The sequence below is a fragment of the Mytilus edulis genome, chromosome 3, assembly GCF_963676685.1.
Source record: "Mytilus edulis chromosome 3, xbMytEdul2.2, whole genome shotgun sequence".
Taxonomy (NCBI): Eukaryota; Metazoa; Mollusca; class Bivalvia; order Mytilida; family Mytilidae; genus Mytilus; species Mytilus edulis.
This window is the reverse complement of record NC_092346.1, coordinates 106,408,295-106,551,041: the sequence shown is the minus strand read 5'-3', so window position 1 is coordinate 106,551,041 and position 142,747 is coordinate 106,408,295. Positions and strand designations below refer to the sequence as shown.

Sequence of the window (142,747 nt, the reverse complement as noted above, 5' to 3'; positions counted from 1 at the left end):
AGAACAGTATGTAGTACCACAACAACCAACAACATACACCTAAAGCTAGGTCATAATACAAAAACAGAACAGTATGTAGTACCACAACAATCAACAACATACACCTAAAGCTAGGTCATAATACAAAAACAGAGCAGTATGCAGTACCACAACAACCAACAACATACACCTAAAGCTAGGTCATAATACAAAAACAGAACAGTATGTAGTACCACAACAACCAACTACATACACCTAAAGCTAGGTCATAATACAAAAACAGAACAGTATGCAGTACCACAACAACCAACAACATACACCTAAAGCTAGGTCATAATACAAAAACAGAGCAGTATGTAGTACCACAACAACCAACAACATACACCTAAAGCTAGGTCATAATACAAAAACAGAGCAGTATGCAGTACCACAACAACCAACTACATACACCTAAAGCTAGGTCATAATACAAAAACAGAACAGTATGCAGTACCACAACAACCAACAACATACACCTAAAGCTAGGTCATAATACAAAAACAGAGCAGTATGCAGTACCACAACAACCAACTACATACATCTAAAGCTAGGTCATAATACAAAAACAGAACAGTATGCAGTACCACAACAACCAACAACATACACCTAAAGCTAGGTCATAATACAAAAACAGAGCAGTATGTAGTACCACAACAACCAACAACATACACCTAAAGCTAGGTCATAATACAAAAACAGAACAGTATGTAGTACCACAACAATCAACAACATACACCTAAAGCTAGGTCATAATACAAAAACAGAACAGTATGCAGTACCACAACAATGAACAACATACACCTAAAGCTAGGTCATAATACAAAAACAGAACAGTATGTAGTACCACAACAACCAACAACATACACCTAAAGCTAGGTCATAATACAAAAACAGAACAGTATGCAGTACCACAACAACCAACTACATACACCTAAAGCTAGGTCATAATACAAAAACAGAACAGTATGTAGTACCACAACAACCAACTACATACACCTCAAGCTAGGTCATAATAGAAAAACAGAACAGTATGTAGTACCACAACAATCAACAATATACACCTAAAGCTAGGTCACAATACAAAAACAGAACAGTATGTAGTACCACAACAACCAACAACATACACCTAAAGCTAGGTCATAATACAAAAACAGAACAGTATGCAGTACCACAACAACCAACAACATACACCTAAAGCTAGGTCATAATACAAAAACAGAACAGTATGTAGTACCACAACAACCAACAACTTACACCTAAAGCTAAATCATAATACAAAAACAGAACAGTATGTAGTACCACAACAATCAACAATATACACCTAAAGCTAGGTCGAAAATACAAAAACAGAACAGTATGTAGTAACACAACAACCAACAACATACACCTAAAACTAGGTCATAATAGAAAAACAGAACAGTATGTAGTACCACACCAATCAACAACATACACCTAAAGCTAGGTCATAATACAAAAACAGAGCAGTATGCAGTACCACAACAACCAACAACATACACCTAAAGCTAGGTCATAATACAAAAACAGAACAGTATGTAGTACCACACCAATCAACAACATACACCTAAAGCTAGGTCATTATACAAAAACAGAACAGTATGCAGTACCACAACAACCAACAACATACACCTAAAGCTAGGTCATTATACAAAAACAGAACAGTATGCAGTACCACAACAACCAACAACATACACCTAAAGCTAGGTCATAATACAAAAACAGAACAGTATGTAGTACCACAACAATCAACAACATACACCTAAAGCTAGGTCATAATACAAAAACAGAACAGTATGTAGTACCACAACAATCAACAACATACACCTAAAGCTAGGTCATAATACAAAAACAGAACAGTATGTGGTACCACAACAATCAACATCATACACCTAAAGCTAGGTCATAATACAAAAACAGAACAGTATGTAGTACCACAACAATCAACAACATACACCTAAAGGTAGGTCATAATAGAAAAACAGAACAGTATGCAGTACCACGACAACCAACAACATACACCTAAAACTAGGTCATAATACAAAAACAGAACAGTATGCAGTACCACAACAACCAACAACATACACCTAAAGCTAGGTCATAATACAAAAACAGAGCAGTATGCAGTACCACGACAACCAACAACATACACCTAAAGCTAGGTCATAATACAAAAACGAGAGCAGTATGCAGTACCACAACAATCAACAACATACACCTCAAGCTAGGTCATAATACAAAAACAGAACAGTATGCAGTACCACAACAATCAACAACATACACCTAAAGCTAGGTCATAATACAAAAACAGAACAGTATGTAGTACCACAACAATCAACAACATACACCTAAAGCTAGATCATAATACAAAAACAGAACAGTATGTAGTACCACAACAACCAACAACATACACCTAAAGCTAGATCATAATACAAAAACAGAACAGTATGCAGTACCACAACAACCAACAACTTACTCATAAAGCTAGATCATAATACAAAAACAGAACAGTATGTAGTAACACAACAACCAACTACATGCACCTAAAGCTAGGTCATAATACAAAAACAGAACAGTATGTAGTACCACAACAATCAACAACATACACCTAAAGCTAGGTCATAATACAAAAACAGGACAGTATGTAGTACCACAACAATCAACAACATACACCTTAAGCTAGGTCATAATACAAACGCAGAACAGTATGTAGTACCACAACAACCAACAACATACACCTAAAGCTAGGTCATAATACAAAAACAGAACAGTATGCAGTACAACAACAATCAACAACATACACATAAAGCTAGGTCATAATACAAAAACAGAACAGGATGTAGTACCACAACAACCAACAACATACACAGCTAGGTCATAATACAAAAACAGAACAGTATGCAGTACCACAACAACCAACAACATACACCTAAAGCTAGATCATAATACAAAAACAGAACAGTATGTAGTAACACAACAACCAACAACATACACCTAAAGCTAGGTCATAATACAAAAACAGAACAGTATGTAGTACCACATCAATCAACAACATACACCTAAAGCTAGGTCATAATACAAAAACAGAACAGTATGTAGTACCACATCAATCAACAACATACACCTAAAGCTAGGTCATAATACAAAAACAGAACAGGATGTAGTACCACAACAACCAACAACATACACAGCTAGGTCATAATACAAAAACAGAACAGTATGTAGTACCACATCAATCAACAACATACACCTAAAGCTAGGTCATAATACAAGAACAGAACAGTATGCAGTACAACAACAATCAACAACATACACATAAAGCTAGGTCATAATACAAAAACAGAACAGGATGTAGTACCACAACAACCAACAACATACACAGCTAGGTCATAATACAAAAACAGAACAGTATGCAGTACCACAACAACCAACAACATACACCTAAAGCTAGATCATAATACAAAAACAGAAGAGTATGTAGTACCACAACAACCAACAACATACACCTAAAGCTAGGTCATAATACAAAAACAGAACAGTATGCAGTACCACAGCAACCAACAATATACACATACAGCTAGGTCATAATACAAAAACAGAACAGTATGCAGTACCACAACAACCAACAACATACACCTAAAGCTAGGTCATAAACCAAAAACAGAACAGTATGCAGTACCACAACAATCAACAACATACACATACGTTGACGGTAATTCTAACGATAAAGTGTGATAGTCGAACTGTGTGATGTTGACGGTAATTATTATGATGAAGTGCGACGGTATAACTTTGATGTTGACATTGATTGTTATGATGAAGTGCGATTGTCGAACTGTGTGACGTTGACGGTAATTGTTAAGATGAAGTGCGATGGTCTAACTTTGATGTTGACGTTGATTGTTACGATGAAATGCGCTGATTTAACTGTGATGTTGACGTTGATTGTTATGATGAAGTGTGATTGTCTTACTGTGACGTTGACGTTTATTTTTACGAAGAAGTGCGATGGTCTAACTGTGTCGTCGACGGTAATTATAATAATGAATTGCAATTGTCTGACTGTGACGTTGACGTTGCTTGTTACGATGAAGTGTGATTGTCGAACTGTGTGACCTTGACGGTAATTGTTATGATGAAGTGTGATTGTCGAACTGTGTGACGTTGACGGTAATTTTTATGATGAAGTGTGATTAATTGTCGAACTGTGACGTTGACAGTAATTGTTACGATGAAGTGTGATTGTCGAACTGTGTGACGTTGACGGTAATTTTCATGATGAAGTGTGATGGTCAAACTGTGACGTTGACGTTGATAGTTACGATGAAGTGTGATTGTCGAACTATGTGACGTTGACGTTGATTGTTACGATGAAGTGTGATTGTCGAACTGTGTGACGTTGACGGTAATTGTTATGATGAAGTATGGTTGTCTAACTGTGACGTTGACGGTAATTGTTATGATGAAGTGCGATGGTCTAACTGTGACGTTGACGGTAATTTTTATGATGAAGTGTGATTGTATAACTGTGACGTTGACAGAATTAGATGAAGTGTGATTGTCGAACTGTGTGACGTTGACGGTAATTTTTATGATGAAGTGTGATTGTTTAACTGTGACGTTGAAGGTAATTGTTACGATGAAGTGTGATTGTCGAACTGTGTGACGTTGACGTTGATTGTTACGATGAAGTGTGATTGTCGAACTGTGTGACGTTGACGGTAATTTTTATGATGAAGTGTGATTGTTTAACTGTGACGTTTTAGGTAATTGTTACGATGAAGTGTGATTGTCGAACTGTGTGACGTTGACGTTGATTGTTATGATGAAGTGCAATTGTCTGACTGTGACGTTGACGTTGGTTGTTATAATGAAGTGTGATTGTCGAACTATGTGACATTGACTTTGATTGTTACGATGAAGTGTGATTGTCGAACTGTGTGACGTTGACGGTAATTGTTATGATGAAGTGTGATTGTCTAACTGTGACGTTGACGGTAATTGTTATGATGAAGTGCGATGGTCTAACTGTGACGTTGGCGGTTATTGTTATGATGAAATGTGATTGTCGAACTGTGTGACGTTGACGGTAATTTTTATGATGAAGTGCGATGGTCTTACTGTGACGTTGACGGTAATTGTTATGATGAAGTGTGATTGTCGAACTGTGTGACGTTGACGTTGATTGTTACGATGAAGTGTGATTATCCAACTGTGATGTTGACGTTATAATTATATAATAATATAAAAAAAATATTTAAAGAGGGTAACTCAATTAGAACTAGTCTATTTTTCATTGAGGCCTTCAAACAAAATACATGCATACAGTTTACATTCATACATTCATACATTAAAATACAATATATAATACAATATATATTACAAGTTGATACACAATTCAATTATTCAAGTATAGAAAAGGCAATAAATGCAGTATTTGATAAAGTTTTGATAAAGGAAAACAAATTATTTGACTTGCATATAATTTTCAAAAAAATGATTATAACAATGTTTCTTGAATAATTCCACATAACGACATTTTTTTATTTCGAGTGGTAAAGTGCGAGGTTTGGCATGCCACAAAACCAGGTTCAACCCATCAGTTTTTCCTTTAAAAATGCCCTGTACCAAGTCAGGAATATGGTCATTGTTATATTATAGTTCGTTTCTGTGTGTATTACATCATAACGTTGTGTCGTTTGTTTTCTCTTATTTTTGAGTGTAAATTCACATTGCGATAAGACGTGTCACGGTACTTGTCTATCCCAAATTCATGTATTTGGTTTTGATGTTATATATATATGTTATATTTGTTATTCTCGTGGGATTTTGTCTATGTGTGTTACATTTTAGTGTTATGTCGTTGTTCTCCTCTTATATTTAATGCGTTTCCCTCGGTTTTAGTTTGTTATCCCGATTTTGTTTTTTGTCCATGGATTTATGAGTTTTGAACAGCGGTATACATACTACTGTTGCCTTTATTCCATACTTTGGTTGCAGAATAATGAAAAGGTTTTTTATAACAAAAAATTGTATTTGGTTTTGACACAAAAAGATCATTATTAGAGACAGATCGTAAGTTGTGATGTTGCACATCATCAATATTTAGCATTGCTAGTAAGTAATCAGGTGTTAGTCCATTTACAATTTTATAAATTAGAATTGATAGTTGGTATTTTATTCTTTTGGTAAAAGATAGCCATTTTAAAGATGAAAACACGAAATTAGATGGAATAGAAATATCGTATTTCAGTATAATTCTTGCTACTCTTTTTTGAAGTTTGATGATTCTATCTGAATCGTTTTGTAATAAATTTCCCCAAACTGAACTACAATAGTCTATATATGGTTGGTTGTTACGATGGTGTGATGATCTATTACTGTAACGTTGGCGTTGATTATTATAATGAAATGTGATTGTCCAACTGTGACGTTGACGTTGATTGTTACGATGAAGTGCGATTGTCTAACTGTGACGTTGACGTTTATTTTTACGAAGAAGTGCGATGGTCTAACTGTGTCGTCAACGGTAATTGTAATGATAAATTGCAATTGTCTGACTGTGACGTTGACGTTTGGTTGTTACGATGAACTGCGATGGTCTAACTGTGACGTTAATATTGATTGTTATGATGAAGTGTGATTGTCTTTCTACGACGTTGACGGTTATTGTTACGATGAAGTGCGATTGTCTAACTGTGACGTTGATGTTGATTGTTACGATAAAGTGTGATTGTCCAATTGTGACGTTGACGTTGATTGTTACGATTAAGTGCTATTGTCTTACTGTGACGTTGACGTTGATTGTTACGATGAAATCATATTTGTCTGACAGACAACAAGAAGTCCAATACGCTAACATTAAATCTGATAAATCGTTTGTAAAGTATGGAGTGCCTCAAGGTTCTATTTTAGGTCCGCTGTTATTTTTAATATATATAAATGATTTATCACTACATGTTAAACAATCCAATATGGATTTATATGCTGATGATTCAACATTGCATTTTCATGATAAAAACATTGAAAAAATAAACAGCATATTGCAAAATGATTTAAATGCTATACAATCTTGGTGTAACAATAACAGTATGAAAATCAATGCACAAAAAACTAAGTGTATGAAATTGAGTTCAGAACAAAACTTAAACAAATATCAGAATTATATATTACCGTCAACGAAACATGTATTGAGAATGTCCATTCTTTCAAATTACTTGGAATAGACATTGATGAAAATTTAAGCTGGGAAGATCATGTTGATCGTATATGTAAAATTATCTCATCTAAAGTATCACTTTTATATAAAATTAAAGTATATTTGCCAATACACACAAGGCAACTATTTTATAATGCATATATTCTACCATATATAGACTATTGTAGTTCAGTTTGGGGAAATTTATTACAGAAAGATTCAGATAGAATCATCAAACTTCAAAAAAGAGTAGCAAGAATTATACTGGAATGCGATATTTCTATTCCATCTAATTTCATGTTTTCTTCTCTAAAATGGCTATCTTTTACCAAAAGAATAAAATACCAACAATCAATTCTAATGTATAAAATTGTAAATGGGCTAACACCTGATTACTTAGCAATACTAAATATTGATGATGTGCAACGCCACAACTTACGATCTGTCTCTAATAATGATCTTTTTGTTCCAAGACCAAATACAAATTTTTATAAAAAATCTTTTCATTATTCTGCAACCAAAGTATGGAATAATTTACCACTCGAAATAAAAAAATGTCCTAATGTGGAATTATTCAAGAAACATAGTTATAATCATTTTCTTGAAAATTATATGCAAGTCAAATAATTTGTTTTCCTCTAACAAAACTATATCAAATAACCCTTTTCAATGAATGAATTGTGTATATACTAGTAATATATATTGTAATTTAATGTATGAATGTATGAATGTTAACTGTATGCATGTATTTTGTTTGAGGGCCTCAATGAAAATTAGACTATTTCTAATTGAGTTACCCTCTTTAAATAAAGAATTTATTATATTATTATTATTATAAATGCGATTGTCTAACTGTGACTTTGACGTTGATTTAAACCCCCTTTTAATTTTAACAAAATTTTCACGGTTGGCTAATCTTGCTTTTCTTAGATACGGTCATTTAGCTGTCGGATTGAAATAAAATTTGCACAGGTTGTACAATAATTTGAGTGTTTTTGGTTTGGTTTACTGATAACTTTCTACAAATATTGCTTAGTACAGCAAGATACCGTTAGATTCGTAATATTTCTGTTAGATGTCATTTCAGAGTTATGGGACTTTTACCGTCTTGTTATGAAAAAGGCAATATTCTAAATGTCGTGCATTAGCAGAGAGTTAGCTGCCCCTTAGCTACAGAAGGCAAAACTATAGTTGTTTATTGAGTATCTTTCTAGCAGAGAGTTAGCCGACCCTTAGCTACAGAAGGCAAAACTATAGTTGTTTATTGCGTATCTTTCTAGCAGAGAGTTAGCTGCCCCTTAGCTACAGAAGGCAAAACTATAGTTGTTTATTGAGTATCTTTCTAGCAGAGAGTTAGCTGACCCTTAGCTACAGAGAGTTAGCTGCCCCTTAGCTACAGAAGGCAAAACTATAGTTGTTTATTGAGTATCTTTCTAGCAGAGAGTTAGCTGCCCCTTAGCTACAGAAGGCAAAACTATAGTTGTTAATTGAATATCTTTCTAGCAGAGAGTTAGCTGACCCTTAGCTACAGAGAGTTAACCGACCCTTAGCTACAGAAGGCAAATATATAGTTGTTTATTGAGTATCTTTCTAGCAGAGAGTGAGCTGCCCCTTAGCTACAGAAGGCAAAACTATAGTTGTTTATTGAGTATCTTTCTAGCAGAGAGTTAGCTGACCCTTAGCTACAGAGAGTTGGCTGCCCCTTAGCTACAGAAGGCAAAACTATAGTTGTTTATTGAGTATCTTTCTAGCAGAGAGTTAACCGACCCTTAGCTACAGAAGGCAAAACTATAGTTGTTTATTGGGTATCTTTCTAGCAGAGAGTTAGCTGACCCTTAGCTACAGAAGGCAAAACTACAGTTGTTTATTGAGTATCTTTCTAGCAGAGAGTGAGCTGCCCCTTAGCTACAGAAGGCAAAACTATAGTTGTTTATTGAGTATCTTTCTAGCAGAGAGTTAACCGACCTTAGCTACAGAAGGCAAAACTATAGTTGTTTCTTGAGTATCTTTCTAGCAGAGAGTTAGCTGCCCCTTAGCTACAGAGAGTTAGCTGACCCTTAGCTACAGAGAGTTAGCTGCCCCTTAGCTACAGAGATGTAACCGACCCTTAGCTACAGAAGGCAAAACTATAGTTGTTTATTGAGTATCTTTCTACAGAGAGTTAGCTGCCCCTTAGCTACAGAAGGCAAAACTATAGTTGTTTATTGAGTATCTTTCTAGCAGAGAGTTAGCTGCCCCTTAGCTACAGAAGGCAAAACTATAGTTGTTTATTGAGTATCTTTCTAGCAGAGAGTTAGCTGACTCTTAGCTACAGAAGGCAAAACTATAGTTGTTTATTGAGTATCTTTCTAGCCGAGAGTGAGCTGCCCCTTAGCTACAGAAGGCAAAACTATAGTTGTTTATTGAGTATCTTTCTAGCAGAGAGTTAGCTGACCCTTAGCTACAGAAGGCAAAACTATAGTTGTTTATTGAGTATCTTTCTAGCAGAGAGTTAGCTGCCCCTTAGCTACAGAAGGCAAAACTATAGTTGTTTATTGAGTATCTTTCTAGCAGAGAGTTAGCTGACCCTTAGCTACAGAAGGCAAAACTATAGTTGTTTATTGAGTATCTTTCTAGCAGAGAGCTAGCTGACCCTTAGCTACAGAAGGCAAAACTATAGTTGTTTATTGAGTATCTTTCTAGCAGAGAGTTAGCCGACCCTTAGCTACAGAAGGCCAAACTATAGTTGTTTATTGAGTATCTTTCTAGCAGAGAGTTAGCCGACCCTAAGCTACAGAAGGCAAAACTATAGTTGTTTATTGAGTATCTTTCTAGCAGAGAGTGAGCTGACCCTTAGCTACAGAAGGCAAAACTATAGTTGTTTATTGAGTATCTTTCTAGCAGAGAGTTAGCTGACCCTTAGCTACAGAAGGCAAAACTATAGTTGTTTATTGAGTATCTTTCTAGCAGAGAGTTAGCTGACCCTTAGCTACAGAAGGCAAAACTATAGTTGTTTATTGAGTATCTTTCTAGCAGAGAGTTAGCTGCCCCTTAGCTACAGAAGGCAAAACTATAGTTGTTTATTGAGTATCTTTCTAGCAGAGAGTTAGCTGACCCTTAGCTACAGAGAGTTAACCGACCCTTAGCTACAGAAGGCAAAACTATAGTTGCTTATTGAGTATCTTTCTAGCAGAGAGTTAGCTGACCCTTAGCTACAGAAGGCAAAACTATAGTTGTTTATTGAGTATATTTCTAGCAGAGAGTTAGTTGCCCCTTACCTACAGAAGGCAAAACTATAGTTGTTTATTGAGTATCTTTCTAGCAGAGAGTTAGCGGACCCTTAGCTACAGAAGGCAAAACTATAGTTGTTTATTGAGTATCTTTCTAGCAGAGAGTTAGCTGACCCTTAACTACAGAAGGCAAAACTATAGTTGTTTATTGAGTATCTTTCTAGCAGAGAGTTAGCTGACCCTTAGCTACAGAAGGCAAAACTATAGTTGTTTATTGAGTATATTTCTAGCAGAGAGTTAGCCGACCCTTAGCTACAGAAGGCAAAACTATAGTTGTTTATTGAGTATCTTTCTAGCAGAGAGTTAGCTGACCCTTAGCTACAGAAGGCAAAACTATAGTTGTTTATTGAGTATATTTCTAGCAGAGAGTTAGTTGCCCCTTACCTACAGAAGGCAAAACTATAGTTGTTTATTGAGTATCTTTCTAGCAGAGAGTTAGCGGACCCTTAGCTACAGAAGGCAAAACTATAGTTGTTTATTGAGTATCTTTCTAGCAGAGAGTTAGCTGACCCTTAACTACAGAAGGCAAAACTATAGTTGTTTATTGAGTATCTTTCTAGCAGAGAGTTAGCTGACCCTTAGCTACAGAAGGCAAAACTATAGTTGTTTATTGAGTATATTTCTAGCAGAGAGTTAGCCGACCCTTAGCTACAGAAGGCAAAACTATAGTTGTTTATTGAGTATCTTTCTAGCAGAGAGTTAGCTGACCCTTAGCTACAGAAGGCAAAACTATAGTTGTTTATTGAGTATCTTTCTAGCAGAGAGTTAACCGACCCTTAGCTACAGAAGGCAAAACTATAGTTGTTTATTGAGTATCTTTCTAGCAGAGAGTTAACCGACCCTTAGCTACAGAAGGCAAAACTATAGTTGTTTATTGAGTATCTTTCTAGCAGAGAGTTAACCGACCCTTAGCTACAGAAGGCAAAACTATAGTTGTTTATTGAGTATCTTTCTAGCAGAGAGTTAACGGACCCTTAGCTACAGAAGACAAAACTATAGTTGTTTATTGAGTATCTTTCTAGCAGAGAGTTAACCGACCCTTAGCTACAGAAGGCAAAACTATAGTTGTTTATTGAGTATCTTTCTAGCAGAGAGTTAACCGACCCTTAGCTACAGAAGGCAAAACTATAGTTGTTTATTGAGTATCTTTCTAGCAGAGAGTTAACCGACCCTTAGCTACAGAAGGCAAAACTATAGTTGTTTATTGAGTATCTTTCTAGCAGAGAGTTAACGGACCCTTAGCTACAGAAGACAAAACTATAGTTGTTTATTGAGTATCTTTCTAGCAGAGAGTTAACCGACCCTTAGCTACAGAAGGCAAAACTATAGTTGTTTATTGAGTATCTTTCTAGCAGAGAGTTAACCGACCCTTAGCTACAGAAGGCAAAACTATAGTTGTTTATTGAGTATCTTTCTAGCAGAGAGTTAACCGACCCTTAGCTACAGAAGGCAAAACTATAGTTGTTTATTGAGTATCTTTCTAGCAGAGAGTTAACCGACCCTTAGCTACAGAAGGCAAAACTATAGTTGTTTATTGAGTATCTTTCTAGCAGAGAGTTAACCGACCCTTAGCTACAGAAGGCAAAACTATAGTTGTTTATTGAGTATCTTTCTAGCAGAGAGTTAACCGACCCTTAGCTACAGAAGGCAAAACTATAGTTGTTTATTGAGTATCTTTCTAGCAGAGAGTTAACCGACCCTTAGCTACAGAAGGCAAAACTATAGTTGTTTATTGAGTATCTTTCTAGCAGAGAGTTAACGGACCCTTAGCTACAGAAGGCAAAACTATACTTGTTTATTGAGTATCTTTCTAGCAGAGAGTTAACCGACCCTTAGCTACAGAAGGCAAAACTATAGTTGTTTATTGAGTATCTTTCTAGCAGAGAGTTAACGGACCCTTAGCTACAGAAGACAAAACTATAGTTGTTTATTGAGTATCTTTCTAGCAGAGAGTTAACCGACCCTTAGCTACAGAAGGCAAAACTATAGTTGTTTATTGAGTATCTTTCTAGCAGAGAGTTAACCGACCCTTAGCTACAGAAGGCAAAACTATAGTTGTTTATTGAGTATCTTTCTAGCAGAGAGTTAACCGACCCTTAGCTACAGAAGGCAAAACTATAGTTGTTTATTGAGTATCTTTCTAGCAGAGAGTTAACCGACCCTTAGCTACAGAAGGCAAAACTATAGTTGTTTATTGAGTATCTTTCTAGCAGAGAGTTAACCGACCCTTAGCTACAGAAGGCAAAACTATAGTTGTTTATTGAGTATCTTTCTAGCAGAGAGTTAACCGACCCTTAGCTACAGAAGGCAAAACTATACTTGTTTATTGAGTATCTTTCTAGCAGAGAGTTAACGGACCCTTAGCTACAGAAGGCAAAACTATAGTTGTTTATTGAGTATCTTTCTAGCAGAGAGTTAACCGACCCTTAGCTACAGAAGGCAAAACTATAGTTGTTTATTGAGTATCTTTCTAGCAGAGAGTTAGCTGCCCCTTAGCTACAGAAGGCAAAACTATAGTTGTTTATTGAGTATCTTTCTAGCAGAGAGTGAGCTGCTCCTTAGCTACAGAAGGCAAAACTATAGTTGTTTATTGAGTATCTTTCTAGCATTTTTTTGCTAAATAAAGTGGATGTAAGCAATTATATGCAACCGCACGGTTTCGACAATTAAACTAAACCTATACCATATTGGTTTTTAAAAAATTGTATTATATGATCATAGTTAAGCAATAACACAAAGATATCTGATATTTATTAATCAAAATAGCGTTGACTTACCGCGTCTATGAACACAACTATTTCTTCTTTCGTATATAATTACTATAACTGCCGATGTATTAAAAATTCGTAAGGGTTCCACGGAACCAAGTGTCTCATATTTTTGCTGCAAGTCGCAGTAGATACTATCTTGTGATTGTAAGAAGCTTCTGTACGAATCGAATAAATGTTTTAAAAACCTTAGCTGCAAATTGTATGTTATGTTAACTGGAAGAAAAACTAAGTCCATGTTAAAACTCTGGATACTATCTCATGATTATAAACAAGCTTCTCTCCAAGTTTGGAAGAAATCCAGGATATTTTAAGAAAGTTTATTTTTTTTTATAAACTTGAACCACAGAGTGAATGTGAGGTTAACTGGCAGAAAAAAACTAAGTTCATGTATGAGTAAAATACGGATAAACAGGATTTTTGTTTACAAAATTTACTTCTGAATACTATCTTATGATCATAAAGAAGCTTCTGTCCAATTTTGGTAGAAATCCTGGGTAGTTAAAGAAAGTTATTTAAAACATTCCAAAAACTTTAACCACAGTGTAAATTTGTGGACTCCGCCGCCGCCAACAGCGACAACGGAATGCAGGAAAGCTAAGTCTCGCTTTAGCAGACTCGACAAAAATCATTATACATATGAAAACAAATACCGTGTAATGCATACAAATTGAGCAAAGGTATTTTTCAGCTCCCATCTTACAATACATAATACGTATCTAAATGTGAACAAGTCATTGTGTATTGGGTTTTGAATACCGATACCGTTATTTGATATTGCGGTATAGGTTCACAATTCTAAATCTCATTCTAGCCAATACAACCTGAGCCATATCAGAAAGCAACCAATCAGTTTCGGTGTGTGTTATGCAATTATTCCCAAAATGGCGTGCATATCTAATAAAACACTATAAACCTCTAAGAGTACTTAACAGACCCAAAGTAAAGTCTGGACAAGAATCAAGTACAGGTAAGTACTGTGGAGATCATGTTAAGTCTTTTTATGTTGTAATGTTATAATACTGTTTCGGGTGAGGGTGAAGGTTGGTGTCTGTTAAAAGCAGCTGCATTTATTTGCAGATGTCCTACGTCAAGAACCTGCTGTTCAGTGGCTGTCGTTTGTTGAGGTGGTTTAGAAGTGTTTCTCGGGTGGTTTTTTTATGTAGATTAGACCATTGTTTTTCCTGTTTGAAATATTTTACACTAGTCATTTTGGGGCCCTTTATAGCTTGTTGTTCGGTGTTAGCCAAGTCTACATGTTCAAGACCGTACTTAGACCTATGATGGTTTACTTTTAACAAATTGTGACTTGGATAGTGAGTTGACTCATACCACATCTTATATCTATTGTCAAATAAAATCTGTGCTCGACCTTCTTGATTGAGCAAAAAATATGGCCATTTCGGACTGAGCAGCTTGTGAAAACTAAAAGCTTCGCAGTAGATTGTCGATATGTATTAGATGACCACACACAGATCAGGGAACTACACTTTATATGTCTGCAGATTTTTAACTAAAAACAACTTAGGAAATCTGTGTTTATCTAAAATAACATCAATACATGATTATAATTTATAATAATATATTTCATGATATAAGAATACAATAAGGTTACTGGTACGAAAAATAACAAATGTTTCAATATACAATAAAATAATGAATTAATATCACTCCATATACTAACAAAATGGAGCGGCATTCAAATATTCTATGAAGAAATAATACTTTTAATCATACTGATATACAACGTTATCTTAACGTATGTGTACAACCATTTCTGTATTGTTATTGAAACTTGTTACTGAATCGATACAAAATAAGAAAATGTCTTCTGTCAGTCTGCCTTAGAGTTAAGTTTACCTAAAACTAATAGAGAATATGCGGAATATACCGAAGAAAACCTGTTCTGTAGGCAATGTCTCTTTGTTTGTAAGTAGGATCTTTCTGTATCTTTGATTCCTAACCCTAACCCTTCTTACTTTATCAACGTTAAAGACAGTGGGTTCTTTCTACTTAGTTTAAAATGCAACAGCCAAAAAAAATCGTTATAATAACGTATGATGTCTTCTATAATAAAAGCAAACATAGAAAAATACTCCTATCATCCTACCAAGTAAGCATGTATAAATAGTATAATTACAGAAATGATTGTTCATTAACACTTAAAAAAGACTGGCCGTCTCAGTAGCGAAGACTGTTCTTTTTCTAGACAAAAAGTCATGTTGAAAATATAAATCTATAATTATACGTACACTGATTATCAAGCGTTTATTCTCCTTGACATCAAACTTAATATTTCTATTATAATCCATAAAAAAGAGGAAAAATATTATAACAATCATGTCCATGAACTTAAAATATATTAATAATCTCTTGACACAGAGATATGTTTCGTCTTTCAGTTATTTTGATGTAAAATACAAGTTCTGAAACAAAAATATCAATACCTTAACATGTGCATAATGCAAAACAGTCAAAGTAAATAAACAATCATGATTAAAGATGCAGGTCCAAAAATATCCGTGATAATATACTAGTATGCCAATGACAATACAACTACATACCAATTATCATTATTTTTTTCTTGTGGTTTCCCCTTAATTTACCTATTTACAAACATTAAAAATTTGGATAAGCAATTGTTAAGACCATAACTGAAAGTACAGGACCAAATATTTTTGTGGAAATGAAACATGTCAATGCGTATACAACTGCAAGCAAATAGCTTTAGTGGTTCCCCTTACAAACTTTTAACTGACTTCATTACACACTTTCAGATTCTCAATTATTTTTCACGGAATGGAATTAAAAAAAAATGCATCTAAATGTTAACACTCGGATAAAACAAACAAAAAGGACAAGATATCGAATACTGATAAAAGACTTGAGACAATTGATTGGGAAATCACCGGATTTCAATTAAATTTTTGAAATCTTTTTATAAAATATCAAAGTCAAATTTATAAAATATCAAAGTCAAATTTATAATATAGGAAAGACATTATTTGGTATACGATTTCCAATTTTCAAGAAGTTATAATGTCGAACAACTGATTACGCACAGTCTAATACCATAAATACAAATATAAATACAACCCTGTATAAATCATAACTCTATGACATTAGGTATAATGCATTACATACAGGCTAAAATATTATTTCCTTGTCTTATAATTTAATGAATAATGCATATTTATGTTTTTTGACATGCTAGTAATTAATTTTACATAACAGATTATTTTAACACATAGTCTTAATTTACCGTGAAAATACCGCAACATATCTGCATTGCATAAAATAATTATCAAAATATTGCAACCGTTGATATTGGGAGTAGTCTGACATAAAAAAAAAAGGCATTATAACAGAATGTAGCAAAAAAAAAAAAAAATAATGAACAAATTCCTATGATTTTGTTAAGTAATGGTCCACAGCTGTCTGTGTTTTTTAATATACCAAGGGCAGATGATAAATATTATGTTCATGGTCAATGAATCTGTAAATATTAAATATGTATTTGTCTAAGCGTGAATTATATTTTCCTTCTTGATTTACGTAATCAAAACGTATTATTTAACAAAACTATTTTGTCCCGAAGTTTCTAAACGGTCATGTGCCCTGTCAGGATGCGCAAGGTGTTACTAAACGGCCACGGGTCTCGTCAGGGTGCGCAAGGTGCTACTTAACGGCCACGGGTCTCGTCAGGGTGCGCAAGGTGCTACTTAACGGCCACGGGTCTCGTCAGGGTGCGCAAGGTGTTACTAAACGGTCACGAGTCTCGTCAGGGTGCGCAAGGTGTAACTAAACGGTAATTGGCCTTGTCAGGATGCACAAGGTGTTATCACACTCTCACGAGTCTCGTCAGGGTGTGCAAGGTGTTACTAAACGGTCACGGGTCTCGTCAGGGTGAGCAATGTGTTTCTAAACGACCATGTGTCTCGCCAGGATATAAAAAGTTTGTGTAGATATTTTTATTTGTCAATGGTAATGTGATAATCTAAATCTCCGTTTAGGAGAAGGACGATGACAGTTATATGCAAATATTCCATTTATCAATAAATCTTTATTCCACTTTTAAAATTATCAGGACAATGTCTTCCAGAAAAAAAAATATACCCGGATCAAAACATTTTCTATAAAAGCCGATTGATAATTAAAACAGATCTTAACTCAGGTGTGACGAAAAGGTTTGGACAGCAGACATAGTATGAAACTATAAAGGGACGGCAGGCGTAAAACTATATACCCATTGCAAGCTAAGGCAAGAAAATAAGTATGAATATTATTCGAAAATTTGGATGCACTTTTAAAATTAAAAAAAATTGAGTTTGTAATGTTGATATGTCTGTCAAAAAGAGGAAAAGAATTTCGTGTCAAAATGAAACATTTCAATTTCCAAACAGAATGACATGTTAACTATCTTCAGTGTTTAATGATTGTTCCATAGGATTTTTATCATGAACAGCGAAAACAACACGAAAGTGGTTAACGGTTGGCAGTGATAAAAAAAAATACAGAAAGTTAATGGCCTCCTTAGTTTTCTTTGAAATGAAATTTAACTTGCTTACTACGACAATAAAGATTGTTCAGATGGGTAATTCGTAGAACGTTTGTACAAATCTTGAATAGGTTTAACATAACAATAAATAGAAATGTACAATATATAAATCTGTAAGAAATACGTTTTAGTTGTAAACTTCTTCCTCTTCAGAATACTGATGTCTTTATATACACTAGTTTTAGTATTAGGAGTCTTGTGTAGCACTTGTAAGCCTCAATTTGTCTGTTTTCTGAAATAAAGAAAATAACGTTAAAAAGGAGAACGTAACAATACACAATTCTATATAACGACACCTACAAGAAAAAGTTTGGTGTTTGGTGAAATGTGTATTTTTGTAATGCTAGTAATTGTTAAAATATTCTTCACTTAAGAGAAAATACCTATTCATTTATTTCGTACCAATGCAAGACGTTTCGACCAAGGCACTGCCGAATTGACCAGTCATTTCGGCCAAAGATTGTAAATACGTTTCGGCCATAGTTTTGATTGTTTTAAAGGGAGGAAAAGATAATTTATTCTAGAAGCAGAAGTTTAAAAAAAATGGAATAATACATTTTTATTCTACAACTTACTGTTGCATACAGTTGCTTACATCCATTTAACTTGACTAGTTGTATCATTGGCAATTACACCATATCTCATTATTTGTATATAGCGTAGTCATTGCCACACCATATCTCATTATTTGTATATAGCGTAGTCATTGCCACATCATATCTCATTATTTGTATATAGCGTAGTCATTGCCACATCATATCTCATTATTTGTAGATAGCGTAGTCATTGCCACATCATATCTCATTATTTGTATATAGCGTAGTCAATCCCACATCATATCTCATTATTTGTATATAGCGTAGTCATTGCCACACCATATCTCATTACTTGTATATAGCGTAGTCATTGCCACATCATATCTCATTATTTGTATATAGCGTAGTCATTGCCACATCATATCTCATTATTTGTATATAGCGTAGTCATTGCCACATCATATCTCATTGTTTGTATATAGCGTAGTCATTGCCACACCATATCTCATTACTTGTATATAGCGTAGTCATTGCCACATCATATCTCATTATTTTTATATAGCGTAGTCATTGCCACACCATATCTCATTATTTGTATATAGCGTTTAAAAATTACAGCGGAAATACAGTCATGATTTTTTAAGACAAAAAGTAATGAAATTAACAGTTAAAGTCTGGACAAGTTGACAATTTGTAAACTGATATATTTTTTTTTTCATTTTGCGCCTGCAAGGTGACCCTGTTAACACTTTATGTTGTAACGATGTGATTGTCATGTGTCAATCATACACCCATTTCATGTTCAAGATCCATCAAATTCTACTTAATTATAGTCAAATTTAAGGCCATGCCAAATGAATTATGTAGAAAGGTAACACATACATCGCTCGCTTTTATCAAGTAACAAAACGCCAACAAAAGCAAAGAGATTTCGAGATAGAAAAAAGTAACGGCAACATCCGTCGTGTTTCTGATGTTAAGAAAATAAATGGCATACTATCATTGCTGCAGTTACATTTTCTAATATTAGTTACTCAAATTTGCATCCAATCTGTCTTACATCTATTTGTATTGCCATTTCTCTCGATACATATCATACAGGTACACGAAACTTTCGTCAATAAAATTATAGAACGGAATTACTTTTTTACTTAACTTTGGGTTTGAAAAGCACACACAAAAAAAAAATGATCTGACAAAATTTCTCCAATATTTTTTAAAAAGTATTTAAAATAATCACCAAACTAGAGTCTCTAAAGAGCCTGTGTCGCTCACCTTGGTCTATGTGAATATTAAACAAAGGAAGCAGATTGAAAAATGACTACAAAGGTCAATAACTCCTACAGGGGTCAATTGACCATTTCGTTCATGTTGACTTATTTGTAGATCTTACTTTGCTGAAAATTATTGCTGTTTATAGTTTACCTATATCTATAATAATATTCAATATAATAACCAAAAACAGCAAAATGTCCTTAAAATTACCAATTCAGGGGCCGCAACCCAAAAACAGGTTGTCCAATTCATCTGAAAATTTCAGGGCAGATAGATCTTGACCTGATTAACAATTTTACTTCATGTCAGATTTTCTCTAAATTATTTGGTTTTTGAGTTATAAGCCAAAAACTGCATTTTACCCCTATGTTCTATTTTTAGCCGTGGCGGCCATCTTGGTTTGATGGCCAGGTCACCGGACACATTTTTTAAACAAGAAACCCCAAAGATGATTGTGGCCAAGTTTGGATCAATTTGGCACAGCAGTTTCAGAGAAGAAGATTTTAGTAAAAGATATATAAAATTTACGAAAAATGGTTAAAAATTGACTTTAAAGGGCAATAACTCCTAAAGAGGTCAACTGACCATTTTGGTCATGTTGACTTATTTGTAACTCTGACCTTGCTGAACATTATTGCTGTTTACAGTTTACCTATATCTATAATAATATTCAATATAATAACCAAAAACAGCAAAATTTCCTTAAAATTAACAATTCAGGGGCCGCAACCCAAAAACAGGTTGTCCAATTCATCTGAAAATTTCAGGGCAGATAGATCTTCACCTGATTAACAATTTTATCCAATGTCAGATTTGCTCTAAATGCTTTGGTTTTTGAGTTATAAGCCAAAAACTGCATTTTACCCCTATGTTCTATTTATAGCCATGGCGGTCATCTTGGTTAGTTGGCGGGGTCACCGGACACAATTTTTAAACTAGATACCCCAATGATGATTGTGGCCAAGTTTCAAATAATTTGGTCCAGCAGTTTCAGAGGAGAAGATTTTTCTAAAAGATTACTAAGATTTACGAAAAATGGTTAAAAATTGACTATAAAGGGCAATTACTCCTAAAGTGGTCAACTGATCATTTTGGTCATGTTGACTTATTTGTAGATCTTACTTTGCTGAACATTATTGCTTTTTACAGTTTATCTCTATCTAAAATAATATTCAAGATAATAACCAAAAACAACAAAATTTCCTTAAAATTACCAATTCAGGGGCAGCAACCTAACAACGGAATGTCAGATTCATCTGAAAATTTCAGAGCAGATAGATCTTAACCTGATTAACAATATTACCCCATGTCAGATTTGCCCTAAATGCTTTGGTTTTTGAGTTATAAGCCAAAAACTGCATTTTACCCCTATGTTCTATTTATAGCCATGGCGGCCATCTTGGTTAGTTGGCGGGGTCACCGAACACAATTTTTAAACTAGATACCCCAATGATGATTGTGGCCAAGTTTGGTTAAATTTGGCCTAGTAGTTTCAGAGGAGAAGATTTTTGTAAAAGTTAACGCCGGACGCAGGACGACGACGGACGACGACGACGCCGGACGCCGGACGCCAAGTGATGAGAAAAGCTCACTTGGCCCTTTGGGCCAGGTGAGCTAAAAAGTAAGACAATTCGTTCTTTTTAAGGAATACCCTCCAATTACAGCAAGGACAGTTGTGTGGAATAAAGATTGTAATAGAATACTCAGGCTTTAATTCTGTCTTATGGGATTAAATTCAATTAAAAATTCGAAATTTTCATATCATAAGCTTTACTACGTGCATGTAACTTCAGAATTAAGCAAAACGTTTCGAAAGACGCCTTCATTTTTGATCCTTTTACTTATTGATCTTTGAACTAAAACATCAATCGAAACTCAATTTAATAATTACTTATGATTATATAATAAATAATTTACGCTAAGATATCTTATTCTAAGATCGTCAAATTATAAAGCTGGAACAAACTGTTGTTAATTCATTAAAATATTGCATGAAGAACAAGAATGTGTCCATAGTACACGGAGGCATTACCATACGAAAGATCACATAATAGGGAACATGTGTTGTAAGTTTCAAAATGATTGGACTTCAACTATTCATCAAAAACTACCTCGACTAAAAACTTTAACCTGAAGCTACACAGATAGACGGACGGACTGACGAAGGGATGCACAGACCAAACAACACAATGGCCCTATAGGTTGAGCATACATATAAAATCTGCAATCACATAATGTAATGTTATGAGTTATAAACTGTTGACACACAGACCGAACAACACAATTGTCCTAGGTTGAGCATACATATATAAATCTGCGATCACATAATGTAATTTTATGAGTTATAAACTGTTAACACAGAGATATGTCTGGCCTGTCGGCAGAAAATTAAAAAGACAATCGGAAGGACAGCTTATTTAATTGCTGATTACTAGTAATTGAAAGTTGCTGGACCTTGATAATTTTCATTTGACCTACCGAATCAGACTATTTACCGGGTTTGTAATAACGAGTAAAACGACAGGTTTTGAAACTTACAACTGTGGAGCAGGATCTGCTTACCCTTAAGGAGCATCTGAGATCATCCACATTTTTTGTTGAGTTCGTGTTGCTTAGTCTTTAGTTTTCTATGTTGTGTTTTGTGTACTGTTATTTGTCTTTTTGTCCTTTTTCTTTTTTTAGCCATGGCGTTGTCAGTTTATCTTCGATCTATGAGTTGTCTGTCCCACTGATATCTTTCGCCCCTCTTTTTTAAACTGATTTTTATAGTTTCTTCGTATGTCGTGCTGTAACACCACTGTTCTAAGTTTGGGGAGATTGAGCGCTCACAAACAGGGCTTCGAAATAGTCACCAGACTGATATGTTATGATAGTAATGCAACTTTATAAAAAATATTGATCTTTGGCAGAAAAGTTATTAATGTTGACGCCGCCTACTGTCCCCACAGGGTGGGTAATACCTAGGTTTCGCCCTCCATGAATTTCATCGCAAGCAAGAAAAAAAACCCACATATGTTACAAATCATTAAAATTCAACTTCAAATCGAATTTGACGTCATTCTGTTCAGTAGATGCTGAGAAAAGTGATTAAGTTTTTATACAAGTATAGTACAAAGTATCGCCAAACAGAAAGTAGGTATCTATATGCACACATCAGTTTCTGAGAATATTGTGACAAAACATGTGTTTTGTGTATATTTCTGGCTGTACACAAATGAGCATTTACCTACTTTATTGTTATAACATTTTAACATAATAGTTATATAAAACACATGTTGTGATGGGCTCTGATCCTGTCCATAACGTTATAGTATGGTATTTGTTTTCTGTTTTGCTTTTTCCAATCATATTGTGATGTAAAATGATGCCCTTTATGGGTTCTTGATTAGATTAATAATTTAAAAATGCTTATCTCTTATCTTATTATCTTATATCCCTTTTATCTAAACAAGACTAGCGATGTGATCTCTCTTGGTCCAAACATAACAAGACTTTTGATATGGTCTTGAGAAAAGTAAAAGCCTATATGTTGTATTTGGTGACTTATCAATTCTAAACAATTATTTTGTAACATGTGTACATTTGATACTTGTGTGTATAATGATTTACTATAATCATAGTACGTTTAATCATACTATAATTGTAGTACGTTTAATCATTCAACTTGAACGTAACATGGCATAGTCCCCCCAATGTTTGGCATGGTTCCAGGTATAGAAGTTATACCGTCACAATTATATAAATACCAATTATATATCAAGATAATCTTATTTATCATGGTTAATTCAAAATATACGAGAAGTTCAAGGTCATTTCCTGACAAGGAATAGTAAAATCAATTTGTGTTCAAGAGAATTTAGAAATAAAAATATTTGAAATCAATGAAATCATTAAAATATTATCTGTGTTAATATCAAATAGAAACAAATGCAAGAACTGTACGAGTCGAGAATTTTAAAGATAAGTTCTTTGGCTCGCCGCACCAGTTACCAGATATCAAGACAGAGCTGAGAACACTACCGTATAAATGATCACGGGACAAGTATATATAAGATTACCATTAATTAGATTGCAACGTGTGTATTCAAATGTATATATGCTGAGACTATCCTCGTATTTATATTTAAGAGTCGACCTATTTTTGTGTTTTGGTCAAATGAAATAAACCGTTCATTCACTTCTATTCCATTTAATTGTTCCACTTATTAAATCTAGGGTTAAATGGTTGGAAAAACTCCATAAATGTCAACTGTATGAATTCAAAAAAATCTTTAACAGTTCATTTATCTTTGATTGTGAACCACCTCCCCTCCCCCTTATGGATTTATATAGTTGATGTATATAATTTACATGTTCTACTGAAGATGCTTAGTTAGGGACCCTCTTTCTTAAAATCCTCCATTAGAGTACGAAAACTTCTCTGAATTATGCAAGCATAAATTGAAAATAGTATTTTACTTCTTGTATGGTCTTTGTTATATAAGTTAAAAAGGCGAAATTGGTAAATTTGAATTGTTTACATGTTTCTATGAGCTTTGAAAGTTTAATGAATGTTCGAACTTTCTTATATATGATTTTGAACATCTATTGAATGTATTTGAGATATTTGTACACTCTTTATTTATAGACAAATTTATATTTGAGATATTTGTACACTCTTTATTTATAGACAAATTTTCATAAGACAGTTGATTGTGGTAGGTGCAAATTCACATGGATCTTTTAGTGCAAAAAGGATATAATTCCACGAAGAACACAGAGGATATAATTCCACGGAGAACATAAAAAATATAATTCCACGGAGGACATAGAGGATATAATTCCACTGAGAACATAAAGGATATAATTCCACGGAGTACATAGAAGATATAATTCCACGGAGAACATGAAGGATATAATTCCACGGAGGACATAAAGGATATAATTCCACGGAGGACATAGAGGATAAACTTCCACTGAGAACATAGAAGATATACTTCCATGGAGGATATAAAAGATATATTTCCACGGAGTACAAGGAAAAATATACTTCCACCGAGGACATATAATATAAACTTCCACTGAGGACAAAAAAGATATACTTCCACGGAGGACATTGTTAAATACATTTGATTATCTTATAGCTACTGTAGTTACTCTGGTGTTCACACAGGGGTAAAATAAGGTTATTTAACATCATTGAACAGGTTTTATCTCTTAAACAACCACAGGTAACCACATAAAAATATATATGTATAGATAAGAACTAAGAAATGAAAGGGTATGTAGTTCGTTCAGGGTATCGTTTTGGTGATACTGCTGGTGTTTCGAAATTCAAAAGAAATTATAAAAATTTATTGATAAAGCAATTGCTAATGGTAAGACCAATTCGTTAAATTCAAAAAAATAATAACCATTTTAAAATGTCCATTATGTTTTTCACCTACACCTGCATGCTTCAAATTTCGCCTCTACTATTAATGTCTCTCCCCAATTCATGTGTTCGTTAATTCATTCTTAACACATCCGCAGTATATTACTACTCTTTTTGCTTTTATATCTTTATAAGAAATTTCCCCCCGATAGCACTTTACAAAGTGTTGACTAATCAGAAGGTCATCTGATACTGTACTTGAAGCTAGAACATTAGGACAGACAGTGTTTTAATGGTGTCCCATTCTTGATCTTAAATTTAAATTAGTTTTCAAGGTGACTTATTGACCCTTGATAGTATATCCACATGTAATAATATGACCTTCATCAAAGTTATTGATTTTTTTCATGATAAAAAAATAAAAAGAGTTAAACTAAGAGTTGGATAACTAAAAATCTAGTCATTTATTAGTATCTACATTCATGTATAGCAGTATTATGTTAATGTGTTATAGTATCCCTCTAAAGATCTGATCCACTTCTAACTAGTTTTTAACAGTTATTGCGATATTGTTTGTCAGCTTTGTGCTTTACCAAGTTTTTACAGTTAGTGTGATATTGTTTTTCATCTTTGTGTTTGGTTTATTGAATGAGAATTGTTACGTTCTTTTGTGATAGTCATCAGCTTAATTTGGTGTTTGGTTTGTCAAATCAGTAATGTTATACATGTTTTTTTTTGTATTTCACAGACTTTTTCTACCCATGACGTTGCTTGATGGTCTTCTTGTTTTATCGTTTGTACGTGGCATTTCTTTGACTTTGATCAGGCGGCGGCGTTGAGGTTTGTGGTATTCCACTGACTTTGGTTCTTGTTAATTGTTGGTTAAATGGCACCGATGACGTTTGTGGTATTCTACTGACTGGTTCTTGGAAAGTGATGATTACTTGGCAGCATTTAGGTTTGTGGTATTTCTTTGACCTTGGTTTTGATAAGGGTAGATGAGGAGGTGGCGTTGATGTATTTCACTCTTTGTTATGTGATTGTGTTTGCATACATGTATTGTTAGTTTGAGATACGTCACTGTCTGTTGTCCCGTCTTGTTTGCATACATATATTGTTTCATCATTGATATTTGTCCTCGTTTTATACAATTTCGGGAAGTAATGTTTGCTCTATCGTAGTAGGTAAACGGAAAAAAAAGTCACAGGAAAAAAAGTCACTGGAAAAAAGTCACAGAAAAAATGTCACAAGAAAAAAAGTCACAAGGAAAAATGTAACAATATATATTTAAGTATAATTGTTTATCAGAAGTATGTTGGAATGCACATGAAAAATTCACTATTTGCATATATGCAATAGATAACTAATTTTCTGAATGCATGGAAAAAAGTCATTATATACTAGTATCTGATTAATTATCGTAAGTGGTAAATTTGATTTCATGATCAACTAATAATAACTGTAAAAGAATATGTTCTTTTTATTCAAAACTGACTTTTTAATAAACAGGGAAAGCTTATTGTTTCCTTTTATTTAATAATGAGCACAAATTGTTTTTCATTGGCATGGCTTCCTACCAATACAGGTAGTGACAAGTCTTTAAAAAGGGAAATGAGCCACAAGAAGCCACTAAACGATATCAACAGTCCCTATCAATAATTGTTGTAAATACCAAACTATTACTAATGGCAATGAGTTGTTTGTTTACACTCACTCTAAGGATTCTCATCTTAAGAAATCGAAATAACATGTGGTCAAATATATAACATATATATTTAATAATTCAGTGTGACTTTTTTTTATTTTGACTCAAATAAAAGGAAAACTATGTGACTACTTCATACAAAATATATATTGTGACTTTTTTTCCTGTGACCTTTTTTCCTGTGACTTTTTCCGTGCCTTTTTTCCTAGGACTTTTTTCCCTACATTCATCGTATTATGCGCTATTTTTCTCTGTGTTGGAGTTGGTTAGTTGGTGATCATATGCCACACTATTTAATGACTTCGCAATGTCAAATATATTCCATTCTTATACAAATGTGGGTCAAACCCTATAAACACGAAAAACGGTAACAATACACACCTACATGTGTTTATACACGTGTAACAATTATCCCCAGGGACCTTGTAACAATACACACCTACATGTCTACGTACACGTGTAATAGTGTAACTAACCCCAGGGACTCTGTTACAATACAAATATATTGGAATGGTAACAAATAACCATCGGTTTACAATTCTATTACCGTAATAAAGATGACATTTAAACCGTCGATATATATAAAACAATCTTATCCTTTTCTACGTAACAAAACTAAATAGTCTGGCTCAGTGTTTTCTATCTTATCTATTTACAATATTGCGTATTTTAGACTTATTTTAAATGAAACCACAACAAATGAAGTTATCGAAACAATATTTAAAACCTAAATTTCAGATTTACTAATAAGAAGAGGTTAAAAATCACAAAAATACTGAGCTCCGAGGAAAATTCAATTGGAAAGTCCCTAATCATACTGTCATGGTAAAATTAAATGACAAAACACATCAAACGAATGGGACAACAACTGTCATATTCCCGACTTTATGCAGGCATTTTCAAATGTAGAAAACAACACAACGTGAAGGGTGGGTGGATGACACATTTCAATTTTGATTAATAATGATTTAATCGTCGATATTTCTGTGCCTTTTCGCACAAAAAAACGGCAAATAATAACATTCCAGTTCTCATTTACAAATTTCATTTTGGACAAGATGGCATAATTTATTATTTCCACTGCTTGCACCAAATGACTGATGTGTCGGAACAAACCATTCATTTAAGATTGGGAAAAAAACCAATCAAAATCCAGGAATATTTAAAGATTTAATACAAAATTCTTCCATAATTGACCTATGAACACATGAATTTGTATGAAATATTAAGGCAAACAGTTCATATGCCCCAAATCAAAATACTACAGGATACAGTTCATAAGCCCCTAATCAAAATACTTAGGCAAGAAGTTTTTAAAAAAAATTAAAAAAAAAGATGTTGGTTTGTAAAATACACCTAGGTCTGTAAAAAACATTTAGGTTTGTAAAATACACATAGGTCTGTAAAATGCATGTAGGTCTGTGAAATACATGTAGGTCTGTAAAATACATTTAGGTTTATAAAATACATTTAGGTCTGTAAAATACATTTAGGTCTGTAAAATACATGTAGGTTTGTAAAATACATTTAGGTACATAAAATATATGTAGGTTTGTAAAATACCTTTAAGTCTGTAAAATACATTAAGGTCTGTAAAATACATTTAGGTCTGTAAAATACATGTAGGTTTGTAAAATACATTTAGGTCTGTAAAATACATGTAGGTCTGTAAAATACATTTAAGTCTGTAAAATACATGTAGGTCTGTAAAATACATGTAGGTTTGTAAAATACACCTAGGTCTGTAAAATACATGTACATGTAGGTCTGTAAAATACATTTAGGTCTGTAAAATACATGTAGGTTTGTAAAATATACCTAGGTCTGTAAAATACATTTAGGTCTGTAAAATACATGTAGGTTTGTAAAATACATTTAGGTCTGTAAAATACATTTAGGTCTGTAAAATACATGTAGGTTTGTAAAATATATTTAGGTCCGTAAAATACATGTAGCTCTGTAAAGTACATTTAGGTCTGTAAAATACATTTAGGTCTGTAAAATACACATAGGTCTGTAAAAAAGACATGTAGGTTTTTAAAATACATTTAGGTCTGTAAAATACATTTAGGTCTGCAAAATACATTTAGTTTTGTAAAATACATGTAGGTCTGTAAAAAAAACATGTAGATTTGTAAAATACATTTAGGTCTGTAAAATACATTTAGGTCTGTAAAATACACGTAGTCTGTAGAATACATATAGGTCTGTAAAAATATTGTGGGTCTGTAAAATACATGTAGGTATGTATTTAGGTCTGAAGAATACATGTAGGTGTATAAAATTCATGTACAGGTCTGTAAAATACATGTAGTCGGTCTGTAAAATACATGTAGCCGGTCTGTAAAATGCATGTAGCCGGTCTATAAAATACATGTAGCCGGTCTGTAAAATACATGTCAGTTAGGATGTAAATAATGAAGTACCTTGTACGTTAAGCTAATTCCATCAGTGATATTAAGAATCCAACAGAAAAAAATCGTTTAAACCCTGAATAATGTGCTTAATTATTTTCAAGTCAACATTTAGATTTCCTTTGAAAAATTAAATTGGTCCTTCGTCTTTAACAATATATATGAGTTTGTATCAAATTGGAAGAATTCATTAAAATGTATATTCATGTGATTTTTAACAAAACAAGATTTGTTCAGTGATAAACTTTAGTTCTGCAATGTAATGTGTTTCATAAAACCTCACTCGATTGAAAGAGATTAGATCATAGGGATGATTACGAGACAATCCAACAATCCACAAATGCGAGGAAAATTCAAGAAACTGAAAATAACAGAAAAATCAATACAATAAAAGCACCTCAAGTCATTGATTTTTAGTTCAGAAAACCTTACCTCACTTGTTCAATAAACTTAATCAAATAATTTATTTAGTAAAACTATATAATCATGATTCACAGACCATTAGCGAATATCCACTTTATTTGACCTTATTACCAAGGAACCTATAAGTAAAATGGGACGTTTCATTGCCTTCTTATGTCTGAAACTGTCCGCAGGCCGTACATAAAACACAAGACATACATACCGAACGCCTTTATGAAAAGGAGGTGTATTGTTTAACCGTTATATAATTGAATAATAAATTGTAAAGTGACATACACAATTGCAAGTCTGCATTTTAATTGTATTAATGAATCATATCCCAAATGATATAATTCCTGTGTTTTTGCAACTACAGCGAAACCGAAAACAGCATTAAAACAGCAAAAAGAATGCCTCTAGTGCATGGTTTAAGCTGAACGTTTCTTTCCGTGAAAGAGTTTTTTTAATTGTCCCGTTGATTATAGATTTTATCTATATCTAGTTTTAAACATGAAACTTATACTATTTATACCATTAAGACATTACATTATGTATACCTATTTTTAAACATAACATTATTTATAAATGTCCAAGCCACAATGTATAAAAAAAAGTTTATAGGTCAGAAAGTACTGCCTACAACACGGAGTCTTGGCTCACATCAAACAGCAAACTATACAGGGCCCCCAATAAGAAAAGCGTAAAACAATTCAAACCGGGATTCCAAAAGGTCTAATCTATATGTATATAAAACATCAAAAACACCTATAAACCACACTAACAAACGACAACCACTGAACAACTGGCTCCTGACTTAGGATAGATGCATAAAAATGCAGCGGGTTTAAACGTATTAATAGGCGCCAACCTTCACCCTCACCTTAACCAGTAGTGTAACACTACATGCCTTGATAGCCTGTCTATATAAAGTTTTTGTAAAGTTGATTATTTTCCCTTCTTCAAACTTCAAGCGATTACGTCTAAATGTCATAAATCATACACACAATCAGATTATCAACAGTGTGCACTACTTGCATCGTAATGTATTATTTCTAAACCAATAATACTTTTGTCAGTTTATATATATAAACATGACGTTTAAGTATCTATTATAATTTATAAGCAGGACTTGAGGACGCATTCTTTACCACTAAATTTCAGTAACTATATGAACCGTATCAAAATATGATCAGGTTTCATGAAATGGCGAAAAAAATAAAATTTAAAGTTTCATTGTATAATGAGTGTCTACAACGTTAACGAATTTCAACCTGTTCATGAAAATCACCAACCCACCAGCCTTCATCTGATGTTTGTTTTCTTGCTTATTAGCAACCTCGAAAGTTAGCTTCTTCTAGTATCTAGATCCCAATTATATAATCGGTTACATATATAAATCGTTTGATGATTCTAACAACTTCCGAAAACCATACTCCATCGTAATCAATTGAATTACAACAAGTTCAATAAAACTGATGAATATACAAGAGTTTGATGAATATGGAACATGCAAGATTTTATTGACTGCGCAGGGGCGGATCCAGCCATTTTAAAAAGGGGGTTCCTAAACCAGGAAAAAGGGGGGTTCCAACTACATGTCCCCATTCAAATGCATTGATCTAACCCCCGGAAACCGCCGCCCCCCCTCCCTGAATCCATGCCTGCAGTGCGTAAAGATACTCTGCAATGTTTCGTCATTTGTGCGACTGACTTGTAAAATACTATCATGTGAATAAAGGAAAGCATGTACATTTATCTTCAGATACAAATAAAGATACTTAATGCACTGTTTGTATCGAATTCAAATATGCATATTTGTCTATGTATGTTAATGGAAATATGAAATGTGTGCATTTGATTTTTTTTAACAAGAGCTGTATAATATACACTTTGCACGTTAAAAAACGGTCTATCACTGATAGGAGCTAAATTCGACTTTACTAGAGGATCCTTCTTATTGTTTCAATGTGTGTCTTGTTCTGAAAAAAATCTGTTATCTTTATTTTCAATGTGACCATACATAGATAGGTTGTAATCCAATACAAGGGATCAATCAGCCAGAAACCTCGAATAACGGGCTGACGGACGAATGGATCGACGGGAATACGGGATAAAAACTATACAAATATATAGCCCCTTTACTTCGAATCCAGCAGCAATTTTCAGTCAAATGCACGTTTTAGCCAAATATGTATTTCCACATTCATATATACATGCATATAAGCATACGAATGTCCACGTGACTGGGGCTTTATGTTCTCCTAATTTAATCTCTCATATATAAGAACGGGAACGGTAACACATGAACATCAACCAACAAAGTTATATAATTTCTCGTTAGAATGGTAACACATGTATATCAACCTGTTTTGATAGAAACGTCGCATAAGCGATATGATATATGTATACAAATTCTAAATATGTCATTAAAATATAAACATTTACGCATTTATGTACATAGAGGTTGGCTTAGTGAACATTTTAAAAATGAACTTCAGAACTGTAAACATGTTGGTATAATTTAGATCCATATTTGTATACTTTACTTCAGTTAAACGTAATAAAGAGGTATGGTGAATTTCCCCTGTATTTGTATCTCTCTCATCCCAAACAATAAATGCCAAATGTCATTGGAACTGGAAATAAATTTACAAATTTGTTAATGTCCCATCCGAAGCCCTTACACAAATTTACTTCGTGAGCGGGATTATCTCGCTGTGGTGGTTTTGTGCTGTTTTCTGTTCTTGGGTATCTTTTTTTTTTTAAATCCCTGCTTGCATTCACAATTTTATATATCATAAACATGTACATGACTTTGAAACGTTGAAGGTTGTTACATTTTATACAAAATTGCGTAATTTTACACGTTCTCAGTTTTGCATCGAATGGTATTTTTCATTCACTCCGTCTTTCAGCAATTATCGCCAATATGAAATCCGAGTTGGCCACATTTTGTGAAATTGCGTTTTTGAGCTTCTTCAGATATAGTTATCAGAATATGTGGTATGAGTGCAAATGGGACAACTCTCCATCCAAGTCACAATTTATAAAAGTAAATCATTATAAGTAAGGTACGGTCTTCAACACGGAGTCTTGGCTCACATCGTTAAACACTAAAACAAACCATAAAGAGCCCCTAAACAACAATTGTATAAAACCATTCAAACGGGAAAACCAAAGGTCTAATCTACTAGTAAATAATAATAAAAAAAAATAGGAACGAGAGACACTTATGAACCACATCAACAAACAGCAACTGATGAACATTAGATTCCTGACTTAGGACAAGTTCAAATTATTTACATCGGGTTTAAACGTTTTAATGGCACCAAACCTTCACCCTTATATGAAACAATAGTGTAACACCAAAACATAGAAAGACACACTATAACATATCAATTGAAATGGCTAAACTCAATCAAAAGACATATTAAAACAAGTGAACTTACACTAAACTTATAAATTTGATCTATGATACAATGTATATTTTGGTAATTTCTTTAAAAGGTAAACCAACTTTTTGTTAGACCCCGAAAAACACACATGGAGCTATTATACTGAGAATTTACGTTCTGATTTAAACACATTTAAAAATAGTTCAAGTTGGAAATAAATTCTAGGGAATTGATCATATATGACATTTATGTATTAAGCTACATGTATGAAAAGAACCCACATAAATTACGCAAGTTGGTCTCGTCACAATAGAAAACACACATATTTACAAAATAGATGGAGTTAATAGCAGCTACATGTAGCAGGCCTCATAGATTTATCTCTACCATCATACAGGAGAATAAGAGGATGAAAAACGGAAATGGAATCAATATATTTTTAATTGACAAAGGACTAGCAAATGGTTTACCAAAAGTTTCATCCACAACATTCTAAAACACTCATTATCTGTAAGAATAGCCAAAACTTGGAATAAACTGTCAGATACAATAACTAAAGCCTCCCTCCATAAATGCCTTTAAAAATCTGCTAAGACAATTGCAAGCATCAGTTACACGAAGAGATATTCTTCAATAATTATATACGTCGCCCAGAACATTATTTATATTCAAGGTGATTTTCTGTACATATGAATACACCAAAAAATGGGAGCACGCAATCCTCTTTTATGGAATATGTGCTTAAAGCTAACATGCAATTTATAACTGATATTCGGGTAAAGACAGTGGTATTCTTTCTCAATCAAACAATATCAAATGTCATGTATAATGACCCCAACTCGCTTAATGTTATTTGATTTACATGAATAAGTTTTGGACCACTGTGGATAGAAAAGGTTTAAATTGGTTGTTGATGAAGAAATATTGTGTCTTTAATGTCCAGGTGCAAGTATTTCATGTTTTTGCTTTAACATATATATTTTTGTATACTCTTGTTTTTGCTTTAACAAGTCCCCTTAGTTGATAGTCTAAGTTAAGTCTTTAGTGTATTCTTTGAAAGTATGATATAATACGATGTCTTGTCAATATTTGGAAATAAAACAAGACCAGGGGGCTTACCTGTCATAGTTGTACAAGATTATAAACATGTCATCACTGTACGTTCTTCTAGAACTTCCCCTGACGGATTCTCACATACTTCGCCCTCTAGACTTGTACTATCTATCGTGTTCACACCGTCTTTGATCCCTTCTTGATCTTGCTCGTGAAAACCAGACTCAGAACTTTCATCATCTGAGTCACCGTTTAAACAGAATTGTACATCACTATTCAATTTTAATTCGTCTATATTGTTTCCGATTTCAAGGTCTATAACACGATTACTAAGAGAATCCACATCAATTGGTTTGCCCCCCAAGTCTAATGCTCTAACCGTGGGTGATTGTGGTTCTTCTTCATCGAGCATGTCATCTTCCTCGTCGATTTCTGCTAATTCTTCATCAATTGGGTCCTCCCATATGTCACCTAGTTTGGGTGCCGTGTTTGATTTTGAAATTGGTGGTTTGAATTTTTGTCCTGTGCTCAAAAACTGAGTCCTTTTAGGCAAAATTTCACCGGACTGAGGTAATGAATTAGTTCTTTGCAACACTAATCGTGAATTCTGTTTCCGTGTTTTTTCTCTGCAAAATTCCTTTAAGGCAAATTTAAGTTTCTCGTGTAATTGAACTGCAAGTGCCTTCGCCTTTGCCTCGGTTTTGCACAAAACTGCATGACATCGTAGTTCAACTTTCATTTTCTTACCTTCATGTCTATAAACCCAGACAAATAATCTAGGGTATTTTGGGTGAGCAATACAATAAGAAATACGATGAGCACGGTATTCAGTGATCCCCTGCTCTTTTGTGTAGGCACTCAGTCCAGAACTCGTGATTGTCAACTTCATTTCCAAACCAGGATGTGAACTTCGCGTATAATTATTCCAGATAATTGTTACTGGCTTGTCAACACAACCCTCTCCTTTCATCATAGCGGTTTGTACATTCCCAAGATATCGAACTTTAAATGTAGGTTCTTTTTCACTTATTGCCAAACTCTTTTTCCAGTTAAAAAGACTCATTTTGATGTTTACAGTTTTTGCTTAATTCCTCATAAATAAATATCATAAGCCGAATTCCTATTCATCTTGAATGTTCCCATTATGATCTTTTGATCAGTAGACTACCGGTGAACATAAGTAAAATAGGTAATGAATTAACGTCACTGACCTTAATCTTTACGCCCCAGTCCACTTAGGTATTTCACCTGTGTGGAGGTCAAAGATGCATTCATTAACAAATTTCTTGTATCCTTCAACTTCCTTGTGAACATAGAAATGTATGTTTTTTCTTCTTCTGTTTACGTTCCTCCTACCCAAACATGGTCAATTTCAACTGTCAATTATGTGTAATACATTTCGCACACCTTTACAGGTGGTAATGATTTACGGTCACGTGGTATAACATAGGTAAATCGATTGGTTTTATAAAAACTATTACCTCTGCAGATATGAACATTGTTTAAAACGACAATAATTGAATTATTCGCTGAAAATTGTCACCTCTTTACTGTCTGAGTGATGAATTTTATTAATTTCATAGTTTTGATTTTAAATATTTTAAAAGATATTGACCAATTCATTTTATTTTCATTCGAGATGATTAAAGCTGAATAACATGAACAACATGTTAAGCCTTTCCAATTATGACAGAAATTTATATTTAACTCTAAAATCCGATTACATTTCATTAGCCATGGCAACGCCTCGAAAAAATAGAATAGATAAGAGATGGCATAAAAATAATGAGAATTAATAATTCCTGGTATTAAAATTAGTTGACATCATGTTGACGAATTCTGTAGGAAAATAAGAAGGATTAAAATAAGATGTGGGGTATGCGTCTAAGACCCACCAACCCAACGACACAAATTACCAACGAAGACATGTAGATGTTAATATAGATAACCTTATAATATCAAGCTCTAAATCTCCACAGTTTAAAAATGTGAAAATTTAAAGGAGACTTACAACGATAACAATACAATATTTTAATTATTATCTACAATAATGAAGTAATAAAAGTAAAGGTTCAACAGAAATACAAATAATCCTGATCTGATATGGAAAAAGTGGAGTAGAAGATACAAAACGAAGGCAAAACAAATCTCCCTTCAGAACCCAAATCTCCCTTCAATACCCAAATCTCCCTTCAGAACCCAAATCTCCCTTCAGAACCCAAATCTCTCTTCAGTACTCAAATCTCCCTTTAGTATCCAAATCTCCCTTCAGTACCCAAATCTCCCTTCAGTACCCAAATCTCCCTTCAGAACCCAAATCTTCCTTCAGAACCCAAATCTCCCTTCAGTACCCAAATCTCCCTTCAGTACCAAAATCTCCCTTCAGAACCCAAATCTCCCTTCTGTACCCAAATCTCCCTTCAGTACCCAAATCTCCCTTCAGTACCCAAATCTCCCTTCAGAACCCAAATCTCCCTTCAGTACCCAAATCTCCCTTCAGAACCCAAATCTCCCTTCAGTACCCAAATCTCCAAATAACGAAAGACAACACAATTATTTCTTCAACACCCAAATCTCCAAATAACGAAAGACAACACAATTATTTCTTCAACACCCAAATCTCCAAATAACGAAAGACAAAATCTCCAAATAACGAAAGACAACACAATTATTTCTTCAACACCCAAATCTCCAAATAACGAAAGACAACACAATTATTTCTTCAACACCCAAATCTCCAAATAACGAAAGACAACACAATTATTTCTTCAGTACCCAAAACTCCAAATAACGAAAGACAACACAATTATTTCTTCAACACCCAAATCTCCAAATAACGAAAGACAACACAATTATTTCTTCAACACCCAAATCTCCAAATAAGGAAAGACAACACAATTATTTCTTCAACACCCAAATCTTCATATAACGAAAGACAACACAATTATTTCTTCAACACCCAAATCTCCAAATAACGAAAGACAACACAATTATTTCTTCAACACCCAAATCTCCAAATAACGAAAGACAACACAATTATTTCTTCAACACCCAAATCTCCAAATAACGAAAGACAACACAATTATTTCTTCAACACCCAAATCTCCAAATAACGAAAGACAACACAATTATTTCTTCAACACCCAAATCTCCAAATAACGAAAGACAACACAATTATTTCTTCAACACCCAAATCTCCAAATAACGAAAGACAACACAATTATTTCTTCAACACCCAAATCTCCAAATAACGAAAGACAACACAATTATTTCATCAACACCCAAATCTCCAAATAACGAAAGACAACACAATTATTTCTTCAACACCCAAATCTCCAAATAACGAAAGACAACACAATTACTTCTTCAACACTCAAATCTCCAAACATAGAAAGACAACAACTGAAGAAAACATTTTTTTCTGATCTCTTCAATATATATATATATATATAATGATTTTCATTAAACAACGTTTCTCAACTTTGTACTTTATATAGCCTTTTAAAAACTTTTTTTGATTAGAGCGTCACTGATGAGTCTTTTGTAGACGAAACGCGCGTTTGGTGCAAATACAAAATTTCAGTCCTGGTATCTATGATGAGTTTTTTTAATAAGTGACTAGTAATATCTGCTTTTTAATAGTTTTCATAGTTCCACACTTACTTTTATTATTTAGAAGACAGAATTGAGGACATCTTGTAAAATTAGAAATTGTCCGCCCTTGGCCTTCAATCGTGATTTGACGGATATTAGACGATTAGACAAAACACAAATAGTACAGATGATATGCTTTCGAAAGGTATATGATTTAGCCGTAAGATAGGTTAAAAATGAAATATAATAGTTTATGTCTATAAAAGGCATCATAAAACGAGTAGGTTTTTTCGGGTTTATTTTCATTTGTTGCTACGTTTCTTTTTTTCTGCGCGAAAATGTATTTGCACTTTTGTACACGATTGATTTCTGCATTTGTGTTACAGAGTTTTCATATTGATCTTGTCTTATCCAGGCCAGGATATTAATTTTTATGATTCTCCCCCTCCCTTTCCTCCAAGAAAATCAAATGACCGTCTCCTAACATCACATGTAAAGTCATAGTTGTAAAGGGAAATACAGAGGTGCTTTTTTCAAAATTTCGCTGTTATGTTGTCCCTTTAAGAAAAAAGATACACTACCGTCAGATGAAAAACTGTAAAACTAAAAAAAAGTTAAGTATCAACATCAGACGAAAAACTAAAACTAAAAAAAAGCTTCACCAATATCAGACGAAATACTGTAAAACTAAAAAAAAAAGCTATACCAACATCAGACGAAAAACTAAAACTAAAAAAAAACTTCACCAATATCAGACGAAATACTGTAAAACTAAAAAAAGCTTTACCAACATCAGACGAAAAACTAAAACTAAAAAAAGGCTTCACCAATATCAGACAAAATACTGTAAAACTAAAAAAAGCTTTACCAACATCAGACGAAAAACTAAAACTAAAAAAAAACTTCACCAATATCAGACGAAATACTGTAAAAATAAAAAAAAAGCTTTACCAACATCAGACGAAAAACTAAAACTAACAAAAAGCTTCACCAATATCAGACGAAATACTGTAAAACTAAAAAAGGTTTCAACAACATCAGATGAAAAACTAAAAAAGATTCACCAAGATCGGACGAAAAACTGTCAAACGAAAAAAGCTTCACCAAGATCAGACGAAAAACTGTAAAACTAAATAAGCTTCACCAAGATCAAACGAAAAACTGTTAAACTAAATCAGCTTCACCAAGATAAGACGAAAAACTGTAAAACTAAAAAAGCTTCACCAAGATCAGACGAAAAACTGTAAAACTAAAAAAAGCTTCACCAAGATTAGACGAAAAACTGTAAAACTAAAAAAAAAACTTCACCAACATCAGATGAAAAACTGTAAAACTAAAAAAAAGATTCGTCAACATCAGACGAAAAACTGTAAAATTAAAGAGGAAGATTATGAAATACTCCATTTCATGCCATTTTGTAATTTTAACCAAGAACAATGCTACTCTAAACAAACAACACCGTCCATTTATAGCAAAAATGTAAAACAGAACTCCGGTCCATTCAACTTATAATTTTTAATTCAGATAAAAAAAACCCACAGAAATACTGTTCCCAAAACACAGTGCCGCTTGGTCGTATCCGTGATGATAAAATTGAGAATGGAAAGGGGGAATGTGTCAAAGAGACAACAACCCGACCACACAGCAGAAGGCCACCAATGGGTCTTCAATGCAGATACATGTCTGTTGTACGGTCTTTTTTCATTGGAAATCTGAAAATCAAATGACATTATGTTCGCCTTTTGCACGTTATCGAATAAGTCATTCTGCTTTTGAATATTTGAGTATATTTTAGCACTAAAAGGTACATTGTAAGAAACAAGTTTAGTTTTATTTCTCGCATCTTGTCCAATTATAATATGACAAAGTTGAGATAATTTTCGACAAAAGCCAATAGATATAAGACAGCTGAAGAAGATTATACAAAGCTTTTAGTGTAATGATTTTCTATTACTAGAGGCGACTGCGATAATTAAATTAGTATTCTCTGGACCAGCAATTGACAGGCACGTTTTAAAAAGTGCACTTTTACCTCCATTAAGTACCTGTTTAGATCAATTTATAGTCCCCATTAGTATACGCTATTGTAATCTCCGAACCATAGAACGAAACAGATGTTATAATGTTGTCCTTTTGCAGAAAAGTATAAATAATAAGAAGTCACTGAAAAGAGCAAGTAAGGAATACAAAAAAGAAATAAACAAATGTTTTCAAAATTATCAGTTGAAGACGGAAAAGAGTTTCGTAATACATGTATATAAACAAAAAACCCGAAAGAATTTTGGAAAGTTTTAAATAGATTCTCTCCGAAACAAAAAAAGGAAAGTCCAATTTCACTAGAAGTAATGTATGCACATTTTAAGAAGCTTAACGAAAGTGTGGCAAATGAGGAGGAAGAGTTTCAATTACCTAACCTAGAGTTAAATGAGTTCGACGAAATTTTTAATGGGCCTATTACCGAGGAAGAAATTACCAGTCATTAAAAATTTAAAAAATAACAAAGCCGCTGGATATGATGGAATAAGAAACGAGTTTATTAAAAATTCCATGTCCGTATGTTTACCTCTTTACGTGAAATTGTTCAATTTTGTATTCGACACAGGGATCATACCCGAAATCTGGTCAATGGGAATAATTTTAATTCCATTTATAAGAACAAGGGAGCTCTTAAAGATCCAGACTCATATCGAGGTATTACTGTGGTATCATGTTTAGGAAAAGTATTTACAGCTATACTAAAAAACAGACTAGACAAATTTGCACAAGAAGTTGAATTACTCTCAAAATGCCAAGCGGGATTTAGGAAAGGGTACTCCACACTTGATAATATATTTAGTTTATACTGTTTGATTCAACTTTATTTACTCGCTGGAAAGCGTTTATTCTGTCGATTGTAGATTTCAAGAAAGCCTTTGATACTGTGTGGAGGGTAGGACTGTGGCAAAAGCTTATTTCTAGTAACATAACAGGCAAAATATTTTACTCTATTTATAACCTGTAACGTCAAATCATGTGTAAGACATAACTCGAGTTGTTCTAATTTATTTCCTTTGCGAAGTTGGAGTTAGGCTAAGTGAAAACTTATCACCCTTTCTTTTTTCTCTTTTCCTTAATGATCTTGAAAGCTATTTTATTCAGCATGATATAACAGGTTTAGAAAAGGTAAATGAATACTTTCTAAATGAACTAGGCATTTATATTCGAATTTTCTTGTTATTATATGCTGATGATACAATATTATTGGCAGAATCAGCTAACGATTTACAAATAATGTTAAACAAGCTTGATGATTGAATACTGTACTGACTGGAAACTAAATGTAAACATTGATAAGACAAAAGTAATGGTGTTCGAGAAGGCGAAGCGTAAAAGAAATATGAGATTCATGCTAAGGGGCGAGGAGTTACAGCACTGACAGTTATAATTACCTGGGATTATTAATAAGATACAATTGTAATTTTAATTTATCAAAGAAAAAACTTGTTGAACAATCACAAAAAGCACTTTATGCATTATACTATAAGTTAAGAAATGTAAACATCCCTTCAGATCTGCAGTTTCGACTATTTGATTGTATGGTCGCTCCAATTTTACTTTATGGGTCGGAAATCTGGGGTCATGAAAATGTTGACATGATTGAAAAGGTGCACTTAAGTTTCCTAAAAAGAGTCTTGAATGTTAGGTCAACAACACCAAACTATATGGTCCATGGGGAAACTGGCAGATTTCCATTAAAAATTAATATCAAAACTAAATTACTATGCTTTTGGTCAAGGCTAGTGCAAAGCGGTAGTAACAAATTATCTGGGATTTTGTATCAGTTAATGTATAAATTACAAAACTCAGGCCAATACTCATTTAAATGGTTATCTTCCCTGAAACAAATTTTAGATGATACAGGATTTTCTTTTGTCTGGAATGAACAGGGTGATATCAAAAGTTCGGATATTAAAAAAGAAATAAAACAGAGATTGGTTGACCAATTCGGACATGTCTATCTGCTGATATGACAAACTCATCTAGAGGTGTGTTTTATGCTTCATACAAAACAATGTTTTGTTTAGAGCCATATTTACTCAATCTTAATGTGGCAGATCGATACATCTACAGTAAATTTAGATGTTCAATGACAAATATCAAAATCCCTATCAAAGTTGGTCGGTGGAAAAATATACCAAGAGAAAATCGTATATGTTGTCACTGCGATTCAAATACAATTGGTGACGAATATCATTATTTTTTTGTATGTTCCAATAAACAAATTATGTCTTTAAAAGAAAGGTATATACCTACATATTACAAAAAAAAATCCTTTCCAATTGAAATTTATTGGTCTATTATCACACTGTAACGTGCCAGTGCTAACAAAAGTGTGCATATTTCTAAGACATTGAAAAAATATTTTCATAATTCATAGCATGTTACAATAACTTCTAACCACGTTGCAATTAAGAATTTTGCAAACAAATCAAGACAACCAAATATATTTCAGTTTTATTGTATGATATCACTTATCTATTTATTGTGTGTCTTGCTTATAAATGTATAAGTATATATATATTATGTAATTGTTAATGTATAATTGTTATCCTCTTGTAGCACCATACGTGTGCCTAAGTTGTAATAAATTGTCTTGTCTTGTCTTGCAACTTTCCGTCAATCCTTTATGCGTACGATGTTCATTCAAGATATTGATACAAGAATAAATAATGAAGTCATTGATTTGACAATTTTTTAGAAGTTAAATTATTCCTTTCAAATTTTTATACATTTAAAAAAGTCATTACAAGAATTTTTAATAAAGATATGGCCACAATCCGCGATTAGTCTACTGGTCAAATTGCCAAGCTTCCTATTGAATGCATTAGAACGGTGACCGTTTGTTGTTATAGAACGGTGACCTTTTGTTGTTAATTTCTATTAGAACGGTGACCGTTTGTTGTTAATTTTTATGTCAGTTGGTCCCTAGTGGAGAGTTCTCTTTGTTAACTGTACAAAATCTTCTTATTTTATATGGTCAAGCGTTTTTTTTTGTAAACAAGAGTCCAACTGACATAAAAATAAACAATTAACATGCAGTCTTCTTATAAGTTCAGGTATTTCACATCCAATCTTTTATGTTAATTTTCTTTACAAAGCACAAACATGTCAGTATTTACCTCAGAAGCTAACAAAACCTTTAAACAGACTGATTAAGAAGGGATATAGTTACGATACTGTTCTTCTCATATATTTCATGATGGTATAATACTAAACCCCTAACATGAGGGATTGTGCCTGGTATTGATATGATGAAGACATAATATTTCAATTAGTTTAATTGAGGTCTGGAGCTGGCATGTCAGTAACTACTAGTAGTCTGTTGTTAGTTGTGTATTATTGTCATTTTGTTTATTTTCTTTTGTTACCTCTTTTGACTTCGAAAGAGCTTATGTTTGTAGTATTTCATGTAACCCGACTTAAAATAAATTTTCGTATCTTATCTACTCGGACTTCTCTTGAACTGAATTTTACTGTGCGTATTGTTTATACGTTTACTTTTCTACATTGGCTAGATGTATAGAGGGAGGGTTGAGATATCAAAAAACATTTTTAACGGCCCCGCCGCATTTTTGCGCCTGTCCCAAGTCAGGAGCCTCTGGTCTTTGTTAGTCTTGTAGGATTTATTTTTTTAGTTTCTTGTGTATAATTTGGAGTTAAGTATGACGTCAATTATCACTGAACTAGTATATATATTTGTTTAGGGACCAGCTGAAGGACACCTCCGGGTGCGGGCGCATTGGTGACCCTCTGCTGTTGTCTGTTCTATGGTCGGGTTGTTGTCTCTTTGACACATTCCCCATTTCCATTCTCAATTTTAATTATAGGTCACATATGACAGACAGAAAATCCAGGTCTTCTACCTTCTGAAATATAAATTCTTCGCCAGCTATGGTTGACGCTTGTTGGTGTGATTAATAAGTGTCTCTCTTTTCTCATGTAGATTAGACCGTTGATTTTCCTGTCTGAATTATTTTACATTATAGTTGTCCTTTAAAGCTTGCTGTTTGGTGTGAGTCAAGACTGTACTGTTTACTTTTATGCATTGCGACTTGAATGGAGAGTTTTCTCATTGGCACTCGTACCACATTTTCTTATTTATAAGATGATACTTAACGTTACTGATCTGAAGTGAAACAGACGAAGGGGTGACATTTTAACTAAACACTAAACTGACTTAACGGTACTGATCTGAAGTGAAACAGACGAAGGGGTGACATTCTAACTAAACACTAAACTGACCTAACGGTACTGATCTGAAGTGAAACAGACGAGGGGGTGACATTCTAACTAAACACTAAAGTGACCTAACGGTACTGATCTGAAGTGAAACAGACGAAGGGGTGACATTCTAACTAAACACTAAACTGACCTAACGGTACTGATCTGAAGTGAAACAGACGAAGGGGTGACATTTTAACTAAACACTAAAGTGACCTAACGGTACTGATCTGAAGTGAAACAGACGAAGGGGTGACATTCTAACTAAACACTAAACTGACCTAACGGTACTGATCTGAAGTGAAACAGACGAGGGGGTGACATTCTAACTAAACACTAACGTGACTTTACGGTACTGATCTGAAGTGAAACAGACGAAGGGGTGACATTCTAACTGAACACTAAAGTGACCTAACGGTACTGACCTGAAGTGAAACAGACGAAGGGGTGACATTCTAACTAAACACTAAAGTGACCTAACGGTACTGATCTGAAGTGAAACAGACGAAGGGGTGACATTCTAACTAAACACTTAAGTGACTTAACGGTACTGACCTGAAGTGAAACAGACGAAGTGGTGACATTCTAACTAAACACTAAAGTGACCTAACGGTACTGATCTGAAGTGAAACAGACGAAGGGGTGACATTCACACTAAACACTAAACTGACCTTACGGTACTGATCTGAAGTGAAACAGACGAGGGGGTGACATTCTAACTTAACACTAAAGTGACTGAACGGTACTGATCTGAAGTGAAACAGACGAAGGGGTGACACTCTAACTAAACACTAAAGTGACTTAACGGTACTGACCTGAAGTGAAACAGACGAGGGGTGACATTCTAACTAAACACTAAACTGACCTAACGGTACTGACCTGAAGTGAAACAGACGAAGGGGTGACATTCTAACTAAACACTAAAGTGACTTAACGGTACTGACCTGAAGTGAAACAGACGAAGGGGTGACATTCACACTAAACACTAAAGTGACCTAACGGTACTGATCTGAAGTGAAACAGACGAGGGGGTGACATTCTAACTAAACACTAAACTGACCTAACGGTACTGACCTGAAGTGAAACAGACGAAGGGGTGACATTCTAACTAAACACTAAACTGACCTAACGGTACTGATCTGAAGTGAAACAGACGAAGGGGTGACATTCTAACTGAACACTAAAGTGACCTAACGGTACTGACCTGAAGTGAAACAGACGAAGGGGTGACATTCTAACTAAACACTAAAGTGACCTAACGGTACTGATTTGTAGTGAAACAGACGAAGGGGTGACATTCTAACTAAACACTAAAGTGACCTAACGGTACTGACCTGAAGTGAAACAGACGAAGGGGTGACATTCTAACTAAACACTAAAGTGACCTAACGGTACTGATCTGTAGTGAAACAGACGAAGGGGTGACATTCTAACTAAACACTAAAGTGACTTAACGGTACTGATCTGAAGTGAAACAGACGAAGGGGTGACATTCACACTAAACACTAAAGTGACCTAACGGTACTGATCTGAAGTGAAACAGACGAGGGGGTGACATTCTAACTAAACACTAAACTGACCTAACGGTACTGATCTGAAGTGAAACAGACGAAGGGGTGACATTCACACTAAACACTAAAGTGACCTAACGGTACTGATCTGAAGTGAAACAGACGAAGGGGTGACATTCTAACTGAACACTAAAGTGACCTAACGGTACTGACCTGAAGTGAAACAGACGAAGGGGTGACATTCTAACTAAACACTAAAGTGACCTAACGGTACTGATCTGTAGTGAAACAGACGAAGGGGTGACATTCTAACTAAACACTAAAGTGACTTAACGGTACTGATCTGAAGTGAAACAGACGAAGGGGTGACATTCTAACTAAACACTAAAGTGACCTAACGGTACTGATCTGAAGTGAAACAGACGAAGGGGTGACATTCTAACTAAACACTAAAGTGACCTAACGGTACTGATCTGTAGTGAAACAGACGAAGGGGTGACATTCACACTAAACACTAAAGTTACTTAACGGTACTGACCTGAAGTGAAACAGACGAAGGGGTGACATTCTAACTAAATACTAAAGTGACCTAACGGTACTGATCTGAAGTGAAACAGACGAAGGGGTGACATTCTAACTAAACACTAAAGTGACCTAACGGTACTGATCTGTAGTGAAACAGACGAAGGGGTGACATTCTAACTAAACACTAAACTGACCTAACGGTACTGATCTCAAGTGAAACAGACGAAGGGGTGACATTCTAACTAAACACTAAACTGACCTAACGGTACTGATCTGAAGTGAAACAGACGAGGGGTGACATTCTAACTTAACACTAAAGTGACTGAACGGTACTGATCTGAAGTGAAACAGACGAAGGGGTGACATTCTAACTAAACACTAAAGTGACTTAACGGTACTGATCTGAAGTGAAACAGACGAAGGGATGACATTCTAACTAAACACTAAAGTGACCTAACGGTACTGATCTGAAGTGAAACAGACGAAGGGGTGACATTCTAACTAAACACTAAAGAGACCTAACGGTACTGATCTGAAGTGAAACAGACGAAGGGGTGACATTCACACTAAACACTAAAGTGACCTAACGGTACTGACCTGAAGTGAAACAGACGAGGGGGTGACATTCTAACTAAACACTAAAGTGACCTAACGGTACTGACCTGAAGTGAAACAGACGAAGAGGTGACATTCTAACTAAACACTAAAGTGACCTAACGGTACTGACCTGAAGTGAAACAGACGAAGGGGTGACATTCTAACTAAACACTAAAGTGACTTAACGGTACTGATCTGAACTGAAACAGACGAAGTGGTGACACTCTAACTAAACACTAAAGTGACCTAACGGTACTGATCTGAAGTGAAACAGACGAAGTGGTGACACTCTAACTAAACACTAAAGTGACCTAACGGTACTGACCTGAAGTGAAACAGACGAAGGGATGACATTCTAACTAAACACTAAAGTGACCTAACGTTACTGACCTGAAGTGAAACAGACGAAGTGGTGACATTCACACTAAACACTAAAGTGACCTAACGGTACTGACCTGAAGTGAAACAGACGAAGAGGTGACATTCTAACTAAACACTAAACTGACCTAACGGTACTGATCTGAAGTGAAACAGACGAAGTGGTGACATTCACACTAAACACTAAAGTGACCTAACGGTACTGACCTGAAGTGAAACAGACGAAGAGGTGACATTCTAACTAAACACTAAACTGACCTAACGGTACTGATCTGAAGTGAAACAGACGAAGGGGTGACATTCACACTAAACACTAAACTGACCTAACGGTACTGACCTGAAGTGAAACAGACGAAGTGGTGACACTCTAACTAAACACTAAAGTGACCTAACGGTACTGATCTGAAGTGAAACAGACGAAGGGGTGACATTCTAACTAAACACTAAAGTGACTTAACGGTACTGATCTGAAGTGAAACAGACGAAGTGGTGACATTCTAACTGAACACTAAAGTGACCTAACGGTACTGATCTGAAGTGAAACAGACGAAGGGGTGACATTCACACTAAACACTAAACTGACCTAACGGTACTGACCTGAAGTGAAACAGACGAAGAGGTGACATTCTAAGTAAACACTAAAGTGACCTAACGGTACTGATCTGAAGTGAAACAGACGAGGGGGTGACATTCTAACTAAACACTAAAGTGACTTAACGGTACTGATCTAAAGTGAAACAGACGAGGGGTGACATTCTAACTAAACACTAAAGTAACTTAACGGTACTGACCTGAATTGAAACAGACGAAGTGGTGACATTCTAAGTAAACACTAAAGTGACCTAACGGTACTGATCTGAAGTGAAACAGACGAAGTGGTGACATTCTAACTAAACACTAAAGTGACTTAACGGTACTGATCTGAAGTGAAACAGACGAGGGGTGACATTCTAACTAAACACTAAAGTGACCTAACGGTACTGATCTGAAGTGAAACAGACGAAGAGGTGACATTCTAACTAAACACTAAAGTGACCTAACGGTACTGATCTGAAGTGAAACAGACGAAGAGGTGACATTCTAACTAAACACTAAAGTGACCTAACAGTACTGACCTGAAGTGAAACAGACGAAGAGGTGACATTCTAACTAAACACTAAAGTGACCTAACGGTACTGATCTGAAGTGAAACAGACGAAGGATGACATTCTAACTAAACACTAAAGTGACCTAACGGTACTGATCTGAAGTGAAACAGACGAAGAGGTGACATTCTAACTAAACACTAAAGTGACCTAACGGTACTGATCTGAAGTGAAACAGACGAAGGGGTGACATTCTAACTAAACACTAAAGTGACCTAACGGTACTGATCTGAAGTGAAACAGACGAAGAGGTGACATTCTAACTAAACACTAAAGTGACCTAACGGTACTGATCTGAAGTGAAACAGACGAAGAGGTGACATTCAAACTAAACACTAAAGTGACCTAACAGTACTGACCTGAAGTGAAACAGACGAAGAGGTGACATTCTAACTAAACACTAAAGTGACTTAACGTTACTGATCTGTAGTGAAACAGACGAGGGGGTGACATTCTAACTAAACACTAAAGTGACCTAACGGTACTGATCTGAAGTGAAACAGACGAAGAGGTGACATTCAAACTAAACACTAAAGTGACCTAACAGTACTGACCTGAAGTGAAACAGACGAAGAGGTGACATTCTAACTAAACACAAAAGTGACTTAACGGTACTGATCTGAAGTGAAACAGACGAAGGGGTGACATTCTGACTGAACACTAAAGTGACTTAACGTTACTGATCTGTAGTGAAACAGACGAGGGGGTGACATTCTAACTAAACACTAAAGTGACCTAACGGTACTGACCTGAAGTGAAACAGACGAGGGGCGACATTCACACTAAACACTAAACTGACCTAACGGTACTGATCTGAAGTGAAACAGACGAAGGGGTGACATTCTAAGTAAACACTAAAGTGACCTAACGGTACTGATCTGAAGTGAAACAGACGAAGGGGTGACATTCTAACTGAACACTAAAGTGACCTAACGGTACTGACCTGAAGTGAAACAGACAAAGGGGTGACATTCTAACTAAACACTAAAGTGACTTAACGGTACTGACCTGAAGTGAAACAGACGAGGGGCGACATTCACACTAAACACTAAAGTGACCTAACGGTACTGACCTGAAGTGAAACAGACAAAGGGGTGACATTCACACTAAACACTAAAGTGACCTAACGGTACTGACCTGAAGTGAAACAGACGAGGGGCGACATTCACACTAAACACTAAAGTCACCTAACGGTACTGACCTGAAGTGAAAGAGACGAGGAGTGACATTCTAACTAAACTGACTTAACGGTACTGACCTGAAGTGAAACAGACGAGGGGGTGACATTCTAACTAAACACTAAAGTGACCTAACGGTACTGATCTAAAGTGAAACAGACGAAGGGGTGACATTCTAACTAAACACTAAAGTGACCTAACGGTACTGACCTGAAGTGAAACAGACGAAGGGGTGACATTCTAACTAAACACTAAACTGACCTAACGGTACTGACCTGAAGTGAAACAGACGAAGAGGTGACATTCTAACTAAACACTAAAGTGACCTAACGGTACTGATCTGAAGTAAAACAGACGAGGGGGTGACATTCTAACTAAACACTAAAGTGACCTAACGGTACTGACCTGAAGTGAAACAGACGAAGGGGTGACATTCTAACTAAACACTAAAGTGACCTAACGGTACTGACCTGAAGTGAAACAGACGAAGGGGTGACATTCTAACTAAACACTAAAGTGACCTAACGGTACTGACCTGAAGTGAAACAGACGAAGGGGTGACATTCTAACTAAACACTAAAGTGGCCTAACGGTACTGACCTGAAGTGAAACAGACGAAGGGGTGACATTCTAACTAAACACTAAACTGACCTAACGGTACTGACCTGAAGTGAAACAGACGAAGGGGACCGGGTGACATTCACACTAAACACTAAAGAGAACAAATTAATCTTCAAATTAAATTGTGTTTAATAAATATAATTTAAAATCAAAAGTTATACCAGCATGTTTTTGGACAACTTAAAGAAATGACCAACCGCTTCTTCAAACAAGGAGCCTGAGCAGTACTATGAGAAGATCGTGCATGACTTGTTTAAGGGCATACGATACAGTTACAGGGGAGGTAATGACGTTGCTAACGTAAAATGTTATTTTCGCGACGTAAAACTGTGACATATCGGGAAATGATGCATTTTCGACTGATTTTTATCATTCAAACTGATTTAATTTGAAAACGAGTGCATGGACCCCTATTTTTTTAAATGACATTTTGTTTCATTTTGCAGGAAGATTATGTGGACAAAATTTTATAAAACTGTAAATAGTGCTTTTTTTTTAATTTTGATAAATATACAGCAAAAAATTACGTTTTTTTCTAAATTCATGACCATTTGATAAATATGTATTATTTCTGAATAAAAAATGCATAAATTTTTAAGATACTTATAAAATACGGAAATTACAAATTATTTAACAAAAAACAATTTGTGTTTATCTTTAAAAACAAAAAAGTTATGGCTTTCTTTCGAAAGATAAAATACGGCCACAAATCCGAATTTTGAGCAAATATACAAAATTTCGACCTCGTTTAACTCAAAAAGTAGCACATGAAGGTATATTTTTTATTACATATTTGATTTAATCAGGTTAAAAATAGTCTATATGCAAATTTTCATCAACTTGTAAATACAGGATGAAAACTGTATCGTATGCCCTTAAGATGTCAAAGTAGAAAAATCCATGATCTTATAGTTATTTTTCTACTCATTTGTTTTCAAGCAAGACAATGGACCAATGAAAGACGGAAACTTTATAACATTATGCATCTGTATACAAGGTATGAAACACACTGGGCTTATATCTTCTGATATATAACTCCATACAGTGTCTATAGATTCTTCAGGTAATAATAACTTGACATGTTGATATACCAGATGCTCTGCAAGGCGCAGCTTTATACGACCGCAGAGGTCGAACCCTGAACAGTTGGGGCAAGTATGGACACTACATTCTAGCTTGATATAGCTCTGACTTTGGATTGTGCTTAAATAGTTGTCACAGCATAGGTTTCTGACACAGAATGAATGTGGTCTAATAAACTTCACATTTTTTTTTGCTTTTGAGCAATACACAATATGCTGTTGAATATTAATCTTCTCAAAACAAATATTTGAAGACATTTTCTTTTTAATTTCTGAAATGGGGAAAATTGTCCCCCCCCCCTCCCCCCCTTATTTTTTTTTACTTACCCCTTTCCTTTATTTAAAAAAATAATCTCAATTCAAATTTCTAATGGAGTTTGCAGCAATACCTACTCATTTAAATTCATCATAAAATATTAAAATATAAAATGACATTCAGTCATGGTTAAAATTAATATTAATTAATTGTAACTTCTAAAAATAAATTTACAGCTTATGATCTCAAGACGATAATAATTTCTTAATTAATATATGTATTTAAATCACAATATTTGATGTTTCTAGAAACAGTTAAAAAAAATTCATACTAGAACTAGCAAAAAAAATTGCAAAGAGTACCAACATAAGGAAACAAAGCTAAAGTAATTGTCCATTAACCAGGAAACCCTTGTTTTCCCCCTTTTTTGCTCCTAATTCATAAAGAGATTGTGTCATAACTCCACAACTCCAATCCTAACCATCCTTTTGTGGTGATACAATTTCAGGCAATTCTATACACTGTTCCACAAGTTATTGTCTGGACACTAGAAAAGTGCTTATTTGGGCCCCATTTATACCCCTTATTCCTAATCCAAAGGGACCATATCCCGAAAATCAATCCAAACCTTCCTTTATCATGTTTATGTTGTTTCAAACTTTGTGTTTAAATTTCAAAGATTTATATTTACTTATACTTAAGTTATTGGCAAATTTCCAATCATGCTAAAATTATTGGCTAATTTCCAAAGTATACTTCAGTTATTGGCAAATTTCCGATGGAGTTTATCAATATTGAAGTTATTGGCAAATTTCCAATGGAGTTCATTAATACTGAAGTCATATGATATATATTGGCAAATTTCAGATATACATATATTCAAAAGTAGTGTGAAGAAGTTCAAATATTACTTTTCGATTACCTCCCTTACACTGCTTTTAAATTGTCTTAAGTTAACTGTCCTTTAACCAGAAAAAAACCCTGTTTTCCCCCTTTTTTTGCCCCTTATTCATAAATGGTTTGAGCCATAACCCCCAAAGTCAATCTTAACCATCTCTTAGTAGTATGGATTCTTGTGGTATAATTTCAGAAAGATTCATACACTTTTACACAAGTTATTGTCTTGAAACTACAAAAATGCATGTTTTCCCCCCTTTTTGGCCCTTTATTCCTTGACTGTTTGCCCCATAATCCTTTAAATGAACCCAACCATCTTCCTATAATAGAAAACATTGTGGTACAATTTCAGAGCAATTGAAATACCTATACACATCTTATTGTCCTGAAACTAGATAAATGCTTGTTTTGGGCCCCTTTGGGCCCCTAATTCCTAAACCTTAAAGGGGCACTAGCTGTCAAATTCATGGTCACCGATTTCACTCAAATTCTGATATTTGATAACAGTGTAAAACATTTATCCAAACTATCAAAAGTCTAAAATAAACAGTTTACAGAGCATGGGGTAGATAATATGTAGGTTTGTTTCGTGTGCATTTTAGTCCAGACGCCATCTAATTACCTATCGATTTGACCTCAGATGACCATATAAGCGATGTAAACATAAATAAAGATATGAATAGATTAAACCAACACGTGCAATTGGATTTTTATAGGTCTGTTTGATTTTATTTTATAGATTAAAAATAGATGTTTCTCATTGTTTTTAACCGTATAAGAATGATTTTATGTGCATCGAATTAGTAATCAAATGATTTACCCTAGTTTCACTTTCATTGTTGACATTCTTTTTTTTTAAATAACCAGTACACGTACAATGCATGCATTGTCAATCTCTAGCTAGGGGTTAAATTGAAGTTCACATGAATACGGATTTAAAGAGGTCAACTCATTCACTTGCAAGTGAATAACTAATTATCAATGTTTCTTAGCGTAATTTGACAAAATTGAACCTTTTTGGCTGCAAAAAGCGAATTGTTATTTCACTATTTCACTTTCATTATTGATTGAACAGAAAAAAATCAAACTTTAGATTCTTTATATATCTCGTAGCTAGTGCCTCTTTAAGAACTATAACCTCCAAAATCAATCCCAAGCTTCCTTTTGTGGTTATAAACGTGTTAAGAATTTTATTCATTTCTATTCACTTATACTTAAGTTATTATCCGGAAACCATCTGTCTTTGGATGACAACACTGATGACGATGTGATACCAATATATGACCGCAAAACTTTTGCGGTCGTATAATAACTCCATATAGTGTCTATAGATTCTTCAAGTAATAATAACTTGACATGTTGACCATTTTTTCCTAACTTCTATACATAACAATAGCCAAGATTGTAAAAAAAATTAAAAACAAAATTTCAGAGGAAACAGATTTAAAAAAAATTTCAGGGCAAACAGAGCTTGTTCAGTTGTGGTGACTGTCATGCTAGTTTTTCTCTAGTCACCATAATTGTAATATATGAGATATGGTCAAAACCTGCAGCTTGACCCCTATATGCCGTTTTTAGCCAAGATGGCTACTTGTATGTTGGTTGATCAACCTGGGAAAAAAAGGCCAAACTTCCTGGAAACTTTCCTATAAATGAAGTAGACACACTTTTGTTTCAATCCATTTATAAACTTTAGAGGGGAAGATCTTTAAAGAAAAGTTTACAAGCGACAGACACAAACGTGATGCAAATTGTCATATGGAGCTTTATAAAAATGATATGATTACTAAAATCATTTATATGTAACAACCTTTTAAATGAGTGACATCCAGTTCAGAAGTTACATGTAATATCAGTAATACCCTGAGTGTTACATCTAATATTTCAACTATCAATAAAATACAGATTGTTCCATCTTAAACACCATAATACTGTGTTTAAGTTACAAACTTATCTGAGAATCATTATCTAATGAAAAGTTTTCAAGCTCTTTGTCAGCATCTTGTGTGTTAATCAACTTTCTTTGATGATCTTTACATGAGCCCATGTTCCATTCATATTGTATTTGCTCAAGTGTTGCTGAATGTTTTATTGGAGAGTCAATATCAGTCATAAAGTCAGAGTTCAAATCACTTGATGAAAAAGGCAGCTCTGTACAATGTTGAGTCTCTGAAAGAAGGTCCAGTTCTGTAATTGGTATATCAGATGTATGTTGTAAGACACTGGTTCGTTCTATTGGTGCCTGAACCTCTGAAAGAAAATCAAGTTCAGTGTTTGGTATTTCAGATTTATGTTGTAAGACACTGGTTCGTTCTATTGGTGCCTGAACCTCTGAATAAAAGTCAAGTTCTGTGTTTGGTATATCAAATAAATGTGATACTCTTGAAGGTTTCATTGGAGGTTTAACCTCAGACATAAGGTCAAGGTCATTGTTCAATAAATGATCACATGTCTGAATTCCAGATCTTTTCAATGGAGTTTTTGACATAAAATGAAGTTCATGGTTAAGGATATCACATGTTCTAGGTTTGATATTACTAGTTTGTGTTACAACAGGAACGTTATCAAAGTGTTTGTGTATTCTGTCCTCCAATAACACATTTCCACCAAAATTATGTTCCTTATTTCCCTCTAGAGATGAAGAAGATGCACTGATATGGTTTTTTCTTGTTGGGTTCCTCAATTGAAAAGAATTACTTTGATTTTGACTATCACAATGATTGGAGTTACAACTGAACTGTTCCAAGGAACTACTGTCTGACTGATCAGACTCTTGAGTAGTATCTTTTTTTAAAAGTTGATTTTTGTTCACATATGAAATCTCACATTCATATTTTGGATGTTTATTTGGCAGACAAGAATCAGAACTCCTTCTTCTTTTATTATAATAAGGTGATTTAAGGGGAGGTAATTCATCATCTCCTTCTTTACAGAACTGAGAGCCCTTCTCATTGACACAATCTTCTTCACTTTCTTGAGACTTCAGAGTAAAGTTATCTCCCTTCTTGTCTGTATGAAATGAACACCTTGTTTGATTGGATGTATAATCAATCTTTCTAATACCAGACAAGGTAGGTAACTCTTCAGAATTTTCTGATAGCTGGACAATATTGCAAGATTCGTTGTTTAATGTATCTGAAAGTAAAGTTAAACAAATATATAATTAATCATGCACTACATAGACATGCTGAGATAAAATACATATCACCATTGTTATATATGATCAGTATGTTTGGTCAGATTATGTTTCTGCGCGTAAGTGAGAGTTGTTCCCTTTTGTCAGTAATTTGTATTTTTGTATGTGACGTCATTTTTGTCTGATTGAAATGCAGAAAATGGAAGCAGATGTGTTTTTATGTATCCTTTTGTAGTCACCTCCATCCATGCTACCAGAGTCTGTAATATGCTGGAGACCCTAAACGATTGGTGGATAAAGAAGTATACATTTTTTGGAGTTTTATTTTCTTTGGATTTTTGATATTTTTACATTCGAAGTTGTCCAACTGTTCCTGATGGATCCTGATATGTCGCCATGATGCTAGCTCTGAGCACTTTTAATTAGTTTTATAAATTTACAGCTGAACGTTTATTATAGTATTTATTACTATTGTACCAACATTTAAATTCATTTTTGGAAAGAAGAAGAACAGACCATGTCTCGTCTCGTGTACTGTCTTTGTGATTTATTAGTGAATGTCTACATGTATTCCGTTTTCAACCAGAAAGCACATGAGATTTATCTCATTGCATCATTATGATCATACATTTCAATTCTGTAACATTTGGATCCAGTTTATTTATATATGCTATTTTGATTTGACATTATTCAACTTGTATCGGTGATAACTGTATCGCCATGCATTCTAAAGTTCCGATTTCATCAGAAGAGCCATTTTTACTGTTAATTGATGTACTTTTGTTGACCCAGATTTATCTGTTGAACTACATGTGTGATGTGTCTTGTGTAATGTTGACTGTACTGCTCTTGTGTTTCATTCTGCTGTAACTTATATTGACTCTTATAAAACGTTATTAAATTATGAGGTCGAGAATATCTCCATGGTATTGAAGACCTATTTTATAGAAAAGATGATAAATTTATTCTGTACCAGAACATTTTATTTTTGACTATGTTGATTTTATGAATCCAGATAATTTTCATGTTAATTTTGTTTACTTGAAATTAAGCTAATGTGAATGTGTTTATCATTTAGCGGTGTGATATTTATCATAAATAAAACCTTATTAAATTTAAGAGTTTAAGGTCTCTGATGATACTATCAAATGTGTGTTCAGCTATTTATAATGATATTAGTTTGTCTAGTAGGAAATGCCATTAATATGTGTGTATCACTGTAATTGTTTGTGTGAAAGTAATGCATGCATAAGGTCATCCGAGGGAGGAGTCTGAGATGCCAGAGTTTCAGTTTTGCAGCTTTGATATGTTTGTTTTATAGTGGTTACTAGAGTGTTGAGAGATTAACTTTATTCATGTAAACTTTCAATTTTGGAAATAATTATAAATTGTATTTTGTTTAAACACATAAACATATTGACCATTGTAAAAATTAAGTAAATTTTTGTTTTGTGGTCGGGATGTTAAATATCAGTATGTATGGTCAGATTATGTTTCTGCATGTAAGTGAAAGTTGTTCCCTTTTGTCAGTAGTTTGTATTTTTGTATGTGACATCATTTTTGTCTGATTAAAATGTAGAAAATGGAAGTAGATGTGTTTTTATATGTCCATTATATTCTGCTTCTGCCTGACTTCTGCACAATACCCAGACATGTTGAGACAGAAGACACATCACCATACCCACACATGCTGAGACAGAAGACACATCACCATACCCACACATGCTGAGACAGAAGACACATCACCATACCCACACATGCTGAGACAGAAGACACATCACCATACCCACACATGCTGAGACAGAAAACATATCACCATACCCACACATGCTGAGACAGAAGACACATCACCATACCCACACATACTGAGACAGAAGACACATCACCATACTCAGACATGTTGAGACAGAAGACACATCACCATACTCAGACATGTTGAGACAGAAGACACATCACCATACCCACACATGCTGAGACAGAAGACACATCACCATACCCACACATGCTGAGACAGAAGACACATCACCATACCCACACATACTGAGACAGAAGACACATCACCATACTCAGACATGTTGAGACAGAAGACACATCACCATACCCACACATGCTGAGACAGAAGACATATCACCATACCCAGACATGTTGAGACAGAAGACACATCACCATACCCACACATGCTGAGACAGAAGACATATCACCATACCCAGACATGTTGAGACAGAAGACACATCACCATACCCACACATGCTGAGACAGAAGACACATCACCATACCCACACATGCTGAGACAGAAGACACATCACCATACTCAGACATGTTGAGACAGAAGACACATCACCATACCCACACATGCTGAGACAGAAGACATATCACCATACCCAGACATGTTGAGACAGAAGACACATCACCATACCCACACATGCTGAGACAGAAGACACATCACCATACCCACACATGCTGAGACAGAAGACACATCACCATACCCACACATGCTGAGACAGAAGACACATCACCATACCCACACATGCTGAGACAGAAGACACATCACCATACTCAGACATGTTGAGACAGAAGACACATCACCATACCCACACATGCTGAGACAGAAGACATATCACCATACCCAGACATGTTGAGACAGAGACACATCATCATACCTACCAGTACTGAGACAAAAGACACATCACAATATCCAATTATGCTGAGATAGATGACACATCACATATCCAGACATGCTGAGACAGAAGACACATCACCATACCCAGACATGTTGAGACAGAAGACACATCACCATACCCACACATGCTGAGACAGAAGACACATCACCATACCCACACATGCTGAGACAGAAGACTCATCACAATACCCACACATGCTGAGACAGAAGACACATCACCCTACCCACATGTTGAGACAGAAGACACATCACCATACCCACACATGCTGAGACAGAAGACACATCACCATACCCACATGCTGAGACAGAAGACACATCACCATACCCACACATGCTGAGACAGAAGACACATCACCATACCCAGACATGTTGGGACAAAAGACACATCACAATACCCAGACATGCTGAGACAGAAGGCATATCACCATACCCAGACATGTTGAGACAGAAGACACATCACCATACCCACACATGCTGAGACAGAAGACACATCACCATACCAACACATGCTGAGACAGAAGACACATCACCATACCCACATGTTCAGACAGAAGACACATCACCATACCCACACATGCTGAGACAGAAGACACATCACCATACCCACATGCTGAGACAGAAGACACATCACTATACCCAGACATGTTGAGATAAAAGACACATCACCATACCCAGACATGTTGGGACAAAAGACACATCACCATACCCAGACATGCTGAGACAGAAGGCATATCACCATACCCAGACATGCTGAGACAGAAGACACATCACCATACTCAGACATGTTGAGACAGAAGACATATCACCATACCCAGACATGATGAGACAGAAGATATATCACCATACCCAGACATGCTGAGACAGAAGACACATCACCATACTCAGACATGTTGAGACAGAAGACACATCACCATACCCACACATGCTGAGACAGAAGACATATCACCATACCCAGACATGTTGAGACAGAAGACACATCATCATACCTACCAGTACTGAGACAAAAGACACATCACAATATCCAATTATGCTGAGATAGATGACACATCACATATCCAGACATGCTGAGACAGAAGACACATCACCATACCCAGACATGCTGACAGAAGACACATCACCATATCCAGACATGTTGAGACAGAAGACATCACCATATCCAGACATGCTGAGACAGAAGACACATCACCATATCCAGACATGCTGAGACAGTAGACACACCACCATATCCAGACATGCTGAGACAGGAGACATATTACCATACCCAGACATGGTGAGACAGAAGACACATCCCCATACCAAGACATGCTGAGATAGAAGACACATCACCATACCCAGACATGCTGAGACAGAAGACACATCATCATACCCACACATATTGAGACAGAAGACACATCACCATACCCAGACATGCTGAGACAGAAGACACATCCCCATACCCAGACATGCTGAGACAGAAGACACATCACCATACCCAGACATGCTGAGACAGAAGACACATCACCATAACCAGACATACTGAGACAGAAGACACATTACCATACACAGACATGTTGAGACAGAAGATATATCACCATACACAGACATGCTGAGACAGAAGACACATCACCATACCCAGACATGCTGAGACAGCTGACACATTACAATACCCAGACATGAGACAGTAGACACATCACCATACCAATCAATGCTGAGACAGAAGACACATCACCAATCCCAGACATGCTAAGACGAAAGACTCATTACTATAGCGACAAATGCAGAGACAAAAGACATATTACCATACCCAGAAGACAGATTACAGTCATGACACATCACCATACCCATACATGCTGAGAAAGAAGACATATCACCATATCCAGGTATGCTGAGACATGCCACTGAACACATAATTTGGTGTTTCTATCATATCAATTGGGTCAGAAAATTTATTCAAAATAAAAATATATCAACAGCCAAACCCCTTTCAAATCAAGTCTTATAGTCTTATAATCCCTTACCGAACCTTATCCATAATAAAGATAACAAAAAGCACTGTAAATTTGTAAAACTTAATAGATAGCCTCCTTTGGTTCAACTACAATCATGGACAAAGGAAGATAACTCCATCTTATATATTACTTTAACAGTTTCATCATTAATATTTATAGAACATATAAATTCATGGCCAAAGATCTAAAAAAAAAAAAGGTGGACGGGGCCCTAAAAAGCTGTCATTTAGAGTGATACTCAAAGTCTATGCATTTATCATTAATATACATGACGTATAGAATATTGTGTTCCATGCATAATGTTTTTTTCTCTCAAATTAGAGTAGTAAGATGTGGAAACTATTATTTAGAACCCCCACCCTCCCTTTTTCCCCATAAAAAAGAATAAAGAACAAAATATAATTCTTCCTATCATTTTTTTTAAGGAGAAACCCTGCTTCTGACTTGAACACTCACTCATAAATGTAAGTTTTTAACATTGTCATTTCTTTGTACAAAGTTTCTTCAAAGTAGTTATTGGAAGCTCTCTTTACAGGTATTGAAAGGGATGTAAATGTGACTTGGTTAAAATGTCTATAGATGACTTTAAAAGATATAATTCTTGAGAAAATAAATGAAAATCAATAACTATTGTTTGATAGTTGTTCAACACTTCTCATTTTTTGAAAATATCACCTCTTCTTCTTTTTGTATAACTTACCTGTAATCTAAGAGCATCTAATTATACAAACTGCTGTAAGGCATCCAAAGAAGCCATTCAGACTCAACTTCAATCTAATTGACTTTTGTCACAAAATGAATAATGTGTGCTAGAGCTGTAGGGCATGGTTTTTTTTTTTTATTATTAAACTGACAATATTCAATTATTCAAAATCAATGAACCATGACAGAAGGTGCAGGGCTAAATAACCTGATACCTCCATGGAAATGAAAAATGCCAATGCTTATACAACTGCATACCAAATACATTTTTTCTATTCATCAATGGTTCCCTTCAAACTAGCGGTAACCTAAACACATACTTTAACTTGTTACTAAGCCAAATTTCAAAGTCTAAGACACTGACTAAGAGGTCAGAGCCTAATATCTCCATGGAAAGAGATGTGCCAATGCTAATTCAACTGCATATACAAAATTTACCAATAATCAGAATGTGTATCAAAGTTTATAAGTGTCCTCGTATACAGAATGTGTATCAATGTTTATAATTGTCCTTGTATATAGTACATATTTACATACCTGATAGTTTTTTCCCAAAGAAATTTACGAGTTTACTTTGTTTTGTGTGTGTCTTTAATTCTTCAGGGGGAGGAGAACTTTTTATGAGATTACCAATATTTCTCAATGGCCTAGATAAACAAGCTCTTCTTCCTGTAACTGGTACTGTGTCTATCTACAAATATAGAGAATTTTGTTAAGAGATTAAATGACCAATACTTCTCAAAATACAGAGAACCATGTTTAGAGATCTACATTTATATATAAAGTTTTTAAATAGCAGCAAAATATTATTTACTGTTTTAAATTAACAAAATCCTCAGAGACACCTAAAATGACTTCTTTTGCACTTAACATTGCTAGCCACATATTTTGTATAATTTTTAATCCAGTTTATCATTTATAGCCACATATTTTGTACAACATTGGATGCTTTAAAAATGTGAAATAATTCCTTGATTTCTTAACAAAAAGTACACTATATTCATGATAGTCAAGTTTCATTTAATTTACATTTATATATAAAAAAAAAAAATATTACATAAAGAATCCTATGAACAATCTTAAAATAAAATTTTGTAAACAAGATATTTTTGGTTTTAATAAAAGACATGGATTTAGAAATATTATTCCAATCTTTAAAATGCATATTTATATCTATTTCCCATTTATCACTGGAAGCTAAAGCTAACAATTTATTATTTTCTGAAAATAATTAATAGAAAAATTTACAGGATTTTGGTTTCTATTCAACATATATGTACTGATTTATTTTCCATTTCATCCAATCTAGAACTACCTTCTATCATAGGGTCATTTTTATAAATTTCCTGTTTACAAAACTTAGAATTTTTTGAAAAAACTGAGGATTATCTTATCCCAGGAATAGATTACCTTATAGCCGTATATGGCACAACTTTTTGGAATTTTGGGTCCTCATGAATGCTCTTCAACTTTGTACTTGTTTGGCTTTATAACTATTTTGATCTGAGTGTCACTGATTAGTCTTATGTAGAATAATTTGTGTGGCATATTAAATTATAATCCTTTGATAACATTTTTCTATCATATTTCCCCATTTATTTGAAATTGAGCTTATAATATCATTTAAACAAAATCAGTATTAACATTATATGTAAAAAAAATCTTCATATGAACAAAAACTTTTATCTGACACCAGATCATTGATAAAAATACACAATTCCAATATATTTGAACTTAAAATAATCTTGCAATCTATTTTGATGTTTTGGTTTAGTCATATGGACCATACCAGAATACCAGTATTTTAATTACCTTTTTCTTGGTTCTTGTACACAACCATTCATCACATTTCTCAACTGTATTTACAGGATTGTGCTTCCCCATTGTCAAATCTACAAAAAACAAATGTAAAAAACGTTTGTATTGACTTAACATGTTCACTTAAGCTACGTACAAATGGTTTATGTTTTTATAAACAAATGCACATGTACACCTGAGACGGTATCGCTTACCTGGTGAAAAAAACAGTTGGCTTATTAGTATAAAAACAGGTATACAAATACTTAAGTCATGTTGCAGATCTTTTTTGTAATTGCATGTTTAACTTAGCTCCTAAATATAAATAAGAGGATGTGGTATGAGTGCCAATGAGACAACACTCCATTCAAGTCACAATGTATAATCAAAGTGCTTGTAAGCAATGAAGGGTAACAAATGCTTCCATTTATTAGAGGGAAGTTAAATAAAACATTAATTATTGCATTGGTTTTAGTTAATTTAACTACAAATATGGACAAAGGAAGATAACTCAAATTTTAAAGATTAATTAAACAATGACATTATTGATATTTTTAGAACAGATATTAAAAAAAATGTAGATTCCTGCACCTCACACAAGTAAACTATCTTGTCAGTTTTACTATCACAAAGTTGTAGGTTTTCTCTGGGCATTCAGGCTTCCCTCCACAAAATAGCCCAAAAGTGGCGCTTAAAAGTGGCGATAAAATACCAACAATCAATCACTGTAGTAATGCATGCCATACATGTAGTATAAAATGTATATACATAAATACATTGGGGCCAAACAAGGTCCCAAACTAACCATTGTACATTTGTAGTTTAAACTCCGGTCTGGGTACCAAAGATTTGTGTGGGAGGGTGAAAATCACCCTTCTATTATAAGTGGACGGAGTCCCCCATTACAGAAGAAAAATCAATAAAAAAATCAAAAAAAATAAATTAGGAAATTTTCATTGTGCTAATCAACTTAAAATCGATAACTTTTTTTTGGTCACTTTTTTAAATTCCCACATTGCGCAGAATGCAGAAATCTACTTCCTTCTTCCGGTATTGTTGTCATAAGACTTTGAGCAGGACTTCCAAATTTTTTTTGAGCTAGCCAGACATTTTATATCTGATCCCTATTTTATTCCCTAATACTAAGACTAAATTATGGTCTTCAGATGGCCATCCCAATAATTGACATTTGATGTAAACTATTCAAATTGGCAGTTCATCATTCAAAGTGTGCACATCAGTGTGTTCATATCTGCCTTAGACTCTTTATTTGTGCAAAATGGCATTGTCAAAAACTTAACTTTTGTTTTTAAAGTCACATTTTCCCAAACTGGATGTTGACTTGACAATGGTAAAACACGGACCATAAACCAGGGTATGAAATTAGCAGGGGCCAACTCGCCAATGGCCCCTAAAATTTGGTGTCGGCTACTGAAATTTCTGCTTTTCTAGTATAGACATATATATTGGCTACAAAATTTAAGCTGTGGGCAACCATGCCAAAATCTTACCTTTAATCCCTGTAAACAGATATGTAAAATCGTGTGCGTTTACAAAGCATGACTGAGTGAAGAAGCTCTTTCCACGTTATTTCTTCAACAAAATACTTGAAATGAACATTAGATATAGGTATCAATGATAATTTTAGCATTTTTGAAGAAATGTATCATGCATAATTAAGTTTCCAACCTATGCACCTACGAACACGTGTTCTAGTTCATACAACGTAGTTCTGACGATTTTTCATTTAAAACCTTTTTAAATGTTTCATCAAAAACATGTTTATAAATGAATTTATTATAATTTTAATCTTTTGGACTAAACCAACTAGATACAAACTGCGGAAATGTATGAAAATAATTGTGAATAGACTGATTAATTTATACAATGTCCAGTACTGAAAATAGTTTTCAGCTGTCCAACAACTAATTAACCTTGATTAAAATTAGAAAGTATTGAAGTAGAGGTTGCTTTGATAGTAATTAATCATCATGTCACTTTTAAGACCTGAAATGTGTGGCTGTTAAAGGCAAAAGTTTTGGTAAAAAAGATTGTGAATTACATGTATGTTAAAATGACCGAAAAAGCCTTAAAACTAAAAGTAGATGACTGTTTCATGCTTTGCCCAGCCGGACTTTTACTGGACATTATACAATTGACCGGAATATATGACAATTTTGATAGGCTTGACTTTGAGTAGTCTAGTAAAATATAGGAACTCAAGGAACACAATTTCATTTTTAATAATTCTTTGTCTTTGATATGAATAAACGTTACCTGATGATTGCATTTCTTTGTTTACATAGAACATGGCTTCATAACTTAAAAAACATCACAAGTAAAATCCCTAACAGAACCAAAATCAGAAACGTTAGACTCAACGGTTAGAGTATTTCTGTTTCTTTATTAGGCCAAATAAGAAAGTATGTATGGTTCCAGTTACATCTGAAAAAAAGTTAGGGTAGGTAAGTAGGGATTTTTTCTTATTTTATGGGGTTTTTTTTACATTGAGTCTACATGTATAGGAGCAACATTCTGACTTTAACCGTGCTTAATGAAAAATGACAATAAAATCTTTTGGGTAGGCTATTTTTAAGCCGAAAAAAGTAGGGACGGTGGGGTTACTGGAACCACACATATATTTTTATTTGGCCTTAACAGATTTTGAAGTTACAAAAAAATAATTCATACAGACTTTGTCCGGTACCTTGAATGACCGAATAACACTGTTGATATCCGAATAACACTTGAAATTTTAGTATTATCACATGATGACTTTTAAATGTTGATTATTAAATAATAGTATATTATCAATGTATTTTATAGCTAAAAATGATTTACAGAAAGCAGATAAGTTCATAGAGAACTTTTAAAATTTACACCAAAATCTTTTCATGGTCATTACAAGTGTTATTTGGTCATTCGTGTAACCCGACTTTGTCCCCTTTCACAGCCAGGTAATGCCTGCCTCATATTATATATATAAGTTCTAATATACTGAGTTTTCCAGCTCCCTGACATTTCCAGAGTTATGATGGAATCCATGATATATAGCACTGAAGGCAGTCTTGATCACTTAACCATTAAAATAGACCACTATAAACCATGTAAACTTACACACAAGAAAAATAATTCATCTATTTACCAGTTTACTATTTGCTGGTTTTTTTTTTTGGAGACGTAATGACCATACTCTGTAGTTCACACAAGTTGGCAGATCTGCTGAACTGTTATACTTCTTTTTATCATATATTGTTTTCGTTATCTATTTGAGTAATCTTCGACAACAAAACATTGCCTGCAGCGCTGTAGGTAAGTTTATATTGTTGAAAAACAGAGGGAAAAATAATTAATTCAGTGTCAAAAAATGTCATTAAATACAAACCGAAATTGGTACACAAAAAACGCCAAACAAACACTGACAAAATTGAATGTTGTAATATCCAAAACTAATTTCGGAAAAGACATGTTTCCGTATTAAAAATTCGCATTTTTAAAATTATCTAAAACTAGAATACTTTTAATGTCATTGTGGTGACCCTATCCTGCATGTGGACTTCCAAAGAAAAAGTTTCCAATAAGCAATTGCTTTATTTCTTGTAAAGAAAACAGGACGACCCACAAATTTAGGACTACATATTTAACATATTGTTTTTTTTCTATCTCATCCAGAAATTTCATCTGTCAAAGAACGGAAACAAGACTTATATTGGTAACCATCTCAATGAAAAAGGTTTTTTTTAAATCCCGTAAGAAATTCTCCTGCCAACTCGTCCTATACTTATGAGAATGGGTAAAATCACAATGAATATATAATAAAGGTTTTTCCAAATCGCCCCACTCATGAAAACTTATCTATCGTGTTAATTATGACTTGTATTCAGCCTGCATGTTCATGTTACTAGTGCTGCCATTTCTGCTATTTTATGAACTAGATATATCATAAGTCTTGACGGTTTTCTAAATGTATGTTGTGTTTTGTGTACTATATTGTTTGTCTGTTTGTCTCTACTATTTTTTTAGCCATGGCGTTGTCAATTTGTTTTTGACTTATGAGTTTGAATGTCCCTCTCGTATCCTTTGCCTCTCTTTTAGTTCAGTTCAGTTTTCAGTTCAGTTTCTTGTATATTCCTCCATTAAATGTGGAGCACTACCCAAAGGGTATAGTTTGAGCAACTATTTACACCTTAAAACATAGGGAAACAATTTATTATATTATATAATATTTTAAACATAGTCAATAATTAAGCACCTGTCTGTTTACATGATCTATTTAAATGAAAAATATTGTAAATATTCATTTAAATACATACTAGTTATACACAGGCACTCGTCTCAGATTCCCTCCCTAATATACCTTTATATTAAGGTATATAGGAAATTTTTTTCAGAGACAAGTACCTGTGTAGTTATATACTGGATATTCACGGCTACATGGTAGGACAAGTTTTTAATTTGCAACTGCTACTCTGTGGAACAGCCTACGTGACAATTTAAGGACTGGAAATATATTTTTTTCTCAATTCAAGATCCTTGTACAGTCCTGGAATGAATCGAAATGCTGTTGATCTGCATGAAGATAAGCTTTTCACATTGGTCTAAATGCTTGCATTATGCATTAATTTTGCATGTGCGCTAAATTTTACTTTCGATTTGTGCTTATTTTTTTTGTTATTGTGCTAATTTTTTAGTTATGCTTCATCTTTGACATGTCAAGATATATATTTTAGTAGTGCTTTGGATGTGTTTCAAGATGCCTGTACAAATTTTATGCATTTGAAATGATAAAAGTTACGATACTGTTGTCAGGTCATTAAAGATTGCATATTTTGGCGTTAATATTGATTCACTTGTCATAGGGTCTTTGCATCGGAACTAAACACATTTATCAAAAATAAAACAGTTATTGGCATGACACGGGTTATGTTCTTCTCATATATGTTATGATGGTATGATACTAAACCCTAACGGGAAGGATTGTGCCTGATATTCATATGATGAAATCATAATCTTTCAATCAGTTTAATTGAAGTCTGGAGCTGGCATGTCAGTTAACTGCTAGTAGTCTGTTGTTATTAATGTATCATTGTCATTTTGTTTATTTTCTTTGGTTACATCTTCTGACACCAGACTCGGACTTCTCTTGAACTGAATTTTAAATGTGCGTATTGTTATGCGTTTACTTTTCTAAATTGGCTAGAGGTATTGGGGGAGGGTTGAGATCTTATAAACATGTTTAACCCCGCCGCTTTTTTGCACCTGTCCTAAGTCAGGAGCCTCTGACCTTTGTTAGTCTTGTATTATTTTAATTTTAGTTTCTTGTGTACAATTTGGAAATTAGTATGGCGTTCATTATCACTGAACTAGTATATATTTGTTTCAGGGGCCAGCTGAGGGACGCCTCCGATCCGGGTGCGGGAATTTCTCGCTACATTGAAGACAGGCTGTTGGTGACCTTCTGCTGGTTTTTTTTCTATGGTCGGGTTGTTGTCTCTTTGCCGAAACATTCCCCATTTCCATTCTCAATTTTATTGTATACTAGTATCTTATCGGCAGGTATTTTGTGTTAATGTTATTTGCATGATATTTATATTCGACTAAAAGCTCTCAAGAGCTTATGTTTAGAGGAATATCCTTATGATTGATGTTTATACTGTTATATATGTGAACCAAATCAAAATTAACTTGATCTTTCGTAACGTATCATCATACTAACAACGAAGTCCCAGACATAAACTGTAATACCATACCTGTACACCTACATTCGCAAAACAATGTCACCTAAAGAGCATGGTTTCTTTCTCATTGACGAAGGCCGTACGGTGGCATGCAATTGCTTACATCCTCTTCATTTGAAATTTGGTGGATAGTTTTCTCATTGCCAATCATATAATACATATCCTCATTTTTATATTGACCTTTCGCTATAATAATGATTAAATAACCCCCTGATATTAAAAATGTCGTAAGACCGACATAGTTAGTCCCGGTAGTAATATAGACCGACATAGTTAGTTCCGGTAGTAATATAGACCGACATAGTTAGTCCAGGTAGTAATATAGACCGACATAGTTAGTCTCGGTAGTAATATGGACCGACATAGTTAGTCCCGGTAGTAATATGGACCGACATAGTTAGTCCCGGTAGTAATATGGACCGACATAGTTAGTCCCGGTAGTAATATGGACCGACATAGTTAGTCCCGGTAGTAATATGGACCGACATAGTTAGTCCCGGTAGTAATATGGATCACTTGACGGTTAACGTCTTCTCCAAAAATATTAATAAAAGATATTATAAAGCACAATAACTAATGAAACTCATTATGTCTTTGCATGTCCAATAAGATTTCACTTTCTTTTTTTTAGTTTTGATGATCGAAAAAGTATTTGAATAGATTACGAAAAAATGATAATCTAGCACTCAGAGTAGAGAAACTGATCTTTAACGAAACGCTGCCTAGCTTAAAGCCTTTAGACATACCAATAATTTATTATTGTTGTATAAAAACGGTGACATCGGATCCATGAATGCTGAATAACTCAATCCCGAATATATTTTTTTAAACAAACCTAACCTTTATCATTTTATTTCTGCGATATTTCTTACAGATATTTTTCCAATTGTGTTAATTATTTTGCCTTTAGATTGCATGTTTCCGGATTTTAACAACCCTGTGAGTGAGACAGATCTAGAGACAATTGACCATACTTCTTTGGATATTGGATGTGTACGGATTGATAATTTAGTCTTAGATGCATGATTCAAGTTTTTTTGTATTAGTTGTTAGTGGCTTTGAACTAGTATAGCTGTCATTAACTAAGAATGCTCTCAGATCTGTACTTATTGTCTTTTTGTTGTTGGAATATACAAGTACCGACCACGTCCATCCTGTGTAGTATTTGTATGTGTATCCATCTCATGAGTTAAGCCTTTTTCAACTGATTTTTTATAGTCCTTTCTTATGTTGTAATGTTTCACCACTGTCCCAGATTAGGGGAGGGTTGAGATCCAGCTAACATGTCTAATCCCGCCACATTCTGTATGTATTGACTGTCCCAAGTCAGGAGCCTGTAATTCAGTGGTTGTTGTTTGTTGATGTGTTACAATTTATTTGTTTTTCCTTCATTATTTATACATAAATTAGGAAGTTAGTTTTCTCGTTTTAATTGTTTTACATTAGTCATTTAGGGGACTATTCGGTAAGGGTTTTTCTCATTGTTGAAGATCGTACAGTGACCTATATTTGTTAATTTCTGTGTCATTGTCTCATTGGCAATTATACCACATCTTCTTTTTAATTCTATAGCTAGTTAAAAATCCCACTTGTATGATAGTTGTTTATAGTTGAACTTCCCTTATATTGACAAAATTGGACGAGCAACCCAATCAGACACACTAGCTCAATGTGACAATAATTGGGCGGATCCAGGGGGGGGGGGGGCTTCTGGGGGGTTGGAACCCCCTTGTTTTGGCCACTCAATGCCTTTAAATGGGGACATATAGTTGGAACCCCCCTTTTGTCCTGCGTTGTGACCCCCTTTTTAAATGGCTGGATCCGCCCATGAAACATACATCGCAGACATACAACACAGCAGCAAAAACTACATGTAAATATACATCGCAGACATATAACAAAACGTTCAATTGAATATATTATAGCCATAAATCTAAAAGAAACACGCCAACAACAACGAAATTGCAATGTTTTTATTTTCCAGTATATAATAAATTATTTAATAAAAGTGTATGTGAATGAAAACAGTAAAAAGTGTATGCAAATGAAAGACATATTCTAGTATAAATGTGTATACGAATGAAAGACATATATAAAATATGACAAAAGCAGTTTTTATACTTTGTCAATAGCTATTTTTAAAATCATTTGAAGATGATGTTTTTTTTTGCTTGATTTCTGGCAAATGCATAATTTTTATTCCAATGTAGCCTACATTTATACCAATAACATTTTTCATTTTCCGAAAAGCTTGTATTTCTATTTGCAAATGAAAATCTATGTATTTCAAACAATAGATGCTTTTTTATATGAAACTTGGTGTTGGTAGCCATTTTGTCTACTCCTCAATGTTAGTGTTGGGAGTCTTTTCGTTTATTCCTCAGTCTTGGTATCGGAAGTCTTTTCGTTTAGGTGGAATGATATATTCATCAGCCATATCACTGTTTGGAGCAATCTCGACATCTTTCCTTATTATTCTTTTCGAGGGGACGACATATGTATCCGGAACTGGTACTGCCATTTTATATGGAGCTGATTTATGGTTCATATGATGTGGCATAGGGTGAGGAACGCCATGGTGTGGCACCGGGTGAGGAACGTCATGATGTGGCACTGGGTGAGGAATGCCATGATTTGGCACTGGGTGAAGAACGCCATGATTTGGCACTGGGTGAAGAATGTCATGATGTGGCACTGGGTAAGGAATGCCATGATGTGGCACAGGATGAGGAACGTCATGATGTGGCACAGGATGAGGAACGCCATGATGTGGCACTGGGTGAGCAGCAATATGATGAGAGAGAGGTTGTGGTACTATTGGACCTTGTTTTGGAGGAATCCGCGGTTTTGTCATCCAGAACAGCTTATGTCGTCTGCACATTGATGAAATGACGTCACCAACTTTAATTTTAAATCTTTGAAATTCAATCGGTGATTTGATGGTTTTGGAAGGCTGAAATGAAATAAAAAATAATTTTAAAATTATCTGATTGTTTGTGTGTCTGTTAGCAGCAGAAGGTCGAAATAAAAATAAATTAAAACATGTTAAAACTATCTAATTGGACTCCGTGTTTTATGATAGATAATAACATATTCTGCCTTAAATAAATATTTAAACACCCATTTTTCTTTTCATATAAAACTTAAATAGACAACAAAAGGTCATTTAAAAAAATGTAAGGAGATTCCAGATTTAAATAAACCGAAATTATACCAATGCTAACATAAGGTAAAAGTCCGTGCTAGCCCTGTCATATAAAAAAATGACGAAAAAGGGCTCCATAATCTATCAATAATTTAGCTTATTTTGTTCCTATGATTTAGAGAATCAATTTTAGATTCTATATCTTTTTTTTTGTATTTTTCACCTAATTACATTCTTAAATCGTTCTAAACTTTCAGAACACATATTCATCTTGTTGTCATGTAAATATATGTTATTGTGCCTGTCCTATGCCAGGAACCTCGTCAATGCGATGTTTTGTATACTTAGGGCTTTGAAGCTCATGAGCATTTAAGTAGTATTAGCAAATAATTTATACCAACTTATACATACCTTAGTGGACCAGAGCTTGTAAAAGAAAAGGTATTTTAGACCGTAAGTTTAGTGCAGACCTCAGTAGATCAGAGCTTGTAAAAGTAAAGGTATTTTAGACCGTAAGTTTAGTGCAGACCTCAGTAGATCAGAGCTTGTAAAAGTAAAGGTATTTTAGACCGTAAGTTTAATTCTGTTCGTGTTAATAAAAACTGATATTGTGAATAAAATTATAAAACACACATCTTCCTTAGTGCTCCATTCAGGTATTCAAATACCTGCTTTATTATTGTCCATTCAGGTACCAATTCTTTTATTGCCAAACGGTCCTTACAAATATGCAAGAACCTGCTCCAGTTTTGCCAACCGTCCTGTTACTAATGTTGTTATTCTGGTAAACGCGTCATTTTTTGCTGGTTCGAAAATACTTACCATTGATTTAGAAATTTTCGTCTTTTCCTCACCACTGAGGTTCCATTCGGGGTCATAGTCAGTCAAAAAACAAGAGTCGATATCTGAATCGTGTATTGCCGTCATTTTCTGAAATGGAATGTTTAATATCGTAAAAGTCAAAATTCCAAAGGAAAACAATAAATATGATATGAAACATGACATGTTATAATATTTTTATCATATGCTCCAAAAAGGGAGAAAATAAACAGTTAACTTATTGATTCTTTTAAGTGGTTTTTAAGTATAAGTTCAAATCATTGTCCTCCTATTTGTGTAGGATTTCAAGATGGCATGAATCGTGCTCCCAGTCACATCGCATGTGTGCAGCATTTACATTTAAACCTATTACAAAATTGAGAATGGAAATAGAGAATATGTCAAAGACAAAAACAACCCGACCAAAGAGCAAGCAACAGGCGAAGTCCACCAACAAGTCTTCAACACAGCGAGAATTAAAATCCCGCACCTGGAGGAGGTTTTACTCAGCTGGTCCCTAAATAAAATTGTGTATTGATTCAATGAAAATGTCTTGCATGCAGAAACAATTTATGACTGACATAAAGTATCTAATAAATAAAGCGTTCTATTATGAACCAAACGAACAAAGATTTCTATTTTGTACCAAAATGAACGACACGTTCTACGGAGAATCAATTGAACAAAGTGTTCTATTATGAGCCAAATGATTAAGCATACTATTATGAAACAAAATAAAAAAGCGTTTTATTGACCAAAATGAGGCCTGATTCGATATAATATTGCCGTAAATAACTTTAAAGGCTTAATATCGTTTAATTCTACTGTGAATAGAACATCTACAATATCATGATGTGATTTGAAGAGTTGGGAGCACGAACCGGGATACACTTAGTTGCTCTGAAACAGTAAGAAGTACCTACCCCGCTCAGTTAGGACAACTGAAATGTTACTAATTATATTAAGGGGGTGGGGAGCATCGTCACGACCGAGATATTGTTGGTTCCCCTCGAATTTGTAACATATTGGTTTTTAGTGTCGACAAACGATGACGAACTTTACAAAGGAATCCTATGATGACGTAATTGTGTATATAAACGGCCATATTTATAAATTTGTAAAAGAAGGAATAAATTGTCCCTTATCCATAAAAAATCTGATAGTTAACTGAATACTCCTATAATTTACAAATATTTATAGTATCTTATTGTAAAAAAAAATAATTATGAAATTATGTAAACAAATTTATAGCCGACTATACGATTAAGTTATAAAGTTATATTGTAGCTAATTATTTCTTCATTTGAACTTTGGGGATAGTTGTCTCTCATTGGCAATCATACCACATCTCCTTATAAACTTACAGTATTCTAGTCATTTTATTTGTATAAACTTACAGTATTCTCGTCATTATATGTGATACGCGTTTCCGGTTCCACGGGGTTAACCATATCAATCTCATGGACTTCTGGTATTACCTGCCATTTTCTTTTCCCTTCAGTCTTCAACACCTTAAAAATATTTTAATGATAAATCAGATTTTTTAAAACCAAGTACAAGTTCTTTTCAATTTAATAATAAAAATGAATTGGTTTAAAAAATTTGAAAAAGTAAATTTCTACGAAATAAAACAAACTGAAGCGGCAAGTAATGTTAAACGATAGTTTAAAACTGTAACACGAAAGTGTTATTAGAAACTTATACGCAATAATTGTTCTGTAGACTTTCGTCAAATAAATTAAAGGCACTTGCATTTTATTTTTAAAGAAAAGAAATTTTCAACGTATTTCGAGCACAACTAATATACTCTTTACTAGTTAACAAAAGAAAAGCAATGTATTTTCCATATGTTATGTAATTTGGTACCAATGTAAATAATTGCCAAATGCGTGTTTTAACTAGAGTATCATTTTCTTGTCAAACCGTTGATTTAAAGCAAATCCGTGAATTTTTCCCCATTTTTTGTTGTTTCAAAGATTGTTTTTTTACCCAAAAGTTCAAAAGATCGATATTAAACGTAAAACAAGGTCTGCTAAAAAAATTAAATGTTTCTGCAGATATTTAAATTCGTAATTCTCATCTTCTAAATTAAGTGCCGATTTTTGTCATCATATTCCGCAAAACAAATTTGCACGCTGAATTCGATAGCACGGTATTTACTAACCATCAAATTAAGTCAGACTTTTTTTTTTAAATGATATGCATTTGCTTAGTAAATCATCGGAATGTTTTTCATTGGATAATTTAACAGTTTTTCCTATTTATTATATTCTTTGGAAAGATTGAGTTCAAACTTGTGTATCTTTGCTTTTTTTGTGACAAGTATATATAAGACTATTTCACCGAAGTTGTATGTCTGCGACATAATACAAATTCTAAAAACTGCGAGAACCTAATTATTTTGTTAAATAATTTGAAATATAAAACTACGCATAAATTTATTTTAGGTTAATATAAAATGTAACAACAACAACAAAATCTTACCAGTGCACAAAAGAATACAAGAAGCCCAACTCCAAAGACATACTTCATTTTGTGAAATTTAATTTTTTACTTGTGCTTTCAACTTAACTTGTATATATATACCCGTGTATTGACTGCTATAATAACAATCTTTATTAACTTAAGTTGATTAATTTCCAGTGTTGATAATAGTCATATTTATGTATCTAAACGCCATAAACATTGAACACATCAATCCGAAGTAATAAATGATAAGGCGTATTATTACAGGACCAAAGTTATAGTTATTCTATTGAGTCGATCTCCTAGTTAAACACTCTATCAAGATTTGTGGTACCAATCCTATCATGGGATTCTATTTTAGAATCACCTCCAACTTTAGACGATTACTTAGTTGTTAAATATATATAAATCATTTTACAGATAAAATTTGACTAAAAAAAAAAGAGTTTTATTTCAATCATGGTCAACGCTGTTCTGTACTTATCGTTTGTATGATATAAATTAACAGCTAATTTACAGAAGGCGCACTTATGTGATCTCGCCACATAATGGTTAATAATATTTACAATTGTAATACTTTCTTCACTTGCTTGTTCAATAAACTGTTATAACAGAGATATGTCTCGCATTTTGGTAATTTTGACATATATGAAGTGGATCTGTACTTTTATAAATGTATGCCATTATGTGCTTCTTTGTTAATACATATATGCTTTTTTTTGTGATTAAGATTATAAAATTCACCTATTATGTCTGTTTGCCTAGTTCACGCTTCGTTGTCAATGGAATTTAATGCGACTGTCATACAAGTGAGAGGTTTAGCTAGCTATAAATCCAGGTTCAATCAACCATTTTCTACATAAGAAAATGCCTGTCCCAAGTCAGGAATATGACAGTTGTTATCCATTCGTTTGATGTGTTTGAGCTTTTGATTTTGCCGTTTGATTAGGGACTTTCCGTTTTAAATTTTCCTCAGAGATTAGTATTTATGTGATTTTACTTATTGTTTTTACTCTTGAATAAAATCGGTCAGTTTATTTCAGACTTTATGATAGTTGTATCAAAGCAGTCACTTAACGATAATCAGTTTATTTCAGACTTTATGATAGTTGTATCAAAGCAGTCACTTAACGATAAACGTATACAATGCTTGTTCTTCTACATCTAATTTACATGTAATTTGTAAATGTGACAATGACCGGAGTCATACTTAGGCGAGGTCGACAGGTGCCCGAGACCTCTTTATGGAGCTAGATTTATGGGTAATTTAGAGTTTTTAGCGGTTCCTCTCCGAACTTTATATACTTTGTGGACTCGTGTCAAAATAACCGGTTCATTCAACCTATGCCAACATTTTAAAATTTAGGTATAAAATAGTATGAAAAAATGTTGGCATAGGTTGAATAATTTGTTACAGATTAAGTGTTATAAAACATAAATTGATTAGGGGCTAAACAATTTACAATGAGTAAATGTATTTTTGAAGGCTTAAATTTAGTTCATGTCCATCATTACATTTACTATAACATAAAATCATTCACATAAACAAAGGCTTAAATTTAGTTCATGTCCATCATTACATTTACTATAACATAAAATCATTCACATAAACATTTATCTGTGAATTTTCAATATTAAGTGGTTGATAAATAAAAGGAATACTAACACAGACCAAAATTCGAACCATGTGATACGCCAATCTTATTTTGCACATAACATTAGAAATCTTCACTTGTTGTAATCGTTCAAATAAAAGTATGACTTTCTTTTCAACTTCGTACTTTATTTAGCCCTTTTAACTTTTTTGAATTCGAGCGTCACTGATGAGTCTTTTGTAGACGAAACGTGCGTCTGGCGTATATAAAAAAATTTAGTCCTGGTATCTATGATGAGTTTATTTAACTAGTCTGGATAAGTCTGGACAAAAACTACAGACCAGAGTATATGATGTTAATAATCCAATTATTACTACAACTGCGCCTGTAACAATTTTGTACCAAGTTGTTTTCCGTTTTAGCCGAATTGACTCTTAGTTTCTGTAACTTAATTTTAACCAGACGCAGTGGTTGTTATTGGTTCATAGTTATCAATGGTACCAGGATTGTAATTCAGTACACCAGACGCAGTGGTTGTTATTGGTTCATAGTTATCAATGGTACCAGGATTGTAATTCAGTACACCAGACGCAGTGGTTGTTATTGGTTCATAGTTATCAATGGTACCAGGATTGTAATTCAGTACACCAGACGCAGTGGTTGTTATTGGTTCATAGTTATCACTGGTACCAGGATTGTAATTCAGTACACCAGACGCGCGTTTCGTCTACATAAGACTCATCAGTGACGCTCATATCAAAATATTTATAAAGTCAATCAAGTACAAAGTTGAAGAGGATTGAGGATCCAAAATTCAAAAAAAGTTGTGCCAAATACGGCTAAGGTAATATATTCCTGAGGTAGTCTGACATATTTGTTTTTCATTGTTTTGTTATAATCAGGCCGTTAATTTTCTATTTTGTATTACTTCACATTTTTGTATGGAGGGGCCCTTTTTTAGCCGACTATATATGGTATGAGTATTTCTCGTTGTTGTAGGCTGTACGGTGGCCTTTAATTGCTTATATTTGCTTATTTGAAATCTGATGGAAAGATGTCTCATTGACAATCATACCATGTCCTCTTATTTTTCCAAAAAATCATCGAAAACATCTAATATCTTACGGTTGTTATTGACTTTTGATTTAAAAACATTGTAAGGGTTTCACGAGACTCTATGTTCAAATATATGTTTAAAACAATTAAGTGAATGATTAAAATTAGAGTGCTACCTCTTGATTTAAATTTTGCAAAGATATAATTGGAATGTTCACAAAGTTATTGATGTCTAAAAACCAAACAAACCTAGAAATAATCTAAATAAACTCCTCATAGATACCAGGACTAAAATTTTACACTTACGCCAGACGCGCGTTTCGTCTACAAAAGTCTCATCAGTGACGCTCGAATAAAAAAATATTTAAAAAGTTCAAATAAAGTACGAAATTGAAGAGCAATTAGGACTAACGATTCCTAAAAGTTATGCCATATACAGCTAAGGTAATCTATTCCTGAGGTAGAAAAACCTTAGTATTCCAAAAATTCTAATTTTTGTTAACAGTTAATCTATTATTATGAACATATCAATGATTACTCAAGTCAACACAAAAGTGCTGACTACTGGGCTGGTGATACCCTCGGGGGAATAAATCTCCACCAGCAGTGGCATCGACCCAGTGGTTGTAAATAAACTCATCATAGATACCAGGACTAAAATTGTAACACCCTACGCTAATGGTGGCTGCATATATATCATAGCATTAATCCGACAAAAATAAGGGAAAGGGAGGGATCACGACGATGCTTCATGTTAAGTTTCATAAAATTCCACGAAGATTTTGCCCAAAAAATCGTTGTCTTAAAACTAAAGGGGTTTAATGCTCGACATTTTATCTCCGGCTGCCTTTTCTTGGTCGCTAAGAATTTAATTCAAGTTTTATTTGTATCAGATATTCTAGCTGAGTAGATTCCCCAAGTGCCTTTCTCCATCCAATCCCCTCCACTCCCCCATCTCCGAAAATCAAGGATTGTCCCCTTATGCTCAATAAAAAAATAATCAATTGAAGAAATCAAATGTTTTCCATTGTCAAATATTTACTAACATTTGCCTATTATGTAATTATAATGCATTTTGTTTTTAATTATGTACTTTCGTCTAAATATCACTGAGGGAAAATTCATAACAATGATAGTTCAGTTTTTACCTTCTTACAGATTGCTGTGGTTAATATTAGCAGTTATATGTCTTAATAAAGTTCCAATAACTTATCTTAGTACAAGTTAGGCTCGGTAGGGGAACCCTTCACTTTATTTTTACATAAGTAGGTTTGATCGTGGTCGACAAGTAATGATATACTAAAGTCATATATATCATGTGTTATTGAATGAATAGTCCCCGAACCTGATATGTTCTTAAAATGAGTCTGCAATTCGTTATATTTCAGTTTTTTACTCAATTGTATGTGATATATTTTATTGATTTTGTTTTTACTCCATTTCATGTGATGTATATTATGTATATTTTTCATACGACGGATAACATAATGTCATTGCAATATGATATTATATATAAGGTATCATATTTTTTCATTGTCGTTGTTCGTACGAAGTCGCGTGGTTTTTTTTTTTATAAAAGAACGAAATGGAAAAAATGGAAAAGCTCATGTTGTAACTGGAAGACAGACCATTAGTGGCAAAATGTATGTCAGAGAAGTTCTAATTAGATGTCCATTTAACAGAAGGAAAACCATGTTATAATTAAAATTACTCGTTGTCTAATGTAGTCGAATCGAGGATGACAACGAAAGTATGGCAAACGAATGCTATCAGAAAACGACTTAATTATAGAGATAAAATAACCTTATCAGATCGCGGTGACGAAATAGTACATGTACCGATGTCAACAAGATCTTTAAGCACCACATTTTACAGCATTGTTTCTCGTGTCCTATGTTACAACGAATACGGGCATTTGTAGAACAATTCTAGGCTGTGAAAAACCCACACATTGAATGAACAACACAGAGTTTAAACAGTGATGATGACCTTCTTTGACAGAATATTCTTTTAACCCTTTAATCTGATAAAAATTGTCAATCATCAGCATGTTTAGTTTATGATCTCAGCGTTTGATCGTTTCTGTGAAAGGAACTATTACTTATCATTATGATAAGGAATACATAGTATTTATTATTATAATAAGGAATAAAAAAAGAGGGACAAAAGATACCAAAGGGACAGTCAAACTCATAAATCTAAAACAAACTGACAACGCCATGGCTAAAAATGAAAAAGACAAACAGAAAAACAATAGTACACATAACACAACATAGAAAACTAAAGAATAAACAACACGAACCCCACCAAAAACTAGGGGTGATCTCAGGTGCTCCGGAAGGGTAAGCAGATCCTGCTCCACATGCGGCACCCGTCGTGTTGCTTATGTGATTACAAATCCGGTGAATAGTCTAATTCGGTAGGTCACATTCATGAAAGGGAAGGGGATTGTAGTTACGACGTAAGGAACATATCCGATATCATTTGTGAAACGATTATTCCATAACGGTCAACCAACTCGTGATGGCGTCCGTAAAATTTACGAAGGGATGATTTCAACTTCACCATTTGGAACTCTTGGTTTAATAGCTTCCTTGTGAGCAGTAACCCTCTATCAAGAAAATCATGATAGGAAATGCAAGCACGGGAATATCGTATCAATTGGGAGATATATACCCCGTATGCAGGTGCTGCTGGAATGTTTCTACTTAGAAATGGAAAGTTCACAATTGGAAAGCTGAAATCATCTCTTTTGTCGTAAAGTTTTGTTTTCAACCGACCCTCATTGTCAATTTGTAGATGTAAGTCAAGATATGAAGCCGACTTAATTGTATCTGTAGTATAATGACGACTTCAGTATGTATACTAAAGAAATTTATCCTGTAGAACTTACTTTAAATAAAGCTAATGATAACAATGACCACTGCCCTTTCCTCGATCTTGATATCTATATCATAAACGGGAAGCTTAATACAAAAATTTATGATAAAAGAGATGATTTTTCATTTCCTATTGTTAATTATCCATTTTTAGATGGTGACGTTCCCTTGTCACCATCTTATGGTGTTTATATATCTCAACTTGTACGATTCGCTCGTGTATGTAACAATGTATTAGATTTTAGCGAGAGAAATTTATGTATTACTGAAAAATTATTACACCAGGGTTTTCGATATCACAAACTGGTCAAAACATTTACTAAATTTTATCACCGGTATAAGGAAATAATTCGTAAATATAACTCAACATGCAGACATCTTATACGTTCAGGTATTTCACATCCAAAATTTTATGGAAATATTCTTTATAAAGCACAAAAATGTCAGTATTCTCCTCAGAAACTAACAAAACCTTTAAATAGACTTATTAAAAGGGGATATAGTTACGATACTGTTGTCAGGTCATTAAAGATTGCATATTTTGGCTTTAACATTGATTCACTGATAGGGTCTTTGCATCGGAACTAAACACATTTATTTCTAAAAAAACAGTTGTTGGCATGACACGGGTTATGTTCTTCTCATATATTTTATGATAGTATGATACTAAACCCCTAACGGGAGGGATTGTACCTGATATTCATATGATGAAGACATAATCTTTCAATCAGTTTAATTGAGGTCTGGAGCTGGCATGTCAGTTAACTGCTAGTAGTCTGTTGTTATTTATGTATTATTGTCATTTTATTTATTTTCTTTTGTTACATCTTTTGACATCAGACTCGGACTTCTCTTGAACTGAATTTTAATGTGCGTATTGTTATTGTTTTACTTTTCTACATTGGCTAGAGGTATAGGGGGAGGGTTGAGATCTCATAAACATGTTTAACCCCGCCGCAATTTTGCGCCTGTCCCAAGTCAGGAGCCTCTGGCCTTTGTTAGTCTTGTATGATTTTAAATTTTAGTTTCTTGTGTATAATTCGGAGTTTAGTATGACGTCCATTATCACTGTACTATTATGCATATTTTAGGGGCCAGCTGAAGGACACCTACGGGTGCGGGAATTCTCGCTACATTGAAGACCCATTGGTTGCCTTCGGCTGTTGTTTGCTCTATGGTCGGGTGGTTGTCGCTTTGACATATTCACCATTTCCTTTCTCAATTTTATTTTATTTATCTCCATTTCGATGGGATAGATGCGTTCCACATAGTCACCAAATTTTGAATTGTTTAGTGAAGGAACGTCATCTATATAGCGGAAAGTAGAGTTAAAGGATATTGCTAACTTCTTATCTTTCTTCCTAAGAAGTTCCTGCATGAAGTCAGCCTCATAATAGTAAAGAAACAAGTCGGCAAGTAGAGGGGCACAGTTTGTTCCCATTGGGATGCCGACAGTCTGTTGAAAAACACGTCCTCCGAACGTTACAAATATGTTGTCAATCAAGAAATCAAGCAGCTTGATAATATCGGTTTCAGAGAATTTTTTGTTTGAATCAGAGTGATTCTTTACAAAGTATGATTTATGCCTCCCTAAGACAAGATACTTGTATCTACGTTGGCCATTCTTTTTTATGAAGCAAAGTAATACTAACTCTTTCAATTTGTCTTTTAGTTTGGAATGTGGAATACTTGTGTAAAGAGTAGAAAAGTCAAATGTTTTAATACTGTTACAAGATGAAAGAGAGTTAGATTGTATGTACTCTAAAAGATCTTTGGAATTTTTAAGTATCCACATCTGATTCACGCCACCTCTAGAATAGGCAGTTTCACAATAACTTTGAAGCCCGTCTTTGATTGCTGATAAAATAGATGTTAATAATTTAGAAAGAGGTTTCGTGGAGCACTTGAAAGACCCAGCAATATACCGTTGTTTGTAAGGACACTTATGTAGTTTAGGTATCCAATACAGTGATGTAAGATCCAGTTCTTCATCTTTGGTTGAAGAACAGACCTATGATTATCCAGGATTTCCTCTTTGGTAAGTGTCGTGAGGGTATATGTTGAGTTTCCAAGTGAATTGTCTATACCTAATTCGTTTATCAAGCAATTAATGTAGTGACTTTTACAGACAAAAACGATGTTATTTGGGGCTGTGTCTGCGGGGACAACAACATATTTATCATGGAGGTCGGATAAGTGTTTAGCAACATTTGGGTCTTTATAGATTGACGTAGCATGGGCATTGATGGACCCATTCAGTTTCTTAATTCTGATTTGTATTAACGACCTCACTGCCTTAATCCATTCGGATAGAGTGTCTACGTCTTCCTTTTCACGTTTAGCACATTGCCTGGCATAATCCTCGACTGAGTCCATCAAAATTTTAAAGTTGTATTTCCAATTGATGGATAAAAGACGAATAACTTTGGGATATATTTTCTTTTCTCATTTTCCGTGATTCGAGTAATGCAATATTTTATAACATAAACTCCTCATAGATACCAGGACTAAATTTAGTATATACGCAAGACGCGCGTTTCGTCTACAAAAGACTCATCAGTGACGCTCGAATCCAAAAAAGTTAAAAAGGCCAAATAAAATACGAAGTTGAAGAGCATTGAGAACCAAAATTCCTAAAAATTTTGCCAAATACAGCTAAGGTGATCCTATGTCTGCAGTAGAAAAGATTTAGTATTTCAAAAAAATCAAAAATTTGTAAACAGTAAATTTATAAATATAACCATATCAATGACAATTCATGTCAACACAAAAAGTGCTGACTACTGGGCTTGTGATACCCTCGGAGAAATAAATCTCCACCAGCAGTGGCATCGACCGAGTGGTAGTAAACTCATCATAGATACCAGGACTAAATTTAATACATACGCCAGACGCGCGTTTCGTCTACAAAAGACTCATCAGTGACGCTCGAATCCAAAAAAGTTAAAAAGGCCAAATAAAATACGACGTTGAAGAGCATTGAGAACCAAAATTCCTAAAAGTTTTGCCAAATACAGCTAAGGTGATCTATGCCTGAGGTAGAAAAGCCTTAGTATTTTAAAAATTTGTAAACAGTAAATTTATAAATATAACCATATCAATGACAATTCATCTCAGCACAAAATGTGCTGACTACTGGGCTTGTGATACCCTCGGGGAAATAAATCTCCACCAGCAGGGGCATCGACCCAGTGGTTGTAAATGAACTCATCATAGATACCAGGACTAAATTTAGTATATACGCCAGACGCGCGTTTCGTCTACAAAAGACTCATCAGTGACGCTCGAATCTAAAAAAGTTAAAAAGGCCAAATAAAATACGAAGTTGAAGAGCATTGAGAACCAAAATTCCTAAAAGTTTTGCCAAATACAGCTAAGGTGATCTATGCCTGGGGTAGAAAAGCCTTAGTATTTAAAAAAATTCAAAAATTTGTAAACAGTAAATTTATAAATATAACCATATCAATGACAATTCATGTCAGCATAAAAAGTGCTGACTACTGGGCTTGTGATACCCTCGGGGAAATAAATATCCACCAGCAGTGGCATCGACCCAGTGGTTGTAAATAAACTCATCATAGATACCAGGACTAAATTTAGTATATTTCTATAAGTATTTATATACCTCACGAAAAGTTTACCTTAGCTGTAAAACTTTTGGAATTTTCGGTCCTCACAATGCTCTTCAACCTCGTAGTTTATTTTGCCTTTTAAACTTTCTTTGATTCGAGCGTCACTGATGAGTCTTTTGTAGACGAAACGTCTGGCGCAAATACAAAACTTCAATCTTAGTTAAATTATAACCACTGGGTCGATGCCACTGCTAGTGGAGTTTTTATTCCCCGAGGTTATCATCAGCCCAGTACTCTGCACTTCTGTGCTGACATGAATTATCATTGATAAGTTGATGATTATAAATTAACTGTTTGCAAACTTCGAATTTTGAAATACTGAGGCTTTTCTTCCTCATGCACAGATAAGCCTTAGCTGTATTTGACAAAACTTTAAGAAATATTTGGTCCTCATTGCTCTGCAACTTCGTTTTTTATTGGCCTTTTAAACATTCTTTGATTCGAGCGTCACTGATGAGTCTTTTGTAGACGAAACGTCTGGCGCAAATACAAAACTTCAATTTTAGTTAAATTATAATCACTGGGTCGATGCCACTGCTAGTGGAGTTTTTATTCCCCGAGGTTATCATCAGCCCAGTACTCTGCACTTCTGTGCTGACATGAATTATCATTGATAAGTTGATAATTATAAATTAACTGTTTGCAAACTTCGAATTTTGAAATACTGAGGCTTTTCTTCCTCATGCACAGATAAGCCTTAGCTGTATTTGACAAAACTTTAAGAAATATTTGGTCCTCATTGCTCTGCAACTTCGTTTTTTATTGGCCTTTTAAACTTTCTATGATTCGAGCGTCTAATGAGTCTTTTGTAGACGAAACAAGCGTCTGGTGCAAATACACAATTTCATATCCTGGTTATCTATGAGGAGTTTATTTACATTTCATATCCTGGTTATCTATGAGGAGTTTATTTACATTTTCCAACTGAACAACAAGCTAAAGACTGACTTTTTGTTCTATCTTTTTTTCTAGATTCCGCATTAAGCATCAATTTGATATTTCGTCTTGAAATTTATAATGATCGGTTGTTTAATCTGATAATCTAAGCCGTTTTAAGAACTGCGACGAATTCAAAAATATATAAAGCAATGCCGTATAGATGAAAACTGAAAAAATTCCAAAGTATCAAAGAGTAATTGGTATATGTATATATATACCAATTACTCTTTGATATGTATATATATACCAATTACTCTTTGATATGTATATATATACCAATTACTCTTTGATATGTATATATATACCAATTACTCTTTGATATGTATATATATACCAGTTACTCTTTGATATGTATATATATACCCATTACTCTTTGATATGTATATGTATACCAATTACTCTTTGATATGTATATATATACCAATTACTCTTTGATACTTTGGAATGTTTCTAGTTCTCACCCGGAAAATGAATTTCTGTTATATACCACCATTAAATACTACAAAACAAGACATCTTTTTCAATTTTGTTTATAATTTTTGTTATCACCCCCATCTACACCCCCAAGAGATAAGAAGAGAATATTGACAATTTCTTTCGTAATCTACACGACGAGTGAATGCCTTACCGTTTTATACTTTCGCAAGGGACTTCAGCGAATTATATGGGATTGTTTTTATCCGTTATACTATTGATTCCTTTTACATGTATGTGTATATGTTAGTTTGTGTTTTTATCTTGTCAGTATAATTTGTGCGTGTGTTATGATGATTGACACAACGTCAGCGACAGGATATCACACCGTTGATCAGGTACACACAAGGGTAGGTAATCAGGACTAACCTCGTGTCTGAATTGTTTTTTTTTTTTATCGAAAGCTTGCAAAGTTTGTGATAATATAACATTATTAATTATTTACGTATTTTATCGTTAATAGAGGTCATTTACTACACATAATTATTGCAAATACACACAGATTTGTACGTGTTTGTTTTAATATAGTTGTTTCATGGTATGAACGATATATTGTTCAACCTATTAATAGCCGCTGTACGCATTGACCACTTAAAAGATCTACCTCTCATATTTGTCGCCTTAAAGAATGTGTCGATCATAAATGTCTCAGTTTCTTAACTTAATATGAGGGTTTGGATGGGGTTAAATGATTAAAGAATAATGCCCTTAAAAAATGAAGATTAGAGAATAAAGGCCAAAAAATGAAGATTAGAGAAAAAAGGGGTTAATTTTTTGAAGATTAGAGAAAAAAGGGGTTATTTTTTTAAAGATTAGAGAAAAAAGGGGTAAAAATTAAATGTTTACAGAATAACAGACCCCCCCCCACTCATCCAGACCCTCTAATATGTGATGGATCCTAAATAACTTCTAAAACTTTCACTTCATATTTTTTCACATTATAAAACTAAAGTATCTATTCTGATATATTCGTTTTTTATTCTGGGAAGATTTTTGGTGGAAGAAGACTTTAAGTCATCTGAAGACCTATGGTGTTGACTTTAAAACCATATACCACCTCCGTATGCCGCATCCGTTTCTGTGCATTACAATTTCATAACAACTTCCGATTCTTGACACCGATTTTTACATATGATTAAACATCTAAATCATTTAATTTGTAAATTAGGATTGAAAAATACAATCACTATCGTAAATATGTACCCTTTTATTTATATAAATTATTAGATTTCACACAGGCACTATATATATGGACACTATTTTCTTCCAATTGCCAATATTTTTATACTATTGACAGAACGTCTAGTGCCTGTGGATTTCATCTCATCTACATGAACGTTGTTTGTTTACTTGAAATCGGATGTTTTTAATGTAGATATTTGTAGTACGCATGCGTGAATTTAGTATCGGGTCGACTCGCACTGTTTACATGTTCTCCTTTGGTCTGTTCGTCCTGAGTTCTTTCGACCATATAATACGTTTGCCCTGTGTTCATTCTCTTTATTCTTATCAAGACGTTGTATAATACGTCCTTGCATTTATTAAAAAATATTAATATTAAGGGTATCGTTAATAACACCTCTAAAACATGATTTAGTGAAAATCATCTGTTCCTTATTTTGTTTCCAAGGTAAGAAAATCGTGTTCAGCCAATCAAATTACGTGTTTCTCATGATCAAATTAATAAGCCAATCAAAAACGTTTTCTCTGAAGATTATTCTAAATAAAGATTATTCAATCCCCTTCCCTTTCATGAATATGACCTACCGAATTAGACTATTTACCGGTTTTGTAATCACTTAAGCAACACGACGGGTGCCGCATGTGGAGCAGGATCTGCTTACCCTTCCGGAGCACCTGAGATCACCCCTAGTTTTTGGTGGGGTTCGTGTTGTTTATTCTTTAGTTTTCTATGTTGTGTCGTGTGTACTATTGTTTTTCTGTTTGTCTTTTTTATTTTTAGCCATGGCGTTGTCAGTTTGTTTTAGATTTATGAGTTTGACTGTCCCTTTGGTATCTTTCGTCCCTCTTTTATTCTAACATGCTTGATTTTGAACTTTGTTGTTTTCATCTAGTTGTAAATCGTGAATATGGCACTGCCGCAGGTGAATTTTCATCTGCAAAAGGGGTTCTTACACAGCTTAAGGATAAAAGCATGGCTGATTGACAAAATTCAATGATGCAGTACCACCATAAAGATAATACTGAATAATAGTTTTTTCACTAACTTATTGACATAATACTTGTTGTAACATATGTTATTTTTGTATTCAATTTAATCATTTAAAGCACAATGTACTATTCTTTTTTTCACAAAGACCAACAAACAGGTTGGTACCCCTTCTCTCCCCCCCCCCCCCCCCCATTATGAGTGTAGTCCCTTAAATGAGGGACTGTCCCTAAAACAAGGGGTCATTTTACTGTAACAGTTAAAACAAAAAATAAAGAAAAATTTTAAGATTTTTAACCGTTCAAAAGTGGGAAAATTCATAATATTTGGAACAACTTTTCTAAATGAGGGGGCAAATTAATAAAGAAGGTACAAGTTTAGAAACATCACAAAATTCTTCTGACATGTATTGACCATTTAATACTTGATAGATGCATAGTTCTTGGGGAAAGTTTCATCAAATAATATGAATATAAATGTGCTCATATTTTACAGTGTGTTGTTATGTTCTTCCAATGAGGGTTACCCCTAATTTGGAGTGTTGTTCCCAACCTGTAAAAGGTCCATCTTTGTGCATAATTCAAAATTGGAAATTTCAACAAGCATCATATATTCTTACACAAGAAAATAAACCCTGGTCTGCTAGCTACATGTTCATCATTTCTACTAATTTAATAATTAGAATCATGCAAACAGACTTAAGAAAAAGGCATGTAAGCTCATCATACAAATATGACACTTTTTCTAGACAATCCATATTGTGCAAAATACTTCGCTAAAAATTGTAACCTTTAAAATTGTTGTCGCTCGAGCACTAAAAACCCCCATGGGAACTTGGTATGTAACAGGTCTTACTATTTTTATGTCCCATTTATGGGCATTATGTTTTCTGGTCTGTCCGTTCGTCCTGCTTCAGGTTAAAGTTTATGGTTGTTGTAGTTTTTGATGAAGTTCAAATCCAATCAAGTTGAAACTTAGTACACATGTGTTCCTTATGATATGATCTTTCTAATTTTACTGCCAAAATAAAGATTTTACCTAATTTTCACGGTCCACTAAACACAGAAAATGATTGTACGGATGGGAAATCCATGTACTTATGATACATTCTTGTTTGAAGAAAAAAAATACGTCATAACGATAATGGAACAAAGCAGGCTGGGTTAGTGGAACTGCTTTTATGGTAATTCAAGTTACCTTTTATTCACCTTCTTCCACCTCAGAGCTATCAGCTCTTTGATTATAAAGTCATATCAGCATTAATACTTAATATTTCTACACTGTCTGTAAAAAAAGTACTTTAAGACTTGGTTTAATGTCGAAACATAATCATCTAAGTTCTAAAGTTAACAAACAAAAGTAAAACAAGATTTTAACTATATAGTAATCATAAACTTTTAAAGAACTTACTGACGTCTACAATGTTCTATCATTGAAACTATATATATCTATCTGCAACGTGGTTGGGAGCCTGACAACATCCCGCATGTTTTATATTTAATTGAAATGTAAAAAGTATAAAAATACGTTAAATACTAAGTTTCATGAAGGAACTTGGTTTTAAATAAGATACATGTATGACAATCTACAAATCGTAAGAAAGGTATCTGAATATTTATCTTATAAAGTATGATCTGGTTGTATAGGATTTAAATTGAATATATATCAAGTGAAATTGTGGTTGTCAGTTTAGTCGGTTAACATTTATATTTCTTGTAAACTTTCCAAATTGAAAAGTTTTATTTATACTACGTAATTTTTTGCTAGTCCGATATGACCTTGTGTGTCAAAGCAGTAAAACAACAAAGAAAAAAAAAGGGAAAAATACAAATAGTAAGATAAGAAAATGAAATATCAAAGAATAAACAAGAAACGAAAATGTTTCTTCAGTAAAGTCAAATTTCTGTGATGGTGCACTAAGCAGATTTGTTTTATATTAAAGTGAAAAAGTTATTCGAACGACTACACGAGTACAATAATTTGGTATGACGACAACAAGCGTAATGGAGGAACAGCAATCTAAACAATCAGACCCTCTGGCGACAGATATAGGATCAGACACTCCGACAGATAGATTGAACTCGGACCCTCCGACAGATAGAGGATGGGCGTGGGTTATTTTGTTTGGTAAGTAAAACAAAACAGACAAAGCAAAAGTTTACAAATACTAGTACCAACATAGAAAACTAAAGCCTGGACAACACGAATAACTAAAACTACGATATCAATGAGACCACCTCCAACTGATTTAGTGTGAGAACGCTACAATCAAAGTGAAAATATATTTCTGATGTTCAACCTTAATAATTGGTACTAGTGTGTGACTACCTTTTATTTTGAATCTAACAATAAGACACTTCAGCATGACTAGTATATTACCATAGTGTTATAAATAAAACAAGGCAGATTTTTTTGCGTTTGGAGCACGTTCGTCTGACTGGCCTCTTTCATGTAGGGGAACACCTTCATGTTGAGAAGTTAAAATTGATTGTTATGAATCAATCGACCACACAAAAAGTCAAAATGTTATGATAAAAATTAAGATCAAATCAAAAAACTAAATGGATGAGTCAGCATAGCCTTTTCATGTTATATTGTTTTCGATTAACACACCAATTTATAATATATATTTTATTTTGAGTAGTCAAACGTCATGCGATTCATTGCTGTTAATGACATTTTCAAAAACTAGTTTGTAAGATAACGTGATAAACTAGAATCATACATTAACATGAAAAGTACAATGAGAAGGTACAACTGCATTGTTTAGAAAGATAGACAAGAACTGTGTATACATGTTTTACAACGGACACAAACAGATCCAAATAATACTAGTAGTATGAATAACGCATTAAAGTTTTTTTTTCAGCATGCTGTTGTGAACTATTTTTGATAGTTGGGACACTGAAGTCCTTTGGTTTATTCTTTGTTGAGTTTTTACGTGTTTACGATACCACTGCATCTATGGTATCCATTGTTCTATCCATACAGACAGCCATGTTTAGTTTTTCTGGTAAGTTTACTTCAGAAAATAACAAATATACACACCTCCTTGTTGTAATCATTATATTACTTCCTTTACTAATTCTTAAAACAAAGGAAACAGAGCTATTGATTTTCTAACCGAAGAACAGTAATGACAACAATTGGTTAAAACTAAGAAGATGATTGCCAAAGAGACAACCTTACGCAGTAGATATAGGTCACCGTACATGTTCTGTTTTAGATTGATCGCATGTAATTCTGTATTTTCAGAATATATGTTTACAGACAGAGAGATTCTACTCACTGTCAAAGATAAGACAAATTTGAAAAAGTTTCAACTGTTAACATGAAACCAACGAAAACAAAAGAATAAGAATTCGACAATATGAATTGCAACCTTAGTTATTTTTTTTTAAAGTTTATAACCGGGGGAAAAATTAAGTAGCAAACGTATGTTATAAATCATATGAATAGTTGTTGATAAAATTAGGGACTTACAGACTCGACAAACAGTTTTTCATTAATGGCGAATGAAGTATTAACAGTGCGTTATAAATCCACTCAGTACCGAAGTAGCGACTACTGCGCCGATAAAAACCCACTCAGTACCGAATCAGCGACTGCTGCGCGGAATATTCCATCGGGGACAAACACTCCACTAGTAACGGACATGGCTTGATTCATTGACATAACCCGTTATAAATAAATATCATCATATACAAAATGTTGCATCCTTACAGCTTTTCTGGATTCATCTTTCTAAAAGAAATAAAAGCCAATGAAAGATGAAGGATGATAACGCTTTATAAATGTACTTTCTCGATACCCTCATTAGAAATGCACATACCTAGAAATTATTATACTACATACTACCTTTTTACGTATTTGGTTAGTAAATGGCATGTAAATGTACCATTTCTAAATTAATTTACTAATGTTGGCAAGTTATCATTCCCTTTTGTTTTTAGATAATTTTAGTTAACAGTATATTTTATATTTCAACAGCATTTTTTATTTTAACATTGGGAAACAAATACTTTAGTAGCAGACAACTCATAATGGTTGGAGGGTTTGTGGCAGCTTTAGGATATTTGTTGAATGCATTCGCTCCGACAGTCACATTCCTTATCTTCTCTCAAGGTATTCTACATGGTGAGTTGAATTTTATTTTCTCTCAGGGTATTTATTCTCTTGTTTCTTAGGTTGAAGTGAGATCAACGTAAAACTGGATGTATCCATGGACGTGATATAAAGTAGCAGTATCAGTACTTATGAAAAGAAACATTTTTTGTGTTTTATATATTAGAAATAATAATAATACGATTTGAATAACTAATGGCCAGTAGGACAGCCATTCATAGATCTAAAAACTTGACTGTCAGCTGTTCTAGCAAAGTCGAAACTACGCCTAGTTGGTAGCTCTATTATGGGTGCTTGGAAACTGTTTATTATGATTAAGATGCAGTCAGATTATCTAAAATGACGAGTTCATGTCTAATTTGTTGTTCTATGGTGTATGCTTGAAGACTGTTTATTATGATTAAGATGTAGTCAGATGATCTGAAATGACGAAATGTGTCCTGTGGACTTGATTGCTCCAATGTCCTTCAAAGCGTCTGATGAATGGCTTTTCAGTTCAACCGACGAATCATATTTTGAAAAAAAATCTCGTAAAAGGTTAGCAGTGACTGCCATTGAAAAAATGTTGTCTTTCTGTGGACTGACATTCTCGGTATCATTAAGCAAGATTGCAGCCTTCGTCTTTTTTGACACAGACGTTTGCCAAAATGTTATTATCACTATTTTGTGGTTATTTTAGATTTCTTACTTTTTGGTACTCCTAACTGTGTGTGTGTGTGTGTGTGTGTGTGTGTGTGTGTGTGTGTGTGTGTGTGTGATACCAGTTGTAATGGTAATATAAGGCAATTTTAAAATAAATAAATGAAATATATCGTCAAAAACATCTTGTTCGTTAATTTTACAACGATCTTTTGTCATATACCTTTAATGTATATTTGTCATACTGAAGTATGTATTTGAACTATTATTTTATATTTCTTTAATCACTTTGTAATGTTTGTGTCATGTTGTTATCATTGTGATGCTCTGAATGGGACCTTTAATTTGGAAAATAAAAATATTGTATTGTATTGTATTGTATTGTATTGCAATAGTATACCAGGGTGAAATACACTTATCAATAACTTTATCTTATACTTGTTTTCGAATTGATGACATTCATTGGCGGATCCAGGTGGGGGGAGGGGGGAATCCCCCTCTTTTTTTGGGCCGATCCATGCATTTGAATGGGAGCATATAGTTGGAACCCCCCCTTTACTCTGGGTTGGGAATCCCCCCTTTTTCAAATGGTTGGATCCGCCCCTGACATTAATTTCAGCACGTTACATCGCTATAAACCCGCCATAATATATTATATACATCTTTCCCATCTTTAAATGAATCTTCTTTCAGCTTCCGGATGTGCCGCGTCATATGGACCAGCAATAGTGTTACTTAGCACATACTTCGACAAGAGGAAGGGACTAGCTAACAGTTTAGCTAATGTTGGGGGCAGTATCGGTGGTCTTTGTATTCCTTTGTTGATAAGACATTTGCTCGATACATATGGCCTCCAAGGTGCGTTATTGATTATGTCGGCAATGTTGTTCCACATAACAGCAGCTGGTGCTTTAATGAGGCCTTTTTTAATGGATACCAATACCAAAACCAACGAAAAACAAATTGAAATTGTTTTGATCCAAGAAGAAGATACTTCTAAAACAGCAAACGGATCATCGAAAGCATACGGAACACCCCCCAATGAAAGAGAAGAACTCGAATCTTCTAAAATGTTTGTGCAGCTAGAACCACAAGTAAGCGTCCAGTCAGAGCGCTCACTTGGAAGTCATCACTCTATAGTTTTAGATAAACTGTCCGGAAGTGCATTAAACTTATATGGAAGTATGGGAAGTATAGCTAATGCAATCACGGTTGTCAGCTTTGCAAAGTCAAACCCATCTGTCCATAGCAGCATTTCTGAAGACGAAAAATCAAAATGTTCTTGTTGTTCAAATTTATTTAACTGTAGCATTTTAAGAAATCACAGTTTTCAACTTCTAATGGTGACAGGATTGTTATGTGTATTTGGAAGTGCATTAACAATTACTTTCATCCCACCATTTGCCAAAGACTATAATATTCCAGACGATAAAATTGCACTGTTAGTGACAATATCAGCCGTATGCGACTTTATAGGTAGGTTTTCCATCGCATGGATAGCAGATTCAGGATTCCTAAGGCGGAACCATCTTGTTAGTGTATGTATATTTATAAGTGGCGTCGCTGCTATGCTAAATCCATTTTATACAGATTTTCCTAGTTTTGCAGCTTATGCTGCTACCTATGGACTAGTCGGAGGAGTTTATTTTTCCTTGTATCCTCTACTAATAGTGGACGCTGTTGGACAAGAAAATCTGTCTGATGGACTTGCCATACTGTTCCAAGTTCATGGTGTTAGTTTGATGGTGAATTCATTTCTCATAGGTAAGTCAGAAGTGTTCGCATTTTATGTTAATAATTAAACAAATTGGACTCTATCCTTTCATTGTACTGGTATTGTTTATTAAAGCAAAATCGAATCTGCACTCAAAATTAATTTGACTTCGAAATCTTATTAATATTTCTTTATGTACCAAGATAACCTGTAATAAATTCTCCCATAGACAAAAATAAAGGCAATATTATTATACTGTCGTGCAATAGTCATAAACCATTATAACTGAAACAAATCCGTAAGGGAAACACATCAACTATAACAGGAAAATAACGTAACAACAGACACACTGAACTGCTACAAAAACAAACGCCAACATACACGGAAACGGACTATTCGATAACAAATGCGCATAATTCTGACTTAGTACAGGACATTTTAAGAAAAAAATGGTGGGTTGGACATGGTTTATTGGCTATCCAAACTTCCCTCAATGTTAAATATACCACTATATATATATACAGTAAAAAAAGAAAATCACAAAAATACAGAACTCCGAGGAAAACGCAAAACAGAAATTCCCTAATCAAATGGCAAATAAAGATTTTGTTTGGATGTTTTGCTGTACCTGTTGAAAACTTATCTCAAACGGGATAGCACATCCTTTATTTTTACGGTGATGTAGTTTGCCAAGCCCATTAATTTAGATGCGATCCAGGTAAACTTAGCGATCCTTTTAATAAACGTATTCTTAATTATTACCAATAAACACTGTAAACTGAACTTTCGATACTGTTTTATTGTCGAGCCTTCGACTTTAGTCGAAAAAACGAGACTAAGCGATCCTACATTCCGTCGTCGTCGTCGTCGGCGGCGTCCACAAATATTCACTCTGTGGTTAAAGTTTTTGAAATTTTAATAACTTTCTTAAACTATCCTGGGTTTGTACCAAACTTGGACAGAAGCTTGTTTATGATCATAAGATAGTATCCAGAAGTAAATTTTGTAAAAAAAAAATATATCTGTTTTTTCCGTATTTTACTTTTAAATGGACTTAGATTTTCTTACAGTTAACATTACAAACAGTCTGCAGTTAAAGTTTTTAAAACATTTGTTAGATTCATAAACTATCCTGGATTTTTACCAAACTTGGACAAAAACTTCTTACAATCAAAAGATTGTATCAAGATGAATATTTTTATTGATTTTTTTCCACATTTTTGTTGAGCCTGCAATTTACAGCAAAAGTAGGCGAGACGAGACGCTGGGTTCCGCGGAACCCTTACAAATTTTTGGTATAACATGTATAAATGTTAATTTTGTTATCAGAACCAAACGGGTTATTTTCTCTTAAACTTTGACACCTTTTTCGTTTTCATTCTCAATTTTATGCTTCTAATCGAGATCATAAATTATAGCCATCAATATTTGCTGAATAACCTTACAATATTTTTATGCAAAGATTTTAATATATTTAATCCAAGCAGATAAGACAATTTATAACTATTGAAGGTTTTTTTCATTGTAGGCTATTTAAGAGATATTACAGGCTCTTATCATGGTTCATTTTTCTTAATTGGTATAGGATTACTAATTGGAACTGTTTGTTTATTTTGTGAACCTATTGCCAGAAAACTAGAAGAAAAACGGACTAAAACTGAATTGACCGGGTAATAATCGAAAATAAAATTCATGTTATATAATTGATAGTTTGGTTTTGAAACTCTATAAAAGAGGGACGAAAGATATCAGAGGGACATTCAAATTCATAAATCGAAAATAAACTGACAATGTCATGGCTAAAAATGAAAACGAAAAACAGACAAACAATAGTACACATGGCACAACATAGAAAACTAAAGAATAAGCAACACGAACCCCATCAAAACTAGGGGTAATCTCAGGTGCTCCGGAAGGGTAAGCAGATCCTACTCCACATGAGGCACCCGTCGTGACAAATGACAATAGAAATAGAATTGCAATATAGATACAACGAAGATCTCTCTCCCACAAAACATGACAAAATAATTACAATACTGATGCTACGAAGACTTCCCTTCCACATAACATGACAAAAGAATTACAATTTTTATACTATAAAAACTTTTCTCCCACAAAACATGACAAAAGAATTACAATTTTTATACTATAAAAACTTTTCTCCCACAAAACATGACAAAAGCATTATAATATTTATACTACAAAGACTTCTCTCCTACAAAACATGACAAAAGAATTACAATATTTATACTACGAAGAACTCTCTCCCACAAAACATGACAAAAAAATTACAAATCTTCGTAAGAGAAGTCTCAAAAGTTTCAACAAAACATGACAAGATAATAGCAATATTAAAGGCCGTTCGGTGAACAACAAATAATATAATAGTCGACACAACATGCAAACTTCATAACAACAACGAACATTTTCCATCAACGACAAAAAAAGGATATAAAAAAACAAATAGTGACGCGCTTACGTAACTCACATTTAATCTCGAACATTATACAATTATTTTCACAAAACTCGCCCGAGAATTTTATGATGATGATGCTATGGAAAGGCAATTTTATTTGCTTTACAAAAGATATTACATAACAGATTATCCAACCGAAACCATAGCAGAAACATCAAAAATGAATACATGAATGCTGGATGTACAAAATACCGAGACACGTCGTATAGCAATGTAAATTTACACTCAGTATAACAGTTATAATCGGTAATATGACAATGATGGTATTGAAAGGCAATTTTATAAAATTGAGAATGGAAATGGGGAATGTGTCAAAGAGACAACAACCCGACCATAGAAAAAACAACAGCAGAAGGTCACCAACAGGTCTTCAATGTAGCGAAAAATTCCCGCACCCGGAGGCGTCCTTTAGCTGGCCCTTTAAACAAATATATATATACTAGTTCAGTGAAAATGAACGCCATACTAATTTCCATATTGTACACAAGAAACTAAAATTAACATAATACAAGACTAACAAAGGCCAGAGGTTCCTCACTTGGGACAGGCGCAAAAATGCGGAAGGGTTAAACATGTTTATGAGATCTCAACCCTCCCCCTATACCTCTAGCCAATGTAGAAAAGTAAACGCATAACAATACGCACATTTAAAATTCAGTTCAAGAGAAGTCCGAGTCTGATGGCAGAAGATGAAACCAAAGAAAATAAACAAAATGACAATAATACATAAATAACAACAGACTATTAGCAGTTAACTGACATGTCAGCTCCAGACTTCAATTAAATTGATTGAAAGATTATGATTTCATCATATGAATATCAAGCACAATCCTTCCCGTTAGGGGTTTAGTATCATACCATCGTAACATATATGAGAACATAACCCGTGGCATGCCAACAACTGGTTTTTGAATAAATGTGTTTAGTTCCGATGCAAAGACCCTATAAGTGAATCAATATTAACGCCAAAATATGCAATCTTTAATGACCTGACAACAGTATCGTAACTATATCCCTTCTTAATAAGTCTATTTTGTTAGTTTCTGAGGTGAATACTGACATTTTTGTGCTTTATAAAGAATATTTCCATCTAAATTGATGTGAAATACCTGATCGTATAAGAAGTCTGCATGTTGAGCTATATTTACGAATGATGTCCTTATACCGATGATAAAATTTAGTAAATGTTTTGACTAGTTTGTGATATCGAAAACCCTGGTGTAATAATTTTTCAGTAATACATAAATTTCTCTCGTTAAAATCTAAAACGTTGTTACATGCACGAGCGAATCGTACAAGTTGAGATATATAAACACCGTAAGATGGTGACAAGGGAACGTCACCATCTAAAAATGGATAATTAACGATAGGAAATGAAAAATCATCTCTTTTATCATAAATTTGAGTATTGAGCTTTATATGTTTATTTGAACACCAAATGATAGACATGACACATTATTCAACCGAAACCATAACAGAAACATCAAAAATAAATACATGAATGTTGGATTTACAAAATACCGCGACACGTCGTATAGCAACGCAAATTCACACTCGGTATAACAGTTGTATTCGGTAATATGACAATGATGGTATTGAAAGGCAATTTTATGTTTATTTGAACAACGAATGTAAATTCACACTCGGTATAACAGCTGTATTTGGAAAGGGTCACGGTCGGTACCTATTAGACAGACGACATAGATGTTAAACCACAATCTAAGACATAGTACTCTGTACTTATACATGCCGTCATTGTGCTATTATGCTATGGTGAATTTTTGTATTCTTGTCTTTAATTTTTGTTAATGTGCTTTTTTAACATATTTGTTTTTCGTTCATTTTTTTTACATAAATGAGGCCGTTAGTTTTCTCGTTTGAATTGTTTTACATTGTCTTATCGGGGCCTATTATAGCTGACTATGCGGTATGGGCTTTGCTCATTGTTGAAGGCCGTAGGGTGACCATAGTTGTTAATGTCTGTGTCATTTTGGTCTTTTGTGGATAGTTGTCTCATTGGCAATCATACCACATCTTCTTTTTTATATTTGTGTATATACTTTTTTGTGTTTCTTTTATACATATTTCTTTTTATAGTGATAAGGATTATAAAACAATGTTGACTACTGTATCCCTTTTTCGGATATTTGTATCTTATATCTCTGTTTATTTTTGTCACAAATCGTTGTCAATATAATAAAATATTATGCGACTGTCATATAAGTGTAGGTTTAGCTAGCTACACAACCAGGTTTTGATCTACCATTTTCTAACTGAAAAAATGTTTCTAACAAGTCCAGAATATGACAATTGTCATTCTTCATTTGATGTGATTGAGCTTTGATTTTGCCATTTGATTACTGACTTTCCGTTTTGAATTTTCCTAGGAGTTCGATATTTTTGTTATTTTACTTTATACTGATAAAATACCCAAGAATAAAATTTAATGTATGTAACATTTTAATCGCACTGACATAGATTAAGTTTTTATCGTGATTGAACTTATTCACTTTATTCAACTGATAGATTGAGGATAGAGTTATGTAAGTATGATTTATTTCTCTTGAATTAGAGTTAGATGAAACATACATTTGACCCCTAAAAGTACACACAATATATACTTTACTGATTACAGGAGATTTATGCTGAAATGAATGTTTTTCGATTGCTTTTTACAGCTTTATCATTAAAGACCATATGTGTCGATATCTATGGGTTCTTGTAGGTAAGGCTGCTGTCATATTTACTTGTACCGGTATTTTATTGTATTCATACGTTCTGTTATTTGTTACCCTTAGATCGCAACTAACACTATAAGTTGTTGTACACCGTACATAAAAGGATGCAATGTTTCGTATACAAAAGTACTTTGAGTATCTAAGAAATGAGTAATGATACGATATAACTGTGCATGAATTATAGCTGTTGTTAGGAGCCTAATGTATTTTTATCAAAACTTCTAAAATGTCAAATACGAACTTCTTTCAACAAAACTCAGTCAATACAACTCAATTGTCTGACAAACTCATAATGGTTTCGTTGTTTATATATATGCAAGTCTAAATTGAAAACTACATTCAAATCTATGATTGAGTTGGATAAAAAACCGCAATTTTTATTCGTGTGCATGTAAAACAAATGTCGTTGTAGATACTGCACAAACAACATTTTTCAAAAGACTTTTCGTCCCCGAGGGTATCACCAGCCTAGTAGTTGACATGAATATCAATCATATGGTAATTTTTATAAGTTTACTGTTACAAAAAGATGAATCAAACTGATGGAAATTCATTCGCTGTCCAACACCCAAAAAGCGTAAGTTTAGTAAGTGAATGACCGTTTAAGACAAGGATATTTTCTAATTTTTACTGTGGTAAGATTTTTCTTTTTAAAAGTAATCTTGAATATACGTTTGTCTACATACTATGGTTCTGTCACTTGATTCTTCTTTCATCTCTGGAATTTTTTTTTGGATCCGTTTTAAAAGAGGGACGAAAGATACCAGAGGGACAGTCAAACTCATAAATCGAAAATAAACTGACAACGCCATGGCTAAAAATTAAAAAAAGACAAACAGACAAACAATAGTACACATGACACAACATAGAAAACTAAAGAATAAGCAACACGAACCCCACAAAAAAAACTAGGGGGGTGATCTCAGGTGCTCCGGAAGGGTAAGCATATCCTGCTCCACATGTGGCACCCGTCGTGTAGTTGTAGTTACGACGTAAGGTACATATTCGATATCATTTGTGAAACGGTTATTCCATAAAGGTCAACCAACTCGTGATGGCGTCCATAAAATTTACGAATAAACTCATCATAGATACCAGGACTAAATTTTGTATATACGCCAGACGCGTGTTTCGTCTACAAAAGACTCATCAGTGACGCTTGAATCCAAAAAAGTTAAAAAGGCCAAATAAGAAGGGATGATTTCATCTTCACCATTTGGAACTCTTGGTTTAATAGCTTCCATGTGAGCAGCAACCCTCTATAAAGAAAATCATTATAGGAAATGCAAGCCCGGGAATATCGTATCAATTGGGAGATATATTCCCCGTATGCAGGTGCTGCTGGAATGTTGCTACTTAGAAATGGAAAGTTCACAATTGGAAAGCTGAAATCATCTCTTTTGTCGTTAAGTTTTGTTTTCAACCGACCCTCATTGTCAATTTCTAGATGTAAGTCAAGATATGAGACCGACTTAATTGTATCTGTAGTATCCTTTATCTCTAGTTCGATGGGATATATGCGTTCAACATAGTCAACAAATTTTGCATTATTTAGTAAAGAACATCATCTAAATAGCGGAAAGTAGAATTATAAGATATTGCTAACTTCTTGTCCTTCTTCCTAAGAAGTTCCTGTATCAAGTCAGCCTCATAATAATAAAACAATGCGACAAGAAGAGGCGCACAATTTGTAACCACTGGAATGCCGACAGTCTGTTGAAAAACACGTCTTCCGAACGTAACAAATATGTTGTCAATTAAGAAATCAAGCATCTTAATAATGTCAGTTTCAGATAATTTTTTGTTTGAATCAGAGTGATCCTGTACAAAGTAGAGTTTATCCAAACTTGTATCTACGTTGGCCATTCTTTTTTTATGAAACAAAGCAATACCAACTGTTTCAATTTGTCTTTTTGTTTAGAATATTTAACTTTCTTGATTTTCTTGTCGATATCGCATTCCCACATATGTTTATCATTCCCTTTCAATAGAGGTTTCTTTTCTAGTGTTCGAAGTAACATAACCGGTATTCAAAAGCTTATTTATTGTTAATGATATGCCCAAAATACATATGCTAGTCGTACGTGTGGAATATATACCTCTTTTGACTGTGATAAGTAACCAGTGTCTGGGTAGAAAGTTGAAGAACCAGGGGTATGTCAACTTCAGAAATAATACATGATGGTCTTTAGGTATAGATTCTGGAGTTGGTTTCACAAAACAATTACGACTAAGATTAATAATGGGTGACGTGGCTCTGTACTTATAAATCCGGTCATCTATATTGTTTTTTTATAATGAATTTTCTTTATTGTAACAAATAGATTAGCACAACATGTATGAACAAAGGTATACAGAATGACGTTTTCACACAAAGGAAGTATTAAATAATAAAACAACAATTGAATATATATGATGGTGCAATAATAGGTTGAAAATAAATAAATATCTTATAACATTGAAATCTTATGTGTTCTTGCAATATACATAAGTGGTGTTTCAATCAATTTTTAACATTTATTATTTATTCTATGATAGGGGCCCAGGGACTCCAGTATTTGTTATATTTCTCAACAGAGAGGTTTTTAAATGAAATGTATTTGTTCCTTTAAATAGTTTTTTAAAGCATTTAGATTTGGCAAAACTTCTTGTAGTTTTGTTCTGTAAATGTAGTATTTTGAAAGTAGAATAATCTTATTTTTAACAAAATTCAATTTAACATTTTCGTAGATACCAAATAAAATAATCATAATATTTAAAGGCAGTTCAATATTTGTCATTTCAAAAATCCAGATGTTAAGTGCATGCCAGAGACTGGCAACCATCGGACAGCTCCAAAATAAATGTTCTATGGTCTCTGGTCCTTCTTTACAAAATGTACATATGTTGTTGCTATTTATTTTCATCTTGTAAAGTAGTGAATTAGTTCCCAAAATTCTATTGATAGTTCTATATTGGAACCAGCAAAGATTAGTGCTTTTACTATATTTTGTACACGAAGTGTGTATTTTTTTCCAGTTAATACCAGTCATATTAAGATGGTTCTCCCATTTTTCCTTTGCAGCAAATGTAACATATTTTTCATTCAATACTTTGTACATTTCCCTTGAACCTTTTTTTGATTCAAAAAAGATACTTATGTTAAAAGGTAGTATTGCATGAATTTTTTTCTCCTTTACTTCAATATTAATCGTGTTTAACCACTCATTAAGCGAGTGCGCTATTCCATAATAATGTAAAATATTTGGCCTAAATTGAATTGAATTATATCTATATTGTGCCTTGATAAAATATTTACTTACATATTTGTTTGTTTTCATAGTGATTAAGATACTATCACCAGGTTGACTGCTGTACCCCTACTTTTGATATTCTTACCTATCATGCGTGTTTGTTTTGTTCACACAGCGTTATCAATTTTATGCGACTTTCCAAAAGTGTATACAAGTCAGAGATTTGGCTAGCTATAAAACGAGGTTTGATACGCCATTTTCTATATAAGAAAATGCCTGTACTTAGTCAGGAATAAGAGTTGTCCATTTGTTTGATGTGTTTGAGTTTTTGACTTTGCCATTTGATTATAAGGACTTTCCGTTTTGAATTTTACCCGGAACTTAGTATTTATTTATCTTCCTTGAGGCCTTTAAAACTATTATGAAAAGATACACAAAAACATACAGTTAACTATATAAATGTTATATAAGTACATTTTCATTCAATAGAAGAAAAACAAATTATATTAAGGTATCTTTATTATGACAGTAGACACTATTTTATTGGCACAAACGGATTTACAATAAATGGTAATGACCGAATGGATAAACAATTTGCAATACATGGTAGTAAAATACAAACAATTATATATATATATATAACTCGTCTAAACATCAACCCAACAATGTTAGAACTGTAAATTTGCTTTCGCAAATTTTTGGTTCTTCCCTCGCCGGGATTCGAACCCATGCTACTGTGATATCATGACATAAAATCGCCTGCACTGCAGCCGTCCCGCTAGACCGCACGACCACCTGGGCTCTCAAAAAAGAGCTTTCGCTGGCCGTGTGTTACCTTTCCTCGTCAGTTTTAATCTAGCGGCGTACTACAGTACATGATATATAAGGCATGAAGATGTTATTGTTACAGATCAGCTAAATTATCTATAGTAAAGGATCCTACAAATAAATGTAATATACAGTCACAGAAAATAATTATATTTATAAGTACGTCTGAGTCAGTGACAACTCTACAACAGATGTATCCATCGGATCGCCATCAATGATGGTGATACATGGCTGTGTACATAATGTATATATAACTCGTCTAAACATCAACCCAACAATGTTAGATCTGTAAATTTGCTTTCGCAAATTTTTGGTTTTTCCCTTGCCGGGATTCGAACCCATGCTACTGTGATATCGTGACACCAAATCGCCTGCACTGCAGCCGTCCAGCTAGACCGCACGACCACATGGGCTCTCAAAAAAAGAGCTTTCGCTGGCCGTGTGTTACCTTTCCTCGTCAGGTTTAATCTAGCGGCGTACTACAGTACATGATATATAAGGCATGAAGATGTTATTGTTACAGATCAGCTAAATTATCTATAGTAAAGGATCCTACAAATATATATAAACAATTTGTTACGAAAGAGAAAGATAATTTTAGTGCCGTATAAGATTTATTATCGCACAATGTGGTTACAATTTTCCTGTAACTTTGAACATTTTTAACACAAAAGTCTCTCTAATACTGGAGTAACCTCTGTAGTGTAACAACATGTGCTGTTCATTTTCAATTTCGCCACAGATTTCACAAATTCTTTGATCTTTGGGCACTTTTAAAAATCTTCCTCTTTCAATGGCAAGGTTATGAGCACTAACTCTTAATTTACATAATGATGATCGATCTGATCTATTTTTTAAAGCATCAACATAACCTGCTAGTTCACGCATTTAGTAAACACTCTGGAAAAATGTTAATTTTGGAGATTCTGAAATATTTGCATGCTGTTCCTGAAAACCCTGGTCAATTAGTCTTTGTTTTATAAAACCAAACAGGGGTTTAATTGTAAAGTTATCATATGACAAATAAGATAAACCTAAGTTTTGAATAATAATATTTAACCTTTTAATCCATGGGTTGCTTTTTTTTGTAGCATTATATATTTGGTGAACTAAACTTCCTTCTGAAGTGATTAAATGGTCCCAGAATTTAATGCTAGATAACATTATCCTATTTTTCAATGGCAGTCTTGCAAGATCGGAACGACATGCATCATTCGAGGCCTTACAGTGTACTCCCAAGATTTCTTTAAGATTTCGCTACAATAAAGGAGAATAGGGGCTACTAAGGAATCAAGGAAGTTTTTCCAGAAGTTTACAAGGGTTATCTAATCCTATTGTTTTCTTTATTTTAAAATATGCTTTCCTAGCTTTTTCCATAAGCGAAGTGATGGCGACATTAAAACTGCCATTATATCTAATATTAATACCCAAGTAACAATAAGTATTAACTGTCTCTTAGGATTTGCCATTATAATAAAATTCGTTTAGAAAAGACTTTCCGTTTGAATTAAAAAATAGTTCGAATATTTGATCTTAAATGTATCTAAAATATTTTTTCCCTGATTTAACTGTTTTTTTGTTTAATCAGAACGGGGTCTTCATACAACCGCGTGTACACATGAGAGTCCCGATGTGTCGACATGAGCGAATATAATATAGATCAGATCAAGCACTGAGTAAATTATTAGATGGATAATCAGATGCTAGCTAGACCATTTATACATTTAAACATTTTAATACAGCTTGACATACATACCAGCATACAAGCTCTCTAAACTTGATAGGAAATCAAAAACAAAGGATACACTAATCCTGCAGCACGTTTCTTGAGCTTATGAATCCTTTCCCGAATGCAATTTGTGGTAAGACCCCAATAATAATGCATCTTTACACTAGTTAAAACCTTGATTTTAAGCAGTTGACATTGTCATAGATGAACAATTCTACAGCATCGTTCGATTTCCTTCATCGGTGATTCGTCACACTGGTTTTGTGTTTTCTTTTTTGTTATACAATATGATGATATGACTTTGAAAAGAAAAGAATGATTTAAATATTACAACCACCCATGAATTTGGACCAGTCCAGTTGTGTAAATATATACCGTACCTTTCGGGTGTGAGTTTAATAGCCTACTGCTCTACCACATTGATTTAGCCTTACTATAGTTTTCAATTATTTTACACGGATATATTGTAGAAGTTTCAACGTTATGGTAACGGTAAGCACTCCATATAGGATTACTACACCGGTTACAAATATAGACATGACTGATTCGTTCAAATCTATCGATTATTTTTGTTGTTTTTCTTATGCTTTTTTCATATAGAGCTTTAGGTATGAACGAATGATCAACTTATAAAGCAAAATTTAATCCTATACATCTGAAACAAAAAATAATAAATGTTAAAGTTATAAATTGACCTCCATACAATACAACAATAATGTTTATATACATTTCATAAAGGGAAAATCACTCGGAAATCATTGTGTATATCAGTGTGTGTGTGTGGGTGTTTATCTGATAAATCTATTAATAGTCGCGATATCATTGAATAAATAGTTAGTATTAAAGTAGGTCAATTATAAAAAGACAAGCAAATCAACAGATGAATGTGGATTTTAATATTTTTCAATATCACATGTTATTTTTTGTATATTTTTCATTTAATTGCTTTTTTTTAACGTGATCATGACTGTTTAATCATTTTATTTTAAATCAAAACCTTAAAATTAAACTTGGATGATCCTATATATATTTACTTTATAAATATACTGTTTTAGGGGGTAAATATGTGGTTAAACTTACTTTTGAAAAACTGATATTCCCTGAGACCACTGGCCGAGGTGAATATCATTTTCTTCAAAAGTCAACTGAAAAACAATTATATTTTTAAAATAGAAAAAACAGTAACATTATTGTATTATTCCTAGATATTATAAGTAAGTAAGTAAGTAAGTAAGTAAATTATTTATTATAGTGACATGTGTAAATTATGTACAGATTATAAACATATAATATATGATAAATAGTAATACACCCGGCCAAATGGACATATAATTCACCTCAAATGAAATAAATTAATTATTAAACAATTATATAACGTTCTAATCTTTTGTTGACGTATATAAATTTCAAAAATATACAGGCATACAAATATTTGTAAACAAAAATTTAAGCTTTAAATATGAAAAAAAAATTAAGTGTATACAGCAACTGACGTCTTATATGAAATGCACGAACTATATATTTTGCTAATTTTCTTATGTGGAAAGACATTAAAAAGTTCAATTTGTCAGCATATTTCAAATCTGTGAAGCTATCCTCAATTAAAAGTTTACCAAAAAAAGTTAATTCGACATTCAATATACAATGGGCAATCAAACATAAAATGGAACTCAGTTTCAGTTACTTGATTTTTACAAAATATACATAGTCTTTCTTCTACACTTTCGTTCGAGTATCTACCAGTTTCCACTCTTAATGGTAAAATTTCACTTCTTAATTGCGCGAAGTGTGACCGCTCAATTTTACTCAAGTTCAAATTAACGTAATTTTAAGTTTCAAAGACTGTTTTAAAGTTCCTATGTGTTCGTAATTTTGAAACGTTTTGGACGGAATTCCTCCAGATACAGACGAAAAATGTTAGTTTCAACCAAAGATAAATCGACCTCTGATTTCAGTTCGTAAAACTGTCCTAGTTCTAGCTGGTCTAGTATATCCTTTACTTCACTACACCAATTACTTTTACAGCGATCATAGTCAATATTGAATGCTAATTTGGTGATGCGGTTGTTGTCAAATCGAATGAGTCTATTCCAGTATCTCAGCATATTGATCCAACGCCGATACTGACTCGGGATCCAGCCGATATCTCCGTGTATAGCAAGGATAGGTGCAAATCTGTGTACTCCTAAATAGTAACGAATAGCCCTGTTCTGAATATTGTCTATTGACTGACATTTACGGTATCCCCATACACCAGACGAGTAATCAGGTATAGGAACAATACATGAGTTGAATAATTTTTCATATGATTTATATCCAAAGTCTTTAATATTATGGATTTTAGCAATTATATTCCCAAGTGCTCGTCCGTCACTTTTCGCAAGAAGAGCCGTTATAGCAAAATGTTATACCTAAGTATCTGTACTCGTTTACTTATTCCAACTGATTCCTTCCCACGGTGAAATTAAACTCAGTTTGTTTAGATGTCCCTTTCCTAACATGAATACATTTCGAATTTTCAGTCACGGTTAATCAATACTCGCCATCACCTACACCATTGGTGAAGTTTATCTAAAAGAGGGACAAAAGATACGAAAGGGATAGTCAACATACATCTAACATACATTGAAGGTCCAATTCCGATTTCGCTAATATAGCTATGTCGTCCGCATACAATAAAGCTGACAATTTTCTATTATCTAAATCTATTCCTACGTTTAGATCGTTCAATTCCTTTACTAGATCATTGATAAATATTGAGAAAAGTGTCGGGGATAAATTGTCCCCCTGTCTTACTCCGCAATATCAGTCTAACCAGCTTTTAAGTTTGCCATTTAATCGGACACAAGATTTAGAATTCTGATAGATGCTTTTCACAGAGTTGCTCAGTTTGCCATCAAGGTTGTGTATGAGAAGTTTATACAGCCTCATATCTCTGTCTATGAAGTCAAAACAATTTCTAAGATCAACAAACGCAACAAAGAGAGACTTATTGTTACGGACAATACTGTTCAGCGTGTAAATGTGATCCTCACAAGATCGATTTTTTCTGAAGCCATTCTGTTTGTCTGCGAGTATCTCCTGATTTTCTAAATAATGCGTAATTCGCTTGTTAATGAAAGCACTATACAGTTTGCTTATACACGATAGCAGACTAACTCCTCTGTAGTTCGTAGGCAGCCGTATATCTGAAGAAGTGTCTTTTAGTATAAGACAAATGACAGCTTTCCTGCAAAATGATGGTATAAGGCTAGTGTCCAAAATGAGCTGAAACAGCTGTAATTATGTCTCAATCACTACAGGGAATTTCAGAACACTGTATGGAATTTCATCGAAACCACTCGCAGACTTTGATTTGGCGTGCATAACGATACGATTAACATCATCTAAAGTAATGTTGCGGTTCAATTATCCATTCAGAACAAATAGTGGGTCCTCCATATTAGATTCTAATTGGTACTTATGAGACTTTACACGATCGTAATGTTCATCCTCAAACTCGTCACTGTTGTTTCCGTTGTAAAAAATTTCAAAGTCAATTCGCCATTTATCAAACACCAACTGTTTATATTTTACAATATTTCCCATTTGATCGACAATTTCAACTGGTATAGACTTAGAATGTCTTGGACCAAGGTTTCGAATTTTCTACCAAAAGTCATTAGGATTCTTCGTAGTCATCAATTTAATATCTACAGCTTTCATTCTCTAATAAGCTCGCTCAGTTCGCCGCAATGTTTTATCAAACATATCTCGTGCTTGTATATAGTTGTTCCGTAATCCCGCTCTAATTTTACGATTTGTACCTTTCCAGAGGTCCATTAATTGGTCATTCCAAAACGGTTTTTTCTGCTTAAAGCGTTTCTTTGAGCCATTAAACTCAATTTTCGGGATTTTGTCTGTCATTTCCGAAAAAAATGATTGAGCACAATTCGGTGTAAATTTTATCAACATTGTCCTGGTGTTCTTTGCAACTTTCAATCTGTTTTATTAAATTCAGTAAGACAGTACGTTTAATATCACTGGTCATAAAATCTTACGGGATCTGATTGAGTTAAAACGAGAACAAGAGCGACGTGTATCTTTTGTCTGTGTTGCGAGGCAGTGACGCGTGATATTGAATTCCGACACAATAGCTGAATGATCAGGTAATTTTGATTTGCTTCCTATAAGATCATTTAATTTAAAGTCATCGACAATTGATTGGACAGTTAACACTCTGAAGTATTCAACATCCGTAAACAAGTTATGAGGGACACATATAAAGTCAACTACCGCTTTACCTTTCTTCGATATTGAAGTATAATTTTCCCCGTCGGCAAATCTACTGTTCAATACACCAAATTTTGATTCGTTTAGAAATTCTAAAAAATCGTGGCCATGCTGTACGCAATTGTCTATTTGGTTCCTTTTTGTAATTTTGTCGGCTTCAAACAGTATTTCAGACAGCAATCCGATCCGCGAATTAAAATCATCAAGTAGGAAAATGCCATCCCTATCGCAGTTCATATAAATTTCAGTTAGCAAATGTGCAAATGTCCTCTAATAGAATTTTCTGGAGGTGAAATGCATGAGAACACTGAGAAATTAAAATTTGTAGAACGGCTTTCTAGTTTAAGTCCGAGAACTCCGTCAATAGTTATCAAAGGTACCAGGGTTATAATTTAGTACGCCACTTGTCGATCACTGAAACTTTAAAAATTTCAAATATCCACTCTTTAAAAAGAATGCCGACGCCTCCTGAAGATTTTATATTGAACAGTTTGTATGCAAATTATTTACCAAAACCAAATGTAAATCAAACGATTTTAACATAATTATACACTTAAACGCACGCGACGTTTTGTGCGGTGAATACACTTTTCTGTAGGTGAATATGCTTATTTATTAAAAAGTCCATTCATTTAGAAAGCCTCCTATTGTTCTATCATTATGGAATAACATTAATTATTGAAATTGCAAGTTTGATCATTGTAAATATAAGAGGCAACAGTTGTATACCGCTGTTCAAAAGTCATATACCGATTGAGAGAAAACAAATCCGTGTTACAAACAAACATAAATCTATTCACAATCTAAGCTAGCGTCTTTGGCAATAGGTCTAGGTGGATTAGTAATCTTATTCCTTAGTTAGATAACTTTCCAGTATAAAAAGGTGGCATAGTAATCTTATTCCTTAGTTAGATTACTTTCCAGTATAAAAAGGTGGCATAGTAATCTTATTCCTTAGTTAGATTTCTTTCCAGTATAAAAAGGAAGTGGCATAGTAATCTTATTCCTTAGTTAGATTACTTTCCAGTATAAAAAGGTGGCATAGTAATATTATTCCTTAGTTAGATTACTTTCCAGTATAAAAAGGAAGTGGCATAGTAATCTTATTCCTTAGTTAGATTACTTTCCAGTATAAAAAGGTGGCATAGTAATCTTATTCCTTAGTTAGATTACTTTCCAGTATAAAAAGGTGGCATAGTAATCTTATTCCTTAGTTAGATTACTTTCCAGTATAAAAGGGTGGCATAGTAATCTTATTCCTTAGTTAGATTACTTTCCAGTATAAAAAGGTGGCATAGTAATCTTATTCCTTAGTTAGATTACTTTCCAGTATAAAAAGGTGGCATAGTAATCTTATTCCTTAGTTAGATTACTTTCCAGTATAAAAAGGTGGCATAGTAATCTTATTCCTTAGTTAGATTACTTTCCAGTATAAAAGGGTGGCATAGTAATCTTATTCCTTAGTTAGATTACTTTCCAGTATAAAAGGGTGGCATAGTAATCTTATTCCTTAGTTAGATTACTTTCCAGTATAAAAGGGTGGCATAGTAATCTTATTCCTTAGTTAGATTACTTTCCAGTATAAAAAGGTGGCATAGTAATCTTATTCCTTAGTTAGATGACTATCCAGTATAAAAAGGTGGCATAGTAATCTTATTCCTTAGTTATATTACTTTCCAGTATAAAAAGGAAGTGGCATAGTAATCTTATTCCTTAGTTAGATAACTTTCCAGTATAAAAAGGTGGCATAGTAATCTTATTCCTTAGTTAGATTACTTTCCAGTATAAAAAGGTGGCATAGTAATCTGATTCCTTAGTTAGATTACTTTCCAGTATAAAAAGGAAGTGGCATAGTAATCTTATTCCTTAGTTAGATTACTTTCCAGTATAAAAAGGTGGCATAGTAATCTTATTCCTTAGTTAGATTACTTTCCAGTATAAAAAGGTGGCATAGTAATCTTATTCCTTAGTTAGATTACTTTCCAGTATTAAAAGGGTGGCATAGTAATCTTATTCCTTAGTTAGATTACTTTCCAGTATAAAAGGGTGGCATAGTAATCTTATTCCTTAGTTAGATTACTTTCCAGTATAAAAAGGTGGCATAGTAATATTATTCCTTAGTTAGATTACTTTCCAGTATAAAAAGGTGACATTGTAATCTTATTCCTTAGTTAGATTACTTTCCAGTATGAAAAGGTGGCATAGTAATCTTATTCCTTAGTTAGATTACTTTCCAGTATAAAAAGGTGACATAGTAATCTTATTCCTTAGTTAGATTACTTTCCAGTATAAAAAGGTGACATAGTAATCTTATTCCTTAGTTAGATTACTTTCCAGTATAAAAAGGTGGCATAGTAATCTTATTCCTTAGTTAGATTACTTTCCAGTATAAAAAGGGGGTGGCATAGTAATCTTATTCCTTAGTCAGATTACTTTCCAGTATAAAAAGGTGGCATAGTAATCTTATTCCTTAGTTAGATTACTTTCCAGTATAAAAAGGTGACATAGTAATCTTATTCCTTAGTTAGATTACTTTCCAGTATAAAAAGGTGGCATAGTAATCTTATTCCTTAGTTAGATTACTTTCCAGTATAAAAAGGGGGTGGCATAGTAATCTTATTCCTAAGTCAGATTACTTTCCAGTATAAAAAGGTGACATAGTAATCTTATTCTTTAGTCAGATTACTTTCCAGTATAAAAGGGTGGCATAGTAATCTTATTCCTTAGTTAGATTACTTTCCAGTATAAAAAGGGGGTGGCATAGTAATCTTATTCCTTAGTCAGATTACTTTCCAGTATAAAAAGGTGACATAGTATTCTTATTCCTTAGTTAGATTACTTTCCAGTATAAAAAGGGGGTGGCATAGTAATCTTATTCCTTAGTCAGATTACTTTCCAGTATAAAAAGGATGACTACACGACGACTAAACTAATTGAAAGTATATGCATTTGATTACAACGTCTTTCTTTTCATTTACGTTACAAAATGTCTACTATTGCCGAAGTTCTAGCAACAATGCATGTTTGCTATAAAAATATGTATGTAATCCGACTGATCTGTACATATTTAAGTTGTGTAAATCCTTGAAATGGGTTGACATTTATAAACAAAACATGTAAAATATGCGGCTCAACGTGTCAGTCTAGTACTTAGTTATCAAAAGTACCAGGAATATAATTTAATACGTCAGACTTACGTTTCTTCTACATAAGACGCATAAGTGACGCTGAAATCAAAATAGTTATAAGGCAAAACAAGTACAAAGTTAAAGAGCATTGAGAATTAAAAATTCAAACAAAAAAAATGTGCCAAATTCGGCTAAGGTTTTCTATTCTTGGGATACGAAAATCCATGACAGGATCAGTTTTCATATTACAGTATCTTGTTCTAGTCCTAACATTTTAATTTGACTTGTGCGTTAAGCATCTATCTATCATTATAATTATCATTATCAAATGTTATGTTATTTGATTATTAATAACAAAACATCATGTTCAATGCATTTCTTCCAATCTAATGTATATTTTTATTGCTATTTTTGTCCTATCAGAACATTGTCAACATACCAATATTTCTACATTAACCAACAATTTAACTAAAAGGAAAGAGTCTAACAACGACAATGAAATGCCTAGCCTGTGCACTTGTTATACCTGTTCTGATGTCTTTATTGGCCTATCGGTATATACAACCGATGCCACCTGGAGCAAAGGAACCTAGAAATCAAATGATAACTTTGGCTGTGTTCCGGTTTCTTAATGACGTAGTATGTATTTATAAGTAATAATATACCATATCCCTTAAATGATATTGTTTTTAAATCTATTTTCATAAGAATTATTGACACTTTTCTCCACGTAACACAGACTGTAGCATTGTAACCATTTTGTTTTACTAAATTGGTACAAACTTTATTTATAGAATAACAACAAGAAGAACCCTGCCTTTTCTAATTTAAAGGATAATATGAAGCTACTCGCAATTCATTATTCTTGTTGATATTAAGACCAAAAAAAATAAAAAACAACTGAAAACAACACATTATTATTTACATGTTTCTGAAGCGCTTTTCAGGATTTATCTTCATCATTAGGAACATTGATAGACGAATGTTTGTAAGCCAAGGATATATAACAACCGAAGGAAGACGAATGTTTGTAAGCCAAGGATATATAACAACCGAAGGAAAACGTAAAATAACAAAAATAACCAACTCTTAGGTAAAATTAAGTCGAAAAAATCCTTATCAAATGACACTATCAAAAGTCAAAAACATCAAACGAATGGAAAATATGTTTCTCTTTGTATCTTTATTTATTTGTTTGTTTGTATTTCAGATATCATTACTTAGCTCATTTGGATACTCGAAGACAGAACTATTCAAGAAAGTATATGTAATGAGTCCACTTCCTGAGCCAGACCCAAGTGTTATGGTAATTCTCAATCACGCTTCTAAGATCCAAGAACTAAGACTTTTATTAATTCTCAATCACGCTTCTAAGATCCAAGAACTAAGACTTTTATTAATTCTCAATCACACTTCTAAGATCCAAGAACTAAGACTTTTATTAATTCTCAATCACGCTTCTAAGATCCAAGAACTAAGACTTTTATTAATTCTCAATCACGCTTCTAAGATCCAAGAACTAAGACTTTTATTAATTCTCAATCACGCTTCTAAGATCCAAGAACTAAGACTTTTATTAATTCTCAATCACACTTCTAAGATCCAAGAACTAAGACTTTTATTAATTCTCAATCACGCTTCTAAGATCCAAGAACTAAGACTTTTATTAATTCTCAATCACGCTTCTAAGATCCAAGAACTAAGACTTTTATTAATTCTCAATCACGCTTCTAAGATCCAAGAACTAAGACTTTTATTAATTCTCAATCACACTTCTAAGATCCAAGAACTAAGACTTTTATTAATTCTCAATCACGCTTCTAAGATCCAAGAACTAAGACTTTTATTAATTCTCAATCACGCTTCTAAGATCCAAGAACTAAGACTTTTATTAATTCTCAATCACGCTTCTAAGATCCAAGAACTAAGACTTTTATTAATTCTCAATCACGCTTCTAAGATCCAAGAACTAAGACTTTTATTAATTCTCAATCACGCTTCCTATCAACAAGTACTACATTCTACATCTGTGGAATCTTTTAAAGATTGTAAATTATCGATTTAACAATTACTTTTGTAAAATTTGCATTCGAATTTAAATGAAAAAATAGATTGAATTCCTGTCAAGTATATGTATAAAAATATTAAAATGGAATTACAAATGTACCTAGAAACTGTCAATATACTCATGGTATCACACCCCCTGCACGACTTGTAACATATGGTCAATCCAAGCATATTGTATGTTTTGGGAAAGGTAGTGTGGAAGGGAAACTAAACTGAAGACATTATTTAAAAAATGACTTAACTATAACAATGTCGCATTTCATAATCATTCATGTAAACGTGGTGGACTTTTCCATGTTATCTGTGTAAACCTGGACTTTTCCATGTTATCTGTGTAAACCTGGACTTTTCCATGTTATCTTAGTTAATGTGGACTTTTCCATGTTATCTGTGTAAACCTGGACTTTTTCATGTTATCTGTGTAAACCTGGACTTTTCCATGTTATCTGTGTAAACCTGGACTTTCCATGTTATCTGTGTAAACCTGGACTTTTCCATGTTATCTGTGTTAATGTGGACTTTTCCATGTTACCTGTGTAAACCTGGACTTTTCCATGTTATCTTAGTTAATGTGGACTTTTCCATGTTATCTGTGTAAACCTGGACTTTTCCATGTTATCTGTGTAAACCTGGACTTTTCCATGTTATCTGTGTAAACCTGGACTTTCCATGTTATCTGTGTAAACCTGGACTTTTCCATGTTATCTGTGTTAATGTGGACTTTTCCATGTTATCTGTGGAAACCTGGACTTTTCCCAGTTATCTGTGTAAACCTGGACTTTTCCATGTTATCTGTGTAAACCTGGACATTTCCCCGTTATCTGTGTAAACCTGGACTTCTCAATGTTATCTTTGTAAACCTGGACTTTTCCTTGTGATCTTTGTAAACCTGGTCTTTTCCATGTTATCTGTAAACGTTGAGTTTTCCATGTTATCTGTATAAACCTGGAATTTTCTCAGTTATCTTTAAAACTTGACTTTTCCATGTTATCGGTGTAAACCTGGACCTTTTCTTGTTATCTGTGTAAACCTGGACTTTTCCATGTTATCTGTATTAATCTAGACTGTTGGAATTGTTTTTTGATATTTGATTTAGAACGTAACAGAGGATAAATCGCTGATAAGACTTATAATACATTTGTTAGTTAACTTATATATGCCAAATATGTTCTATAAATCGACCGTCATTAGATCCTAATACTAGTATTACAGATTTAACAAACACTCTGATATTGAGTCAAATAAAAGTTTGCCACTTGCCATGTTAAATGCTTACAGTCAAATAAATAATAGATTGTCAATTTTTATTTTACTTTGTAGTCAACGGATGAATATTTTGATGGAATAAAAGTGAGAATATACCGACCTTCAGCATCTAAAGATAAAGTTTTACCTGCTATGGTCTACTATCACGGCGGCGGATGGGTTTATATGTCTGTCGGTAAGTCTGTCATCAGTAGAAACACGCCATAGTCTACTATCACGGCGGCGTATGGATTTATTTGTTTGTCGGTAAGTGCATCGTCAGTAGAAAAACGCCGAGGAGAGTATCTTAAGATAAAGTTTTTAACTTTTACGGCGGCGGATGGATTTAAATGACTGCCAATAAGTGTATCGTCAGTAAAAACACAACGTCCTGTATCATCTAAAGATAGAGTTCTACCTGCTATGGGGTATTATAACAGTGCTTTCTACCAATAAAGTACATACGAAGATACTGAATAAAATGAAGTTGGGACAAACATGTTCTATAGTACACTGTGTCTAAACTAAACTGGCAAAACTGTTTTGACTCAATAGTATCTACTGTCCCGTACGGTGAGAGACCATCAACATACAGAGAAAGGATTGGATTTCAATTTATTTATTTGTTATGTTTATGGTTTTGAAGAATATACATACACGTATTATAACTGTTTTCAATTAGGAGATGTAATATTTTCGACATCGTCCTTGATCATTGGAGAAAAAGGTAAAATGACAAATCAAAATGGTGAATTGAGTAAAAAGGCACATCAAAATGGTGAATTGAGTAAAAAGGCACATCAAAATGGTGAATTGAGTAAAAAGGCACATCAAAATGGTGAATTGAGTAAAAAGGCACATCAAAATGGTGAATACATCAAAATGGTGAATTGAGTAAAAAGGCACAACAAAATGGTGAATTGAGTAAAAAGGCACATCAAAATGGTGAATTGAGTAAAAAGGCACATCAAAATGGTATGGTGAATTGAGTAAAAAGGCACAACAAAATGGTGAATTGAGTAAAAAGACACATCAAAATGGTGAATTGAGTAAAAAGACACATCAAAATGGTGAATTGAGTAAAAAGGCACATCAAAATGGTGAATTGAGTAAAAAGGCACATCAAAATGGTGAATTGAGTAAAGCCATTTCTCAAATCTATTTAATTTCTCTTTAAATATTGCCAATGATATCAGATGGACTGTCCTTCGTGTATCTTTTGCCCCTCCTATGTACAGAAAGAAAGATATAAACATGGATATTGCAAGACAAGTCACTTTCTACACCCCCTTATACAGCCATAATTATTGTTATCTGGGAAATATTTCGTTCTGTCTAAAACTTGGGTATTATTATTCAGAATGATTCAATTCAGTATTTTTATTTCAGATGCCTACGATCCTTTAACAAGAGCCATTTCACTTCAAGCCAACATTGTTGTTATTTCAGTTGAGTATGTTGTTTTCTGTTTTTAATTGTTCTCTGGTGAAGACTTTGTTCGTATTACTTCTGACTCAAGTTTCAAAAATACGCCAATTAATTAAAGCTTTAGACTTGATCGAACAATCACAACTATTCAACTATTTAAACAGAAAACTTTTTTTTTTTTACAAAAGTTCCAATTATCAGTATCTGCGATTTGAATTTGCTATATTGTTTAGAAAACTGATTCAAATATCAGCGTATCCTGTTATTAATCTATCAACCGTCAAAGACAACACACTTCGAGAAAATGTAACAATCGTTAAATGTAAAAATCAGACGACTATTCCGGTATCCAGCAATCATCTACGACAACAAAAACATGTTATAATCGAGTCACATTGTATAAGTCAACCAAGTCTTGGTGGTAACCGTAATGTATGGTCGAATTTTGAACCGTTTTTTTTTAATTGCCATGAGCACACTTTTGTTTATGCAGTTTTATTTATCGGGAGTGAACACCATTTTAGTGAATTAAGTATAATGTGAGCAAGCATGAGAGCAATGCATTACAATGTATGGTACTGTTGAAAATTTGAAGTTGGCGATTGCAAAGTGGAAATTATAACTTACTAGTATGTTAAAAATTCTAGTTTTTAGTCATCTCAAAATCAAGGAAAAGATCATTGATTTGTCAGAATCATTGTATCCACAGCCGATTCGTTTCTTTTTTGTATCCACAGCCGATTCGTTTTTTTCTTGACAAATGCTTTAAAACATGTGTAACGAAAACACGACAATTGCTATAACCGAAACAAATGTGATATCTGAATACTTAATTTCACCACGGGTTTTATTAGGGCTGAATACTTAATTTCACCACGGGTTTTATTAGGGTTCATATAAACTCATCATAGATATACAGCCTCTGAAAAAAAATTCTTTTGTGTTTTTTTTCTATAGGTATAGACTTGTGCCGGAATACAGATTTCCAAGTCAGTTGGAAGAATGTTTGAAAGCAACAGAATATGTATTCAGAAACGCTGAAAAATATCGAATTGATCCCTCTAGAATAAGCATAGGAGGTAATTGTTAACTATAACTAAAAAAGGTTTCAATACACTTATACAAACTGCCTTCATGTACACAATCCTAGATTGTTACCCGTTTAACTACTATTGAATTTACAATTATCGACATAAAGCAGTTTGGACGTTTAAGTGTATTATTTCGTCAGTACTTGGGCACAATTAACTCTGCACGATTAAAACATAGCCCCTTTGTAATGTATCGAAATAAAGATAAAGAAACTAAGTGAATTTTCAATATTTTTCAGACAATTCGTTTGCAGTCAGATTAAGATCTGATAAGCCAATGTTCACCCTGATAAGACTATGTTCACCCTGCTAATACATCACCATTAAGATCTGATAAGACTATGTTCACCCTGCTAATACATCACCATCAGTCAGATTAAGATCTGATAAGACTATGTTCACCCTGCTAATACATCACCATTAAGATCTGATAAGACTATGTTCACCCTGCTTATATATCACCATTAAGATCTGATAAGACTATGTTCACCCTGCTAATACATCACTATTAAGATATGATAAGACTATGTTCACCCTGCTAATACATCACCATTAAGATCTGATAAGACTATGTTCACCCTGCTAATACATCACCATCAGTCAGATTAAGATCTGATAAGACTATGTTCACCCTGCTAATACATCACCATTAAGATCTGATAAGACTATGTTCACCCTGCTTATACATCGCCATCAGTCAGATTAAGATCTGATAAGACTATGTTCACCCTGCTAATACATCGCCATCATTAAGATCTGATAAGACTATGTTCACCCTGCTAATACATCACCATCGGTCAGATTAAGATCTGATAAGACTATGTTCACCCTGCTAATACATCACCATCATTAAGATCTGATAAGACTATGTTCATCCTGCTAATACATCACCATTAAGATCTGATAAGACTATGTTCACTCTGCTAATACATCGCCATCAGTCAGATTAAGATCTGATAAGACTATGTTCACCCTGCTAATACATCGCCATCAGTCAGATTAAGATCTGATAAGACTATGTTCACCCTGCTAATACATCGCCATCAGTCAGATTAAGATCTGATAAGACTATGTTCACCCTGCTAATACATCACCATCATACTGAATTACCTGAACAGTATTGAACTTACTGCAGTAGATTAAGATCTGATAAGACTATGTTCACCCTGATAATACATCACCATCATACTGAATTACCTGAACAGTACTGAACTTACTGCAGTAGATTAAGATCTGATAAGACTATGTTCACCCTGTTAATACATCACCATCATACTGAATTACCTGAACAGTATTGAACTTACTGCAGTATATTAAGATCTGATAAGACTATGTTCACCCTGCTAATACATCACCATCATACTGAATTACCTGAACAGTACCAAATTGTCTGAACAGTACTGAACTTACTGCAGTAGATTAGTCTGAAATGTAGATGAAAGACTTCCACGTCCACTTGTATTTGTAGTTGTTTGTCCATCTGATGAGTTAAACCATGTTCAACATATTTTTATAGTTCGTTCTTATGATGTAGTGTTACAGCGCTGTCCCGGGTTAGGGGTGGTTTAGGATCCAGCTAACATGTTTAACCCCGCAACATTCTGTATACGTGCCTGTCCCAAGTCAGGAGCCAGTAATTAAGTGGTTGTTGTTTGTTTATGTGGTTCATATGTGTTTTTCGTTAATCTTTTGTACATAAATAAGGCCGTTAGTTTTCTCGTTTATATTGTTTTATGTTGTAAATTTTCTGTGTCATTTGGTTTCTTGTGGAGAGTTGACTGATTGTCAATCTTTCCACGTCCACTTTTTTTTTATATTTATAACATGAATTAATAATGTATTATTCAGACTTTTCAGATCACATCAAGACCAAAATGATAGTTTCAGACTAAAAATTTAATTTAATATGACAGTTGTTTTGTTGGTTTTTTTTTATGTGTTTGAGCTTTTGATTTTGTGATTTGATAAGGAATTTTTGCTTTGCATTTCTCTTGAAGTTCTGTATTTTTGTTGTTTTACTTTTTACAAGTGGATGTTGTCGCCTCTGACTAACAAAGCTGTATTGTATGTGCTAGTATCTTATTTGGCCGAGGGGTTTAATATGCTGGACAGTCGGTGTTGTCGCCTCAGACTAACGAAAGCTGTACTGTATGTACTAGTATCTTATTTGGCCGAGGGGTTTAATAAGATGGACAGTCGGTGTTGTCGCCTAAGACTAACGAAAGCTGTACTGTATGTACTAGTATCTTATTTGGCCGAGGGGTTTAATATGTTGGACAGTCGGTGTTGTCGCCTCAGACTAACGAAAGCTGTATTGTATGTACTAGTATCTTATTTGGCCGAGGGGTTTAATATGCTGGACAGTCGGTGTTGTCGCCTAAGACTAACGAAAGCTGTATTGTATGTACTAGTATCTTATTTGACCGAGTGGTTTAATATGTTAGACAGTCGGTGTTGTCGCCTCAGACTAACGAAAGCTGTATTGTATGTACTAGTATCTTATTTGGCCGAGTGGTTAAATATGTTAGACAGTCGGTGTTGTCGCCTAAGACTAACGAAAGCTGTATTGTATGTACTAGTATCTTACTTGGTAGAGTGGTTTAATAAGTTGGACAGTCGGTGTTCTCGCCTCTGACTAACGAAAGCTGTATTGTATGTACTAGTATCTTATTTGGCCGAGTGGTTTAATATGTTAGACAGTTGGTGTTGTGGCCTAAGACTAACGACAGCTGTATTGTATGTACTACATGTAGTATCTTATTTGGCCGAGGGGTTTAATATGTTGGACAATCGGTGTTGTCGCCTAAGATTAACGAAAGCTGTGTTGTATGTACTAGTATCTTATTTGGCCGAGGGGTTTAATAAGATGGACAGTCGGTGTTGTCGCCTCTGACTAACGAAAGCTGTATTGTATGTACTTGTATCTTATTTGGCCGAGTGGTTTAATATGTTGGACAGTCGGTGTTGTCGCCTCTGACTAACGAAAGCTGTATTGTATGTACTAGTATCTTATTTGGCCGAGGGGTTTAATATGTTGGACAGTTGGTGTTGTGGCCTAAGACTAACGAAAGCTGTATTGTATGTACTAGTATCTTATTTGACTGAGTGGTTTAATAAGTTAGATAGTCGGTGTTGTCGCTTACGACTAACGAAAGCTGTATTATATGTACTGGTATCTTATTTTGCCGAGGGGTTTGATATGTTGAACAGTCGGTTTTGTCGCCTAAGACTAACGAAAGCTGTATTGTATGTACAAGTATCTTATTTGGCCGAGTGGTTTAATATGTTAGACAGTCGGTGTGGTCGCCTCAGACTAACGAAAACTGTATTGTATGTGCTAGTATCTTATTTGGCCGAGTGGTTTAATATGTTAGACAGTCGGTGTGGTCGCCTCAGACTAACGAAAGCTGTATTGTATGTACTAGTATCTTATTTGGCCGAGGGGTTTAAAAAGTTGGACAGTCGGTGTTGTCGCCTAAGACTAACGATAGCTGTATTGTATGTTCTAGTATCTTATTTGGCCGAGGGGTTTAAAAAGTTGGACAGTTGGTGTTGTCGCCTAAGACTAACGAAAGCTGTATTGTATGTGCTAGTATCTTATTTGGCCGAGGGGTTTAATATGTCGGACAGTCGGTGTTGTCGCCTAAGACTAACGAAAGCTGTATTGTATGTGCTAGTATCTTATTTGGCCGAGGGGTTTAATATGTCGGACAGTCGGTGTTGTCGCCTTAGACTAACGAAAGCTGTATTGTATGTACTAGTATCTTATTTGGTCGAGTGGTTTAATATGTCGGACAGTCGGTGTTGTCGCGTCAGACTAACGAAAGCTGTATTGTATGTACTAGTATCTTATTTGACCGAGTGGTTTAATATGTTGGATAGTCGGTGTTGTCGGCGCAGACTAACGAAAGCTGTATTGTATGTACTAGTATCGTATTTGGCCGAGGGGTTTTATAAGTTGAACAATTGGTTTTGTCGCCTCTGACTAACGAAAGCTGTATTGTATGTACTAGTATCTTATTTGACCGAGTGGTTTAATATGTTGGATAGTCGGTGTTGTCGGCGCAGACTAACGAAAGCTGTATTGTATGTACTAGTATCGTATTTGGCCGAGGGGTTTTATAAGTTGAACAATTGGTTTTGTCGCCTCTGACTAACGAAAGCTGTATTGTATGTACTAGTATCTTATATAGCCGAGGGGTTTAATAAGTTGGACAGTCGGTGTTTTAGCCTCAGACTAACGAAAGCTGTATTGAATTTGTATGTACTAGTATCTTATTTGGCCGAGTGGTTTAATAAGTTGAACAATTGGTGTTGTGGCCTAAGACTAACGAAAGCTGTATTGCATGTACTAGTATCTTATATGGCCGAGTGGTTTAAGAAGTTGGACAGTCGGTGTTGTCGCCTCAGACTAACGAAAGCTATATTGTATGTACTATTATCTTATTTGGCCGAGTGGTTTAATAATTTGGACAGTCGGTGTTGTCGCCTAAGACCAACGAAAGCTGTATTGTATGTACTATTTTACTTTTAACGGTGTTTCAGATTTGGTTGTGATATCCGATGTGTCTATGATGTGTATGTATGATTGTTTTATATAGGTTTTTAATTGTTTTCACTTCGTCTTTTTTGTGCTTTATATTCTTTTACTCATTAGTGGTTCTAGTTTCATATTTTTTGAAGAATTTCTCTTAAATGTATGTTTACACAGTTTTGACTGCCGAAATACATTTATTGTCACATTTATCTTTTATGCCTGTTTGGGTGGCTTTCCCAGTTATGTCACTATAAAGGAACTATAAACAACTGTTATACAAGAGGGAGGTTTGACTAGTAATAAAACCAGGTTGAATGTTATACAAGAGGGAGGTTTGACTAGTAATAAAACCAGGTTGAATGTTATACAAGAGGGAGGTTTGACTAGTAATAAAACCAGGTTGAATCCACCACTGTTATACAAGAGGGAGGTTTGACTAGTAATAAAACCAGGTTGAATCCACCATATGTTTCGGGATATTCCTTGACTAAGTCAGGCTTTCACTTGTTCCGTTGATTGATAGCGTTTGTTTTTATCAGTGTTTATGGACCTTCACTTTTTGACTTTGGTTTTGAGCTCGGTATTTTTGATATTTTTTGAATGATTTTGAACAGTTTATTACAATTTATTTTTCTTTCATGAAACACACTTTTATGTACATCATTAGTTGAATTTTAATAAATTAGAAACATTTTATTGAATCTAATTACAAACAATTTTTATCTGACCTACTTGTTGAATTTTAATATGAACAATTTGTTGAATTTTTGTTTTAAATTGTAACAGGTGATAGTGCTGGTGGTAATTTAGCAGCAGCCGTTGGTTTAAAGTTCTCACAAGAACCAAAACAGAATTTAGCGAAGATAAAGGTACAAGTATTACTGTATCCAGTTTTACAAGCGCTTGATTTTAATCTTCCATCCTACAGAGAATATGCTGATATATCTGGCGTGTCTCTCTTAAACAGAGAAGATATGATTAACTATATCAATATGTATGGATTTCAAGATCAAGGAACCTTGGAAGCAATTTCTAAAAACAAACACGTGTCACAGAAAACACTACAAACATACAGAAGTTTAGTTGACCCGGGTTTACTTCCGGTAGAGATACAGAAAAGAGGTGGCAATAACCCAAAACAATCAGAACCAAATACAACGTTATCAGACGCCGTTCGTGACAATGTAATTAATCCCTATGCATGGCCTCTAATGGCTACAGACGACGCGTTACGTAAATTACCGAAGACATACGTGGTAGTCACAGAGTATGACCCGTTAAGAGATGAAGGATTCATATTTGCAGAACGCTTAAGAAGACTTGTTCCAGAAAACATTGAACTAAGTTACTTGACTGGCTTAGAGCATGGCATTTTCAGTTTATATAATTACAAAAGTCATTCTTCGACTGTAGATACATTAGTTGAATATCTTAATCGAAATCTGTAAAACAACAGTCTTTAAACTTTAACAATATGAACAAATGTTAGGTTAAACGAATGTTCCAATTATCATCGATCTTAATGTTACAATTTCAACAAACATGTATTATTACATTTTGTTTTACTTGATAATAAATAGATTTAAAAGGGGATGTTCGGGAGATAAATATTTTCATCAGAAAATGGCCTTTTCCTCACTTTTTACATATCTGCAATAACAATTATTATGTTTTAATTTTGAAGCTGAGGTTGCACTGAGACACTGTTTGCAGTATAAGTATAACACGTTTATTACATATTTGTCACAAAATCTCCGTCGATAGATTTAGAAATATTTACTCATTCAAGGAAAGATGACCTTATATGTTTTGGCTATTCGTTTAAGGGGTTCCCTTTGTGAGTGTGAAATTTTAAAATTGTTTTGCATAAACATGGAACTACAAAATATCTTCCTATGTGACGTATAAATTTTCTGACGTCAGACACGCGAAGCAATGAATGTGTTTTTATTTGATAGACGCTTTTGTGTTTTTTTGTGAAATTGTAACACGGCGATGACTGATGTACCCATATTTTGACTATGTTATTTATTATGTCTGTTTAGTTCATGCATCGTTGTTAATATAACGAAATTTTTTGAGACTGTCGTACAAAGTGAGAGGTTTGACCAAACTAGCTAAGGACATTTTTACTACATGATAAACGGGACGATTTCAACTTCCCAATTTTCAATTTCCCATTTCTCAGCAGTAGCATACCCTCTGCCCCTTCGTATGGTGTTAATTACATATCACAATTGATACGTTATTCTCGTGCTTGTTCACACTATACGGACTTCATATATAGGAGTGTGCTCCTTACGCAGAAACTGCTCCAACAAAGTTATAAAGAGGACAGATTAAAATTGACACTCCGTAAATTTTATGGACACCATCACCAATTGTGGATCCATACGATGTGTCTTTGACCAAACAAGCTAAGGACATTTTTAATACATGGTAAATTGTGGTTTGTCATTATGTCGTCTAATCTTTTAATTATCAAACGTGACTTATTTCCGATTGTGACTGTTTTGCATTCGCATTACCATAAGACGTGTTACGGACTTATCTATCCCAAATTCATGTATTTAGTTTAAATGTTTAATGTTATATTTGTAATTCTCATCGCATTTTGTCAAATGTGTTGACGTCTTTTCTAATATATTCATGTGTTATGGTAAAGAAAATTAAGCACCGCCTTCATTTATTAGATTTGATTTTGTTCAACGTAATCTGTACGATGTTTTACGTTTGAAGTTAGATTCAAAACAAACCGGACATAGCAATATAATATAATTAATTGCTACCTTAGTTTGCTATTAATAAGTATTGAAATGTGCATTGTTATTAAATGTAATATCAGTATTTTGTTCAAATATAATCTTAAATCAATCCTAATTCTATCTTATTCATTCAAATGTGACGTCATTTTTCGTTTTGTGATGATCTGTTTTACAAATTCAAATGTGACGTCATTTTTTTGTGATTTTTTACAATTTCTAATATGACGTCACTTGGTGTTGAGGTTTAAACTTATTCGAATGTGTTGCATTTTGTCGGGTTATGTAATGTATTTCGGTTGTTTCCTGTAACTAGCTAATACTTCAGTTTTATCAGATACATCTTTTGTATAGTCATTTTATAAAATTTACTGTTTGTAAAAGTATAAATTATTCTAAATAATAGGGATGTTCTGGTACCGAACAGAAAACCCTGGCCGTTTTTGGCACAACTTTTGGTCATCGATGCTGTTCAACTTTGTACTTGTTTCGGCTTTCAAACTTTTGTATCTGGGCGTCACAAGTAAGTCTTGTGTGGACAAAATACACTTCTGGCGTATTAACAATTTTAAACTTGTTGCCTTTTGTTAGCTATTATTCGTGTGTTTCTTTGTCAATTGTGTTCTCCTATTTGTGTATATTGTAGTCCTGTAATGTTGTGTTGTCATTTTAATGTTATATTTCACATGGCCATAAAAGAGGTAGGTTTGACATGCCACAAAACCAGGTTCAACCTACCATTTTTTCCTTTAAGATTATCCTGTACCAAGTCAGGAATATGGCCATTGTTATATTATAGTTCGTTTCTGTGTGTGTAACATTTTTACGTTGTGTTTCCGTTGTGTCGTTTGTTTTCTACTATATTTGAGTATGAATTCACATTACTATTAGACGTGTCACGGTACTTATCTATCCCAAAGTCATGTACAATGTATTTGGTTTTGATGTTATATTTGTTATTTTCATAGGATTTTGTCTAATGCTTAGTCCGTTTCTCTGTGTGTGTGTGTGTGTGTGTGTGTGTGTGTGTGTGTGTGTGTTACATTTTAATGTTGTGTCGTTGTTCTCCTCTTATATTTAATGTGTTTCCCTCAGTTTTAGTTTGTTACCCCGATTTTGTTTTTTGTTCATGAATTTCTGAGTTTTGAACAGCGGTATACTACTGTTGCCGTTATTAAGCGCTATAAAACTAAGTTCAATCCACCTTTTTTTACATTTGAAAATGCCTGTACCAAGTCAGGAATCGACAGTTGTTGTCCGTTTGATGTGTTTGTCATTTGATTTTGCCAAGTGATTAGGGACTTTCCGATTTTATTTTCCTCGGAGTTCAGTATTTTTGTGATTTTACTTTTTCCTTATATAGCTGACCATGTTATTTCATAAATATTTTATATCTTTGGTTTTTAAGTTTTAGTTAGAGAGTTCCTGAATATATGTCAAGAAATGAACTTAAAAGTTCAACGGACCAAATAAATAAGGCGTTTTTCTTTTTGTTTTTGTTTTCTTTAGTTTTTATAATTTGAGAAGTGTATGTAGGAATATTAATTGTCAACCGATTATTCCTTGGAAATGTGATTTTGTCTAGAGATGTATATTCCACTTCTTTAAGCATATTTATACAGCATTTTGCTATACAACTTTTCCTGATTTTTTCCTTGTTGATACCGATCACTTATTTCATTTCGGTGCATAAACATAATCTGTTTTTAGGGAATTAGTATAATCTGTTTTTAGGGAATTGGAATAATCTGTTTTTAGGGAATTGGTATAATCTCCGAGTCATTCACTTTGTTTCCTTTGCTTAATGCTACTTCTTGTACCAAGTTCAAAACGGTAAACAATTCCCACCAATGATCAGATTGATTGTACATTATAAAAATAGATTGAGGAAAAGTATTTTTTTACCGTTTTGAATATTTGGAAAGAATGCTGCTTTTGTCATAGAAACTTATCCCGAAGAAAAACACTATCCACATATATCTAAATTTATGTAATACCAATTGCACCAATGACAATATTTATAATCATAACAAAAACCATTACCACAATAGAAACGTTCAATAATCGGTTTTTCCACAAGTCAAATGTTTTATGTCTCTTCGATGTTCCTTTGACAAAATTAGCTGTAATTAATAATAATGTATTTAAAATCTGTAATAACACTGACAAAGCTATGAAAGTTACCACAGCTCTCTTGAAATGGTCTGTTGCTCCCTCTGATATGACCGCTTTCAGTTGTGTAATGTTTGCAATCAGTATGGTAGCACTAAGAAGGCATGACACAATTAATGCTTTTATATTTAGCTTTTCTTTAGGGGGGTCCTCCTGTAAATCATAAATAAAGATATTCAAAAACTATAGTGAAATAAACACTATTTAAGTAAATGTAATGAATCCATGAGGATTCCACCGACATTTTAGGCAATGTTCATTTGTTGTTTTAATTAATAAAAGTTGAATTGCAGCATAATAAATAAAACAAAAGTATTCAGGACCGCATCTAACAGACAACATGGAGTCTTCAATAAAAGTCAACGTCCATACCATATGTGTTGCTCTAAATGAAATCAACTCTGCAGGAACTGGCGAATTCCATAACTATTACAGATTTGTCAATTTCTAAATAGCATCTTTATTCATAAACATATACAACCGCATAAGGGGTTCCCAAAAGCATTTGATACCACAATTTGCAATCTAAAAACTTTTACAACAAAAGATACAAAACAAGCAACTACACGGAGCCACGTGGAACCACACGGAACATAATACTTGATTTTGTTTCCTGGTAGTGGAAGCAATCTGTCAGAGAAATTTATTTGTCAAATTGAATATAGGACGCTCCAGTACTTCTAAACATAATACCTGCAACAATACCATGAGACGTTTAGAACATCACGACTTTATACGACATCCATGGTTTGTATGAAAGTTCAAACAAAGGAAAGAAGCTAGTAATATTCCATGCGTTAATGAGCGAATCGATGTTAACAGCAAAACTAAAAGACGTATTAATGTAAGAAGAGAAGATATTAACAAAATGAGAAGAGGGAGACCGCAAACCAAAAATAAAAATTAAACATAAAAGCATAATAATTGCCAAAGGTACCAGGATTATAATATAATACGCCGACGCGCGTTTCTCCTACATAAGACTCATCAGTGATGCTAAGATCAAAATAGTTATAAAGCCAAACAAGTACAAAGTTGAAGAGCATTGAGGACCCCAAAGTCCAAAAAGGTTGTGCCAAATATGTCTACGGTAATCTATTGCTGGGATAAGGAAATCCTTAGTTTTTGAAAAATTTAAAGTTTTGTCGACAGGAAATTTATTGAAATGACCCTATAATTGATATTAATGTCAACACCGAAGTGCTGACTACTGGGCTGGTTCACACGCAGTGGCATCAACCCTGTGGTGTAAATAATTATCAAAGGTACCATAAATTACATGTAGCGTTAAACCTATGGTCTTCGTCCAAAAACTTTGTCGATATTTGTCAACCAGTACATCTTTCTGATGTCACATGACTGTATACAACCCTTTTTAGCAAAATCTTTATATTTTATGTTTAACCGTAGAAAATATTGTGTATAACAGAATGTTTTGTTTTTTAATGTAATGTAAAAGTTTTATTTATTCATTTGTAAATGAATGTTAGAATAAGTTTTAAAGCAAAAGTGTCTCATAAGTCAGTCATGGCTGGATACCGATATTTTAACTTCGATTTAAATTCTTATTTGTATTTTTATACTTATATTATGATGTATGATATTGTTCAGTATTGGTATGTGACACTATAATAAAATATTATGTATGTCTGTCAGTACAGGCATCACACGTTACATCACCTGTCAGGAGACGTCCACAGGAAATATGGGATAAAAACCGTTGCCAAGATGACCAATCAGATTGCATATATAGTCTCAATTTCAATTACTTTATCTATGTCATATATGTTATAGTTTTCATTATGTTTTGCTATTTTTCTCAATATGCGTCTGTTAATTATCAAGATAAGATAACTGGAAATAATGAATAAGCACGTTCAAGAATTATTATAAACAATTGTTCCTGTATAAATCTGATTAACAAACCTACCTTTGGATATAAGTATATCGCAGGTTTAATTTCTAAAAGTTCAAAGAATTGTTTAAGTTTCTGCGATGATTTAATGGGATCCGGAATGGGCTCAGGCTCTGCATTTTCTTTTGGTCTGTAACACAAAGTAAACTTTTTATCTTTTAAAATCGGGAAATTAAGACGAAGATTGTCTTCTGTTTCTTTAGCGTCCCATTCAAGCTGCAAATCAAACTCGTCTGTCTTTTCTTCTTTTGAACAAGTTTCTTCATCTTTAGAATCTTTATTTTCTTGGCCTTTAGATGAAATAAAATGAAGTGTATTGTATTATTAAGGGGGAACAAATAGTTTTAACAGTAAAAGAGGGACGAAAGATACCAAAGGGACAGTCAAACTCATAAATCTAAAACAAACTGACAACTCCATGGCTAAAAATGAAAAAAGACAAACAGAAAAAAGTAAGTGTCGAATAGCTAGACGTTTTGTAAATCTAATACAATTTACTATGAGTAAAACTACATTATTTGATATCGCTTAAATTGGTCCGCGTATATCTTTACTTTATGCATATCATACTTTGTATCTGTTTAAGGGACTGATTCAAAACTTGCAGTACAATTTTGCATCAGATTAAAGGCATTTTACAACAGTACTCAGTATGGATGAAAGAGCAAAAATTAGAGCATTGAATTTATTGGAATATTCCATGATATATCACATTGCTATTTTAAAGCTGTTTAGATGTACATAGTGTGATAAAGGATATAATAAATTAACGGTGAATAAGAGTTTAATGCTGTAATATATTCTAGGTTTTTTTTTCTTTTGTGATTTGGCACGACTTTTTCCACCAGCTGGTTAATCTATTCTTCGTTAAGAACTATATGTAAACCTTTTGAGGTCTATTTAATTTATAACTTGTTATATTCGGTGACCGTCTGATTGACGTTATTAACCCACACTCGTAATTTATATGATATATCTCGTCCCTCTTTTATATATACACGGTACTGAGTCGGTACTATAATATACATAGCTAATGAAAGCCACTTTACCTTGGCAGGCAACCTTTGCTGTGAACTTTTTCATCCTTAACTTTAGTAAGTTGTCATGTCAGACGTCTTTCGCAATTGTACAGTTAGTACGCTGTAATACTGTGCAATAAAAAATAAAACAGTTTATACAGTTTGTAGAATCTTTTATAGCATATAGGTCTGTGTAGATATAATTAGAAATTAGAAATTAACTGTTTATTCTGATGGATAAAATGTTCATTTCATCATTATAAGAAGCCGGCAAAAAAGGATCATCGCTGAAATACATTTAAACGTACAAAATAATTAAACAACAATTTGTGACGTATAACAAACAGTAGACAAAACACACACATCAATATGCAATTATTCTCCCGGATCAATTTCTGACTATGATACAATTATCTATATACATATTTAAGAAATAAGTTTCAGTACAGTTCATCAAATCTGCAAATTTCTTAAAACCATGAAAATTACAAAGACATGGTATGATTTTAACCAAAAAAAAACGTTCCCTATCGTCTCAATAAAGATTCCATTCACATATGAAATGAAACTCATCTTCAATTGTGTTATCAATACTAATATCTATTTATTATTTGTGATTTGTTTGTCGTATAAGCAGGTTAATGTATTTTTGCTGAATAAAAGGCTTGATACGAGAAGTAAATAGGTTGATAATGGAAAGGGAGTCGTTGTGTATACATCAGTTAGATAACTACACAAAAACACAAAACAGAAAAAAAATCCTATCTAGATATCACAATTTTATTTATAAGTGACTGCTTATATCATATGTCATATTTCCACAGAGAATCAAACATGTAAAGATGTATCTCCCAAGAAGGCTTAATGATATGGGTTGGAGTAAAACTAGTATTGTAAATACACAGCTCTTGATCAGTTGAATAACAATAGCCATTAGGTTTATAGAGGAATATACAATTACATTAGTTTAGGAACATATTTGTACATTATCATATCGGTAGCATATACAAGTATAAATAAAGGTAACAGTAGTATATCGCTGTTTGAAATTCATAAATCGATTGAGAAAGAAAAAAAAACGGGTTACAAACTAAAACTGAAGGGAAACAAATCAAATATAAGAGAACAACGACAGAACAGAAATACTAAAATGCAACACACACAGAAACGAACTATTATATAACAATGGCCATTTTCCTGACTTGGTACTGGACATTTTAAGAAAAATGGTGGGTTGAACCTGGTTTTGTGGCTAATCAAACCTCCCGCTTTTATGACAATGTTAAATATAACATTTAAATGACAACATTACATGACAGGATAAAATAATTATTGTGAAAAGTGAACAAAGCTAGCGTTAGTAACCTACTTAAATTAAGATGAAGATAACTTCTAAAATGTAACCTTGATATAAGAGTATATATGAAAGTATGATTTCGGATTTTTGTTGTTGTTATTGCTGTATTAATGTATCATTGACGTATACCTCTTTTCTTTGAACTTTTCACTTTAAAGTGAAAACAAGCTGCTATAATTTTTCAATACTTCCTTTAAAATTGAAAAGAAAAGAATGGGTATAGTGCATCAGGCCGAGTTAAATCAAATACTTTGAAATTGAAATATTCCGCTTCCTCTCTAAGCGGCATCTTAGAGTAAGAAAACAGACTAGTTGACCCGCAGTCAGAATCAGGATAGGCGGACATGTCTGGCTGTTGACAGTTATCTTTTTAACTAGCACGTTAAAAATCTGGCGCAGCATGCTGGTTAAAGCATGTTCATACTCATATGACATCAAGATGTTCTCGTTCATTAATTTGTCACTGGACGTTATACAGCCATCCGTCCAGCCAACAAACTCAATACAAGCTTGAAATTGTGTTTATATTTATTGACTGTATATCTCAGTTTTGTGAGGAACAAATGGTAATCCCTTGTATCTAGACCCAAGGTGTACGTAGTTATATTCAGGCTGTGACATAAAGATACCCCCTCGAAAAAAAATTAAAAAGATAAATAAATAAATATTAGCAATTTAACTCGTTTTTATTAATTTTATTTGTAATTAAAACATTATTGAAAAAAACTAACCTTAATAGAAAGTAATATCAATCATATAAATTCTTCCTTTTCTAAATTCAAAGGATGTCATTATGCATGTAAATAATAATCAAAACAAATTTGTTCCTAGGTGACAGACAACTGAAATGTTAAACCTATTCATCCTATCATCTACCTTAACTAGCTGATGCATGTATTTATAATATCTGTTGGATATAATTTATATTGATTACTTTCTAAATGAATAAAATTGTATGGTTGACTGCTTTTCTGTATTTCATTTAACAGGTGACTAAAACTCGTTGATGAAAACGAATTCGATTATAATTCTACGTAGAAAACGATGCTTGGAAACAGCCCATAGTGATACAATTTCTCCTTGATTGAAAAACAGTTTACCTGATACGTTTTCCAAGTAAAAAAACGAAGTCAATAAAATTCTAACTAAAAAGTATTCAGTGAGTGCAGCAGCATCTCAATATGATAACATAAAATGTCTGAATAAAAGAATAAAAGATACACCAGTATTTGTCAGTATCTTTTGAACACAGAATTATATCAGATAGAGGCCAGTATTTGTGAAAGAGGACTTATATAAGATAACAAGAGTGCACACGATGAAATGCCTCGTCTGCTTTACTGACGATTTATTTTCTGCTGAAAGTCTTAAAGATAAGGGTTTTACTAAAATAATTACGAAAGCTTAACATTTGTGTTACCCTTTTGAGTATGCTAATTGAAAAGCAGAAAAATAACACAAAAATTTAACACTGACAAATAAATCATGAAAATGAGGTCAAGGTTAGATTATACCTGCAAGACAGACATGTGCATATTACAATTATTCCAAACACCAACCATAGCTGACCTAATGGTATTATTATTTGAAAAACAGACCAAAACACAAAAACTTAACTTTGCCCAATGAATGATAAACATGAGGTCAAGGTTAGATTATACCTGTACATCTTAAAATCACAAAAAAATCAAAATGCATTGAGAGGGTATATAATGGATATATCTTTGGTTAGCTTGCTTGCTAGCTGAACCGTGAAGTCATTATTATGTTAGGTATACTACCCTCCTTTAAGAGTAGACTAATCCGACATATAACCAATCTATCATCTGTCTATAGGACAGAACCGACCGTGCAAGGGCTGTATAGCCAGTCAAGGTCGTTAAAAACTTCCATTTGTATAGGACAGAATCAGCCGTTGCCATTAACCGTTAATCTCACTACTTCAAGTTCATGAATGAGGCTTGGTATTATAAATATACAAATGATATGGATGAATACAGTGAGGATAAAACCGTTCAGACCGTGAAATCCGACTCTCTTTAGTGCATATGTTGCCTTTCTTGAAGCACTCATCCTGGAGTTGCTAATATTTTATGTTCCAAACTTTGGTGAACTGTCTCTTTCAATACCTAGATGAACATCAGATTGTGACGTTGGAATCTCCTCTGAGTTCATGGTGAAATTCCTGGATTGTTTAAAACACATAAAAAGATGTTGTATGAGCTCTCAATCCAAGTCATAAAAGGTAAAAGTTTTTGTTGCACTTCAATGTTCTGTTGTGTCGTTGTGTCGTTGCTTTCCTCTTAAAGTTGATGTGTTTCCCTCGGTTTTAGTTTGTAACCCGGATTTGTTTTCATTCAATCGGTTTATGACTTTTGAACAGCGGTATACTACTGCTGCCTTCATTTACAATTCGATATTTTTTTTAGACCAGCTCTTCCTTCAAAATGTTTTCTTCTAGTTTGCAACTTTGAAATATCTTCAAATAACAGACAGTCAACCACCACTTGGTTCATCACTATTAACGCCTAAAGTTTGTGTCAGTTCTTCAAAATAACCAGCCCACCATTTCCTTATAGATTCAGGGCGAGGTCGTAGGTACCGTTTTAAAATTTCAAATGCAAGATCTTTTTCAAACTAGTTCTTCGTTGACTGCAAGTTAAAGACGGCCCCTTACACCGGCTTGTGCAGAGTTTTTTGCAAAAATATTTGGATAGATTTTGTAAGACGTAACAGCACCTAATCGGGTCCGGTAAAAAAGTACATACTGGAAAGTTGACTGTCCCGCTAGTTTCTTTCGTCCCTCTTTTCTATGATGTTACAGAGCATTTCCGTGAAGAAAATTACTGGATTGTCATAATCAAGTTTTTTGTGTTTTTTTTCAGATATTATAGACTGGTAGTGCGTTAAGTTTAGTTTTTACCCGGTTTATTTTTTTCGATCTTACATGTTCGTTTTCTTCATGCTGTTTTGCAGTGATACACACTCTGACAAGAGACATTACAGTATCGTTTTGTGACGTGTTCAAATAGTCTCTTTCCAAATTCCCAAATTGATCAATAAAATGTTTGTCACAGTTGTACCTTGAAGAAAATCATATAGTTTATTTTTTTAAGTTATTACGCCAATATGTTCCTAAAGTAATATGATATCCTCTGTATTTGACAGTTTATCTAACTACGGTTTAAGGATGCGGAAGCATTCAATGCTGTATGATATAAACCTGTTGGGGTATACCATGGTTGACTGATTTGAACCCTGTGCTAACTTGACTGTTGGGGTATGTGTTGCTGAGCTGAACTGACTTGAGGACTAAGAATATATGGTGTAGCATGATTAGGTTTTGGGTCAAAGGGCTTTGTTGAGTTGAGTTAATATTTAAATCTATTAGTATATCAAATAGAAGGTTAGTGTCCTGACCAATAAGAATCAGTCTTTCTAACTTTTTTGTATCATATTGTTTCATCTACTTCTTGTTACGCTTCTTGGTGTTTGGTAGGTTCCGTGAGGATAATGTTTCTAGTTTCTCCATACTTTCACTGATCTTAATGTTTCCATTTTTTAGGTTGTCTTATTCGCTGTTCATGTAGCAGTAATTTAATGTCATTTGAGCTATCTTCGTGTTGAAATGATGTATGTTGTTGATCATATGTTACTTTTTAAATGTTATCCTGCTTCAATAGGTGCTTTGTTGTAACATTTCTACTTGAGTCTTCCATTTCTTTAAGTTTTAAATCTAGACTAGCTATGCATGATTTTGTAGTTGATAGCTAACTTTTATATTAAGCTAGTTCTGTTCCCAATTTCATTATTTGGTTTCATGTTCAAAAATATGTCATAAGATTGCAGTTGAGTGGTTTCGTTTATTTGTATGGTATAGTTTATGTTCTAAATTATCCGACTACATGGTATTGGTTTTCCTCATTGTTGAAGGCATTAAGGTTACCTTTAATTGTTAAAACCTACTTTATTTGAAGTTTAATGGATAGTTGTTATTGGCAGTCTCCTTATTTTTATTTTTTAATCAACTACTCAGTTTACAACACATGAGTCGGTTTAAAAAAAAAACTTATGACTGAATTGTTCATGACTTACGATCAATCTTAATCGTAGTTTTTTGTGTGAAACCGACTGCAGATTTCTATAAAAAAAAAAATTTTGTATCTAAATCCTAAAAGTCAATATCAACATTGACTCCTCAGACATCAAGTCTTTGTCCACTCTTTAAACACTTCTCTTTTGCAAATTCTATTGTGTTAAAAGCCTGCTATAAAGATTATAACTATTCACAAACTTTAAATAATGGTTGAAATAAACTTTATTTTTAAACTTCAATACAAAATAATGTATAGAAAACAAAACAATATAAATCTCATACACAATGAAGCGATTGTCTTCACTCCTACGGATGATTTATAAAATTCTCTTATAAAAAATCATAATATACATATTGTGATTAAGAAACTTCTACAAGGATTTCAAAATATACAAATATAGTAAGGATTTATTATAATATGCTTGTGTCTCTGTTCAAAGTACTTAAAAACATAAAGATGGATACATAAACGAGGGACTAAAATGTAACACATAAAATACAAAGGAAAAATTAGTGAAAAATGTTTCATTTTAAGATGATCATAAAATGACAAAAGCAAAAATTTATAACCGCTTGTTTGTGTTTGTGTTTACTTATTTTTCATTGTGCATATATTGTTATAATTCATTTAAATTTTTTGGTAAAATTAGTCATTTCTTGAAAGATTTTCGAAATGAAAGCAAAAATATTTCAGAGCAGTTCTTTACCATTCCATATTATTTGACATTATTTCAGATAAAAAGTAAATTATCATCATAAGATTTACTGCATTAATCAAAATTAATATTAACGGCACACAATACATGTCTGGTAAAACATTGATAGTACCTGATCAGCTTATATTCAGGTCAAAGGTGAAGAAAGCAAAATAAATTGTTTTTTTTTTATTAATTTTAGTGTTCAATCATTGATTTAGTACTATTACTAAATAAATAAATGGACAAGTTATAAAACAATAGTACCATTTTATCATGATAATACATTAGATGGTATCATTGTACACATCCATCTCTTTCAAGAAATAAACTCTTTTTCTCTTCTCCTTACTTTTAGAAGTGGTCAATTACGCTGTTTAAATTTCTATTCATTGGCTTTTAATAGATCTTGAAATTTTCAAAACATTTATAAAATATTTAAAATAACAAACCTTTTTGCAATTCAGGGGTTTCAATTTAATCAAAATATAATAATATTTTTTCTTCTTCAAATAAACTGAAGAGAAAGAAAAATATTTAACTAGAGGCTCTAAAGAGCCTGTGTCGCTCACCTTGGTCTATGTGCATATTAAACAAAGGACACAAATGGATTCATGACAAAATTGTATTTAGGTGATGGTGATGTGTTTGAAGTTCTTACTTTACTGAACATTCTTGCTTCTTACAATTATATCTATAATGAACTTTGCCCATTAGTAACAGAGAAAAATATTTGGTAAAAATTTACATAAATTTACCAAATTAATGAAAATTGTTAAAAATTGACTATAAAGGGCAATAACTCCTTAAGGGGTCAATTGACCATTTAGGTCATGTGGACTTATTTGTAGATCTTACTTTGATGAACATTATCGCTGTTTACAGTTTATCGCTATCTATAATAGTATTCAAGATAATAACCAAAAACAGCAAAATTTCTTTAAAAATTACCAATTGGAGGGCAGCAACCCAACAACCGGTTGACCGATTCATCTGAAAATTTCAGGGCAGATAGATCTTGACCTAATAAACATTTTTACCTCACATCAGATTTCCTCTAAATGCTTTGGTTTTTGAGTTATAAGCCAAAAACTGCATTTTACCCCTATGTTCTATTTTTAGCCATGGCGGCCATCTTAGTTGGTTGACCGGGTCACGCCACACATTTTTTAAACTAGATACCCCAAAGATGATTGTGGCCAAGTTTGGATTAGTTTGGCCCAGTAGTTTCAGAGGAGAAGATTTTTGTAAAAGATTACTTAGATTTATGAAAAATGGTTAAAAATTGACTATAAAGGGCAATAACTCCTAAAGGGGTCAACTGACCATTTCGGTCATGTTGACTTATTTGTAAATCTTACTTTGCCGAACATTATTGCTGTTTACAGTTTATCTCTATCTATAATAATATTCAAGATAATAACCAAAAACAGCAAAATTTCCTCAAAATGACCAATTCAGGGGCAGCAACCCAACAACGGGTTGACCGATTCATCTGAAAATTTCAGGGCAGATAGATCTTGACCTGATAAACATATTTACCCCCATGTCAGATTTCCTCTAAATGCTTTGGTTTTTAAGTTATAAGCCAAAAACTGCATTTTACCCTTATGTTCTATTTTTAGCCGTGGCGGCCATCTTGGTTGGTTGACCGGGTCACGCCACACATTTTTTAAACTAGATACCCCAATGATGATTGTGGCCAAGTTTGGTTCAATTTGGCCCAGTAGTTTCAGAGGAGAAGATTTTTGTAAAAGTTAACGACGACGGACGACGGACGACAGACGACGGACGACGACGGACGCCGGACGCAAAGTGATGGGAAAAGCTCACTTGGCCCTTCGGGCCAGGTGAGCTAAAAATGATCAATATATAAAAAGACCAAATATCTGTATCAAAATATTTGTTTTTTCAATATGTGCATCAGACAAATTAACAAAAGTAAAGGAAAAATATATCCAGGATTAAAAAACAATTGCTGGGGATTTGATCTCTCGCACACAGACAATATAAATTAAGTTTTACAATTTTAATGTTTTCCTATTGTATATATAAAGATAAGAATTTGTCATATTATTATTAAGAGGGGAAATACTTCATGAATGTAATCTCATGGGCATGCTAAAAAATAATTACATTTAAATTATTGCTTGTAGAATGCACAATACTCAAACATGTTTAAACACAAATTATAAAAGAAGAACTGTAAAAACTTATTATAATGCTTTAGGCTTACATCTCATAGTTAGGACTTCATTTAATAGATATCAAATATTCAAAACATTACCATACCATACCAGTGTATAATGATAACATATTAGTTAATTATAAAATATGTATTTTCTAACAAAATTGGTGGTAACCAGTATGCAATAATGTTTGTGTTAAATAAAATATATTGAATTGAATATATTGTGGTCAAGTCTCCTGGTTAAGAGTTACTGTGTAATTTATCAACATTTTACATGTGGTTAATCGAAAAATAATTTTCTGACTCTACACACAATGTTATTTATTTAATTTCAGAGATTTCAGAGATTATCCATTCCATGTTGTTGACAAAATAGATGTATGAACTATAATAACCCCCTAATCAAGAGATCACTTGTGTTGCTGTTGAATACTTTTATTGTGAGGAAGACAACATTACAGCAGTATTAAATAGCTTAGAAAACCAATCTACTTGACAAATAATTCACATTTTATACAAACAAACATAATAATTGTCCTTATTCAATGTCAAATTAAAACACAATATTGCAATTTCTATAATTTCAAGAAATGTCTACATGCATTTCACCACAAACAGCATGTGTTCAGAGAAAGTAGTCTATTACTACAAACAGCATGTGTTCAGAGAAAGTAGTCTATTACCACAAACAGCATGTGTTCAGAGAAAGTAGTATATTGTGTTCAGAGAAAGTAGTCTATTATGTTCAGAGAAAGTAGTCTATTGTGTTCAGAGAAAGTAGTCTATTGTGTTCAGAGAAAGTAGTCTATTGTGTTCAGAGAAAGTAGTCTATTATGTTCAGAGAAAGTAGTCTATTATGTGTCTATGTAGCATTTCACCACAAACAGCATGTGTTCAGAGAAAGTAGTCTATTATGTTCAGAGAAAGTAGTCTATAGTGTTCAGAGAAAGTAGTCTATTGTGTTCAGAGAAAGTAGTCTATTGTGTTCAGAGAAAGTAGTCTATTGTGTTCAGAGAAAGTAGTCTATTATGTGTCTATGTAGCATTTCCCCACAAACAGCATGTGTTCAGAGAAAGTAGTCTATTATGTTCAGAGAAAGTAGTCTATAGTGTTCAGAGAAAGTAGTCTATTGTGTTCAGAGAAAGTAGTCTTTTGTGTTCAGAGAAAGTAGTCTATTGTGTTCAGAGAAAGTAGTCTATTATGTTCAGAGAAAGTAGTCTATAGTGTTCAGAGAAAGTAGTCTATTGTGTTCAGAGAAAGTAGTCTATTATGTTCAAAGAAAGTAGTCTATAGTGTTCAGAGAAAGTAGTCTATTGTGTTCAGAGAAAGTAGTCTATTGTGTTCAGAGAAAGTAGTCTATTATGTGTCTATGTAGCATTTCCCCACAAACAGCATGTGTTCAGAGAAAGTAGTCTATTATGTGTCTATGTAGCATTTCCCCACAAACAGCATGTGTTCAGAGAAAGTAGTCTATTATGTTCAGAGAAAGTAGTCTATAGTGTTCAGAGAAAGTAGTCTATTATGTGTCTGTGTAGCATTTTACCACAAACAGCATGTGTTCAGAGAAAGTAGTCTATTATGTGTCTATGTAGCATTTCCCCACAAACAGCATGTGTTCAGAGAAAGTAGTCTATTATGTGTCTATGTAGGCTTAAGTTTGGAACCAAAATGAACCAGTAATAACTAATTATTTATACCTATTGTACACTCAGTAGTAAATACAGTAAATTTTAAGTCTAACTCAGTCAATTGCAATCGCCCTGTATCAGCCATCCCTGATGATATTGATATCAGTCACAGTTGCAAAGGCTTTCATGTATTTCGTCATGGAACATGAATGAGAGTCTTCTTGAGGTATATTATAAAGTGTATAGGATATGGCTTTTTGTATATCACACTGTATCAACCCTCAACCAATATCATCCTTAGAGCAGAGATTGTATTGGTGTCTCAGGCTGATAAGGGTGTGTTATATGATATTCATATGATATTTTTTATCTATTTGAAAGTAATTTAATAGTAGTTCTACGCTAAGTAGATATCCAGACTTGTATATCATTGTCTGGTTGTTTTTCTACTGGTAAGCTGGTGTGGAAACAACCTTCCTTTATTTATTAGTTCTGGACATTACCTGAAAATGCATTCCACAACTGTATATTACAGAGTAACTACAAACAATAGTACATTTTTATGTACAGAGATCTTTCTTTACACTGATTGCTTCATCATAAATTAAATAAAATAAAAGATAATGCACATAAAATTTTGATTTACAGATAAATATGTTAACTGACATCTTTTGATTATTTCTGAAATATACATGTTTAGCCTAATTTCTAAAGGTTAGTCTATAATGGGAAGAAATTATGTACTTTATATATCTTCAATAATCCTTCAAAATTAGAACATTGGGGTAGCTTTCCTTATAACAACCTGTTTTGAGAATGATGTAACAGAGATAAGATTGAGTGTATATTTTCTATTTATGCTTAACACTTTAATAAACAAGGAATCTTAAATTAAGTAAATATGCAACTCTGTTTTATTAATATCACAAGAGTTATCTTTCTTACAACATTTGTATAAATGGAGTCATCTCTTTAATAAATTACTATAAATTAAAACAATTAAAGCTTCTATAGAATCTAACATAATTTACTACTGAGAGTAAAAAGACTGTCTACTTCTCACCAAACACAAATGTCCTTCATATTATCAGAGGTATTCACTAAAAAATAATGCTATCAAAAAACAATCCCTCATTCACCATCAAGGGTAAATGAGGAAAATAAACACAAAGTTACAATACAAGCCATACTATTCTTATTGTTCAAAGGGTTTTTGATCACAACTTTTAATCTCTCTTTGTCTATTTATATAAAAATTTCAGAAAAAATATCACATATTTATATTATTTTAAGTAGAAAATATAAAAAAAATATTTGGTTAAAATAATATTTAAAAATTGAGATTTAAAAACAATACAACCAATCATTGGCACAAAATAATAAATATTTTATAAATATATCAGTCTATATACATTATAAACAGTAAACTAGAGGGTCCAAGGACCCTGTGTCGCTCACCTGATATTTTTATTTACAATTGTTGCATGATAAATGCAACTGTTGTACTGTCGTTTAGTTTCAGAGATATAATACTAAAAAGTGCATTTGAAACCTATGTTTTATTTCAGCCATGTGGGCAGGCAGGGTCATCATACACAGTGGTCCCTGGATATCCTAGTGGTGATTTAAACCAAGTTTGTTTAAATTCGACAGTTGTTTCAGGGGAGAATTTTTGTAAAATTTATCTAACAAGAAATGCAAAGTAATGAGAAAGTTGTGAAGTAGTTTTATTGTTGTTTTTGAGTGATAAGCCAAAAACTGCATTTTACCCCTATCTTCTATTTTTAGCCATGGCGGGCATCTTGGTTGGTTGGCTGGATCACCGGACACAATTTTTAAACTAGATACCCCAATGATGATTGTGGCCAAGTTTGGTTTAATTTAATCCAGTAGTTTCAGAGGAGAAGATTTTTGTAAAAGATAACTAAGATTTACGAAAAATGGTTAAAAATTGACTTTAAAGGGCAATAACTCCTAAAGGGGTCAACAGACCATTTTGGTCATGTTGACTTATTTGTAGATCTTACTTAGCTGAACATTTTTGCTGTTTACTGTTTATCTTTATCTATAATAATATTCAAGATAATAACCAAAAACAGCAAAATTTCCTTAAAATTACCAATTCAGGGGCAGCAACCTATCAAAGAGTTGTCCCATTCATCTCAAAATTTCAGGGCAGATAGATCTTGACCTGATAAACAATTTTACTAAGTCAGATTTGCTCTAAATGCTTCGTTTTTGAGTGATAAGCCAAAAACTGCATTTTACCCCTATGTTCTATTTTTAGCCATGGCGGCCATCTTGGTTGGTTGGCGGGATCACCGGACACAATTTGTAAACTAGATACCCGAATGATGATGGTGGCCAAGTTTGGTTTAATTTGGTCCCGTAGTTTCAGAGGAGAAGATTTTTGTAAAAGATAATTAAGATTTACGAAAAATG

General features: G+C 33.6%; 6 protein-coding genes across 15 annotated transcripts; 2 read left to right on the top strand and 4 right to left on the bottom strand.

Moving 5' to 3' along the window:
• Positions 1–14,792: 14,792 nt before the first annotated feature.
• On the bottom strand, positions 14,793–35,397 carry LOC139518119 (protein FAM43A-like). The gene is made up of 2 exons (XM_071309791.1): positions 34,026–35,397; positions 14,793–18,058 (listed from the first exon to the last, which is right to left on the bottom strand). The coding sequence occupies exon 1, from the start codon at positions 35,020–35,022 to the stop codon at positions 34,045–34,047; it is 978 nt and encodes a 325-aa protein (XP_071165892.1). The 5' UTR covers positions 35,023–35,397; the 3' UTR covers positions 14,793–18,058; positions 34,026–34,044.
• An 18,349-nt stretch (positions 35,398–53,746) lies between these two features.
• Positions 53,747–65,691, bottom strand: LOC139518125 (uncharacterized). Of its 3 annotated transcripts, none has more exons than XM_071309807.1 (4): positions 65,453–65,691; positions 62,323–62,402; positions 61,048–61,201; positions 53,747–55,139 (listed from the first exon to the last, which is right to left on the bottom strand). In XM_071309807.1, exons 2-4 carry the CDS (start codon positions 62,392–62,394, stop codon positions 53,947–53,949), a joined length of 1,419 nt encoding a protein of 472 aa, XP_071165908.1. In that variant the 5' UTR covers positions 62,395–62,402; positions 65,453–65,691; the 3' UTR covers positions 53,747–53,946. The 3 variants fall into 3 exon arrangements, with proteins under 3 accessions (XP_071165908.1, XP_071165907.1, XP_071165909.1); XM_071309806.1 differs by having other exon boundaries at positions 53,752–55,139; positions 65,425–65,691; XM_071309808.1 differs by lacking the exon at positions 65,453–65,691 and adding an exon at positions 63,819–63,942 and having other exon boundaries at positions 53,752–55,139.
• A 4,309-nt stretch (positions 65,692–70,000) lies between these two features.
• On the bottom strand, positions 70,001–85,314 carry LOC139518124 (uncharacterized). 2 transcript variants are annotated; one of them, XM_071309804.1, is made up of 4 exons: positions 85,205–85,314; positions 73,407–73,520; positions 72,013–72,120; positions 70,001–70,998 (listed from the first exon to the last, which is right to left on the bottom strand). In XM_071309804.1, exons 2-4 carry the CDS (start codon positions 73,458–73,460, stop codon positions 70,426–70,428), a joined length of 735 nt encoding a protein of 244 aa, XP_071165905.1. In that variant the 5' UTR covers positions 73,461–73,520; positions 85,205–85,314; the 3' UTR covers positions 70,001–70,425. The 2 variants fall into 2 exon arrangements, with proteins under 2 accessions (XP_071165905.1, XP_071165904.1); XM_071309803.1 differs by lacking the exon at positions 85,205–85,314 and adding an exon at positions 74,494–74,618.
• LOC139518123 (monocarboxylate transporter 13-like) lies at positions 85,171–95,401 on the top strand. 6 transcript variants are annotated; one of them, XM_071309798.1, is made up of 6 exons: positions 85,171–85,283; positions 89,163–89,347; positions 90,090–90,233; positions 91,211–91,357; positions 92,678–93,748; positions 95,227–95,401. In XM_071309798.1, the coding sequence occupies exons 2-6, from the start codon at positions 89,206–89,208 to the stop codon at positions 95,370–95,372; spliced, it is 1,650 nt and encodes a 549-aa protein (XP_071165899.1). In that variant the 5' UTR covers positions 85,171–85,283; positions 89,163–89,205; the 3' UTR covers positions 95,373–95,401. The 6 variants fall into 6 exon arrangements, with proteins under 6 accessions (XP_071165899.1, XP_071165902.1, XP_071165900.1 ...); XM_071309801.1 differs by having other exon boundaries at positions 85,266–85,400; positions 89,163–89,330; positions 89,938–90,233; XM_071309799.1 differs by having other exon boundaries at positions 85,266–85,400.
• A 3,293-nt stretch (positions 95,402–98,694) lies between these two features.
• LOC139518122 (neutral cholesterol ester hydrolase 1-like) lies at positions 98,695–124,132 on the top strand. 2 transcript variants are annotated; one of them, XM_071309796.1, is made up of 7 exons: positions 98,695–98,717; positions 112,526–112,741; positions 113,313–113,408; positions 115,490–115,610; positions 116,804–116,867; positions 117,800–117,921; positions 123,257–124,132. In XM_071309796.1, exons 2-7 carry the CDS (start codon positions 112,598–112,600, stop codon positions 123,916–123,918), a joined length of 1,209 nt encoding a protein of 402 aa, XP_071165897.1. In that variant the 5' UTR covers positions 98,695–98,717; positions 112,526–112,597; the 3' UTR covers positions 123,919–124,132. The 2 variants fall into 2 exon arrangements, with proteins under 2 accessions (XP_071165897.1, XP_071165895.1); XM_071309794.1 differs by lacking the exon at positions 98,695–98,717 and adding an exon at positions 104,873–105,194.
• Positions 124,133–127,201: 3,069 nt separating this feature from the next.
• On the bottom strand, positions 127,202–132,569 carry LOC139518121 (ninjurin-1-like). The gene is made up of 4 exons (XM_071309793.1): positions 132,427–132,569; positions 130,369–130,467; positions 129,335–129,609; positions 127,202–127,557 (listed from the first exon to the last, which is right to left on the bottom strand). Exons 2-4 carry the CDS (start codon positions 130,400–130,402, stop codon positions 127,219–127,221), a joined length of 648 nt encoding a protein of 215 aa, XP_071165894.1. The 5' UTR covers positions 130,403–130,467; positions 132,427–132,569; the 3' UTR covers positions 127,202–127,218.
• Between the last annotated feature and the right edge of the window lie 10,178 nt (positions 132,570–142,747).

Bases quoted from the DNA above. Each gene is read 5' to 3' on its own strand.
- LOC139518121 (XM_071309793.1), bottom strand. From the start codon at position 130,402: ATGAAAAAGTTCACAGCAAAGGTTGCCTGCCAAG. The intron at 129,610-130,368 runs GTAAAGTGGCTT...TTTCATCTAAAG, and splicing joins AGCAAAGGTTGCCTGCCAAG to GCCAAGAAAATAAAGATTCT. The intron at 127,558-129,334 runs GTAGGTTTGTTA...TATGATTTACAG, and splicing joins CGATATACTTATATCCAAAG to GAGGACCCCCCTAAAGAAAA.
- LOC139518119 (XM_071309791.1), bottom strand. From the start codon at position 35,022: ATGAGTCTTTTTAACTGGAAAAAGAGTTTGGCAATAAGTGAAAAAGAA.
- LOC139518122 (XM_071309796.1), top strand. From the start codon at position 112,598: ATGAAATGCCTAGCCTGTGCACTTGTTATACCTGTTCTGATGTCTTTA. The intron at 112,742-113,312 runs GTATGTATTTAT...TTTGTATTTCAG, and splicing joins TCCGGTTTCTTAATGACGTA to ATATCATTACTTAGCTCATT. The intron at 115,611-116,803 runs GTAAGTCTGTCA...TTTTTATTTCAG, and splicing joins ATGGGTTTATATGTCTGTCG to ATGCCTACGATCCTTTAACA.
- LOC139518125 (XM_071309807.1), bottom strand. From the start codon at position 62,394: ATGGGGAAGCACAATCCTGTAAATACAGTTGAGAAATGTGATGAATGG. The intron at 61,202-62,322 runs GTAATTAAAATA...CTATATTTGTAG, and splicing joins GTACAAGAACCAAGAAAAAG to ATAGACACAGTACCAGTTAC. The intron at 55,140-61,047 runs GTATGTAAATAT...CTTTACTTTCAG, and splicing joins CTTTGGGAAAAAACTATCAG to ATACATTAAACAACGAATCT.
- LOC139518123 (XM_071309798.1), top strand. From the start codon at position 89,206: ATGACGACAACAAGCGTAATGGAGGAACAGCAATCTAAACAATCAGAC. The intron at 91,358-92,677 runs GTGAGTTGAATT...ATCTTCTTTCAG, and splicing joins CTCTCAAGGTATTCTACATG to CTTCCGGATGTGCCGCGTCA. The intron at 93,749-95,226 runs GTAAGTCAGAAG...TTTTCATTGTAG, and splicing joins GGTGAATTCATTTCTCATAG to GCTATTTAAGAGATATTACA.
- LOC139518124 (XM_071309803.1), bottom strand. From the start codon at position 74,541: ATGAAGTATGTCTTTGGAGTTGGGCTTCTTGTATTCTTTTGTGCACTG. The intron at 73,521-74,493 runs GTAAGATTTTGT...AATATTTTTAAG, and splicing joins TTGTATTCTTTTGTGCACTG to GTGTTGAAGACTGAAGGGAA. The intron at 70,999-72,012 runs GTAAGTATTTTC...ATTTCATTTCAG, and splicing joins CGAAAATTTCTAAATCAATG to CCTTCCAAAACCATCAAATC.